The following is a 144,179-nucleotide window of genomic DNA, read 5'->3' as shown; positions in this document are numbered from 1 at the left end:
TAAGCATTTAATTCCTTGCCAAAGTAGTGGCGTGTTCTTTCCTTAAACAGTCTCCATGTGTTTTTCTTCTTTCCTTCATCTGACTTAAAGAAAAATTGCTATTTTTATTTTGATTAACCTCTTGGTTAATTCCTTCAATATCACTTTCTTCAAGAATTCATTAGACCAGTTATCTTCTTATTGGTGTCTTTGACTTCTCATCCTTTAGTTCTCTTTTCTAAGATCAAAAATGTATTTGAGGCTTCTCAACCTTAAAAAGAAAATTCTGTTTTTTCTACTATTCTTTATAATGCCATTCTATGTAAACATCTACTCTTAATAGAATTAGTCTGCAGTCACTTGTTTCTACTTCTTTGTAGTTTATGCACCACTTGAATTTGGCTTTGATTACCATTTCTCTACTGAAACTCATTTCTGCATGTTTAACATGCTTTCCCTTCAATTTTCATTCTCTTTGAAATCTTAGCAGAATTCACTACTATTAGCTATTGGGTTTTAGATAGTATTTGACCAGATCTCTGATAGGCCTAAATCCTGCTTTGCAAGTCCCTTCTGATACCATTTTCTAAACAAGGGAAGCGCAAAGAAGAATAGCGAATGGGAAACAAGTTATCACCTTAATTTTAACTAAACCAGTGCCAATAATGTCCATGTGTAACTATTTACAGACATAGATTATTATATACCCTCACCCCAAAATAGCAAAGGTGAGAAAATCCCAAATATCGCACAGAGATATTAAAGTTCTCTAAATGAAATGTCTTTCCTTATTGGTTAAAGTAAAATTCCAAAATAACAAAAGTTCATTGCTCCCTTCCCCCTTATTGTCTTATTTTGTTCATCACAGGGAGATTTTTACTCAGATGTCTGGGTGGTCTGAATTCCTTGTACAGCATTTGCAGCATCGGCTACTTTCACTGAAATGGGTGTAGCCCTTTCAGTACATCAAAATGTGATGCATTCAATTCTGTTTCTAAAGTCTCCCACTTCTTCAAAATTTCAAGAATAACTAGATTTACAAAAATAGCTCCACACCTGAAAAATTTAGAAAACATAAGAGCTAATATAGAAATGTATTACATTATCTAAACTCCATTTCCATTGTATCAATAAAAAATAGTGGACCCAGAGCCCAATAAACATTACATTTTGATTCCTTCATGCTTTAGTCAGTCATAGACCACAGCTAAGGCTCAGATTATTTGGATTAAACAGGATGCACGAGAATATGTAATATAAAAAAATAATAACACCAAAACTAAAAGGTTCTTGGTTTCTGTCTTTGTGGGATGCTAGTGAATTTATGCCAGCTGTCCAAAAGCCATGCCTTGTGAACTTAAACTACATTGGGAAAGGTCGCCCTTCAGAGAGCTGATTATCTTGTTATAGAAGTCCAGGCTCTCTCAGCTTTATGAAACTTTCATAGGGATATTTAAGAAATTCCAATGAAAACAAGCATTACCTCCTCCAAAACCCTTTCTATTCTTAGAGTTTTAATTTCCTGGGCCTTAATTAATTTTTACTGTGACCATCCTTTTCCAACAGTTATCTTCTTTATCTGCAGTTGCAGGGTCTCCTTTCTGAATAGAGAAAAATACCATTCCCTCAGTCATGTCTAAAGATAGCAGGAAAGAAGTAAGAAACCATCTAAAGCAAACCAAATTTGGAGCATCCAATCCAGTGTCTCTTGCCAATTGACATCACTATAAAGATGCTGGGTCCAAACATCGTGGACTAAACAACTTCTAAAGATTACTTCTTTAGTCTTTGTGGACAGGTGCCACTGTTGAAAATACATCTATATACTAAATAAGCATAATTTCAAGTGAACGTTCCTTTCTCTAGCAAGGTCTTTAATTTTTCACAAAGGTCCTCAAAGTCCTGGAGAAATGCAGCTTCCAATATGATTATATTTCTCAGGCCGTTAGGCTCCATCAGTTCTCTTTTACCACAAATCTGGCTGCAATCACACCTAATAATACTAGTTATAACTCAGATCTAGGAAACACTTTTGAGCTTTAAATAGACCTGTATAGTGCTAGAGCTCAAGATAGTAGTCTGTAAATCTGACACTAGTGAGAGTATTTGGATATACTATAAATAATGATGAGATTTGGATGGAATTCAAGCTAAGAGTGAATTCCATCTTAGGTAATTCAGCTTTCTCTGTATGCTGAATAGCATCTTATCTCCCATGTGCATCATTATTCATTTATACTCTTTCCTTTATCATTTGAGTTAGAAAGACTGAAAACTCATTTAAGACTCTCTAGCTTCCTGTTACATTACACTAGTAGGTGGCATTGATGGGATATTGGGAGGAGAAAAGAACCATTTCCTTCCAATTTCCACTATGTTATATAGTGGCATTAGGGGTGCGAGCAGATAGCTGAGAGCAATTTGGGGTAGCTTTGGGCTCCAGCACATTGGTGACAGTTGTCACAGTTTCAGTAGGAGTGCAGACTCCTAATGTCTTGCTCAGAGGGCAGTCATTTGTTTGTAAGTCAGGCAGATGTTAGGTTCCTCCAAGAGAAGCAAAGGGAATAGTAGGTCTCCAGCAACTCAGCCTCAGACTTGGTAACAGCTTCTTGATCTTTGGGTTAAAGCCCTTTTATCCCTTTGGGTTTTCCATTTACACAATGTGGTCTTTCAACAATATCGAAAGCTCTTTAACAAATGTTAAGACTTAAGTCATTGCTATCTACTGGATTTTCAGAATTGTTTTTCTTTCCCTTGACTGAACCGACTGATAGAGTTCTTGGTATCAGGAATGAGATTGAGAAACATATCAACAAAGATAGCTATCTAGGATTTGTGATTAGATCTAATTGGATTTATTGATAAATGCAGTGATGACCTCATTGCTAGTAGAAAATTAGAGGCTGATAGTCAAAATTATGCAGTAGCAAAATAGTCATACTAGGAAACCTTTCTATGGTTTCCTAGTATGAAGTGCCTACTGAAAATAAAATTTTGGGAAACCAACCATCTGATGCACTTGATTATAACTGAGTAAATGATGAGTAAATGGAGGGCGAGGGTGGCTGCCTTTGACTTAATTGGAAAGACTATGGAAATAAATTGTCAAGTTGAGTTTTTTAATCTGCTCAAGTCATTATCAAGCAACCAGAGAACTTCTAGTATTGCCCTAAAATTATTTGTGGTTATGTTCCCTATTGGTAATGAGTTATTAGAAGACACATATTTTAGCAACCAACACAATACCCATCTGGCTTCCTTATCTTGGAGTGAGAGCCATTAAAAAAAGAAATACCAAGTAAAAACCTTTGAAATGACCCTCCTTAACTGAAGAATAAACCCAAAACAATGCCTTTTCCCTGATGGAATTGCAGAAATTTGTGCCATCATTGAAAACTTGAAAGATGCATATATGATAATATTTCAATTTTATTCAATTGTTTGGCATGTGCAAAAGGTGGATAAGTCTTGCAAAATGACATTTAATTATATATGATAATACATATACATATGTACACATATAGTGTGTGTATATACATACATACATATATCCTTAATAATTTTCCTATACATATTTAACAACTTTCCCCAGAGCACAGGGCTATGTAAGAGAGGAGAGGAAACTTCAGTCTAGATTTTCTTGAGTGAATCCTGAGCACTGTGTGTGCTCCCTGAGAAGAGATCAAGGGGCAGGTAAGGGGTGCACTGGTGCATGCACATTGCCTTCAATAGAAATATAGCTCTCTATGGAATTATCAATTATGAAGACCAGAAAGACTTCAAAGATTCAACCCGCTCATTTTACAAACAAAGAAACTATTATAAACAGTTTGAAAAACATTACAAATATACACCAAGGGACAAAAATTTATTTTCCCAATTTAGTAAATAAAACTCTAAGAGAAAACAAAATGTATGTTATTCAATATGGTATATGACTGCTCTTATTTACAACTACAATATATTTTTAATAATATATCTGAAATGTTTCCTAAACTTTGGCAATTATTATTATTATTTATCATTATTATTTTGGCTGATATTTCCAACTCTACAAGTAAAAGAATAAAAATGACATTCAAAAGAAAGCAAATCCAACTAATTATTTTAGTTCAACATGTTCCGATGTCAATAATGAATTCAAACCCCTATTCCTCTTGAAATATTTGCAAAAAGCTAAGGCAAATGAGTAGGAGTTAAAAGTTGTGTGGAGAAGACAGCTGGTATTTGTTAACAGTATTCATGGGTCATATTAAAGTCAGTGGGAAGCTATGGGTGGGGAAATTTCTTTTCTTTTTTCCAGATGGCTTCTGTAGCTTAGCCTGTCAGAATTAAACCCTGATGATGAAATATGAGTGTGTGCATTGAGGTCTAAGTTTGCCAAAGCTTTGAGTGGATGGGAAGAGGTTCCTTAATTACCTGCATCCATTGACTACACCCTTTATGTGAGGCATTATGCCATTTTGGAAGAACACAGAAATTAGCATTAAAATGCTTACATTTCAATCCTGTCTGTGTGGTCTTGGACAAATGATTTAACTACTTTAGGCTAAGCATTTTAATCCATAAAAGAAATTTAAAAAAAAACTAATGGAAATATTATATGTCCAAGATTAGAGAGTGGTTGCAAATTAACTTTGTAAACTATTAATCATTCCATAAATTTTAGTTTAATAAATATAATGTATATATTTAATAGATAGTGGATGTATATTAAGGATGAGTATTTTCTGATGATTTAAAATCTATAATGGCAACTTCTGATTCTAGTTAACAGAATAAATGGTCAAATTGACATCTCACTGGCGATAATTAAAAAGCTGGAGAAAAACATATGAAATAACTGTTTTCAGATTCTGAACAAAAAAATTTACGGAACTATTATGTAATATCTAAGATAAAGGAAATGAATGAGATAAACACCACAGTTGCTATTAATAGTTTTCGGCCTGGGGCACCTTCTGAATGTCAACACAAGAGGGAGAACCCAATAAGCATTGAAATCATGCTGAATAAAGGAAACAGATTGGACATTTATGGCTACTGAAGTGGCTGGAATTGGTGGGATACCAGTGAAAAGGAAATTTTACAGAGAAACAATATGAGTAATGAGAGTAGGAAGTCATTCTACTATTGATTCCATAACTTGCTCTAAACATTTAAATCAACCATACACCAAGAAAAATTCTATTTGGACAATTTTCTATTTTAAGCATCATTAAAATATTTCAGAAATATCTGATCTTCTCAATTTGGAACATCTAAATACCATAGTCCTCTCTCCTACCCTGACCTTTGAGAAAATCTCAAACCATTGCTCTTAAAAGAGATGCATGGTGTGAAGAAAGTACCCTAACTATTCTGAGTTCAAAGGATGGCTGTATCAATATGTTAAATAATCAGAATTCAGTCATTTCTTATGAAAATACTTAAAATCTTTCTCTTCACGTCTTGTAAAGTTACACTTCTGTGAAAAAATGCCTAATTTATGACCTGAGAATGAATATCATTATAAATGTCTATTACTAATCTTCTATGTATTGAGAAATCATAACATGAATTTTCAAAGCTTCTATATGAACATTCAAAAACAATTTTTTAGCTTGATTAATGTTTATGTTCTAACTTTTTTATGTTTTTATATTTTTTAAAATGAACTGCTTGAAGCATACAGAATAATTTTAAAAACACAACAAAATAAATGAATTATGTAATGTAGTGATTAAGAATATGGCATCAGGAGCCAAAATGCATGGTTTCCAGCTCAGTTCAATCTTTATTTGCTGTGAAATTTGGGGTAGCTTACTTAACTTCTCTGCTGCAGTTTTTATTCTATAAAACAAAAGAAAATGGTATTTTTTCTCATAGGTTGTTATGATAATAGAGGCAAAACAGTGGTGTTAATGTGACTTCAATAAATTGGAGCCATTTTACTACCTAATATTTAGTTTAGTCAAATCTTTATATTTGGCCATATTTGCTTTAGATCTTTGTCTAATTTTTAATAATTAAAAGATAAGAGATGCAGTTTAAAGTCTCCCAATTTATTCCTTGTTCTCTCTCCCCAGAGGTGACAAAGGAATTTGGCTTTTTTCATTCCCATGTGTGTTATAATTTTTATATGAAATTATAATTAATACATAACGTTGTTTTATATACTAAATGTGATATTCCATGCTTATTGCACAGACTTAATTAATGAGGATGTAATTTTTCAAAGTATGTGTTATATAAATCACCTTTCTAAAAGAAGAAATTGTGCAATCATATCTTCTACTGAGCAAAAATTCAGCCTTCTATGACTTGGGGGATGAGATAAAAGATCAGATGAATAAATAGTCTTATATTATTTCTCAGGAGATATATCTTTCATCTATTAAAATATTTTGCACAATTATAACGTATTTAAACTCTAAATACAGGAGAAGAGTATAATATTTTAATGGCTTAAAACTGTCAAACATTTATTTGTAAATTACTCTTGGACTAATACAGTCAATTCCCATCAAGCTGAAAGAGGGGGGTGGTTTTAGAGGTATACATGAAGAACTGATGAGAAATTGAATAATGCTGTCTGGGAAAAAAGCAATAAAATACTATAATACTTTAAATAATAGAGAGAGGGAGAGAGAAAGAGAGAAAGGTGCTGTGTGAGGGGAGAGAGAGAAGAAAAGGCTTCAGCTAGACTGTCCAGAGACATGTTTTAGCAAAATGAGCTTCTGTTACTAGTGTTGCTCAAGAATGCAGGAGATAGATATCATGGGAATAAGAAAAACAGTGCCTGAATGGTGTATCAGTTTGACTTGATGGACCCCTAGGGCTTTCTTGTTCTTGTATGAGAATGTGCTTCTGTGTTCATTCATCAAAGGTATTGCTATAGCATTTCATCACAACAGAAACATCATATTTTCAAACTGAGCTCTTAGAGAATCTATTATAAACGGTGTCTTCATAAGACACATATGATTTTATGGTTCCGCTTCCAAGATGATCTTGTGTAACTCACCTTAAATTTCATTTACTCTAGTTAGCTACAATTATATAATATTAATATATGGGATTTTACATGCCAGAAAATAATTGCCTAATGAAGTCTTATGAATCAAAGCCATGAAACCTTCCAGCTAACAAAGACATTTATTTTCTCAATTAATCCTATCACATTGAACTATTGTTCAGAATTATTTTAAAATCGGACAATAATTTGTCTCCTTCCATCTGTTTTTTTTTTCTGTTTCTTTATCACTTTGTTATTTTTTGAAAATTATTTTGGACAAAGATTTGTGCTAGAGAAGTCAAGTAGTCAAAAAATAGTCATATGAAATATATCTTTAAGTGTATTTTAGTCTGAGCATAGTTGGTTCAGAAAAGCATAAAAACCTATATATACAGCTTAAAGGTGTTAAGAATGTTACAGAGAATAATCAAACTTGTATGGCAACACTGACAAGAGGTAGAGCCTATGCAGACATAACTAAAGGATTAAGGAAAGAAGTAAAATTAAAACAGTTCATAAAAAATGATAGAAATTTAACTAATGGAGATGAAAGAGAAGAAGTAGAAAAATTCATAGTGATTTTAGTGGATAAATGAAATGCACTTTGTTTGATATAAGAGATGTGAGGAATAGTAAGAGAGTAAAATGAGAACAGATCATAGGGAATCCTAAACACTCACTGAATTTCAATAGGCAAGGGGAATGTGAAGAATCTCAACAGCTGACTGTCATATTAGATAAGCTTTAGTAACATCTTCTTGTTTGAAAATGTTTGAAATTTTCTTGATGTCTTTGAAATTTAGAAAATTGCATAGATATATCTGAATATGGCATGTTTTCAAGAAGTCTAAGTCTTTTCATTATTTTGTTATTAATTTCTAGTTTTATTGCAAAATAAATGTCTTTGCTTCTGGTCTCTCACCTTGTTTTGGCATTCTCCATTGTTTCATTTGAGACTCAATATACTTTCTAAGTGCATCTTGATTATTCTGCCCTTTGCACCCCTATTCTAATTGCCACTGTCACATTGTCCTCTACTTCAGTCGTTCAGTCAAGCAGTAAAGATTCAATTCCAAAATGCAATTTTGAACACATTATTCCTCTACTAAAAATTTAATGACTGTCCATTGCTTAATTGACTACAGGTTTAAATCCAAGGTCCTTTGCCAAGAATTCAAGTACCTTCATGATCTAACTCATGCCTTTCTTTTCAGCCTTATTTCCCATCTGTTTCAGAATCTTTTCCTATGTAATAGTCATGAAGAAATAATTTTTGCAATGTCACGCCTTCATGTCTTTGAATTTGCTATTGTCTCTACCTAGAATGTTCTCCCCTTCTTTGTCAGTTTTTATATTTTCTCTTTTTTTTTTCTTGATAATGCAGTACAAGTATCCAGGAAGCTTTTTTTTCTGACTTCTGGGGGCACAAGTAGTTAACCCTTCTTTATAGTTTTTTCACATACCCCTCTTAGCACTTAATTTTTGAAATTTAACCATCTGAAAACAGGTGTATCTGGTCCATTAGACTGTAAGTTCTTTGATTCATTGCCATCCCTACTCCAGGTTAGTAGCAGGAATATAGCAAACATAAATTTTTGCTGAGTGAATGAATACATAAATTATTTATTCTACAGGATAGTGGCAGATACATAGTAAACATAAATATCTGTTGAGCAGATGAATGCACAACTATATTTGTGGTATATTAGGCTATGTTTGCAAACATCAAAATAAGAAACATGTTAATATATTTCTTATAATTAGTGCATGCATATTTATGCTTTTATCTTGAATCATCATTTAATTATAGATTACTTCTGATAATTAGGCATAGTTCAGGGGATCATGGAAATAAGTTAACTTTTATTGCTACCATTAATTTAAATGTAGACATCTACAAGTGCTTTATTCTAGAATAATAAATCTTCAGCTAGTTTAAATATCATATTAATAGAAATAATAATTATTACTGTAGGCAGAAATATAAATGATGGAAATAGTAGAAATCTGAAAAGAGTTAATTCCAGAGAGATCCAAAAAATTGGTTAGTTTCTGCCAGATCAAAACTGTAATGACTGTGGGTCAGAAGAGAGCAGCAAAGTGCAGCCCAGGCCAGAAATGTGGACTTGACCAAATGGCCTGAGAAGAGATGAAGAGTGTAGCTGAAAGAATCTTGGACAGTGGGTGCAGTATTTAGCAACAGAAGAATGTAGGAGAATCAAGAAACTAATCTGCTGTCTTTACCAAGGCTAGTAGCCAATATAATAGTCAAATGAAAAACGAATATAAAAGCAGTGTTGTTTTTGCTCTCATTATCACATTTTAATCTTTGAAACAGTTTTCTGTGGCATAGATAACTTCTGCCTCAGGGGAACCATACTCAAAGAGGAAACTACTAGGAAGGAACAGAGGCAAGACTTCTCTCAGATAACCCAACCAAGACAAACTTGAGGAGTGTCAGATTGACTAGAGCCAGAACCATGAAGATTTCAGACTAAAAATTAAAGGTGAAGACAGAGTACAAGTACTAGAACAAAAAGGAGAGCTCAAGAAGCCAGAATTAGGGGACAGATTGAGTATCTGGTTACATGATCGCTACTGGAAGGGATGGTGGATTGATTCTGAAGTCTTAGCATTTCTCCTGATTCAAGATGACTTGTCATGCCCAGTATCAATATAAGAACTCTCATGGTTAAAAGAGTCTTGTCTTGTTGGAAATCAAATCTTTTGACATCTCTTCATTGCCCAAAGTCATTAGTGTAGCATTTAAAGTTGAGAATGATCTACTCATAATTTAGCTATTGCTGCTTCCTTCTTCCTATTTGGTACACTCACAACATTTTATATGTATTTCTCCTATATAATTTAAAACATTGTATTAAATTTTTGGTTGACATGTTTTCTGCTGCTTCTCTGCCCATCCCATACCAAGTTTGAACTGCTCAAGGGTAGGTATAGGATAGTATAATAGGGTCTCAAGCAATTTTTGTTGAGTGAATGCACTGTTAGTACTCACCTCAATATAAATAAATATGTTTTTAGCATTGTCTCAGAGCATAAAATTTTGCAATCCAATTGTAGTCCACTGTCTACTAGTTACGAAAGTGGTCATTACAGCCAAAACTAACACAATTCTTTTCCTCTTGTGGTGACATGAAGGATTTGCTGAATTGAGGCCTTATTCTTAGAGGAAGTAGGTGCTGAGAGGCTTCATTTACCCCATAAGCCTATAAGAAAACTGTCAATACACAGGACTTTAAAAATTTCTGCAACTGTAGTTTTACCTTCACAAGGGCACAATCAGAAGGCCACACTTAAAAATATACATTTCAGGTACTTCCCTACCTACCTTTCCTCCTGCCCCCTCTTTTTCTGAAACCCTAAAGAAAGAAGAAATTTTGCCTACCAAATGAAATCCTTTTCATTTCCTTTTTACTTTATAAAAACATTTTTCCTTAGCATACACAAAATATATTTACTTTCTGAATTATTTGAGTCACATTCAGTGCTTTCTAATTATTATATTTGTTTACATTTTTCTGTCTTAAATTTTAATCAATATATCATTGTGTCCATTAAAGTAGCATGTCTAAAACTTATTGGTACAAAGATAGAAAATTAACATTGTGGAATTAGGAGAATTAATTACTAAAGACAAGCTTTACGCAATCCACTGTTTATTTCGACTGATCTAATAGCAAAGTTCCTATACCAATATCATGGTGAAAGGCTTGCTTGAGAAATATTATTTTAATCACTTAAGTACCAAAAATAAACCTCCTAAAGCCATTGTCTAATTTTATATCTATATTTTAAAAGAAAATCATAATACGGTATGGATTCATCTGTTTCTCTAAGGAAGTTTTGTTAGGTTTTGTGTTTAGCTATTGTAACATAAAGTTCTGAGATTACTAAAAAGTAATTATTATAGTATATAACAAAATTTGTTTCTAATTCTTTTAACCAAGTATGGAATGTTTTTAGTAATTACATAAAATCAGCCAAATAAGATTTTCAACATGTAAAATCAAAATTTGTACATTGTTTCAAAAAGGATTTTCAATTTTAATAATATATTTATAAATGTATGCTTAAGCATGAAATGTTCAAGTATAATATTCCTGCAATTTTGTTGGTGAATTAAGGATAATAGATATTCTGGTTATACTATTTATAATTTCTACTTCTGGTATCTAAACATTGGAAAAAATGTTTCTAACTGAAATGAAAATGTTTTATACTTCATTCCTAAGATTGCTATACAGGATGACATAATAAAATAGTATTTTCCATTAATTTCAGAAATATATTTTTAACATTGCAATATAATTTTACAATAAAGTAAAAATTGACCTGAAAAAGGAAAAATATTCCTTAGTTTTCTTTCCATTAACTTTCATAGTAATTTTTAATTTTTTTCTGTTAGGAGGAAAAAAATTGGTAAATATTACAAATGTCATGTTGATATAAGAAAACAGCCATTCACTACAATCTCTATTATTTTTAGAGCTTTGATTTGGCAAGACTTTTTTTGTAATTTTTAAAAAAGCAAAAATCATTTAGAATATGCATTTGGACAACACCACCTCTATTTAGAGAAAATACAAACAAATGGCCATCAAAGAGTGTTTTCCTGTGTGTACTAAATTTGCATGGCAAAAGTTCAAAAGCAGCAGGACTTTCCTATCTATTGCAAGCTGTCCTGGACTATTTGATTCACAGAAATTCCATTTTCCTTTGGTAAAGGGTACAGTTCCCTAAGACTTGAAGGGAAATTTCAGCAGTGTCAGAAGAAACGGGTGCACAGTAGTCAATGCACTATTAGTGTGTATTATTAATGCGCACTAACCTCTTAATTTGGTAATAATAAGAATTATACTTTGAAAAAAATATACAACCACTAATGGGTAGTATTACATTATTTATTGAAGAACCTAGAAGAAGCAAATAAAAACAAATAATTTAGAATCATTTGAAAAAAAGAAGAAAAAAATAGAATCATTTGAAAGCATAGTATTGTTGATAAACTAGATTATAAAATATATAGAGGATTCAGTCAATCACTGACAGCTTTTTGGAAAGAGATTACATGAGCACACACACACACATACACACAGATTTCCTTTTTCACAGTGGAAATATTGCCCTTGTATTTAGTACCCAGTTTTATCCCATTGTTTTTGAAGACCAGGATGTGATTCACTCTAAAAATAGCTTTCTCCAGTATAAGGTTTCTGAACAAAAATAGTTTGTTGTTGTACCATTCAGGAAAGTCTAAAAATCTTGTTTGCATGTGTGTATGTGTGTTTGTGCATGTGTGTGTCTGTGTATGTTAACACTTAGCAGGCTCGTAACATTTCTAAAGAGTTACCACGCAGTTGAGTGTTATACATTGAAGGATTATTTTAATGGCTTGAAATGTTAAGAACACAAAAGAATATATTGATTCTTAGATTTAATGGTTATCTATTTTAAATATCAATCTTTTATGTTTACAGTTAAACAAACTTTTCTTCATTTTATGTAATTTCTTGTAATAGTAATAACTTGATTACATTTTAAGGTAAACTTTTAAAATTTCATAATTTTCCTCTTTTAATTTATACTACCTTTTGTATATTCTAGGTGAATCAATATCCCAGTGGGGATTTTTTTTAAAAATAAAGACTTTATGACAAAAAAACACAAAGCAATAAAATGAAATATTGTTTATGCTTGTGAATACGTTTTCTGTTGTTGCTCATGTTAAATGAGATTATATTTAGATTTTTATTACAGTAGCAAAGGTTTTTTTTAAGCTATCTTTTTTGAATTAAAAAATACAATGATGTTAGATACAATATCCATGTAGTGAGAGTTTTAAAAAAACTTCTTGTCTCACACAAGTAATTATAACTTACCTAGAGACTCTGCTCAGCAGAGCAAATAAACACATTAATGTCATTAAGATCTGGGGATGCTAACAATGAAGCGCATCTTAATTTCAATAATTAAGAATATAAAATTCCAGTAGTTTCTTCTGTTAAAGTCCAAAATGAACATTCCTTTAGTCTACTTCAGGATTCATTCAAGTGATAAGATAAACACATATTAATCTTAATGAAATAGGTTGTATTTTTGAGTGACAACACAATTCAAGAACAACACAATATTATTTGAAACTGAAACATTTTTTTAAAAATTAAATTCTTAAGTACCTTTTATAATTGTACCAATTTGTACCACCCCAACCATTTTTTCTTTCTTTTCTTTTCTTTTTTGGGAAGTTTTCTTTCATTAATTCCCTACCAGTGTAATTCAATGTTCAAAAGCAAGAAGTGATCATTAGTGGTAAGACAAACTCTGTTATGTGTTAAAAGAACTGAGGGTTTTCCTTGTCATCCTATTTTTGCAAATGGTGATGAATATTCATTAAGCTAGGAAAAGATTTGCCAGCTGCAAATCTTTGCAAGGTGCTCTGGTCGTCCGAGCCAGAAGGAAAACAAAAATTATAAAGCCTCTATTTATGTGCATTATAAAGGACGAAGAAGATAAACTACCAAAAGTATTCTCAGGAGGAAAAGGTTCTATCTTACATATTTTAGATAAATATGTGCACTTTTAAAAAGCTGTGATTTTCAGGGTTTTCCAGGATCATCTTAAAATTACATAAAGGGAAGGATATCTCATAATCATACTAACCTTTATTTTTATTTCCCTCTGCTTTAATAAGGGGATCTAGATAAAGGCTAAGGCTTTTTTAAAAGTAACTCTTTGAACTCACCCACACTTTATGTTATATTTAGTCAATATGAATGGGGGTGGGACATTTCTGCCTTATAAGAAACACATCTTTCTGATAAAAATCTGTGTTAAATTACTGAATATCAAAATACTTAATTCTGTTTTCTTGTGTTAAAATGTTAACCACTTTTAAAATGAAGAAAGAAATACCATATGTGATAGAAAAAAATGTTAACCGCATTTACTTCTTTACTGTATTTGCAGATTTTTAGACAAGAATGTCCCTATATTTTAATTGAAGCCTAGAATACACAATTTGAAAATCTCACCTTAACTTTTCCCCATAATTCATAGAAAGTGTTACTAATTATTTAACATTTATGTTAATTTGTAATAAATGAACATGCATTTGTTCACTTTAAGTCATAATTACAAATGGTAAAACCATTATATTGTTCTTAAAATATTTTTTTTTTATTAAAAGACTTTCCTTCTAGACAGGAAGTATAAAGAGTTTCCCACACTTTTATCTTTATTATCTTACTGGTTTCTTGGAACCATTTGGTTATGAAAACAGGAATAAGCCCAAAGGGATAGAAATGGTCCATTTAAATCACCTCCTCAGGCTATGTTCCCTTTTTGGCAATTTGTGCTAAGGTACTTACATAAAATGGGCAATGTCTATCTTCCTAATCCATTGATTTCTAAATGCTTATTCTTAATAAATTGTCAAGCTTAATGAGGATTCTTTGCCTCCCTATGACTTTCTCGGAATTCCAAGTATCAATATTCTCCCTTCATGAAAATGAGAAACAGATCCATCTCTAAAGAGTGAAGACCTTCTGCTTATAAAAGTATGTTCTAAAACAATATCATTAAATGATCCTTTGGATATAAATTCATCATAGTACAAATAGGACAAAAGGGTTATTAAGCCACACTTTTACAGTATAGTTGAAAGATACTATTGATAAATTATTTTAGTTCTCTATAATGTACTTGTATCTACACATAATCATGTAAAGAAAATATTTTTAATGTAGTATAGCATATGTACAGTAAGCTGGTTTATTGTTAAAGGTATATTCATTAGTAGATCTCAAATATAACTAAATTTCCTAATCTTGACCACTTCTGTTGAAACAATCTCCCTACTGCCTTTCACCTGCTGGTTTGGCTGCCTTATAGCTCACTCTAAATGTCCAATTAATATACAGGCTTCAGCAGGTAAAGGAAATTTTCTGCCTGTTGGTGCTATCTCCCTAGTGACTTGTGATAGATGCTCAATAAATATTGCTTGAACAAATGAATGAATCAATGAATAAATGAAAATACTAATTAATGGTGATGATGATATGAAATATTTATTTGTTTCAGGTATCTGATGTCATTCTAATTGCTGGATGTGACCATAATTTTCTACCTATTATTTTGAGTTTCACCAATTATTAGGGGCAACATGTAAAGATGTCTTAGTCAAGTAAAATGTGTATGAGCATGAAAATAAAAATCAATGTATTAAATTGAGTTATTCCAATGGCAAAGATTGGAAACTTTATGTATTTATGCATTGATTCAACAATTTATTAAATACTTCATGTCAGCCAATTTGCTAGGTGCTCTGGATGCAGTGTGGATAAAATAGATAAAAATGAAGAGTATTTACCTTTATGGAGCTTAGAATTTGTTTCTGGGAGGGGTGGAATATAACTACCAATCAAATAACTAAAATTTTCTATAGTGTATTATGAAGGGGGAAATATAAATAGTATCTCACCTAACCTAGGGAAAGAGGAAGGAAGTTTAGCAAGGCTTCTCTGAGGAAGTGACGTTTGCATTAATTCATGAGGAGTCAGACATTTTTCCTGAGATCTTCAAGAAAATGATTAATCATTTGAAACACACCCAAAGAATATGCTTTACTCATTCATTTTTAAACTCACAGATTATATTTTATCAAATAAAACCCCGATAGTAGTAAGTTATAAATCTAAAATATAAATTAATTAAAAAATTAAAATAGGTAACAAATAATTTCATTTTTTCAGGACCATAGCAGAGAATATAAGAGATCTTCTTGGCATTAGTTTCAAAATCTTACACTGACAAAATGTAAGATCTACAAAATCACAGTAGATTTTAGAAGATAGAGATAGAGAAATAGACGGGGGATGGGGAAGAGAGAGAATCTCCTTCACATAAAACATAGATACAATTATCAGCTTCTGATCTTTTTTTTTTTTTTCTTTGTTGGTGTTTCTCTGAAAACCATGTTATCATCCATAGGAAAATATTTTTCCTTAAACATAGACATCTGAGAATAAGAATGTTATGATTTCTGGATTTTTGTTTAGTGGTAATGTGCAAAGTCCGTGAGATAGAAAAACAGTTCAGTTCGGTAATTGCTAAACGTGGTATAACTTTAATATCGACTACATGGAATTAATGGCATGAAAGGAACGTCTCACAATGCCTAACTCAGGGAAGAACTGAATGATGATATGTGCAAGTATTTCTTTGTTTGATGCTTGTGTGGAACTTATATGTTAATTATGAATGAAAATCCAACAACTGTTATGTCTGGATTTTGGAGTATGTTTCAACTGTCAGAAACAATTTTTATAAGAGTTGTGCCACTTTTTAATATTGTTAGTTACATCTACATAAAATTGTGATTCAAAATTTTTACATCATTATTGCAACACAAGAAAGAAACATTAGTTGATTTAAAAAAAGTATAGAGTTAAACATAAAACTACTTCTCTTTGCCTTCATAATGTAAAAAATAAAGTAATTTTATATGGCTATTTATAGTCAGTAGTAATTTTGTTGATATTTGTATTTTCAAGAACTACATTTCTTCAAACTGTAACAAGGAACAAAAGGGCATTTCCTTCTCTTCCTCTTCCATTTGTCTGAATATTTAGGTACGTTCACCCTTTGAATGTCTAAAATTAGACATTCTCACAGTCTTTCTCTATGTTTTGTTTTGCTTTGTTGGTAGGGAGTGGGATACAACCAGAAATGTGGCTTTTTATCCTGTTTTTATGTTTTGTTTCTTTAAATGAACATCTCTACCCTAGACCTCAGCGGACATCTAAAACGATGCTGGGTGCATGTGTGTGTGTTAACTTGAGCAGTCAATCAGTATTGACCTCCAATCAAATCTTGGACCTGTTACTCTTTATCTCTATAGCCTTCTGAAAACTGCTTAACTACTCCATAGCTTCTTGCATTCATTGATAAAATAAGGATCATAATATTATATCCACTTCATAATGTCATCATGAAGGTTGACTGAGTTAATGTATGTGAAGTGCTTAGAACAGCCCTGGTAAATAGAAGCAGTACACAAAATGTTAGATACTATTATTATTGTCACTTTCCTACATGTGAGGGGAGACAAATATGTAGACCTGCATCCTTTGTCTGTCTTTGAGACCCTGGGTAATGCAAAGACAAGTGCAGGAATGAAATCGTAATATCGGAGAAGTCATGAAGATTAAATTGGAAAATATTTAGAAGAGTACTTGATGTATAAAACACATGTATATTATATAAAGTTACATATAAATGAATTCACCCAGCTTTATATTTTCTTTAGTTCATATAATTTATAGATTATTTTTGATTCATTTACTTTTTCACAAAAAGCACATTGCTAAACGGGGAATGAGTGGACAAGAAACTTGAATTTTACTATTTCAGGAAGGTACCTCAGCTTTTATTGGGCTAAGCTAAAACCTTTCAGTATATTTGTTTCTATCCAGTCAGAGCTGAGATGAATGCTAGCTCTGCTCTTTCCTAGTTGTGAGATCTTGGGCAAGTTACAAAAGCTCTGTGAATCTATTTCCTCCTTTGCAAAATGGAGATATATTCCTATGTGAAAAATGTATTGTGACGTTTAAGAAAATAGATTTAAGAACCTTAGCATCATGTCCTGAACATAGAGAAGCACTAAATAAATGGTATTATATGCTCTCTATTTTTTTCCTAACAGTATAAATTATAATTTACTGTTTGGTTGACCTCAGCTTTTCTTCTTGCTCTCATGTGGCCATTCCTTCTTCCTACTGTGCCAAATGAGGCAACATGCACATGTAAACATTGGTGACACAAATTGCACTATACACATTATAATTTTATAGTAATAATTAATAACTTTTCCACTATGGCTATTATTGATGTTTAACCTTAGACCATCTGTTTTCTTTTAAATGTTCTCTCGCTATCCCTTCTTTTGTATGATTTCAACTATCATCTTTCCAGGCCCTTGGGCATGAAATTTCAGTCTTCCCTATCTCTTCCTTCTGTCACTCTTTTCATAATCAAAATCTGGCAGAATACTCCTCTGTATTCCTTTCAGAGAAAATTGATTTCATTTGTCCCTACTTATCTATCTTCTTAGAAGAATCCCTGGTGAAAGTGTTAGTCACATCATACATTTTTTTTTTCCACATCAATGCTCCTTTGTCCTTTGATAAAAAATCCTTCACCTAACCTCCATATTCTCTTATACTTGAAATTTGAAATTCATTGCTATGGACCTAGATTTCCCTTTATTTACATGACTTATTTCTTTCTTTCTACTTCAGCACGTAGCCCTCTTTTTCCTTCAATTTCCTTTTATAAATTGAATAATTTTTAAGATTCATCAGGATTGTTGACCGTTCTGAACATTAACAAATGATATAAACATGATTTTGATATATATTACTGAATTAATATTGTTTTGAAACAGGGAAATATGTTCAACAATTATTTATTTGTTAAAATCTAGTAAAATTCTAACTCAAGAAATTATTATGACATTTTTAAACATATCTGGGGGATGGACATGCTTGTAGCTCTGACTCGGGTGGGACAAAAGCAATATATGTAACCTAAACATTTGTACCCCTGTACTATTCTGAAATTTTTTAAAAAAAATGTAAAAAAAAAGAAACTTATTTATGTAAGTCTACCACAGATATATTAAATATTTATAATGCTGTCATAATGTTTAAGCAAAAAAATAGCATTATTTTAATACACATAAAATGACACATATACAAAAGAAAGACGTTTTCTAGCTACATATGTGTTTGTTTAACTCGCTGGACAAACGGTGGCTGGGAAAGTGAAATTCATTCGGTTATTTCTTTAAAGTTGGGAGTTATTCCAATTTGATGAAATGAGAAAGGGGGGTGGAGAAAAAGAAAAGGTTTGAAAAATATTATTCCACTTGCCTTTGTCGTCTTTGCTAATCTTAATTTTTACTGTAACAGATCCATAAACTTCTGACATTCTGAGTTGGGTTGAATTCAGCTGTTTAAAGAAAACTAATTACAATTATTGTCCCCAAGCCAATATAACAACACACCAATTGTGACTAGCCAAGAAGCCTGGAATTCACAAACTGCCTTATATTTATTTATTTCTTCATGTTGGCTGTTTATCAGGAAGTGACTTCAGTAAAGAGGAGCTGTAATTCATTTAGTAAGTAAACTCTCAAAACCCTAAGAAAAATAGCTTGTATGCTGTATTAAAAAACTACTCTTTCAAAATATTTATATGCAAACATTCATTGCATTTAGCTTGATGAGCATGTTTTCTAATCATTTGGGAAAATAAGGTCATGTTGGTATGCATGAATTAGTATTTAATTTCTTTGCTTTTGTTTCTGAAAAGTCTTATGGATCTTTGTGCAATATTGAAGAGCAAAGGATACACACATAATTTTTTTAAATAATTTTTTCTCAGGAGTAAAATCAACAATAGTATAGCATGTATATTATGATTTTTAAGCATCCTAAAACCAGAGTTCAATGTAAAGTTTATACGGATAAACAGAAGGCCAGTTTTGATTGAGATGATTTTGATAGGTGTAGATTTACAAATACTTTTCCTAATGTTATTTGTAGTAAATGCTAGAACCTCTAAATGACAGAAAAACTCTATATGTTTCAATTAACAGAGAGCTTTATCTGTATTTCAAATACTAAACAAAACACCTAGCAATATTTTTGAGAGCTATTTAATTTTTTAATATACTATTTTCGAATTCTACTTTTTTTTTTTTTACTTCAAAAGAGCTCTTAACTATTGCCTTGGAGTTATTTCCTTCTTGATCTCATTCATTCTTTCTCCCCTGCCCTGGTTTTTTAGATCTTAAATCTGGGGATGATTATAGGTCCCTTTGAGAATCTGATAAATGTTATTTACTCTTTCCCCATTAAATAAATAAATAAATATATATATATATATATATATATTGCAAATCATTTGACATCCTAAAGTCCATTCATGGTACTCACAGTAAGAACACTTGTTTTTCCATCTCACTCTTCTCTCTCATCTGTATGCCTAAATACATATTAAAGACAAAATAAATCAACCATAGGAAGCAAAAAGTGAAAGGGCATAACAGTTATTTTCATTGGAATTGACTTGAGATTTTGGTTAAGGGCTTCTGTATCTTGCAGTATCTTGCATGTATATCCACACTGTCAGAGAGCACTTACTATTTGAGGTCAAAGAATAAAAAGAAAATAAAGTCCCTTGCCTTTTCTACATTTCAAATAAGAGTCTAATGTATTTGTGAAATTTTCGCTTTCTTCAATTTAGACAATCTGCTGATGGAATTGCATAAATAAGGTTTTCCAAATTTCCTCCTATATACCCTGTAACTTTCACATCGCATTTATTTAGGTTATTTTCACTACTGAATTTCCTAAGTCCAGTCTTTTTCACAATACTCTGCATACTGATTTCTGTTTTCATTTAAAATTTATTTTGTTCATTATAGGAATTTATTAATGATGTGTTTTTAGTAACACAATGCTTTGCAAATCTGCTGGCTGGTAGAGACCTAACGTTGCAAGACTGTAAGTGCTGTGAGAGCAGAGGCACTCTCTGTCTTCATTCACTACTGACTGCATCTCTTGAACAGTGCCTTGCACAGTGCAGATAGTGAAAAAGTTTATCCCATTGATTTACTGAATCAATAAATGAATTAAATAAAACATTATTAAAAAACCAGGCAGTATAATGCAATTGCCATAATAGAAGTTAATTACAGTGGCTGCTAGTATACTTCAGTGTTCTTGAATACAACCCTCCGCCTCTGTAAGAAAGTAGAAGAGATATTTGAAATGCCCCTATCTTCAGAAAACTCCATCACCAAACCATAGATTTTGCTCTCAAAGAGAGGCCAATAGATTCTTCCCTAAGGGATATTTATTATAATATAATTATAACATACCTATAATCTTCAAGCCAAATCATATTTTAAAAAATTATACATGGATAGACTGTAATTTGTAGTCAAACAATAAAAAGAGAAATCATAAAAATAATAGCCTACTGTGAAAGCCTGCCTGCAGCACTAACCCCAAGGAGCAGATCTAGAGTAAGACAAGGAATTCATATTGATGAAGATAAATAAGCAAATCTTATAAGGTGGTGTGCAGATTATAAGAGTGATCATTATTTTTAAAACTATAAGGTATTTAAGTAAATTATTTTAAATAAAATTACATTAGGATTTACCAAAATTTTGAACCAGTACAAATCATTACTACATTGACCACTGCAATAAGAAGATATGCAATAATTTTAAACAAATATTTGAATAAAATTCTGGCATCTAGACATTCATTTATGTGTGTATGCATTCAAATTATTATAAATTTATTAGGGATGGAGATACAGATAAATAAAACAGTACTGGGGAGAAGACAGATATCAAAACCAATTATTCCTATAATATGTAAGCATTGCTATGATCACCATGTGAATACGAGTCCTTTGGGAGAAGAAAACAGAACAACTGATTGCCCTAGGGAGTGAGGCAAACCATGGATGAGAAACTTTTGAACTGCTGCTTAATGATAAACAGCAGTTTGCTGAGAGGAGGAGAAAGAGTTGGGTATTCTGGGCACTGCATTCTGAAGGCAGGCAGCTTGTTCAGAGAACAGGGACGAGTTCAGTATGCTTGGCCCAAAACTGTAGAGAAGGGAGGAAAGGACAGGTAGAAAAGTAAGGTGTGTCCAGGTTACAAAAGTCCTAATGTTCTGTGATAAAGATTTTGAGCTTTATACTACAGGTGATGGGGAGGCAGAGGTCTTAGATAGAAAAGTCAAATGATACAATTTTATTTAGGTAAAGAATATTAAATGTTGATGACAGCATGCTGATAATTACCTAGAGAGAAGAAAGATTGGCCAAAGAAGGCCAGATAGGAAGGAGAAATAATGCTCTAAGTGAAAGATTTTAAAGAACTTGAACTAAGGCAGTTGAAAGAGAAGACAGAACAAACTGAGACAGACATTAGTGAGAACAAATTGGTAGGTTGAAAGGATTGACTGAACACAGGAAAAGGGATGTGTGTGAAGGGATTCTTAAAATTTGGGCTTAAGCAAAGACAGAAGATGGTAACACTTGTTAGATATAGAATGCTGGTAAAAATCAGGATTAATATGAGAAGTAAGTAGTTCTATTTTAAACATATTGGTATGAGATGATACTGGGATGTTAGCTTGATAATAGCCAATTCTCTTTGTCTTTCTTACCTTTTCCCCCTCTGTGTTTCTGTTTCTTCAATATAAATATGATAGTTGAAGCCATGACATTGACTGGGATCACCCAGAAGAGTGAATATGATTGGACGAGGTGATCAGGGGCATCCATTAAATAACCTACATTTAAGAGATGGTTAAAAGAGGAACTGTCAGTAAAGGTGACAGAGACAAAAATGATCACAAAAGTAGGTGGAGAAACAAATACTCAGTGATGTCTGAGAAATTAAAGTGGAGAGTTTAACAAAGTCAAGTCCTCAAATTCTGCAAATTCTGCAGAGGCTGAAAAGCAAGAGAACATTGGTTAGCTTGGCAAAAGCAGTAAGCGTGAAAAAGTTGAATTTATTCATTCATTCATTTATTCAATAAACATTTTCAAAAAGTCTACTATGTATTTGGCCTTGGCACACAAATATCAGCAATACATATCATCAGGTGCATTGCAATAAAATGAGGCTATGTCTAGTCTATCAATAGTTTTTCCAGGAAAGTAGTTTGTTATGGGTAGACCATCTTGGTTGCATTCAGGCTTTACATTGGAATCTTCTCCTAAGTATGATGTTTCTATCAAAGATGCATTTCATTATATGGCATCTATCACCTGCTGGTCCATAACCTCTTTTTAATGAATCAAAGACATGAATCAAATGGGGATCTCTATCCAAATGGTTACTAAAACATTTAGGTGCTTGAAATGAAATTTCTGCAGAAAATTCTCCTGATCATTCTTACCCCTCCCCTCCCCACACCCATTATCAACAGCCACACATCATTACCTAAAATTCCTGGATAAAATGGGAATTGTGAGATGAATTTTTAAATGTTAACAATTAGAAACACAAAATTTCCCTGCACATTTTAACTGCTAATCCATAAAAATAAATGGCACATTCAATTACAATCAATGTAAAAATATGGCCCCAGATACAATCTCTCACATTCTCACTTACTGCTATGTGACTCGTAGACAAATGACTTCAGTTCTCCATAGGTAAAATAGGAATTATAATACCTGCCTCACAGAATTATGAATTAAGAGGAGATGAGCTAATATTTAACAAATAGCTAAGAAAGTGTTCGACACATAAAGTTTTGATAGTGATTATTAATATAACATAAAGTGCCTAGCAATATATATAATATATAGTAGCTGTTTAACAAATCTAATCCTAAAACTGTGTTCTTTGAAATGTCCTTCATTTCTTAATATCCCATTGGGCATTATAAATATCTTAACTAATTCAAACAAAAGTCATAAAAATTGTTATTCTTGCCTCGTTGCTGAAGAACAAAAGAAATGAAGACTCAATTAAGCAACGTGGCTAAGGTAGGAAATAACAGAACTATGATTTGCGTGCTGCCCTTTCTAACTCAGAATCCTGTGCAACTACACACTGTGTGTCCCAGCCTGCTTCTCTTTTAAAATTTCTCCTCACTTTCACCCCTTCCTCTACCTTCTGATTTATTTTCTTTTCTTGTATTTTGCATTTCCCATACATTGTTGCCAGGCATCCAAAAAAACAATTGGTTTCCTTAGTACATGCTTGCTCCTAAGATCAGTTACTTGGGAAGCCCCAGCTTACAGTTTTACATAGGGATATTGTACTATAAATCTCTCCAGGGACATCAATGATTTTTATTAGATTTATTAAGATCTTATATACCTAATAGTTCAAATATTTTCACGAAGACAAAGATTGTTTTCCCTCCCTGACACATACACTGAGTTATCTTTTTATTTAACTGAAAGCATTCACTTTAAAAAGTGGATCCCATGGACAAAAATTAAAATTACAATTAAAGCAAAAGTTAGGAATGTAAGTTTTAGAGCTACATTATCTTTTTGTTATCTTTCATGTGAAAAAGAACAATATCAGATTAATAAAGTGATTGGCTATTATTATTTACTACTTAATAACTGTTCATCCTCCCTTGAAAAGGTTAGAAATGACAAAAGTTCTATTAATACTTTCCCAACTGCTTTTTCTCTGAACTAGAATAAATCTTGGAAACTTTTTGAATGCTTTTATTTATTTGATAGGAAGGAAACTAACAAATCGCTTTCTTTTATTATTTAGCATCTGTATTTCAATCATTCTTCCTCCTGCTGCTTTTGTCAGTAAAAAAACAATGTTCAACAGTGACATGATCCAGGCCTTATCGTTTGAGAAATCAAAGTGGCTTTTTACTTGGATTTGTGAATTCTATAAGCCTGTAGTCAAATTTGGTAGGATTTACTTAAATTTGCTAAATGTATTTGATTACTGATTTTCATATATTTAACAGTGTAACTCCATGTTGACCTCCATCCGCTGCCCGCCATCCTGGGAATATTGTTTGAGTATCCAAATTTCCTTTTATCTAACACACATTAATGCTGGTCTTCTATATTATTTTTTGCAATTTGGTGCCTTCTCTGTTCAGTCAAATGTTCCCTCTTCTTTTAATATGTAAGCTAAGCTTGAATGGAACAGTTTTGTAGGCAAAGAACATGTGTACTTTGGGTCCTAGAAGAATGGAAGAAACAGATATGGTCAAGAGGAAATAAAAGACCCCAGAGGCAGCTGATCTAATTTGGGGCAGGACTAACTGAATTATAAATGCAAAATCAACCTTTAGAATTTAAATCAATTATAGCTGTAAAGTTTCTTTCACTATTCATCAGTTCACATCAAGATCTATTCAATTGGATTTAAAAATGTTCTGTCTTTGACAAGTTTCTGAAAAGTGTCCTGAATAGAAATAAGAGTAATAGAATAAGTTCTCTGTTGTTACAATGGATCACTCATCACTCAGAAATGAGACTTCACATGCTCGGTGCACTTAGAGATACTGAATTTTGAATTATGTATGTTTGAAAATATTGAAAGACACATTTATTCTGGCTTAGTTTGTTGAATGTAGCATCCTGATTACTTGCAATATAAAAATGTGTTCTTTCTTCATAAAGATGCTGGTGTTTTCTATTGAGTTGTCTGGTTATCATTATGAAAGGACATCAGCTTTTTAAGGTATAAATGTTCCTACAATAAGCTTGCTACCCTCTAATAACAACAGAAAAACATTCGAGCACTTTTTTTTTAGTGTATATGATCTCCAAGTTCTTCTGAATTATTACTTGCCAATATTCCTATAATATTTTAAAGCAATTTCTTCTTTCTTTCAAGCAAAGTGTTGTCCCTGGACCAGGGGCATCAGCATCACTTGGAAATCTGTTTGAAATACAAGTTCTCATGTTCCTCCAGTCTGGCTTAATCAGAAAATCTGGGTATATACTCAATAATCAGCATTTTAACAAGATTTCTAGGAGATTCTGATACATGCTCAAGTTTAAGAATCACTGCTCTTATGAACTGTGTTGCTTCACTGTTTTGTGTATCTGGGACCCCTTTGTCAGTATGCTGAAGCCTGTGGATCATTTGTCAGAATAATGGTTTTAAACATCCAAAATAAAACACATAGATTTCTAAGGATAGATTATATTGAAATTCAGTTATCTAAATATTAAAAACAAATTTCCGATGCAATAATAATATACTTCTTTATTAATACATTTGTGTAATGGGATCTGTGGGCAAGTCTGATAACTATCATAGTTTTGAATATTGGTGATCAAAAAAGTTATTTTCAGATACCTGCAAGCATCACAATGTAATATGACTGTATCTGTGATTTAAACGGTGACAAATTCATATATATTACAAATATCATTGTGGTTTACGGCTACATTTATAATGGAAGGAGATACTGAATTTCAGCCAGCAGTTCATGAAAATAAAGGTGTAAGTTTTCTTTGTCTCCAAGTTTATAGATCCTCTGAATTCTATCCAAAAACCCCTAGGGAAAAAGAACTCTTACAGGATGTATGATTTCCAGCCCATCTAAAAAAATGCTTATCTCATAATCTAATACATGTGAAACATTGTGAAACAACATAGAAGACAGGATGTGAATCAAATGAGTTCTGGAAGCCATAGAATAAATTGTTCTTCCCCACGGCACTCGTGTTCTAACACCTGTGACAGTTAAAGCACAGCTGATTTAATAGTTTAATGGAAATACTAATGGTGCTCCATATTTTCCTGCCTCATCATACGTTTGTATGCATTACAGTTTTAAATTTCTTTCCACATGCTTTGTGAATCTTTATTTGTCCCTTTATGTATTAATAGATATGTCTTGATTCTTTAGAACCTCTTAGAAACAGCAAGATTTCAGGTCCTCTCTTCATGGTGTTACTCCCAGCTCCATTTGAGAAAACGGATATTCAAAGTTCACAAAAACAAATGAAGGTCATGGAGCACAATTCAGTGCCATGCCTCCCACTAGGTTTCCTATTTCTGCTTCTGTGTTCTGGCCTTAATGGCCATAGCTACAAAGAGGCAGGGAGCCAATGAGACCTGGCCACCGGTTGAGATAGCGGAGTGGTGCTATCAGTTGAATGAGAAGGATGAAAAAAGGATTCCATTTCAGTCACTGTGGACAGACTATTCAAACAGGAAATAATCAGGTTATAAAAGGATGGAACTGCTTTCATCATGAGACAGAAGAGACAATAGACTGTCAGGAAAGAAACATATTCATATTTTGTGGCAATTCTTTCTTTTAGAAGCCATTATTTTAAAACCATGTTTTGTCTTGTAGCTCCTTTTATTTGCTAGATTCTTTTCACAGACTTGATCATTAAGGGGCAGTAGGAGGTCCTTCAGAGGACCTTTATTAGAATACGTTTTCTTTTATGTTGTCTTTTATTGGTATGTATCATCTGATAACCTGAAATGGACACTGATTTCTAGTCTTTAGCATGTGGTCACAGTGTGACACTGACATAAATTTTCAAAAGCTCAGTTTTATTATTTATCTATGGAGGATTATATTTGCTTTATTGATTCAAATATGTTTTTTAATAGGTGAGGAAAGAGGAACAAATATTTATTGAGGGCTTACTGTATGTCAAGCTCTCACAATATGAGGAAGCAATGTATTACAGGAAAGAAAGTAATGCATCTAATTGGGCAGGCGGAGGTGGAAGAAGAGAGTGCCCCTCTGCAGATGTTACAGCTATCCTGGAGCCAGGTGCCAACAGTGGGGAGGTGCAGAACAATGAGACTACAGACTGGGAAGAACCCATGAGAGTCTCAGTAGAGTATGAGCATCTGCAAAATATCAGTAGTAGCAAAAATCAACCAAAGCATTATGGTTAGGCAGAGTGCTGTGTTTTCTCCTTTAGCTTTTGCCAGGACTGTAGAAATGTCTGTCGGCAGCTGTAGATGGAAAATTAAGAAAGAAGACAGGGAAAATCTGTCTAATGTAGTAAAGAACTGACTGCATTTTTCATGACAAAGAGGAGAGACAGCCATGTTTTCCGTTCAGTTCTATGCATCTTACATAATATCTGCTTTTGGAGGGTTGGACAAAAGCAGAGAGAACTTGCAGTTTCTGTGCGGAAGGGAGTGGGAGGATCATTTGAATGAGGAAACTCTTCATGAGAACCAGTGTCTCCAGAGGGGGGAAAAAAAAAAACTAACCCACAAACTCTGAAGTTTAATTCCATGCTTAGGAATACAGCAGATATTTATTATTTTTTTTATTATTTTTTTAATGCTAGGAAATAAATAATTTGAAATGATCTTTAGAACAGCAGTGAAGCTAGATTTAGAAATATATCACTTAAAAAAAATTACAACTTCTAAAGGAACTCCATTGCAATTTCACCTAGTCAAAGATAAAGATTGTTAGTTACTTTCAGGATTGGCCTATCCTTCACAGGACCATGCAGGTAAAATATTTGAACTATAGAGTCATTAGAATAACATAGTAAAACATTAGCTATTTTCATGGTTATTGCTAAGAATTATTAAGTTGTGACTTGTTGAAAATAGCAGGTAAATGTGGGGTTTAGTGTGCATAATAAAAGCATGAAATAGATCTATGGCAAAAAAGAAAAAAAAGGCTTAACTATTTAATATATACTTTTCAGGGACAGGGAAGGGTTAGCAGAAGTGAATATGGGAACATATAATTTATGATCCTAACCCAAATACTTTTATCTGGCACACATGCTCAGACTCTTCTCTCGTATCTTTGGGACCTGCAGCAGAAGTACAGATGGAAGCCCATGTATTTGACATGTTTCAAGTCTATAAAGGAAGCCACAAAAATATTATAGATACCTTTCTATTTCTGAGTTCACAAATAATTATTCATAGCACTCAAGGTTAGAATTCTCAGAATCCTTTGAGTTTTGTGCAAGAACATGTCAGTGTGGGCGATCTGGCCTCTGACCCCCAGAAGGTCCCTTTCTGTCAATCCCCAGCTGCTCCTTGCACTGGGGAGGGTTCTCATGTGTAAGTACACACTTCAGCCTACACATTTCAGTTCTGCCCACTTCATGTAAACAGCCATCCCAAGGCCACTCCTTACTTTAAGGAGTGCATTTCCTGAGTATGAGCGTAAGCCATTGGGTTGGAAACTCTGGGGTCCCAGGTGGCCAGGATAGGATCATAAGGGGAGGCTTAAGCCCTAGGTGGGTGTGTTTTCTTGTCTCAGATAACAACTCATCACATGGGCAGACCCTAAATTTATGGTGCAAATACTAGAGTATAATCTGCAGTCTGGGCAAGCTTTCTGGACACAGAATATAAAAAGGAGAAAAATGACTCTGGCTGCACTTGTTATATGAACATGAAGAAATAGAAGTTAAAGTGACAAAGTGAATTTTAAAGGGGGAGAGTTTTCAAGTTTGCAAATAAACTAAATGGTCTATGAAGAAAGAGAAGGTCAAGAAAATAGCCATTAGCAAATGTCCAGAACAGACTTAAGCAAGAAGATAACTTTTGCAGAACACTTATTTCAGAAAAGAAATACTATTTGATTTAGAGGAGGAACATAAATTTTAGTTTTATTGTTTTGTTTGTTTCTTTATGAGGTAATGGGTAGCACTCAGAAAACTTCTAATAAAATAATGAAGTGTTATGGATTGAATATTTGTGTCCCCCCAAAATCATAGCAAAGCCGTTACCCTCATTGTGACTGTATTTGGAAATGGGGCCTCAAAGAAAGTAATTAAGATTACCTCTTGGGATTTGAATTTAGTTATAAGTCTAGAAGCAAAGAGAGGTGGTAGGGTGGTTCCTCAAGACAATCAACATTGTCTTACGTGACAAATGAGTCTGGGGACGCCATTGCCATTTCCTCAGACAACACATTAATCCCCTCTTAGGAAGTAGGAAAACCAACACTCCTGTGGGTAGAGAGGCTCTTTCTTTTTTGCTGGGGTTGGGAAGGCTGCTTCCACTGGGGATGGGGAGACATCTCCCACTGGCAAGGAAGACTCATCAGAATTTAGAGGCTCAATGTCCTGAGCTACATCAGGGTCTTCTCACAGGCTCCCATCTCTACTTACAGGATCCTATTCTGTCCCAATCAATGCCTTTGATTATTAGGCAACACCCATGAGGCTGGGAGTTTAATTCAACCAATCATAGGATGAGACTCTGCATATGATTTTCAGCAATGTTAGACATGTGGCTACAAGAGATAAGGCTCACTTTCAGGGCACACCTAAAAGATCTTACATCATTTATTCAGTGTGTGATCTGGAAATTCGAATCCCTGCGTTTATTCTTTTCATTTACCACTTTGTCAAAAAATATTAGTAGTAACCAACTAATATCACTATAATTTTTAGTTTTCCAAAAAATGTTTGAAAGTATCATAAAGAGAGTCACTTAGTTCCTGGCTTCTTATAAGAGGTTGATCAGGAATACTCAATGCAGATATTTTTTGTATCTCTATAAACAGTTCAAGGCATGGACTATCAGTACTCTGTTTACTATTAGAGATAGTGTCATTAGGGTCTTTAAGTCTAGTCAGATTAGAGAACCAATTCCAGAAACCCCAGTCCCAATTCAAAACACTCATCTTTAAAATTCTTTTCCTCTAGAACCACTCTTGGTACTAAAATTTATATTAGAGTTCTCCAGAGAAACAGAACCAATCGGATGTATATAGATATATAGACAGAGATTTATTATGGGGGATTGGCTCACACAGTTATGGATAATGTGAAGTCTTGTGTTGAATATAAAAATGTGTTTCCAGAAAATGTAAGACACTGGCTTCTGGAGGCATTTGAGTCAGTGACCTTGCTTTAAATATGTCTGTTTCAATGTGTGTGGCATCATATAGCAACACCTTTCATATAAAGACTTAGTCTTCAGTTCACTTACTTTGAACTACATGCTTATCATTAGCCACTTTTCTTTTCTTTGTAATAGCCATAGCTGAGGCTTAAAATTTCCTTAGAAATCAGCCCAGGCCCCACACACCATAAAAAAAAAAAGAAGAAGAAAATGTAAGACAATGGATGGAAGATGGAACATATAGCCTGAGATGAAGAGAAAGAAATCAAAGGAAAGTTAAAAGGAAATTGTGAAGGACAAACTGAAATAGCAAAATATTCAAGAAACACCTTAAAATAAAATTGTAGGATGAAAATATTTGGGATCTCAGGAAGGAAGAGAGATATATTCCAGCTGAAGTTTGAGAGAAGGATGTCTCTCTCTCTACAGACTTCTACACTTGACAGGTGACAATTTCAAAGCATTTTGGCCATTTAAAGCCAAGAAAGCGACCATTAACAGCTACGTGGCTTGCCACAAGCCCCTTTCTTCCTCCTAGTATTCCAGAGGTGGCACAATTTTAAAGAAGAGAGTGTGAGAAAGGAAAAGAGTGAATGCTTTCTGGGTGATAATGTCATTCTATTCCCCCTTCCAAAGATCATTTTCCCCTCCCTCTTACTTCAGAATACTTCAAAAAAGTAGTCTGCACACTCCCTCTCCCCTATTCTCTCTGTCCTATTCACGTGCCAGTACAACTCTGTTTTAATTATTGGGTTAGATAATAGTTGCCAGGGCTTATTTCCCTGTCCCCTTGTTATTTTTCTTTTCTCTCCTTCCCTCTCTCCCTCGCTTCATTCCTTCCTTCCTTTTGTTAGAGTTTTCATTGCTATTTATCTTTATTTCTTCTTATGAAAATTAGAATCAGCATATCTGGTTTCCAAATAATTATCTACTTTTAAAAATTGCATCACATTTATTTTATAATTTACATTGGGAAGCATTGACATCTTTTGGTGATGTTCTCATTCAAGAACATGGGTGTCCTTCCATGTATTGATAACCTCTGTTGTGTCCTTTAGTAGACTTTAAGATATATTTCATATAGTTATTCATTTCTTATGTAAGTTGTTTCTACATATTTTATCTTCTCTAGTTGCCATTGTAAGTTTGCTCCTTTCCCACTGCATCTTCCAACTCATTATTACATGTATATATTAATAATATTGATTCATATACAATTATTTTATATGGTGGTACATTTCTTAATTCTCCTACTGCTTAGATTAGCATTCTAGATGTGTCTATATTTATCATGAGCAAATTTTGATACTTTTCTTCTCTTTTCCAAATTTGTTACCACTATTTTGCTTAGTTTTATTTATTTATTTATTTTGGGGATGGTTCATCTACTTAGATATTAAATAATAATGGTGATATGGAAGTATTCACATCTTAGTCCTAACTCCAGGAACAAAGCTTCCAATATTTCCCTTCTGACATGATACTGACTTTACTCTGGGGCTAAGTATCTTTTATTATGTCATTAGGAATCTGTAAATTCTTTATTTATTATTATTTTTGAAAATTAAGTTTATAGTAGTTGAATTTTGTCAACTGCTTCTCCACTATCTTTGGCAATGACTATTTGATATTTTTTTCTCCTTAATTCTAGTAATATAATGTATTAAATTAATAGATTTCCAAAAATTTACTGATCCTTGCATTCCTGAAACAAATATTACTTGTTCATAAAATATCTTTTAATACTCATTCAATTCTGTTTGCCAATATTTTACATTAGTTATTTTTAATCTATCAATATTCATAAGATGTTATTTTCTTTAGTGCAATGTCAGGTTTTGAATTTGATGATATCTTACTTCATAGAGATAATAAATTGCTTTCAAAGCCCAAGATAATTGGCTATCTACAGCTGTCTCATCTCATCTCTTTCCACTCTCTCCCTGTCTCCACTCCACAGGCTCATTGAGGTTCCTCGAACTTTTAAGCACAATCCTGCCACAGACTTAGTGCTTACTGGTCATGGTGCCATTAGGACCCACTATCCCCAGTAACCACATGGCTATCTTATTTTTTTTTTTTTTCAGATCGTTGTTCAAATGTCACCCCATAAGGGAACCTACCTGATCACTTAATCAAAAATAATACTTCTTTTATACAATTTAAGTATTTGCTGAATGACTGAATGAATTCATAGGTAGATATGGGGTCCAGTTGTTTATCTCTTATCCCACCAAACTTTTAAAAACAAGAATAAAAATCTAAGAACAAAAAGAAAATCCCCGCCGTGTTTGAATTAAGTTGCTTGGTTGTTGGGTGTATCCTGCTTTTGTAAAGCATGGATGTGCAGCCAGAAACATGGGCTTTGTGAAACTCTTTGAAGTCAGCAGATACATGAGAGCTGTAGTGTCTGATCACACACATGCAAGCAGCGCTTATGGTCTATGTGGGGGGCAGATGAGATGGAGGTGACTTTCTGCCATCCCATACGTTGTTTTCATCCTTCGTTCCATGCATGCTATAAGCTGAGGTAAATGTTTCAAGCTAGTTAGCGTAACGTTTACAACACTCTTGGAATATAGCATGGGAATTTTGATCCAAGGGAGGAGTTGTCTCTGGGTCATACTCTGAAATTTTTTGATATAGACTCCAATTGCAACATAGAAAATTTCATTTTGTACTTGGGAACAATAACATCAGATTTAATTCAACTCTTTTATATAACTACAATCTGCTTCTGTGAGCTATATTGTAAAATTATTTGTGTAGTTTGAATTGTAGCATTGAATTGCAACTTTCATAGATTTAAAACAAAGTTGCATAATCCAAAGGATTTAGTTTAGAGATGTCCAGCTGTTTTGGAAAAGTCTGGCAGTTGCTCAGATAAACACAGGGTTACAATGTGACCCAACATTTCTAACTCTACGTGTATACCACCCAAAAATGAAAACTTATGTTCAAACCAAAGCTTGTACACAAATGTTTATAGGTGTATTACTTATAATAACCAAAAGGTAGAAACAACACAAATGTCCATCAACAGACAAATGGATAAATAAAATGTGGTATAGCCATGCAACCGAATATTATGCAGGCATAAAAGAAGAATGAAATATGTGAACACATCAATGAACCTTGAAAACATTATAAGTGAAAAAAGTCAGTCACAAAAGACCACATACTATATGATGCCATTCATCTGATGAATGTCCAGAGTAGGGAAATCTATTGAGACAAAATGTAGATTAGTGGAGCTTAGGGCTGGAATGGGAGTAGGGATAGAGGGATAGAGAAGTGGTGGCTAAAGGATATATTGTTTCTTCTTAAGGTCATAAAAAAGTAATAAAAAATTTACTGGTGGTGGTAGCATGTATCTCTGAATATACTAAAATATACTGTATTAATATACTAAAAACTACTTTAAATGGGTGAATTATATGTTATGTGAAGTATATCTCAATGAAGCTGTTAAAAATGCAGTATGGTTCTAAATTTGTAAGACAAATTTAAGTAAGTCTATATTGTAAATTAACACTCTTATGCACCTATATAAATGATCAGGCCAAACCTTATGAGACAAGCCATATTTTAAATCAAGAATATTCTTTCATTGAGATTAGTATAATCAAAAGGAGGGGTAATGAAGAGGTGTTGGTGAAGGGGTAATTCTGTTAAATAGAAGGAAAAAGTTCTAGTGTTCAATAGTACAATGGGGCAACTATGGTTAACAATAATTTATTATATTTCAGAATAGCTAGAAGTTTGCAAATGTTCCCAACATAAAGCAATGATAAATGTTTCAGGTGAATCATGTCCCAATTACCCTGATTTGATCATTATATGTTATATGCTTGTATAAAAATATAACACGTACTCCATGAATATGTACAATTATTATATATCAATAAAAATTTTTTAAAAAACTAGGGGACATTGTAAGAAAAAAATTGCAAAAGGCTTTGAAAAGTCTATATTCTTTTTGATATATATTTATTTTTTTTGCAGAAAACTGATAATGCACATTATTGTTGATCATAAAAATACAGATTAGTTATTCAGTGGAGTGCAACTTATTATTGCCTAGCAGTTTTGCATTTATTTGTAAATTCATTTCAACATTTCTTATATTCTCATATATGTGTGATATTTTGAATTATCCTTTGAATGCTAACATCTTACTGGTTCCTTCATAATTAATGAGTTAAACAAAATCTTTGACACATTTCCATTTTCATTTGTGTGAGAGTCATGAATAAGCCCTCTTTTAAAATTATCTTTAAATACTTCTTCTTTGTCCTTCTGGTATTTAATACAAAACTACACAATGGAATATAGTAGAGAAAGGAGACAAATCCCTGAACACTGGGCATCCTTTCCTTTCTTTCAGCATAAGAAGGAATTTGCATACATTGTAGTTTATTTGGATTTATTTTAGCTTGAAAAACAAATCAAAATTTTTCTTAATTAGTTCATTGAATTCATTTATGGTTTATTGAAGACTTTGAAGGGGGCAGTAGAGATGTATTTGTTGACTTTAAGAAGTATACCACTGATTGCCATAAGAATTATGTTTATAAATTAGATTTTTCAGCACTCCAGTAATATTAATGAAAATCAATTTTAACTCATAACTTTAATATTTTCATGCAATAAAAAAATCAAGATATGCTTTAAGTAGGCAAAACATAAGTTGTTTTAATTGATCAGAATATTTTGATTATATTTTTACAGATAAATGGTGGTTTCCATTAGCAGATTAAAACCAAGAGAAAATTGAAATAAGTTCACATTTTCAAGAAAAACTATAAGCAATAAATACAGCACTATGATTACCACTGATTCTATGTACAATGGATTACATTTAAACAAACAGTAAATTACAGAATAGATATTTTATGAATAAATGCACTGGAAAAGAACTTTAGAAAAACGGATTTAAATTTTTAGAAAATTAATATATGACTTTCACAAGTAATTGCAGAATATGGCAGATCCACATTTTAAAAGCTAGAAATTCCCGAACTTAGTTTTTAGATACCAAAGAAGTTTGCTTTTAAAAAGTATCAGATTTACTTTTCCTTACCAGTATGATACAAAGATCTTAATTAGCACTTCGGCTTTAGATAAATCTAATATTTAAAAATATTACTCCTAAAAATATATGGGTACAAAATTAACACTGATTAATCATGAACTGACTGGTATACCTGACGGCTGTACAATAGATGAACGCTAGCTATAAAAGAAATCTGATCTAAACTTAATATGACAAAAACACAACAAAAATACTTGAAAATGATAATATCATTTTAATATGATGTTCTCTGATAATTCAACATTTTCTTACTGTCATTTATGGTTGAGACTTGACAGTTTGTCTAGAAGAATGCTGAAATATGTGAACATTGTAGCAAAGGATTTGAATTTCTGTCTTTGAATAATAAACAGCTAAGAATTGAGTTTACTAAAAGGAGTTTTTGTATAATTAGGCAGTTGAAAGTCCAGAACAGTCTATGTTCCTTTTTATGAAAGCTTGCTATGAAATCCATAAATTTGAAACTAAATACCTATACATGTATAGATAAATTATATATTAAATGTATTGACTAGACCAATTAATGTTAATTCTTACCACTTTAGATAATATTTCTTGTCAATTTCAACTGACTTCTGAATTCATTATCTATTGACAGCTTAAGATAAAATTTATGGTGACTATTTCATTAGTTTAATCAATTTTAAACAGATTGACACACTTCAAAAACAGATATACATAATGACTTCCAAAATTAACTTTTAATAATTGAAGTCATTCTTGTTCTTTAGAGATTTTAGTGAAAAACAACATCAGAGAAACTGAATACCACTTAAATGTCACTTTAATTCATTAGCAAGGCTTTCTTCCATCTTTATTTAATCCATAAACATCTGATAACAATTCTTCCTCGATGATATATTCAAGTCTTTCAATGGTTTGTATGATCATATACAGTAGCTCTATTAAAAGATTAAAACATTGTATATGATATATACTGTATTCCTCTAGGCTTTTTTTTCCTTGAATAACCTGGGACATTTCCAAAGCCATATATCTTCATATAGTAAAAGTCAGTAAAGTAATAGTTTAATAGGGTAAAATCCGTAAGAGTAGAAGGTTGGCATTTATTACAGTAGTTGTTTAAAATTTCTGGATTAGAATGTGAGTTCTTCGTCAAAATAAAAGGAGAAATATGTCAAGCACACCTTGATTAAAGTGTGAATCACCAAAAAAAAAAATTCAATAAAATAATGGCCTTATATTTTTAAAATAAATATTTTATATCTTATTATAGATGTTTCTGTTTTCTCAGTTCTTAAATTTCTGATGCTGGCATCTGGTTGTCTTTAAAATATTTACCAAATATAGAATTCCAGACTCTATTTTATTATAAAATCAGCCCAGATACAGTATCAGATATTAATATGTGTATATTGTTGTATTATATATGTGCTTTTCAAAAATTACCTAAGTTGTGTGTATTTGATTTTGAAACCATAAAATAAAATAATGGAGTATTTACAAGCTCATTTTTCACAACAATTTTTTTTTTTTTTACAAAATTCCAAGAAAATAAGAAATCTTTCATTGATTTCCTGTACTAAAATGATTGCTAATTTGTCTACACAGTAGAAATGGTAGGGGTAAAGTGTCTATTTACAGATACTGGGAAATTGATTTCCTCCCACTTGTGTAGTCAGACAGGAAGTGGCTGACAAGGTGTTTTATAGCATCAACCAAGGTGTCTTCCTAATGATACAGAATTAGGACTGAAGATCATATATCCTGTTCACCAAGTCTCAAAAAGGGATATGACATGGGGTATAACTGTGATGTATCAGCAAATGAGTAGCTCACAGCAATTCTGCTCAATTGTTTTTCTGAAATAAAAGAGAGTAAGCCAACAGGGATAGTTCACTCTTTGGGCCATTTGAGAAGGTAATTACGAAAAGGACTAGAGTACTTTCTGGGCAAAAAATTCAGTTGCTCCAATGGAGGTGGGATAAAGATTTTTAAAGCAAACAATCAAAAAACTAATTTTTCCTTCTGTCTGTAGGCCTTAGCTAGGTCTCTTCAGGCAACAAGAGTAGAATCATGCCCAATGTGTATATGAAGTTTTACAGTCATTCATTGTGAATTTATGCAGTGTCGTGCAGGAACTGGCTCACACCAGCTAGCAAGAGTTGATTGGGCTTATCTTTTCTCCAATTCCATAATCAGTTTGGTAGCTTGACATCAGTCACAGTGAGAGTATTTACTGTAAAACATTATAAATCAGGAATTTTTTCCCCTGCATAGAGCTGGTTGTTACACATTTAAACACACTACTAATTCCATGTGATGCTTTTCTTTATGACATTCAAAAAATTCATTTAATACTGAAGTCTTCTGGGTGTAAAGTCATGTATCCAAGTCCTTGAGTTAGAAGTGGCACACACAGTTAGGCAATGATCTCTCTATTTTCAATCATATAACTTTTCTGGTTTTAACATAACATTTTCAATATCGTGGATGCTTTTCCCATTTAAGTGTTCACTAGGACAGTCATGACTATAACCTGGAATGTCACTGATTGTTGACACCGTGTAAGATGCACTACGGAGAGCATCTGAGTGGGAAAAACTGTTTCCAAATTGGATTTTGTATTGATTCCAGTTTCTTCTCAGAATTGCTTGAACCTATTAATCAAAAAGAAACATGAAGAACAAAAGCAATCCATTAATTGAAATGAAGATACTGTATTTGAAGTACAATAAAATAGGTTTTGTAGACAAGCTTTTAAAAAAATTGATGTTAATTAATTAGTGATTAATATTGCTTCATTTTCTTATTTATTTTAAAATATTAAGTTTAGTAAACCATCTTTACACAAGAAAATATATTACAATTACTCTAGATTCCATTAATATTTTTCATTCCATGCCTTGTATTCAAAGCTTTGATCATGCATATGTATATATTGTTGTCAAACAAATAGTTAATCTCACTTACAAGATTACATGCACAACATCTAGTTTTACATTAATGTCTTTATGAATAGACTGAGAAGCTAATTAGTGAGAATATAAAAGAGGGAAAAGATATAAAAGAACAAGAAGTTAGGATATAGAAAATGTAAATCCTTGTCATCATTAACAGCAGCAGCAACCTTTTATTGAATGATTGCCATATGCCAGAAATTGCTATATTCCAAAAAAAGAGAGAACAAGGTATTTTTGGTCACGGAGCTTACCATCTAAAGAAAGGTATTCAATAAATAATTACAAATGGGTTGAATATTCTGAAAAGACGTTTAGGTATGTAACTACTCCACTTTTATGTATTTGGATCCCTCTGCCAAATGAACTTAAAGTTCAATGACTCTTCTTCTCTGTTTGAAGTTTGAGATCAGGGATGGATAGATCATGTATAGTGATGTTGGTTTTAACTGAACTTAAGTCATGAAGGCCATTTTCTTCATACTGAGTCAGTGAACACAAATGAGAATATCCAAAAACATCTCCACCTTGATTACCTGGATATTTCCGGATATGATGAGTGAGCAGACTGGTTTGGTACAGTCTGCTTCTAGGTTATGAATGTATTAGCCAAATCTCTGTGACCTGACCTATGGCTCTCTATTGCTCTTTGACCCTTTGATTACTTCCTCCAGGGGAATCTGAACATCTAAAAACAATTTTCTAGTAATTCATGGTCTACGTATTCATGTAATAATTGTTTAACTTTCTACTACTTATATAGAATTCCTCAACTTTCTATTTACTATATTCATGTATACAAATCAATATTAAATCTTTAAAAAGGGCTTACTCATTTCTTTTCATTTCCTAGTCTAATAGGTCAAGGAAACGAAATTCTTCAAATTGCAAACATTCTATAGCAAACAGGTATTCCCAGGATGTTAGAAGCTTTATAGGATACTTCCAAGTCCTGTTAAAGTCTCCTATATTCTGTCACTTTAAATGAACACAAAGTTTTACTATCTCACTTCATGTTTTTAGCATGTAGGAAAAAAGGAGGGAGCAGATATAAAGTCTACAATTTGTAGAACTCAAAATTAGTTATTAGAATTTCCAGTTAGTTTCTCTGTATAAAAAATTATATAATTAAAATGCAATAATTTGGCATTAAAAGTTATATTATTATGAAGTTCAATAATTTCAGGACTTTCAAGCTCATTTCTTTATATAGGATAACCATATCTGAAGGAAATAATTTATATTCATGTAAGTGTGCTTTGAAAATAAAAGCATCTATAGGAAAATAAATGCATCCATCTTACAAATAATTATATGTTTTTTCCCTCTTGGTTTAGTAATATAATTCTAAATTCTCCAAATAAAATATCTAAATTAAGGTAATTTAAAAATAATATCTGCACATTTAATATCTTCAAGAACATAAGCAAATGACAAATGAGATGGCTTTAGATTGTGAATTTTTCAGAGATTTAAAACAAAAATGACTTCTGACCAATTATCTAGATATTGCCGATGAAAATTATTCTTGATCCTTATTTTTTGCTTAATAAATTTTTTTCTTATTGCTGGACTGATTGAGTACATAAGCTACATAGCTTCTGACTGAAAGGAAGTAGAATGTAGCTTTGTACAAAAAATTCTACATAAATGTTGAGACGTTGACAGAGGCAATATCTTAGTTGTGAGTCTAGTACTTATATTCTTAAAAAAGGAAAAATTAAATTTAATTCTAAAAGCAAAATGGCTTTTGAAATATCTGACTGCTCTTGAAATATATACTTTGATCAAGGTCATCACCCTATTTCTTCCTTGCAACTAAATTATCAGAGAAACCATAGAAATCCAATTTTCTGTACTGTGGTGTCTATTACAGTTAAAAAGAAAACTAATTAAAGACCCTCAGGCCTGCTAGACTTCTGTTTGTTTATAATATTCTTTGTAAGGATGTTATATTTTTCATCTGCTTCCTCTATGACAAATATCACACCTGTTCATCAAAGCATTAAAGTGGCCACTTTTAATAAACTTTTATTAATAATGAGAAAAAATTAATGGGGAAGGGTAACAAAGAAAATTGTCACTGGAAGGAAAAATAGCCTGGTATTATTAAAGATTTGAATATTTTTTCATTGTTTTATGCACGAGTGTTATATAAGTAGAAAGGCAAGTGTTTAGAATATAACATTACAACTTTTTATGTCCATTAACACCTCATAAGGAACCAATTTTATTCTCAAAGTCAATTAAAATATTTTAACAGAGCTTCATATAAAAATTTTACCTTGTTTTCATTAAAGAATGTATTTTCAGTTCTCAACAAATCTTTTTGCTCACTTTATAAACTATCTAACCTCAAGTGTTATTAAATATCCCCTTCTGATGACTAAAGCCCCTAGTTTATGTGAACAGTACATGTCTTTGTCCGAGCGCGTTAGGGCTGAGATGGAAGTGCCTATGCACTTGTCAAGCCACAGTTATTTAATTAGTGAGAAATGCTAGTAGGAAAATGTTGGATAAAATGGGAGTAAAATAAAAGAGATAAAAGAGATATTAAATTAAAGGCAAGCCATTTGAACTAATGTGGAAAGCAAGAAGGAAACTAAACCCAAGCAAATGATTTTAAGAAATACATGACATAGTTGGAACGATGCAAAATGAATTTGGCATTTGTTTTTTCATGTTACGAGAGTGGGAAAAACTAAGAGGCAATGAGACAAAATGGGAGGGATTATAGTATCTCTTAAGATGAGAAATGAGTCATATTCAAACAAAGATTATATCTCTAGAGATGAAGAAAAGGGGACAGATATTAGAGATGTTGTGAAGAACTGAAGGATTTGGTAACAACTTGGCTCAAAGATTTTGTATTATTGTAATTTTCTGATGCCAAAATGTTCTCAATTTTAGGACATGGCAGAAGATCAAGGTTCTGTGTCTCTTTTGCTTACACAGACAGAGTGTAACAGGAGTGTTAGGCAATTAGTTTACATATTCCCTGGGCACTCATTCTAAATAAAAGGGCCAATTTGAGATTTTGAGTCCAATATGATTAATGTTTCTGTTGGTACATATATTTTTGAAAATGAGTGATTTGACACATCTAATAATGAATCTATAATACACTGAATATCTAGTGAGGATGGAGCATGGTGCTAAAAACTTTACATTCCCTAGCTTACATTAATCCTTGAGAGAACTGTATAAAGACCTTGCTTTTATTTCTGTTTGAGAAATGTCGACACAGACTTCTTTTTTTTTTTTTTTTTTTTTTTTTTTGAGACAGAGTCTCACTTTGTTGCCCGGGCTAGAGTGAGTGCCGTGGCATCAGCCTAGCTCACAGCAACCTCAGACTCCTGGGCTTAAGCGATCCTACTGCCTCAGCCTCCCGAGTAGCTGGGACTACAGGCATGAGCCACCATGCCCGGCTAATTTTTTTGTATATATATTTTTAGTTGGCCAGATAATTTCTTTCTATTTTTGGTAGAGACGGGGTCTCACTCTTGCTCAGGCTGGTCTCGAACTCCAGACCTCGAGCGATCCACCCGCCTCGGCCTCCCAGAGCTAGGATTACAGGCGTGAGCCACCGCGACCGGCCTCAGACTTCTGAAAGTCCTGAGCATTTCCCAAAATATCACAGCCAGGAAGAAAGTGGCATCTTTGGTGTTTAAATGCATTGCCATGTTCAGTCTGCATTGCTTCCTATCACAAATTATTATGCTAGTGATTATGTTTTGAATGTTTAAAAATTATACTTTATAAAAATAAAATCTGTTGCTGTAGATACAGAGGTATACCTTTCATATTTTATGCATATTCTTTGCCATGTTGTCCATACCACTCTCATCTGTATTTAATTGTTACATCCTATATAGGCAGTATATGGGATTGTCTAATTCAGTGTAAACAATAATAAATCTATAGAGGCATATAATAAATGCTATTTAAATTTTGTTTTCAAAACAACTGATTTATCTTAATTACATTCTCTGTCTATACTTCTCATTGAATTCAGTAAAACAGTTTCTCATCTTCTGCATAGCAGAAAAATCATGGAAGCACCACCTAAAGGTATGAAATATAGTCTTCTATGTTTGACAGTTCTACACCCCATTATAAATAAATAAATATATAAAATAAATACCTATGTTTTCAAATTAAAATATATTTTAATTAAAATCAAATATTGACTTTTATTATATGTCAAGAGAAGTAAAATATTACTTAAGCAAAGGAAAACAATATTCCATAGTTTTTCATGATGTATACATGAATTCCAAGCTTTATTGTTTCATAAGAATGGTTGTCATAAGTTATACCAAGTGGTTCCGTATGTTCTCCATCTAAACTTGATCTTAGCCAAAAGGCCGAAAAGTGATCTTATGTTCCCCATTTGAAACTTTGTGATAAGCTTCACATATATCAAGCATCCGTGTCTCACTCTGTTACTGTCTGGATTTCTACACTTTGTTCAGTTTTGCCAAAATCCTCCTACAGGTTAAAATTTGTCAAGTAGATTAAAAACATCTAAAGAGCTAAGTCAATAGAGCTCAAACCACTGAGCTATAACACAAGTCATATGCATAGAAAATACAGTGCCAGTTTTTAAAATGCCTGAAACTTCCCAAGTAGGAAAGCCTTGCATAAAAATCTAGAACTATCCTAGAGCACATTGCCAAGGTATGAATTATAGCATACTACTTTAAATTTCATAACCCACTTCATCTCCTCCCTGTATAACTGAGAGTTTAATTTTTTTAATCCTTTAGTATCTACCATAAAACTGTTTCCAAAAGCCACATTGTGGGACAGAGAAAAAAAAAAAGAAAGAGGGAAGATGAGTTGATCCTATTTCCTAATTAGAGTGTATGTTCTGTGAAGTTAAGGGTTGCCTAACACTGTACCTGGGATCAAGTCCAGACTTAGTAGGATTCAAATGGTAGGTCAAAAGACTAGATGTATAAAAGTCACTGATGAAATACTTCAATGTGAGGCTGATTTTTCCCTAGGTTTGAACTCCAGTGTGACCTGGGCTTTTTAGGAGAGTTACAGCTATAAAAAGAGATTCTATGGTTCTTTTCCCTAATAGATATAGAGTTTGAAATAGCTGTTTCTGGGGAATTTATAATTTTATCTCATTTTTTAAAAGAAAAAATATACCATAAATATAGAATGGTAGAAGGAATAAAATCAATTACCATACCTCTCCATTAAAGAAGCAGAAAATTGTAGAGACCAGAAGACCCTGTAAAAGAAAAATAGAATGATCTGAATCCAAATAGAAAAGACAGATGTATTTGTAATCAACTTGCTATATATATATATATATATATATATATATATATATATATATATATCAAGAATAAAACCAAAGCTACATGGAAATTTAGTATCAAATTTTTCAAGCCGCCTTCTTGTCAAGAATGCCATACCTGAAAGTGCATAAGGATGTGCATGATGTAGTCATATACCTCCTCTGCAATCCTTCCTTCTGGTCTCCATGGAATCAGCACAAACTCAATGCCAAGCAGTGGCACCAGGATAAGAGTGGCTCTCACAGCTTTCATGTAGAGATTGGATTCTGCTTGGTGCGTGACTTTTAACTTGGTGATGAGAACACGTACAATATTCAATAGAAAAAAAAGATTCACCTAAAAAGGAAATAAAATGGCATATGAAAATTATTTCATATTTAATATTAAGAAGTCTTACTGAAAGATCACCAATCTTATAAATCTTAGAATATTTTCAATGTATAAGAATATGTTCTATTAAAGGGTATATTTGTCTAAATATTAATTTGTATTACTAGAATGGTGATGTATTCATTTAACAAGTACATCAATTTTAAAGAACTTTAGTTTTAGAAAAATAAAGTTAGGGTAGAATTACTGTGGAACACATTCAGTTGAGAAATATTTGAGTGTTTTTCTCAGCTCATTTGCTCATGCAATTTTTAAAAATTTTTTCTATGGTCTGAAAACTAAAGCTTTTGAACATTTTCATCTCAAAGAAAAGAACTGTTTATAGCAAATTCTAATTTTTAAAGCATCACCTCTTTATTGGTATCCTTATGACATACTTTCTAAATATATATTACACCATAATAACCATTTTCATCTTTTTGGGACAGTAATCCTAACAATCACTCTCCAAAATAGTGCTGTAATCCTTTTTACCCTTATGAGAAGACTGAGTCATAAAATTGAGCCAGCTTATATTCAACCTAGACTATCCTGAGTTAAAATCATTTGGTATCCCATAGGGTCTTATGTTAGTTACTTTCTGTAATTACATATTTACTATTTGTTGTGCCTTGACAACTTTCTCCAAGAGACAACATTCCTTTTGAAAGAGAGCCATAAAACTTTGAAAATGCAGTGTGATTGAGGAAACAGGATCCTGCTGAAATATTAATACATTCATTTCTCTCTCTACTACTTTTTCTCTTTCTTATTTTCACTCAAGTCAACGTCTTTTACTTTTGTCCATTTCTCTATGCCCATTTCCATTCCTTATGCCTTCCACAGGATTATGGACATTAACTCCGGAAGAACCCATAGCAACTAATTGCTATTCTCTTTCCTTTTTTCTTATCCTGACTTCTGGCATCTGTTCTTAGTTTAATTAATCTTAAAATTTCAAACTATAAACGAACATGTAGTTTATATCCAATCCATACACTTTAATAAAAATTGTAAAAATAATGATAGTGTCTAATATAGAAAAGAATTAGCAAATAACATACATTTGCTAATTTAAGGCATGTGTTATGAAAATAACTGGGCATAAAAATAGCCCACTGCTATTCTTAGAGAATTCAATGGAACATATGCTTTAAAAATATATAGCTCACTATAATCCTGATGGAAACACATCTATAAAAAGTAATATGTTTATAGACACAGGAATGTGATAAAGACAAAAGCAGAATAAGCCATTTCAACAGATGGAAGAATGAAATGTGACAAATCAACATGTCAGCTGTTATTCCACCCATCCTAATGTATTCCCTCCCTAAGCATTCACTGCTGTTCTAAGTTTTAACTAAATTAAAACTACTACCGGTCCATAGGAGAAAAGATAATAATGACCTCTTATCTGCTTATAAATTTAGAATGTAGAATATTTTATAATCCCAACATACAAAATCATAAGTTATATAAACACAGTAGAAATGCTGCAGTGTAGATCCCTATTATATGAAAATTTCTTAAATGCAAAGTGCTTATCCAAAATGTCAAGTCTGATTTAAAATGTGACAGTAGAAAGTAGAAATTAGAATTGACAATGGAGTTAATCCTTCTGTTAGCTATTCTATAAATAGTTGTGTTATAGTGAATTGGATGCTATTTTCTATGCTATTTTCCACATGTCATAGTTTTGAGAATTATGATCCTTTCATCCTACTTAATTTTGTGTAAATATTTCCATTTATTTTAAAGAAAGATAGAACAAGAATTTTAAATTCTTCTATTCGTCTTTCCCAAAGGTGACCTGCACAGGCTTTTCCAAGGATCGTGTTTGCTGGTGTTAAAGTTTGCATTTGCTAGGTGCTTTTACTTCCAGAACCTCTCTGATTTAGGAGTTTGAATCACATAACTCTCTGAGCAGTCAGATCTTTTGTAATGAAATATTGCCTGATATTTGTTCTAGAAGCTCCTGGGTGGCCCAAACAATGCATCTTAATTTCTTTGAGCTCTCCTCAGAACAGAAGCATGGTTTCTTACAGAAATTACAAGTGAAAAAACTTTTTTAAACCAGTTTTTGGAGAATTTATGCTATTATAGGCACTGTGCTAATCACTTAGCAGAAAATATCTCATTTAATCCTTATAATACACTGGAGGTTTATATTATTATTCTTTTACTACAGATGAGAAAACAAAGTCATAGAGAAGTTAAAAACAAAACAAAACGGATCTTGGTTTGAGACACACAGCTAGTTGTCACAGTGCCAGGATCCAGTGCTGGCTTTTTGAATACAAAGAACACAAAGCCAGGCAGTTTCAGGGTACAGCTTGAACACAGTGTGTCAAACATGCCCTTAGTATGTGGAGGGAATAAAAGGAGGAAGTACTTCTGCCTTTGAAATTTTCACTATAATCTACATTAAAGTATATTAAAATTTTCATAAAGGGCATAAAAAATTTCATGAGAATGGCTTAACAATGACATATTTTTAGAATGGCTTGAATAGTGTTCTAATACAACAATATACTAAACTGCAGCTAGCAAATATAGTAAAATAATAGAAGAATATTTGTATAATAGAGTCTGAAAACAAGAGTCAGAAAGCTTTGAATTTTAGATGAGAAATATACCATCTTTTAAAATATTAATATACAATTTAACACCAGCTATAATTGAAGTATCACTCTTAGACACTGTAATTGCATTATGAACTGTAATACTGTATGAGAGAAAGCATGCTAATTTGTATTAATTTATTTCCCCATTCTAATAGTGTAATAAAAGCATTGAATGTGACTATTGTTTCTCTGCAACCACACTAAACATGTCCAATTAATTGGTGCACTCATATTAAGCACTGATTATTGTAATAATAAAATGGTTTAAGCAATAATCTCTTTTGTTAAATTAAAGCCTTTTCTTTATTGGAATGTTATTCTTACATAGGTATGGTGGCTTTTCTTGTGTGTCCTGCCCCCTTACTAGATCCGCTCTCTGTTTTGCTTTGTGCCCCAGGAGGCTAATGACTGTGGACTGACTGCCTCATTAGCCAGGCTTTCTTGCCTTCTCACAGTTGCTGTATTTGGCTAATGGGAAGGACCAATAGATCAGAGCATGGGAAGAGAGAAAAGCTTGAGTATTTGTTTCTGCTGCTTCTTCCCGGCCAGGCTGCGGTTTTGGCCTAGATGTTTTCCTCTACCTAAGGCCAAAACTCTTACTAGGTGACTCCTGTCAATGCTCATCCAACTCTAGTAACACTGTTCTGTTCTCTCTTTGGGTCTAGCCATGATGACAGCGTCCCACTGTTGGTCCTGATGCCGCACCATCCCTTTCGGATTAGTTCCTTTGCCTTTCCTGCCCACAAATCATTAAACTCTATTCATTTAAACACTGTGAGCACGTCATGTGTGTCCCCTGGGATCCTAAAGGATATCATAGGCCATGTGATTCAGGCAATATAGTTGAAATGATGATGCAATGATGAAGAAAGGAGACTTTTAAGTATTATACGTACCAGTAAAGCAGCACAAATTGGGCCGTGGATAATGTAGAGGAGATGGGTATCAGAACTGATCCAGCAGCTAGGGGGAAATAGGGACATTGTGTTGAAGATTTTCATTTTATTTAGTGCCAATAAAAATCATAAGGAGAGATTATCTTACTTGTCATTGTAATATAAGCTTCTGGCAACAGCATGAATACAAGCGGGAATCAGTGGAAATCCTGTAAATATCAAATAAAATGAAAATAAATAGAAACTTTCCGTATAGATTGAACTTCTATAATATGAAATGTGAAACTCAAAGATACTAGTAAAAAAATCTAGCCACCATATATTTATTAAGTAAATGTTATCTTCGCAGTAAAGCAATAACTATGACAAACTATTAGGTATTTATATTTTATGTTTTGTGTGTATACATGTGTATACATTTTCTTCTAATACAAGTCATTTTGAATCAGTGGACTCTAGAGCTTAAGTTCGTAAATGTGCTGCCTAAGCTGTAAGGCTTAGAAGAAATTTAGCATTCATATACTTTCTGTGAGAAGGAATTGGCTAATATTTGGTAGATTATCAAATAGGGAAGAAGTTGAGATTGATGAGAACTTCCACTCTAGAGACAGATTAATAGTAAGCCATTATCTGAAGAAGAAGAGAAGGAAGAGAAAGAAATGGTTTATGTACCAAAAATTTTGCATGTTTTAAACATTCTAAATCATATCTTTCAAATATGAAATGAAGAAATGCTTTATAAAGTTAACCTGAATGTACTAAAGATTGTGTGTCTGTCTATATATCTCTCAATCTAGACTGAAGATGGATAGATGATAGATAACTGAAATTTTAGTTTTGTTTCTGGAAACTAGACCTGTTGAACTCATTTTCTACATTTTACTCTTGGCATTATTCTAGTTATTTTTTTAATATGCCAGAAATATATTACCATTTGCTTTGTGAGTAACATCATGTCAGGAGATTGTGTGCAAAAAACAGATCTTTTGCATGCCTTTATTCAATTACTGATTCAATTACTCTTATAAAATGACAATTAAAAAAAATATTTTTAGAATGGAACTTCAAAGCTATTTAAGCCCAGTACATTCATTTTATACACGACAAAGAAGAATATTTGGAACATTGCAAAGACTAGTTCCCTAACTCATGGTTCTAATTCTATTATTTTAATCACTACATATTCTGCCAAGATACACTTATTCATTGGAATATTAGATAGAAAAAAAGACATATTAATTGACTTGTGACTACTAAAAACAATGAGTCAGTGATACTTTGCTTTAAATATTTCAACTTAAGCAATAAGCAAAAGTTAATCACCTGATATTATTTAAAAATGATTAATCATACATATATTTGTATTACAAAGGAGCCTTGCATCTTCCAAAAGCTTTCTTAATCAGTTGAATCAGCAGATGTGTATAATGGCACTTACCCCAGCCAAGAAAATAATACCACATCAAGTGTTGCTTCTCTGCAAACACGGCCACCACGATGAGTGTGTGTAGGTAAATGCCTTCACAAAGCATCCAAAAGTAATTACAGCCCATCAGGTAAAGATGAATGAACTGGAACACTTTGCAACTAACCTGTGAGAAAAAGAAGCAGTTAATATTTAGTTGCTTCAGAATTCACATGTAAGACAATAATCTAGTTTAGTTCAGGAAATATGGAATTTTCTTTCCTCTTCACAAAATCTTATACACTAATGATTCAGATTTGTAGAATGTCATCCTTCATATTCATCTAATGCTGCCTCTAAGGTTTGTAGCCACAGACTTATGATGGTATATCTATCAGAAAAGGTATAAATTCCAAATCTACTTCATTTAATAGAATCTATATGTTCCCAATGTGTTTTGATTATTATGAAGTTACAAATATAAAAGTTTCACACAATTAATAATTACATCCATTTGCATCTATTTTAATTATGTCATCATGAATTCCTTGATTGTTGTGTTCTGTTGGAAAAAAATCCTAATAATTTTAAAATCAAATCATTAAGAATCTGTATCTTTTAGTGTAGAAAGTTATGGAAAGTTTTGCATACTACATGTTCCCCGTGCAAATTCTTTTTAAATAGTAATCTAATAAGTCCATATGTTATCCTACCAAATATGGGGTTTGAAAGTTTCATGTAAGTAAAAAGAAGAAAAAATTATAGTTTCCCTTCCTCTTTTCCTGAGGTCTCCACTTTTTCTTCTACTCTTCAAGAGGCAGGAAGAGGGAGGTTCAAATGAGAAAACACAAAGGAGTAAGAGATGTAGTTTGCTCCCCTAGCACGGGGAATAGACCTTCCAGAATTACGTGGCCAATTACTCCCATCAGCTCCAATTTCCACTTTGGAACTCAGTAAATATTTAGTCACAATTATTATTATTTTTGAAATAATTTTTTTTTCACTAAAAAGAAAGTTGGAAAGACAATGTACTGGAAAGCAAAATAGTGGATTATCATAATATAGTAATAACAACATTTGCAAAGGAGTTAGTTTAAAAATATATTTACATATATTGTTTTGTTTAATCTTACAATAATCCTGTTAGCTGTGCATTATCACTAGCCATATATTTTATAGGTAAAAAGCTCACTACTGGAAAAGTTAAATGATTTGCTAATATTCACACATTAATCAAAGCTACATCCTGAACATAATTCTTATAATTCCAATGTTGTTTTCACTACTATACACACTGCTTCCTGACCAAAGGATATTTGTAAAACCTATCCTTCATTAAATGCATCTGCAGAATGCATGATATTAATTTTTAAATGATGTGCCTTTATGTGCAACACATTAAAGTTCTCCCAAAGGTAAAAATGAATTATTAAACCATATGTGTATATATAAATAGAAATAATAAATTTCAGCTTCAAATTATATATATTATTTTTAGATATTTATATTTAATCAGGTTTCTAATTCTTGATTTCATTTAAAAATTAATCTATAGACTATTATGATAAAAACAATATAAAGCATGCTTCAGAAAAAATATTTCTATGCAGGATATTGGTGATATAAACAAACAATAATTTTTCCAAAATAACTACATTGCAATCTATAATTTGTGTATTAAACATGTCCTGGTATATAAATATGAGATTTAGAATTTCTTGCTCTGCAACTTTATAAACAAACTCTGAATTGTTGTGTCTTAGAGAAATTTATTCTAAAATGGCAGGCCATTGGCTAGTTTTTTTATATTGCTAATTATACCCCAGTGTGTTTCCTAACCTAGTGACTTTGGAGTGGAACATATACAAGATTAAGCAATCCGGATGCACATGTGCAAACAATGCAGGGAATTTTAGAATTTTGGAAATTCCCCTAAAAACACACATAAAACACAGATGAGAGTGTTGTTTATTGACCCATTGGGTGAAAATTCCTTCCCTTTCCTGATTTCAGTTACTAGATAACTTATTCTTGGGAAAAAAAACACTTTATACACACACACACACATCCATATAAAAAACTGTTGTATATATACTATAAAGATTATGAAAGTAGATGATTTAAAAAATTTGAGTGTATGTATATGTATGCAGATATTTTAATTTAAACATTTACATATGCATGTAACTTGCACAAAATACATACATTTGATAAATTTTAAATTGTTTTAAAATACGGCATGTAAGGAAACAATTTATAAATGTTTATTGAAATTGTGAACTTTGTAGCTCTTTTTAAAATTTCAAACTGTGAAGTTTACCGTCATGTATAGATTTATAATCCATTCCTTTCCTGGTTTTATCGACTTTTTAAAGTCAGGCCTGATACCAAAAATACAATTTAATTTAAATTTACCATTTTTATATACTGTTTTTTTCTAACTGTACAGTTAATTGCTTTGATTTTTTCATTGGATTGATTAAATGTTATGTAGTCATAAACTGATGTTTATGTCCCATTAGCAGCAGGACTCTACAGCCATAAAATGAGGTGAAGATATGTGTAACACATATAAATAATTGAAGTAAAGAAATGTATTACTCTTTTTGATGTTTACTCTTTATATTTTGGGGGAATTTGAGAAATATTTAGCTTTCTAGATTGGAATATATCTACATATACTCTCTCTGTGTCAGACCTGAAAATATATGTGCACTTAACTACAAACTTATATAATACGTATACCAGCATATCAGCACCCCCTTCCTTTACCCACTAGCCCCTCGAACCTAAGACATAATCTGTTTTACTTACAGGATTTGTGGCTACTAAGGCTTGGTTGTTGGCCACGGCAGTGAAGTGAATGATTGTTACAACAGAGTTACAAACGAAGGAGAAGAACAGATTCTTGTGCAAGGTAATCCTTTGGCAACTTAGGCTCCTAAAAGGCAAGAAAAACAAAGTGTGTTGACATCATAAAATGCTTTTTATTAATCATCATTCAAATAAGATAGATTCCCAATTCATAACAGCTGCTCTAATTTTGGAAAAATTATTTTTTCTCACCAAGATTCACTCATTATAAAATATTAATTAGGGAAAACCTATAATTTCTTAAAACCTAAAGACAAATGGATTGCTTTAGTAGAGGTAGACATACATAGGGATGAGAAATTTGCCTATTCAAGGCCTTCACATAGTTTTTTTCTGATGATTTCTGAACATGATTAATATTTTAATTCATTATGTAAATGCAGACACTGGGATTTAGTGAAATTAGATAGCTGATCAAAAAATTGTGCAGCTAATTAATTTGAACACTTTTTGCCCGTCAGATTCTCACATGGATAATATTCTTTTTATTACAAAGTATAGCTTGTTCTGTAAGATACCCTGTGTGTTTTGTTGTGGTGGTGGTGATTATGTAGGCCAACTCTGAGAAAGATAGCCTGTATTTAGAATAGATGAATGATAAACATATAGATGTAGCAACCAATGAGATCTGTTCAGCTTTAGTGAATTGTTCTAATTGGCCCAGCTGTACATAAGATATAAAATGGTGACAACTTAATAGAGTTCCTATTGTATAAAACAAAAGAGAAGAATTGGTTGTGTGGAGTTCATAGAGAAGTAGATTTCAGGAATTGGTGTCATTGATGATAAGTGATGCAGCTCTTCCGACTGAATTCACATCCACTCTAGCGTGACTGTCCGTATGACTGCCTTGACCATGCTCAAGCACTACTTTCTTTGTCAAGCATTTACTCAAAGGCTTATTATGGATAAAGTTTTAAAATAATAGAATACAATCTACTTAAAGCTGAATACTTAATGTCAAGTCCAAACATATATGTAGGAAGACACGAGGAATCATTCCATTACAGAGACATAAAATCTCATTTTGTACGTTTTATAAAATTATGCAGTTGATACAGTCAACCTATATAACCCACTGCATATAATTCAAACCAAAGATATCTACTTTGGAAACTTTAAAAAGACTTTTACTTAATTTTATCACTCTATCCTCTTATTGTAAATAGACTGTGTGCCTAGAATATTAGAATTAAGATGTGATGCCAAAGTTTCCTATATTTAAAAATGTAAACTTTGGGCTATATTGAATCTGAAATTTTTTCCAGCTATAGGTCTGTAATTCTACATATGCTCTAGTATTTTACGAAACCTAAAAGTTAATTCAATGCAAATCAATATGGATTGTCAGTACATGCCTTGTACAAAGGTGTGTGTTATTAGGGGAGACTTCCATGAAAGGCTTCATGGACAAGATGACTCTTGGAATGATTGTTAAGGGTGAGTAAGACAGTCATGTACCAACAAGTACATGAAATCTGGCTGGAATCCATCAAAACAGAAACAAATGAGAAGAGCTAGTATTTTCACATTAAGGAGTTGTTCACTTTGACTTGACTTCGCTGTATATAGGAGGAATGAGAGGCAGGTAGGAATCAAGCCTTATCTACAGAGTACTGATGATATTTTATGGAGAAAAAAGAATCTTTGAAAGTTTTAAACAAAGAAGTGGCAGGATTCCTGTTATTATTTGAGGAAATTCAACATCAAGAGAAGGACAGCCCTATTTTTGGTAAAATGCCATAGCAGCAACATGATTACTTTGTGTTCACTGACCGTGAAGAGAATTGATGCATATGAAAAAAGGTCTAGTAAAGAATATTCTTTGTAAATCAGTTATATTATATATGGCTTATTTCTGTAATTTGTCAGTCTTCTATGAGGAAAGTTATGAACATATAAAATTTGTCCACATGGTCTTATTTTAGAATGCCTGCTTTGGGCTTACCCTGTATCGATGGAGTGCCAAGTATTGTTTAGGGAGGAATTGCTTTCCCATGCAAATATGCACTTTTTTTAGTAACAGAATTTAAGTAACTTAACTGCCATCACAGGAAAAAAAATGTGTTTTTCTTAACTGGACAATTTTGCTCTTTTCTGCTGATCACACTTTTATCTAAGTCCGTTGGTTAAGACATACATATATATATATATATAAACAATAAGAATTCATAGTTTTCAAATTATGACCAAAAGACTGGGAATGTTTGCTTAGATAGCAAATGTGATATATTTGTAAGGAGTACATTGGAATCAAGGAAGACAAACATTAAAGAAGACTTTCAAAAATAGTAATGTATGATAGAAGTAAGAGCTGAAATATAGGAGCTAGGAACATAATACAAACATTTATATTATAATTATAACTTTATATTAATAATGTTTACATGTGAAAAGATTGGAGGTAGTAAAATAAAATGCTAACTGTAGTTAGTTGAAAAAAAATTAATTTTCTTTGTGTACACTTAAATGAACTTCCATGGTCGTTTGTATTTCTGTTCCTCTCAGAATTCCCTGTTTTCTCATGACCCTGCTCCCACCTCAATCTGTCTTGAAAGGGAAGTACTTAAAAATGAGTTGCTGGTATATATTCTGTTCTAAAAATGTGATTATTGTGAGTACAGCCACAAAAATGTAGCCTTCTATTCTGTTACTATGTGATAAAAGGTTATACGGCATTTCCCTTTTTTAGACTTAATGTCAATATGGGCAAAGTTTTGAAATAATAATAGAATGAAATTCACTTGAACTTAATATTTAATATCAAAACAAAAATACTTAAGAAGATGCACTAAGTTATTCCATTACAAGGACATACAGGCTTATTTTGAGTGTTTAAAAAAATAATCCAAAAAATATGGTCAACCTAGATAATTTACCCTATGTAACTCAAACCAAAGACTTCTGCTTTGGAAACACTGATATCCAGGTTAGCTGTCCAAATTGTAATAAACTGGACCATTGCCAAAGCATTTCATTTTGGGTTGTGTAAATATGTCCTACTGTCTAAAGTATTAATCTTTTGCTTTAGTTTCTTCCATTTCTGCCTCCAGGCACTGTGCAAATTAAACAAATGCAGGCAGACGCTATCTGACATATGATTTCTATCAATGCCTAGAGGTAAAAATGGTTCAGATTTTTCTAGTGATGCATATTGTTTTCTTATAAACATATTCATTAACACATGTAAGTGGCTTGGTACAAATAAAATCAACTTGTAAATGAAAACCAAATGTAATGGGTAAACAAATGGTTTGTTTAAATAAAACCCTAAATATTTATGTATTTTTTCAAATTTTAACCTGAAATCAATTTTACCTACTCCAGATTCTTAAATGTTCTTATTTTATTCTAAATATTAAAATCAATTATTTTATAGGCTTAGGAAAAGTTTACAAAAATTCTCTGCTTTCTTTGAATTTTGTAATATCCCTTTCTATCCTAGCATAACCACAGAACAGAAAATGTGGTTTGTGGGTCTGGATTGTTTCCACTTTATATTATTTACATATAATTACTTTAGAACACCATTTCAGTATGCAATTTTGGCAAGCAGAGTTATGGAGGCAGTTGGTGCAAGTGTGTCAACAAATCATTGCATTTTGTATGTAAGGACACCATGTCTTTTCAATTCTCTTTTTGAACAATTAGAAGCAGGTAGCGTCAAGTCAGCATACATAGTTCAGAGCGTGAATCTAAACTCTGCTACATATGATGGTATGACTTTGGTCAAGTTATTTAAGATCTCTAATCTTCAGTTTCTTCATCTGTATTTTAGGGATAACAATTGTACTTCATGGGCTTGTCTTGAAGGTTAAATGAGATATATCATTTTAAGTGCTCAGCATAACATCTAACCCATGATGAACACTCAATATTAAGTTAGCTGTTATTTTTTAAACATAATTATCAAATGGCTGATTTTAAACAGTACTCTAATGATTTTCTGCCACAAATAATTAAATAGCACCAAGGTCCATCTCAGTAATGTAAAACTGCCTCTATATTAAGTATGTTTTAAGTAACTCAAAGAAACAGTAAAGAAATATCATCTTTTTCTTACAAAATAGAATAATTTAGTATTAGAATGCTAATTTACACATGACGAAGAGCAAGACACAGAACAACTTAAATTATCTTCTCAAGGAATTTCATCCTTCCTATTGTTGTTACCAAATTACCAAGTTCACTATTATGCTGACCCCAAATATTAAGCTGCTCTATCTTCAAAGTTCTGCCACTGGCATGGACAATAGCCTTGCCTTTGGTTTCATTTGCTTTGACATGAGCTAAAAATTTCCAAACTACTTTTCTTAATACTAATCATGAGCAAAATGAATCACGAAAGGAGAAAATGCATGCAATATAATAAAAGCCCAGTCTACAAAGTGTCATTATACTTTCTTATTCACTTTTATCTAATTTAATTCACAAATATTCAGATCTTTTCCCAAGAAAACACTAGCCATGTATACGAAAGGAAAGCTCATGTCAATCTAAATACTGCCAGAAGCAACAGGCAGAAAACAACAAATGTCTCAAAAGAATAAGAAGTATGACTATCTTTTGTCCACTGCATGGATACTTAAGTTGATGGAATCACCTGATTATATATGACAAAAAGTAGACATAACCTCTATCAATAGCACTCTTGTAGAGGCTGCTGGTGACCCATTTGGCCAGATTACAGGGTGTCCCAAAAGTCTCTATACAAAAGAAAAATTTTATATAATTTTGTGATGGATATTTTGTAAATAAAGGTACATTTAGTTACAATTTGCCAATTTCCGTATGTATGGCAACTTTGGGGACACCCTGTAGAAAGAACTTTCAATCATTCGAATTGGAAAGTCTCTCTGGAGGAAAAATGATCCTCCATCCTGCTCCCTCCTCCCCTTGCCTTTGCCTGTGGGCGCTGCTTATTTAATGTAATATACGAGTACTGGGCTGCCTACGGAACATTCATTGTCATTTTGTGTTGTCAACTGATTTCCTCCCATTTGTGAACTGCTGTGATATGACGGCTCTTCCTAGTTTCCTAATCGGCAGGAAACCAAGAGAAGAAAGGTTTCTGAACCCTTGTGATTCTTGGACTCCAAACACACACACACACACACACACACACACACACACACACCTTTTTAGCGGTAAAATTTATACTAATAGCAGCCACCATATTTGGAGCCCTTACACTATCCCAGGCATGGAGATAAGCACTTTAAAGTCGTTATCTTTAAATACAACAAATTCTTGAGTATCATTGTTCTTTAATAAAATCGAAGTAAGTTTCTCAAGGTCATACTGTTATTATGTAATCTGTTGAATTGGAATGTTTAAGTTTTTAAGGAAGCAATAAGGCTTTTGTCAACCTTATTCATTTGCTCACTTACTGCTTATTAATGTATAGTAATGCAGCAGTCCCCAACATTTTTGACACCAGGGACCAGTTTCGTGGAAGACAGTTTTTCCACGGACAAGGGGGATGGAGGAGGGAGGCGTGTCGCCACCGCAGCTGGACCTGGGATCACCAGACATTGGCTTTTCAGGGGGATCCGCGCAACGTGGATCCCTCGCCCGCACAGTTTGCAGCGGGCTCGTGCTCCTACGAGGGTCTTACGCCCCCGCTGATCTGATGGAGGCTGGAGTCGGGCGGTGATGTGACGATGGGGCACAGCTGTAGGTGCCTGGGGCTTCCCTGGCTCCCCGCCCGGCCTCCTGCCGTGCGCCCTTTCCCTGGAGGGTTGGGCACTGTACAGGATACTGGGGAAACAGTTGTGAATAATACAAAAAGGGACCCTAATCTCATGTCACTTATATTATAGTGGACAGTAAGTAGGCACATAAATGAAATAATGTAATTCTGGATAGTGGTTATGTGCTTTTTAGAAATTAAAACAGGATTAAGGGATATAAAAATAAAAAGACTGTGACCAGGGGGAAGGGAATACTCAAGATAGAACAGAAACAAGAGAAGTTAGAGGAGAAAAGTATTCCAAGCAAAGATACCCTGAGTCAAAGTCCTGAGCTTAAACTTTTTGAGGTGCAAGAAAAACAGACAATGTGACTGAGTTAAGGCAAAAGTATATTGTTTTATTCCATTCTACAGATAAAGAAAATGAAAGTCAAACAGCAAAGTTTACAAATGAAGTTTTGATTCTGAAGCTCATACTCTTTTTGTTGCATTTTGGGCTTTTTTTGGTCAATTAATAGAAAATTATTTATTTTGTTCTTTATATTTCTTATCCCCATTTCTTCAATTTAAAAACTTTTCAGTTTTTGACATCTTAATGTTCCATCAGCAAATGTTAGCAGCATAATATCCAGTAATTCCTGATTTTTGTTTTTCCTAAACTAAAAGGATGCTACAGTTTTGAGGGTTTACTTTGACTTTCTCCTCATACGTAGTCATATCTGTGGATATGGTTAGGAAAATAAACTATGTCTGCAAGAGTGGAAAACCAAGTTGCAAAATATATTATGACTTTTGGGAGAAAAATGTCAGTTATTTTTATTCTCCATTTCAAATGACAAAGTTGTAATCTATTCAAATAACTATATAATTTTTACACCACGCAATGGATCCTCAGCTTTGGTAAAATGATTTGTTGTCATTCTGTTCCCATGAAAATTTAGGAATGCTTAAATCGCACTTATATTTTAATTTTCTCAAGTAAAAAGATGAATTGTACTCATAAAAAGTTGCATATTTTTAAAAAAATCAACATGAATAGAAATATGTGATTTTTAACATGGATTTATAACTTTAAATATACATGTTATTTAAAATAAGACCAAATTCTCTAATTTAATTAGTGTATTTATATTTCCATACCTGGCACTCTCCTTCATAAGCCAGTAATAGTGATGATCTTATAGAACAACTGGTTTTTGTTAAAGCAAATCTATTGCTTCTTGTGCTACTCTGGCCTTATTCAAATCTGATACTCTAATGTGGAAATGCAATTATTTCATTATATAATTACAGTGGACATATTCTAAAAGTTTTCCAAGGAAGACTTATATTTTTCAGCTCTTACAACATTCAGTGTGAGGGGGATGGAATTTTTAGTGCATTTGTTAAAATTCATTAACTCGGTGGTAGAGTCAGTGAGCAGGGTCTAATAAAACGTAAAAGCTATAGTTAAATAAACAATATCCAATGTTAAGCTGGAGGAAGCCTGAAATACATACCACAGAATAAGATATTAAGGACCACAGTGCATAACAAATTTACAAGGAATGACTGTACCATAAGTGTTAAGAGAGCAAGAATGATGCTGGGTAGGCAGTGGCAGGTATACTATTCAGGAAAACCTGAATAGACGGAAAACTTTCCTGTCCTGAGTAGACAGGAAAACTATAGACGACTGTTTCTGAAATTAGCCCTTGTCAAACCTCTGACAGTACAAAGTTGCCAGGTTTTAAATAAACTACTTAAGTGAAAGTTGCCAAAACAGGTACATTATAATGAGTTGTAGAGCAAACTCTACAGTTTTCAATGTAGGATTTCTTTCACTATTTTAATATTATAATTAGTTGCATTTAAATATGATTTAAAGATTAAATCATATAGTGATTTAAGCATAGTTTTCAGGAAAAAGTTGTAACTTAAAGAAAAAACTATACTTGCTCTAATTCAAGACATATATGAAGAAACTAAAAATGAGAGTTCATAATATTGTTTAAATATAGTCAGATATAATCCAAGAAAAAAAAGTAAGAATCTGGGTAATTAGTTCTGAAAAGCAGAAATACAAGCACTGAATGGCTATTTTAATAAGTTAAATTGAGAATATTTTGGCCTACTCACTGGAGAGAGACTTTTATTTTTTTTGCTGAATTTTATTTGGGACCTATGGCAAATATTTAGAAGAGATATCATTGTCTATATAATTGCAAATATGCAACTTGGCTTTTAACTGTTTAGAATCAGTGTCCAAAATGTCAGCAAAGATGTTCTTTCCAAAAAAAAAGCCACTTTTTTTTCTGTACAAGTAAGGTAAATGTTATATGCTCTCTTTTATGTGCAAGAAGATGGAGGCTTTTGTCTGGGTTGAAAGTAAGAGCAAAGTTTGCTATGCTCTCAGACTTTAAACAGTAATTAAAATATAATTTGTAACTAATTCCAGTAAAGTTCATTTATTTTATTTTTTTTTTTATCTAAAGCGTTCTGCTTTGTTTTTCCAAGGATCATTATGAGTAAGTCATTGCCTCTCAGGGCTTGGCAAACCCCAAAGTCATGTCTCTTTCTCTTTTACCCTCCCTTTCTGTTCATTTTCTTTTTATCCCCTGCTCTACTTCCTTTAATTGGCTCTAATATAAAACTGAAGTATATCTGGTGAGTAGTGTTTCATGTTCTCTGTTTCTAATTTAAAGCATGGATGGGTAGTAAACTTATCTCTCTGTAAATAAAAAATAACAAACAGTACCCTAAATCAACTTTTTGTATGGTTCTTGGTTTTTGTCAGGGTCGATCAGTGACCCCCAATTACCAAAGGGCTGGGGTGGGTGGGGGGAAGTTTCTTATACCAAAGACTAAGCAAGGATGACTGCTGAATGAGGAACTGGGTTAAGAAGTAGAAAGTATATGCTGATAGATATTTTTATACACAATGATTTTATGTAAAACATCATCTCCTCTGGGAATTATTTTCAGGTTACTTGAAATAAAGCTAATAATTTCTGTTGTCCCTGACTCTGTAAGAACATGCTTCATGAACCATTTAATGTCAGCATTTTCTGAGGTGGTCCTGGTCTTCCTTGGATCTAGCTGGAGACTCTCCCACCTTCTTTTACACAGATGTTTCTACTGATTAGAACTTTAAGAGCCTTAGTCTAATGCTTTTCTTTGTTCATGGAGAAACAAAGGTCAAACAAACTCAAGTGACTTGCTGAAGGTCACAGATAAGACATGGTAAAGTCAGTCCTAGAAGTAAGCTTCGAAGCCAGTTTATGTCTTCATTCCTTAAAAGTTTATTGAGTACCTACTATGTGCAAGATCCTATGCCAAGCCCTGGGGTGTGTAAAGAAACAAAGCAGAGATGATTCCTGCTCTCACAAAGCTAACTCAGTGATGTTCTTTTCATTACTCATAGTGGCTTTTCTAGTAGTTTTTCAAAGTGTATATTAGAAGTGTCTAAATTCAAAGACCACAGCTTCTTCAATATGGATTCAAGTATAGAGTAAGCTACATGGTATCTTGTAGTCATATAAAAAATCTTATTACTTTTGACTGATTTACTTAACCATAGGTTCTTCTGCAATAATTATTATATATTATTATTTGATTTATAAAAGATATTCATTCACTGTTTACTTATTTTTCTACATGAACATTATGACAATTTCTTTATAAATGTGGTATATCTAAAATTAAAAGTCATGTTCTTTAATTTGGTTTTTAAGGATCCTACTGTTAGGTAAATACCAGGGGTTCCGGGTCTCCTAGGGATGAAAGTGGGTGCTGTTGCCCGAATCTTGGTCCTGCCCCACCCTAATCCTGCCCTGAGGTACTGCCATTCCTGGGGGAAGAGGGAACACCCTATGAATCTGCCTATCATAATTCAGTATCCCTGCTGCAAAAGAATGCAGAGGAATCTCTAGCCCACAGGCCAAGCAGCATAGGTACCATGGAGTCCGGAAATTGAACTAGAACAACATGGATGTGTAGTCAGACTCAGGTCATGCAACTCCCAACTGTCCAATCAAAGTGGCTCCATGGTGACCTCTGAACCACGAGGGTGGTCCCAATCCGGGCACTAAAAACAAGATGCAGATCATAACCAGGCACCTTTTTTGCACCCTTCCTTTTGTTCTCCCTTTGATGCGACAGTGGGTCTGATCGTCATCTGTAGCATATGTATCTTGTTCTGTAAACCTATATCTTGCTCTTGCCCTATAATCCTATCTTTCCCTCCTCAATAAACCTCATTTTTGTGCTTGCCTAACTTTGGCATGTCTGGTCATTCTTTGACCATAGGCACGCCAAGAACCAACATTTCAGACTAAAACCTGACACTTCTGGTATAATATGCCTACCAGGGCTAAATATCTATATTACAATCTTTTAATAGATGAATAAGAGTGCTAAAAATGCCAATAATAGATAACATCTTCTGAACTAGACATTCTGCTTAACACTGCATCTCACTGATAATACTGCTGTTATCTCAGGCCTATAACAAATATGATGTAGATGCTAATATAATCTGCATTTTGAAGGTGTAAAATTGAGGATTAGGGAAACAAAAGAACTTCCTTCATGTGGCTAAGCAAGTATGTGACAAAGGTGGAATTTGAGACCAGTTCTGCCTGTCTAGAGAACACACTCTGCTGTAATCATGTATAGACATATAAAAAGTATTTAAAATGCTGTTTTCTCATGTTTTACGTAAGGCCTGAGAATGTATAATAACAAAGGAAAATGATTAGTAGCTTTTCTTCTTCCTGTTCAAAATCTCCATTTTTTAAAGATGATTAAAGTCAGCTAAAATGACTAAGCCAGATAGAACACGGATCGGGAGGAACCCTGAAGAAGTTAGCTAATTAATTAGAAAATACGTAAAATTAGGTATTCAACTAAATAATGTCTGCATTGCTTAAGGTTTACAATCTCTACCCGTTGAAATTCTACCCATCATTGAAGAATTTGTTTCAATGAGAGTATAACCTCAGGAAACTTCTGATTCTGAGTCAGAATGAGTCTTTCCTTCCTCTGTGTTCCCAAAGCTCCTTATTGGCTCCATGATAACACTTGTTTTTTACCTTGTATTACTATTATGTAAGGGTAATGTTGGATAACTACATAAGTGCAGTCTATTTGCCTATATGACTGATATGACAAAATTAGTAGCTCTTACCATTTATTGAGAGGTTCATAAGTGCCAGGTACTGTGTGAGTCTACTTTGCCCAGTATTTGTAAAAAAGCACAGCCCATTATAAAAAAAAAAAAACCAAAAACAAAACTGAGCCTTATTTAAAAGCAGAATCTGGCTAAATCCTAACTATTAGTAAATGGTGATGACAAGATTTGAATATATCCCACGTTTTAATCACTGTCTTTCACTATCCATTAAAACTATATTGCACCTGAATTCAAGTGTTTACCTGTCATACTAACTCACCATTGAAATATGTTTTTTTCTTTTAGTTCACTAGAGAGAATAAATAGTTAATTGTACTTTTCGTATAAACTTTAGATATAACCAAGGAATGAGTTGACAACTTTATTTCTAATTTTCTGTAGAGGCCAAGAACCAAATTTCTTATGTTGGCAAGATACTTATTTGCTTTAAAAAGGTTTTGTCTATGTAGCATGCTGTACATCTTTTTTTAACCATGGAGATTTTAGCAAATCTTAATAACAAATACATGTATTTATTGTATACAGTGATCTTTATTTTTTAAAAAAAACTTGTCTTTTTTTTTTTTAAAAAAAAAAAGTGAGAACCATATTTGGGAAAACAAAATTTCTGGCATCTCTTTTGGAATGAGTACTGTGTCTATAGATTGCATCTTTAAAGCTAATTAGTATGTACACACATAATTTTAGTTTTAAAAAAGAATTTTTTCATAGATGAAGTAAACTAATTCTGAGGTTCTCAGTTTTAGTGCTTCAATTGAAATTTAAAATTACCTGTGAATATCAATTGAATAGTATTTTTTAATAAAACATACATTAATATAAATATAATTATATTGAACATGATTTATTTCAATTTCTAATCAATAATACATTTAACTGATCTGTGTAGATTACTTTTAGCTTATAGAATACTTTAACAAATACTAACTTCCCTGATATTGAGATTATGTATTTTGATTAAAAAAATAACTTTCATTATAATCCTTTTTACTAAACTACTGCTTTAATCATTAACTCTTGAGCTTGGAAGGAGCATTAGAGATCTTCAGGTCCAGCTATGAACCCAATATAGGAATCACTCATTTCAACATTTCCAATAAGTTGACATCTAATTTCTGAAAGTGACAGGAAGGTCAATTAGTGGTTCATTACATCTTGTTTAACTGTTATTTTCTTAATTGAGTTAAATATTTTTTTCTCTCCTTATTATGCAAACTATTCCCAATTCTAGTCATTTGATTTCTTCAAGTCATATATTGTGCCCCCTATATTTTGTTTTTTCCTGTCTTAATATCCTTGGCATCTTGACACCCTGATCAGCTGATACTGTACTCTTCAATTTCTTCACCATCCTGATAAGCCAGTTCTTAGGACATCCTATTTTCCTTTACATAGTGAACCAGGTGAGTAAGTGGTCTGATTAGAGGTTTAGAATCAAATACTATACACTTATTGGTGTAGTCTGGCTTGCAACATTGTTTTCACTTGGCAGCCCCACTATTGCCTCATTAGTTCACAAGTGAGCATTTGTTCCATTAAATCTTAGGCTCTTTTACATGAAGAAGCTTTGTTAATTTTGCATTTGACTTTATGGACTTAGTTCAGGAGTTACTTTGCTAAATTCAAACTTGTTTGGGACCATATGACTTGGAATTCTAGGAGACTATTGTTTTCTTTCTGACTACTGGTTTTGGCATGCAATATAAGCTATTCTTAACTTTATCTCTTTCAAAAATTTAATGGGCTTAGAGATTTTGCCTTATGACATGCAATATAAAAAGAGACCATTTAATCTGATGGGTCTCAGCTGTATCTGTTTTTAATTTGCAGAGATGGTGGTCTTCCAAATGGTAATTAAAATTTTACCCATGTCTACTGTCTTTAATTGGAGTTTCAGAAATGTTACAGTAAGCAATTCAGGAATATTTCACTAAGGAAACTATGCTAAAATTTAGATCTGAAAAATCAGTACATTTAACTAGGCTAGGGAGGAGGCAAAGAGAACACGTAGGGTATGACAATGATTTTGATTTTATATGAATTGTAATTCATATTTAGACATAGGCTGTCTAAAAATTTTAAAGCAAAGAATGATAAAATCAGATCTATATTTGATCTAAGTCTTTGAAATATTATTCTGGCTACATTGTTTCAAATTGAATAAAGACAGAAAGTGAATTTGTTAAGTCTAGATAGAGCAAGACTGCTGTTGATGGCAATAGAGATGCAGCAAATATGGAAGGGATTTCAAAAGGTTAAGTCCATAGGGCATGAGGCAAGAATGAGGGAGGGAAAAGGAGAAAAAGGAATCACAGATTGCTCCTGAATTTCTGGCTAGTACAACTGGATTTTGGGCAGTGCCACCTGTAAAGATGGGTCTCTCTGAAAGAAAACCAACTTTGAGTTAGGAGGGAGTGGACGTTAAGACTTTGTTTTGAACATGTTGATTCTGAGATACTTTTGAGATGATGTGTTTCAAGAGCCATAAAAAGATATATACCCTTTAACCAAGAAATCCCAAGACTTGAGGTATGTAGCCTAAAAAAAATAGTACAAAATTGGGAAAAGTTATCTTTGAAAATGTCCATTGCAGTGTTTTTTATTAATAGAAAAAAAATGGAAGCAATGTTAATGCTCAAAAATAGAGAAATTATTTAATGAGCTTTTATAAACCTACTAAATATAATATTATTTAGCTGCTTAAATGGTTGTTTTAAAAACTAGTAACATATAAATTACACTATTATGAAAATAGTTAAGATAATTTATATACTACAGTTAAAACTGTAGAAACAAATGAATATGAAATAAAACTGGAAAAATATTAGAAATTGCTTGATAAGATGTTAGGATTATTGGTATATTTATATCTTTTATTTATTTAAAAATTGGTAACATGTTTATATTGTTTTCTATTTTTAAAAAATATTGTAAATTTATGCACAGATCTTCTTTTTGAAGACTATAGTTTGTTTTAAACTAGGGTTTTCATTCTATTTCCTGAGGTTAAAAATATTTAACCATGTCACTTTTTTTTCCAAGAAGATTTGTAAGATAGTCTTCAAACCCTTATAATTTATAATTTATGCCCTTAGGGTAGAGGCTAATCTACTTTATACTCAGTCATAGTCATAAGGGTCTTCACATTTAAAAAAAGTTAGTCAATGTTAATTACATTTAAGTTAATTCTGTGTGTGTGTAATAGATACACAATTTTCATGAACTAAAAATATGAGTTCTAAAGTACTGCATAGATGTTAGGGCAACTAGTTTTATAATTTATTTTAAAGAGATGGGGTCTCGTTCTGCTGCCCAGGCTGGAGTGCAGTGGCACAATCATAGTTTATTGCAGCCTCCAACCCCTGGGCTCAAGGGGTCTTCCTGCCTCAGCCTCATCTAACTGTGGTGGCTCGGTTTTATAATTTTAATGCATCAGCTATAAGAGTCAGGAGGCCATACCTTCAAATTTAGACATCTTGTATTTTTAAATTGTAAATATTTTGTTTATAGGAATAGAGAAAAACATGAACTGTTTCTTAAACTGTTTGGTTATCTTATGCTGAATGAGAATTTGTAATTTTAATTTCATTTTGTGTCTTTAAGTTCACTAACTTAAATATTAACCCAGTTTTATTGTCATATTTTTCCAATAAGTTAGCATCAACAACTTCATCAGTTGGCATAAATAACATATCACTTTGGATCTGAGGATAGCGTTTAAAAATTATCTCTTTGGGAAATGGCTTATTTTCCATTCTTTAGAACAGATATTTTTAATCTATTAGAAATCATAATGAAATTTACCTACTCCAAATATAGCAGTTATTTAAAAAATCTTGTGTGATCTAATAGTGTATTCAAGAGAAAGGCATGAAGTTTTAATAAGCTGTCCATAAGCAACTGATGTGACATACTAATTATCAAGGCAGTGACTGAGAACTGGCAGTTAGTTGTGAGCAAGAAACACTTGGTAGCTTGTTGTAAAATGTAGTATAGTATATTTAATTCTTCAAGAAATATTTTCCATATTTTAGGATAAAAACTCTTTCCAACTAATTTAAATACATTTGTACACAGTTTACAAAAGAAAATATCACATTTAAACCTGTAAACAAATATTTAATTTGCTTTATTTAGAGTGTTTATTTTTTTTTTATCATCTAATGGTGGCCAGATAATGTCATAAAACAAAATGCCATTAAAAAGTATCCTTGTGGATTTCAAAAATAAAAAATAAAAAAAATAAAAATAAAGAAATAACTGATGTTGATTCTTAAGAAGGGCAGATTTTCAAAAATGGCAATTCTGATGCAATCTTTAGATCTCATGATTTTGAGCCCATGAGAGATAATGGTTGATTGGTTGGTTTATTATTCTGTATATTCTGAATATTTAATGGACAATGGGCTAAAGCTTGTGCTCAAGTTATATATGGACTGAAAATCCAACTATCTGATAATTTCCAGATTTGGCTTATTTGTATGTGCTGCTACTCTAGATAGTTCTGTAGCTGCTAATACCCAAGATGACTGTTGATGCTTATGAAGAAGACAACAACAATGGTGATGAAGATTCAATGAAATTTAGCTACTTACTCTTGTCACACTGCATTCTATAGTTATTGTTGGTGATCAAAATTCTGAAAATCATGTTGAGGCATAAAATAATGCATGATTAGGAATTTACCTTTCTATAAATTAAAAATCACTTGTTGATTGGTTGATTCAAGAAATTGGAGCTGACTCCTCCTCCCCCAAAAGAAGTGAGTTTCAAGTAAAATTGAAAGTATAATTTAACCTTTTTAATGACAAGGAAAAATAACCTAACCATAATATATTTAGATTATATTTTCAATAATATATATTAAATGCCATTGCTATTATTTGCCAAAAACTCCAGTTCCTATAATGCACTTGTATACTGATATTAAATTTGATCAAAATATTGAACATTCAATTCAGAAGGCTTATATTTGACAGTTCCTGAAACAAATACAGTTAGGTTTATAGATTGGTTTGGGCTCCTTTCTCATTATATGACTTTGTTCTTATATGCCCACTAGTTTTTGTAAAATTGGAGTTAAGATGTTTCATCAGGCCAGGCGCAGTGGCTCACACCTGTAATCCTAGCACTCTGGGAGGCCGAGGCGGGTGGATAGCTCGAGATCAGGAGTTCAAGACCAGCCTGAGCAAGAGCAAGACCCCATCTCTACTAAAAATAGAAATTATCTGGCCAACTAAAACTATATGTAGAAAAAATTAGCCGGGCATGGTGGCGCATGCTTGTAGTCCCCGCTACTCGGGAGGCTGAGGCAGTAGGATTGCTTAAGCCCAGGAGTTTGAGGTTGCTGTGAGCTAGGCTGACACCACAGCACTCACTCTAGCCCGGGCAACAGAGTGAGACTCTGTCTCAAAAAAAAAAAAAAAAGATGTTTCATCAATCTCCTGTACATATTTTATAAAGCTAAGATCAACTTATTTCAATTTATTTTAAGTATGTATATTATAAATCATGTATATTTCATATATTTTGTTGGCACATAACATAAACATACACATGACACTGCATTTACCAAAGACAACTGGTAAATTTTAAAAATATTTTTATATACTTACTTGAAATAAAAGAAAATGCCAAGTGAGATAAGCAGTGATGCAATAGATAATCCATGTCCAATTATAGTCAGGTAAAACAAATTCAGTGCAGTCTATAATTTGTACAAATAAAGAAAATTAGACTTATATCAATACTATGAGTATCTATAATCCTACATGTGTAAAAGCTCAAATACAATGGAATACATTTTATTTTTAAAAACATGTGATCTGATAGCCTGGCCTTAAAACAATTAGCTTGCAAACAAATAAATATTTGAAAACATCTGGAATGAAAAATATGTATGGAAATTTATCAAGTCACATCAAAATTTACAAATTGTATACTCTTTTGTTTAGAAGTCAAATTTTAAATCCATGAATTAATACTTTCATTGATCTAGGTTGTAAAATATATGACACTAGCATTTTATATTTTATGTACCGTAAATCAAATGCTACTTGATGAATAATTTCCTCAGACTTAAATACCATGGAAGGTTTTCTTTCCCCACTGGGTTTCTCTTTTTCCTTTGGCAAATTTGAATCTCAGATACAAATCTCAATACAATAACTTATAAGTTCCTATGATCTGTACAAATGTCTTCCTTCTACTGGTTTTGACTTTTTCTCTTTTATTTTTATTAATCTGCATTCTGTTTATTTGTACTCTACCATTTTATTGTGTATTTTTATAATTCTCTTCAAACCCTTCTCTGAGTAAGCATAGAATATATGGTTTATAAATATAACGATAGCTCGAAGTTATCAAGTGCTTACTATGTGCGAATCTTCTAAGTATTTTTCTTGTGTTAGGTCAATCCCTGTGAAAACCATGAGGGTGTAATCTATTCTTACTTTCATCGTACATGTGAGGCGACTGAGGCAGAGAGATGTTAAATGGCTTGTGCAAGGTCACACAGCTAGGAAGGGGCAGAAACAGGAAGTCAGATATCAGGCTTCACAGCTTTAATCACTGTGACAAACTGCCTCTGAATACACACATGTAAAATATGCAAGCATTTTCTATCAAAGCCTTATTATTGGGACAAACTGTGATTAACGTTGACTTGAATATGTGGCTTTAAAAATGGGAACGTCAACGCAAGAGACCTAACAGTCAGTCAGAATGAAAGTCCTCTGTCTGAGGGACCAGATTGGGCTGTTTAAACCCTGCTGGGTTTATCCTGTTTACTTGAGCACAGATTCAGAGGTAATTCTAGAAATTCCACTACAAATGAAAGTTTTTCCTTTTCTTACCCTTTTAAGGTATGTTTTCTTTGGAAAACTTGAAACCCCAATACTGAGACATTGACTTGTAAATCCACTATTACCTACCAGGATTGCTTCCTCCGTGTAATGACAAAATCAATAGTAATTCTTTCCACAGATATTTTTCTTCATTATTCTTCTCAAATTGTATTATGAAAAGGTTTTGTAAGGGAATGGAACACTGACTAAATTTTCTCCAGTACTATATTGGACAACTAACTGAATAGTGTAAAGTCAATTTAAATTCACAATTATTATGTACCTTTACTTTCTCGTGTGTGTTCACATTACACTGGGTATAATTTGTCCATGTTCTGTTGCTCGCTGGATGTCTAAACCAGTTTCCATCTTGGTCACAGATCTTTGTAACTTTTTCTTTAAAATTAAAAAGGAAAAGAAGGAAGGCAGTAATTTAATTAATCTAGAGTTTATTAAATAGATGTCAAAGAGATATGTAAATAATTTTCTGCTTTTACCTGAGGGATCGAAGTCTTGAAAGTAGTCAGGGCAGAGCTGCATTGATTCGGTTCCTGCCGCAACGTCATTCCAGCACAGCCATCCATCCCAGGTTCTGTTGCAGTAAACTCCTTGACGGGGACATAAAAATTAGGGATAACTAACTGCCTCTACTTTTACATAAAGATATAAAGTCTTAAATGTGGTTTCACACTGAGATAGATTAAAGGCTGTCTGCTGGAAATGCAGATATTATATTAAAAAAATCTGTAGCTATCACTGGCTTTTTTACCAAGTAATTATTAGAATACTTAATTGCTAGATTAAATTTAGAAATATCTAAATATATATAAAGTTTAGATTTAATTCTAATTCTGAAAGGTAACTATTTGTTTCATAAATCAAATAGTCTTTGCTGGTTGTCCTTAACTATAAAATAGTGATTAGTGTTCCTACACTTAAAATTCAAAAAACATGGGAATTGGAAACACATTTTATTTTAGAAACTGTATTCCTAGGGCAGGGTGTAAGTATTTTCTGAAGCAAACAAATAATAGTACAATATTTCTTATTACACCATTTTAACCCTGAAAGATTCTTTTTAGGCCTCTCCACCAAATTCTAACTCTTTGATCCTTTTCTTTTAAATGAAATAGAATGTTTAATATCTCATATTTTTCTTCAACATGAAAGAAAAACCTCTTAAATTAAAAAATATGAAGTTTTTTAAAGGCATAGAGGAATTAACTAACCAATGTTCCAATGTTCTAACAGTGTATAATCAGCGCAAGTAATTTTTTAACTTGTCAGATATGGATAGAACCCTGAATGCTAAATGAGACATTCATTGTTTTTAAAAGATTTGCAAAGCAATCTCAGAATTTATCTAGCCTTTATGAAAATGAAACAAAATTTCAGTGGCCTGAAGTTCCAAATAATTTTAATTAAACAAAAACAAAAACACCTCAGATAATTTTAGTTTTCTCTCCTATGATTTTCAATTATTTAAATAGTTTGGATTCATATATTACTAAATAAAAGACATTTTTGTGGCCTATCAGAAAAAATTTTCTTGATATAGTTTCAGAAAGCTTCTCAAATCTGTCCATATTATATCTCCAAAAGAAGTTATCTAATTAATTACAACACTGGCAGCATGACAGATTGCAACGTCTACAATTTTTCAAAGTGTGTTTTAAAACATTTGAGTTAGATGTGAGTAGGCATTCCATTTAAAAAATTTCTCTGGTCGAATGGATTTTGGAGACACAAAGTTAAAACAAAAACAATTCTTTATTGCAAGACTCTAGAGTATTTAAAATTAGAAGTGCATTATGAAGTGTCAAGAAAAGGTATTAGGCAGTGATCCTGAACTTATGAAACTCTTACAAAGATACTCCTATTGTTCAACAATTAAATTTAAAATCTACTTTTAGATACATGTAGATTATTTGGAAGAATTTAAAAAATTAGAAATGTCTAAAGAGTATATTTTGCTTTGTTTCACTGTGAGTTTTCCATTTTATATTTTAAAGATAATTCTGTCTTTGGGGTTTGTCAGATAAAATATAGGATCTCTTTTAGTTTTGCTAATCTGTAAAGTCTACTTGTATTACTCATCTTTTTATCTTCGGCATCTAGGTAAATGTCTGGGGCTTAGTAAGCACTCAATAAATGTTACAAAAGAAGCAAAAAATAGCTTAATGGAAACAGAAGCACTGAAAAGTCATTAGCTTTGCTACCAAATGTACTATGCAAAGTTAGGTGTATTATGTTTAAAAAAAGTACTTTTGTAGTGATCATTTTATTATGCAAGCTCTGATCAAGCAAGTTGTGCAAATACAAATTACATAAACTGAAGGTCAACTGTCATTCATTTAAAGATGTGTCTTTGTTTTAATATTAATACTTACTTGATTTTAAATATCTTTGTGCCATAAAAAGAATGATACTAAACAGATCACTGTCACACATTTTTCTTAGATTTTTTTTTTTTAAAAAAAGATACATGATATCATAAAATTTTCTTCACAAATAAATAATTAAAATTTCACACATACCAGAAAAACTAGCAACTAACCCATTTTTAATAATGGACCTAAGGAACTCAGAATGATATAATGGGGGTAGTTTTCTTTTAAAACTACATGAAATTCATTCAGAATTAAATAGTCATGCTTACCTTCTGCTTGTTGAATGGGGTCTTGCATAATTTTTTGGTAACATTCATATTGAGCTGTCATGATTTTATTTCTAGTAACCCCCAACTTAGTGAAGTCATCAAGGCTTTCTTCTTCTGATTCTGCTCTGATAAGAATCTAATGGATTTAAAAACAACAACTTCAGTACTGTGCAAATATTTTTGCAGAGGCAGTCTGTTACAGTGGAAAACAGCAAGTGTAGTGATGTACTGAATGGTAAACTGTCTCTCCAGGGAAAAATTCCCAATTTGTATTGTTTGCTGATTTCCATGATATAAATATTCCTACCATGTCCAGTTTTAAACAACCAATAAGACATCACCAATGGCAGAGTTGGGAAGTATATTTGGTTCTTGGAAGCTTGTGGTAGTTGGCTCCAGGACATCCCTAACTCTATGTTCTGGAATGTAGACAGAGCTGTACTGTAAAATCTGCTCCAACATTTTTACCTACTCTGTGAATGTAGACAAGATATGTACTGCCCCCTTCCCTCAAGCCTCTGTTTTATTATAAAATAGTATAAAATAGCATGGAGATAACAGAAGGGATGCATCTGGCACATGGAAAACATGCAAAATTTGTTGCCATTGTTATGATACGTTGATAATCAAAATAATGGCAAGTTCATTTATGATGTTGGTAAATACAATTTTTATTGTATGTACATCAATAAAGGTTTTGGAAAATTTATTTATGTTCTTCCAATTTAATAGCACTATTTTAAGCTTCACTTCTACTTTAATTTCTACATGATTTTTTCCTCCTGATTTATAATGAAGCCTGAATAAACCTGTCTTCAACCTATTCCCCTTAATTTTGCATTACTTCTTTTAACTATGTTTCATAAACAGTTATTCTCCTACTCTTCTTTTGTCCCCACATTCTTGATTTTCTGTTTTATAGCAGGAAGTTGAACTTAATAAAGTCAAAATAATAATATTCCCTTATTGTGTGGCACCACTCAAGTTTCACCATCATGTGCTCACCAGCTAACCTTAACTACTTCATTCTTTTTTTTTTTTTTTTTTTGAGACAGAGTGTCGCTTTGTTGCCCTGGCTAGAGTGAGTGCCGTGGCATCAGCCTAGCTCACAGCAACCTCAAACTCCTGGGCTTAAGCGATCCTACTGCCTCAGCCTCCTGAGTAGCTGGGACTACAGGCATGCGCCAACACGCCCGGCTAATTTTTTCTATATATATATATTTTTTTAGTTGTCCAGATAATTTATTTTTATTTTTAGTAGAGACGGGGGTCTCACTCTTGCTCAGGCTGGTCTCGAACTCCTGACCTTGAGCGATCCACCCGCCTCGGCCTCCCAGAGTGCTAGGATTACAGGCGTGAGCCACCGCGCCCGGCCAACTACTTCATTCTTTGATTTGTTTTCATGGCCAAATCAGGATCTATACAGTTATGATGCACAAGTAGTAAATGGAAATTTAGAACATCAAGAAAAGTAATATTTTTAAAAACCACATAGCTCTTGTTTTTCTCATGAAATTTGTAGAATTGCATAAATCAATATCATTTTTAATTGAAATAAAGAATCAGATTTATACACTGTCTTGAATGGATTCAAGAAAAAGAGTGACAATTTCATAAATTACAATAATCGGTTGGTAATCTGGTACAGAACTACCTACAGGGAACCCAGTTCTGTGCAGCCCACTGACACTCAGTGGAGGGTGTGAGCTGAGGAAACAGGAGTCCTGCTTCTTGAATTCAAGTCAGTTGAAAGATAGCATTTAGGAAGTATAGAATTTGGACTGCAGCTAGACTCGAAACTCTTTTCAAAGAGGAATGTAGTCTTGGGTTTTTTTTCTTTCTCATTTATGTTTTCTGTATGTTTCTTGAGTTTTTTTACTTCCATCTTTGTGGAGTTTGCTTGGAAACACCACAGGAAAGTTATTTGCTGACACAAAATTAGGTGACAGTATGTCTCTTGATTTCTTATATTTGTGAAATAAGTGCATAGTCACTTTTAATTTGAGGCAGAGAAAAATATGAATAATACATTACTACAAATAAAAATAAAATTCAATGTATGAGGCATATGGCTCCACCAACAAAGTAATTGCGTTTTGGACATCGTTTGTATACCTTCTATCTCTCATCCCACTTCCCCAACATATATATGTGGAAGTGCATGTCAGTGTGCACACTCACACATGCATCTGCACAAAATTTAGCACCAATGCCTGTTTATTTGAATGAATGGGTAAGGAAATTTAAAATAGAATGCATGGTTCTGAAATGCCTTTCAATCAATATATGTCAATCAATTGGCAGAATGGGAGAAACATTAATGGAAAAATCACTTTTTTAACAGATCTAACTCAGAATCAACAAGCCAAGTTGAAAATATTTTATCTACTATGTATGCCTATACTATAACACCATTCCATTGTTTTCAAACTCTCATAATTACTTTCCTCCGGTGTCTTGAACCTTTATATCCATTGATATTCCCCATTCTGATACCCCTACTGCCTCATCATTCTATCCCTGTTAAAGGACTGAAAACAACCTGAAGGGAAATAAATTATTGCTATGTTACAAAATATAATTAATTTATGTATTTGGTGACCAGTATAATTTTGTTGTTATTAACCTTTATTAATTATAGAAATACTGGAAGTGAAAATGGAAATAATTATAGATATTTTTATGCTTACCATAAAAAAAGGCAAAAGGAACAAAAAATACAGGATACAGTTTTTCTCCATCATTAAAGCCAAAATGAAATATGTTATATAATATAAATCAAACTGTAATAGAAAATGAAAGAAATATAATTCATCAATATTCATGAAATAAATGTAGATGGTTCTCAACAATTTCTTTTTAAACTATACAATAATTTTACATTAAAGATTTGCTTAATAGTCTACTACAAATGTTTAAGAGTATCATAAAGTACTAATAAGTTTAATTAAATACATTTTAATTTAATTAGACTTACAAACAGAGTTCTTACATATATATAATTTTAAGTAATTAGAAAACAACTTGCTTTCTTTGCCCTTACCAAAATTGAGAACAAATGATTAACGTATCAAAATAAAGAGCTCTACATGAACATAATAACATCAATTTTGGTAGCATATTTTATTATAAAACTTACCTTTATTTTCTGTAAGTATTAATCTCATTTTTAATTTTCTTTCTCTTTAGTGATTTAAGGGGGGAATTGTTCTTGGACTAGTCTCTTGAGAATCAATATCCATATACCAAAAAAAATGTCTTTATAATTTAATAGAAATTATTCTTCAGTATGGAAAATCAAATCTTTTTAAATAAGAAAATAAAAGATTCCCTAAGAATTATCTAAATTGTTGAAATAAGTTTACAGGAGACAAACAATATCAAATAAGTATTTCTGTTTAAATATTTCTAATAGTAGATAAAAATTCTGAGCTAATGAAAAATGGTCTCTAAAGTGCCACCCACTAGCTTACTAATTAATTATAAGAGACAAATATTGCCAGGGTGAAGTTCCTAATGCTTACTCCCTGTAACGTCCAGAACCAACCTACTCTGATATATTGTCATGGTATAGCCATAAAATATAATATTCATTTAACTGAATATGTAAAAACTATATTTTAAAGGAGACAAAAAATTCCAATAAATAGACATTTACCATTGAACTATGAACTTAGATTTAATTCTGTTAAGAAACCAGTCATGATTTTTATTATAGGACTAATGTCAGAAAAAGAATTTTTAAGACTTTTTCCATAGGTTCACATGTTTTGTTTATCATTTTTATGATTACATGCAACAAAAGCACACCATTAATCATCACGTAGAATAGATGCCATTGCTTGCCCTCAGCAATGACTCACCCAGAATCAGCTTTTCTTTTGAACTGCAGCAATCTTCCAAATAATTGTTTTTTCTTCTATCAGCTATCCTGGGTTTTTATTATTGGGTAATCTTAAGAAAAATATAAGCAAAATATCAGGAAGCATTGTATTAATATTCAATATAAAAAATAGTGTTGCAATAGATGGAATACAATGAATCAAGGTTTCTGCAATTCAGTCATTAATAAGTTGATATTTTAGTTTTTATTACATTTTACCATGAGAAAATCTAATTTCCCAATACTTACATGTACAATTGTCTCCAGACTCAAATCACATTTTCTCTTAGATCATATTCGACATTGACTTTAAGAATTTCTTAAATCCAGAGGTCATGACCTGAAATATTGATTGATATAATAATTTAATATTATATTAGTGAACAAAAATTATTTCAATAATAAATTAAAAACTTCAAAGTAAATACCTCTACTAAAATCATATTTTTATTAAGCTATTCCAAGTTTTAAACTTCTCTTGTGCTTACAACATATTTGCCTTAGTATTAGCATATTCACTGCATGTAATGTTTCAATATATAGATATAAAATGAGAACAAATTTAGTCTATAAATGTAGATGTTTTCTGTGATTAAATCATTTTAAAAGAATGATTATGTTGTTTTCAGACAAAAAAGTTGAATTTTAGACATTTACATTTCTTTCGTAGGATTGCCAAAATGTTTTCCTCATGCATTTATAATTTAAGCAAATATCTATATATATCTCTATGTTTGTCATATCTATGTGCATATGATTCTATAAACATTCTAAATTATAAAATTATACTGCCTTTAAAAATAAATTTAAAAAGAATCTTCTCACTGGAGCTTTACCATCCAATATTTATAACGTGGTGAAAGAAAGGTTTTTGTACACATTTTTGTTCAAGAGAGTTCAAAATAGTTACAGATATAGTATAACTCCTAAAAATTTCCTTATCATATGAATGATAAATAATAAAAAGTTAAAGCAATTTAAAATTCATCATTAGATACATCTCTTATATGCATGTTTTCCTCTGAAATTAGGGAATGATATGGGACACTTTACCTATTTGTTGTGATCATTAAATATTTTGACTGGGTCATGGAGTCCTGACAGTTCCTGACTCATGGTATACTCTCAGCCAAGTTTTATTTACCATGTAATTTAATATAACGTAGTAGAATGCCAATGTATCCATCTTTATTTGTTATAGTAACATAAACATTTACTTTATAGATTCCATATACAAATCACATGTTTATGCACAAATATACTTTATCTTAAACTTATTTTTTAAACAGTGTCTCATTCTTTATAATTATTCATTTTACAAAATTATATCATTTAATTCATAACTAAATATGAAAAGGTAATTTATTTTTGTATTCACTATCTTAAATAGGAAAAACTGCTTTTGCAAATCACTGATTATTTGGTGCTTAACATAGTACCTGACAGAAAGTGAGTGCTCAAAAAAGTTTTGCTAAAGAAATGAGAGATTAAAATACTGATTGATTAATATGGCTTTAAAATTTCTTTCTTTCTAATGGACTAATTTCTTTCTTTCCTATTGGCTGCTCTTTATAAATACATTTTCTCATAATTTTTCTCTATTATGCCTTTAATAATCACGAGTTTTTCTCTTAGTAAGAATTCAGCAATATGGTAACAATTTAGTGTAAACAGCTTGACTATTTTCTCCCTAAATATGTAGAAACCAATGTAGCAGGTGTTACATTTCTAAGTTATCACATTTTTCTATTTAGAATTTAAAGGACAGTATATATTAGAAAAGTTACAAAAAATTCCAAACCAGTTATGTATAGCAACCCTTTTTTCAGATATATTTTACTTAAATATTTGGTTATAATTTTATTACAAATATTTGTTTTCCATTAAGTGGAGAAACATCAATTTTCATTTATTCAGGATGCTTGGGACATGAGGTAATCTAATTGAATATTTCACTTAAGTAAATTTTAAAAAACTAGAATATGATAAGTCTTTTGAATTAAACTATATTTGAATCTTCCTTTGAATAACTTTCTTTAATCATTATTGGACTGCACTATTATTATTAGTTATGTAATATCTCTTGCTGATATGGTTTCTTTTTTAAAAAATTTGTTTTTACCTGATATGATATGGTTTTTTAAAGTCAGAAACCATGACTTATTTTTCTTTGCATGCTTTGTGATAGGCATTTAATGAACAATCATCACATACGTGAATGAATAAATGAATAAGATAATGAACCAATAAAATACTTTAGGATCCTAAAGTCACAATCAAGAACACTGATCATAACTATTACTCATCATTTCTTATATTAGAAGGTTTTAGATAGTGTTTGAATCTGTACTGATAGTGAAAACGGGGACAGAAAATGTCAGCATGTCTACTTTCTTACGAAATAAAATCCTGAAAACAATTCAGTTTTGAAGTTTGTGATTATTAGGATGTTGAATAAACAGTAGTTTACTATACTAAATTTAGAATCCATAAAAGTTAAGCCAAATAAAAAATATTGGTAGTCTATATTTAAAACATTGGTAGTTCATATTTTTCCATATAAAAGTATATATAAACATGCAAATGAAAATGTAAATAAATATTATTCTCTTTGAAAATCAAATAGGTTTTACAAATAATGCTTTGATGATTTACACGAGTCAGGATTAAATTACCTTTCATATGTACATGGGCTGAACAAATTGTAGAGGAAGTGCTTCAAAAAACATGTTTGGAGTTTTTCCAAATCCAACATATTTGAAAATCATTTCACCCAACACTACAGTTATTTTTGTTGCTTATCTAACAGACTTCAAAGTCACAGTTCCAAAAAGTATATGAGTGAAAGATCTCTTAGTGGTCACTAAGTTATCCTGTCACCAGTAATTAAAGAGGACTTTATTCAACTCACACCATATGGTTCTACTTTTTCAGCTTTCCTTCTTCGCCCTATTCCATAGTGACCTGGAAAATGTGCTACTAGGAACAAGACTGCATTTTGCATTGTGTATACTTATGGCACTCCTGATAAAAGGGGTGGGTCTATGGCCCCTGGGTTTATCAAGGATGGAGCAGCAAGTTTGGGTGGCAGTCATTTAAATGCATAGTGGACACCTGTATTCTTCATGAAATCCAGCAATATCAAATTTATTTGGTAATCCAATTCACTTGAGTTATCTACTTTACAAAGGACTTATCAAAGTTTCCTTGCCAGCAGACACACATAGTGAGTGGTAGTTACAGAGGAATCACCATTTCACTAAGAGTTCTTTGGTTCAATAATAGATGGATCATGACTGGGTATGTAGAAAATGCCATTGCCAACATAGCTAAAGTCAACTTAGATTGAGTTTCTTATTGGTAGATGTAATGGCAAGATTGTTCTTAGGAGAGTATTTTTAACTGCAATTCTTGGTGTAGCTCATGGGTTCAACTCATTGGTTCTTTGCATACTTCCTCTAACTGGCTGATTTAGCAAGTGGTTCTTTCTTCTATATTTAGCTTATTCCAAATATATCTTTGCTAAAATACTACTGATATTGACTGACCCAAGCTGTTAAGCAAATCATTTTGAATCTCTTTCAAATCTTATTAAATTATCTACTGACAACTGAACTGCATGTTGCCTCATGAAATATAATCGTTTCCATTGCAATTTTGGGGAGAGACCAAGTAAATAATGAAAAGAGGTCAAGTTAAGTGATTAAGTGTGCCAGTGGATTTTTCCACAAGTGCTAAGGTTTGTTTGGTAGGAAAAGTGTTTCAGACTTGTGAAAGCTTAAATTTATATTCATAACTCAATTTGTAATCAGAGTGGTACTAGTAGTAGTTACTGACATTTTCTCTTTCTAGCTGCCAGTCTCATAGATCCTATAGGTACTATTTTATTTTCTCTTCTCAAAATTAAAGTCTGCTACTAGAAGTGAGATACTTTTCTTTACAAGTAGAATTTTAGAAAATGCTTATTTATAAATATTCCTCATATTTTTGCTCCCAACATCTTCAACATTAAAATAAAAATGATTTATTTCATTACAGAATGAACTTTGAGAAATAATGTCTTAAAACTTCAAATAACTTTTGAAATATAACTGCCTAGTCATTCAAGACTTTATGTAACTTACCATTCTGGTTTCATTTCTTAATACCATCATACCCTCCAAGACAATTATTCACAGACCCCCATTTCCAAGACCATAAATTTTAAAAGGGCAATCTTGTTGGAATACAGAAGTGTAAAAGCATTGTTTTATTCTACATAAACATTAGAAACTAATATGTCTTAATCAATACTAATTTATCAGAACAGAAAAACATAAATCCTGTGCGATACCAGTGCCTTGCAAAACTGCTTATTTTCTCAGATTTTTATTATTCCTACACATACTTTGCATTAATTTATGTTTCTTTATAATACTTCTTATTTCTAGTTGAGTCACCTAACCCTAATATTAAAAGTGTATGTTTATTCCAAGATTAAGGAAATAAAAATAACTTTCCTCTTCTACTTCTCTCTCTCTGATCTTAGATTTTTACAGGCCCTAAGCCATATTTTTTCATTTATTTATCCAGTCATAATAAAGTTGGCTAACAGAAGCATTTCCCACACATATCTTATTTGCCATAAGTAACCTGAACCTTTCCTCGAGCAAAGTTGATTTGTGTCCTATTCAATACATGCTTTCCTTTACTTATGGCATATTAAACAAGCTAACTTCTAAATCAAAACAAGGAAAAGATACTTTTCTCTAATCCCAATATTCCATACTTGTATGGCAAATGGAAGCTTCTTTCTGTCATTCTCCACAATCTAGAATAGCTGGTGCCACTGAGAAAAACGTCAGAGTGCAAGAGCTGGGTTACCTTTAATTTTTTCCTCACTGTTTATTTTTGGCAAAACCTGTCTTTGTACTAGAATTGTTATTGGAAGTTATTATCTTTACTTCCGAAAAAGTGAGAAAGAAATGACAGTGTAAGGTTTTAATGCCTTACCCGAACCTGGCCTGGAATGTTCCCACACCTTTTTATGATGTCATTTGGGGCTTGTGTTATTATTTAAGCTATTGAGTGAACAGGTACCAAATCACTGATGTATTATAAACTAGTGGTCCTCAAACTGTGGGTTCCTGGGCCATCTTCATCAGCATCAGCAACAAAACTTGCTGAAAATATTAGAATGGCCAGGCCCCACCACAGACTCTGAATCAGAATCTTTGAGAGAATAACTTGGGAATCTGCATGCTTAGTGAGCACCCAAGTAAATTTTTGGCTTGTTAAATTTGGGGAAGCAAAACATAATTACATCATCCTCACTGGACCATGCTGAAACCTGAACACTCTTGTATTTCTCTGTCACTAGGTACTGGCCAGACTATTTTTAAAGAGCTGCTAAGTATAAATCAAACAAAATATTCTACAGCATTCTCAGACATAATTAATGTCTCAGAACTCCCAGAGCAAGTTATTCAAATATCTATTTTAAAACATATCATGTCATCTTATAATTATTTCTTTGTATGTCTGTTTCTGCCACAAGATTGTGAGCACAGTACGAATAGGGCAGGCAGCATATCCATCTCCACAGCTCCAAACCCGAGCAGAGTGATTGCATAAAGAGGGTATATAGAAAATATTTTCTTAAGTAGATTACTTAGAAAATGAATTTAATCAAGTTGAAGAAACCTGGTGTTTTTTGGTATTCTTAATCCTTCCAAGCATAGTACAATTTTCTGAGTCATTAACAACAACAACAACAACAACAAAAATTGCCTGGATTCCACTCCAAAAGACTCTGATTTAGTTCATCTTGATATGGGCCCAGGGATAAACACTTTTCCAAGTTTCCCAGGTAATTCTAATATACAGTTAGGGTTGAGAACCAGTGGCATAGATACAAGGATCACGGGGCAGGCAAAATAATAGGCACCCAAACATTTCCGTGCCCTATTTCTCAGAATCTGTGATTACAGATACGATTCAGGTTATATATCTTAAAAAAGAAAGATTATTCTAGATTATCGTGAATTATTTGGGTAAGCCTAAATTTATAACTTGAGGTCTTAAAAATAGAAGAGGAAGGGTGAAGCGTCAGTCAGAGAGATGCAGCAAAAGAGGAAGCAGAAGGGATCCGGAAACATGAGAAAGAGTTGGTCCACTGTTGCTGGCTGTGATGTGGAAGCCCACAGGCAAGGACTGGAAAGAGGCCTCAAGAGCTCAGGGTGTCCCGCAAGCTGACAGTCAGCAAATTGGGACTTCAGTCCTACAACCACAAGAAATTAAATTCTGCCAACAATCTGAAGGAGTCTGGAAGCAGATTCAATCCCAGAGCCTCCCAAAGAGAAGACAGTTCTGCCAGCACTTTGATTTTGCCTGTGCAACACTTGAAACTGAAGTCATGCAGGGAATTTCCCCCTAAATGTGGCTCCCAGGTATAATGAGTATTTTGAACTAAAAAACCATTAGAGATCAGCAGGCTTTAGAAGAGACTTTTTCCCTAACCACATAAACACAGGACAGACCCACCAAGGAGAATAATTGTCCTTGTTCCCCTGCTTGTTATCTCTTCCTCCATTGTGGGAAAGAAGACCATGAATGTAACCACACCTGAGCAGACCCCTTTACAAGACAAGGTCTTGGAAGGGGTCTGGAAGGATTATTTAAATTCCAAGAAAACTGTTTACAAGTTAAACTCCAATCGAATCATTCTCCCTGGTAATCATTTTTTGGCCCTCAATAGAATTCTCCCCTCTCCTTCCATAACCTGTTCTACCAGGATTAAGCCTTTCTTCTTTCTGTAACCTCAAGAGGATATGGAAACTTCCAGATCCCATTGGGCAATCACTCTGTGATTATCCTTGTGCACACGGTAAATAAATTTGCAATCCCTTTCTCTTATTAATCTGACTTAATCTGAGTTGATTTTTCAGCAAACCTTCCAGGGGCCAATGGGCTTAGCCTCTATGAAACAAAGAAACCAGCCAAGCCCACAAAACTTCTGACCTATAGAACTGTGAGATAATAAATGTATGTTGTAAAGGTATTAAATTGGTGGTAATTTGTTGCAGCTGGGATAGAAAAGCAATACAAATCCTTACCTGATCAAAAGTTATGTTTTCCCATCAAAGCCCCCAAAGTGGTAAATTTCTGCTTCTCTACTAGCCATTTATTCCTCCCAACCTTAGATTATATTCATCATAGTGCAAGATCATCTCATTAGCTTGCAGTGGTTTTTCCAAGCTGATCCTAAATTACTGTGCAATTTTGAGAAAATCAATTCAACTCTTTACTTATGGGTTTAGTTAACTGGAAAATGAATGTTGAACCTGATCTTTAATCTAGCTCTCTTTTCTATTGCATGCTTGTCAGAAGAAATGCACTAAAGTCAAAGAAACATAGTCTCAAACTCCAGTTCTTGAAATACTTGAAATGCTCTCTGAGCTGATTTCCTGACCTGAAAATGTGTGTAGAAGTAATGGCTATTTCATTAAATTTCATTAAATACAAGGTCGATGTGACTTATAAATGAGATAATGCCAACTAATCCCTGGCACAATGAATGCTGCCTATAATTTTTATCATAATTCATCTTGTTGGATAATTTTAAGTGTTAAATTACTTGGTAGATATAAAGAACCTGCCCCATACTAAGTATGCAATAAGCATTAACTATTGCTAATGTCTATATCACTTTATAATTCTGTTAGCCATGGCAATGATAATCTCAACTGAATCAACCAGGTAAATCCAGCATGCAAATTTAAGTAACTTGGCCAAGGTCATGAAGATGCTTAGGGCCGACTCTAAGTGCAGAACTCAGACTCTCTGACCCTAAATTCTGGGCCCTTTGCTCTATATCATACTGACTCACAGAATGGAGTCATTTACTTCCATAATTAAGGTTTAAAAAGTACAGGATACATTCTAATTTGCTTATTCAGTTATTTTGCTTAACCATCCAACTTTCTCATTGTATTTTACTTCTATTCATAAAATACATTTATGCTTTTCCCCCCACATGATTTCTTCTTTTAATTCTTTTTCTTAGTGATATTGTCATATTTGCTGTTTTTTTTAAAAAAAAAAAAAGAATTTCCATTAGTAAATGGCTTGAAAACTCACACTTGCCATCCTGGTAAAGCACGAAAATAAAAATCACACGTATTGTCTCACTTTTGAGCACTTAAAATGCATTTGCAATGAAGAAATATTTCTTTGAGAAATTCAATTAGTCATCCTGCACTATTTATTGAGCATCTACTTTCATCCAGTTTGGTAGAGAGATAGAAGTGAGATGCAAATTAAGGATTCTGCCTGGCCTCTTACATATTTCTCCAGTTGGAGAGAAGTAATCTTATGCTGATTTTAGAGGCTTAGTTCACTGATTATAAACACTATCCATAGAATTCACTCATGAGGGTCTAAAGAAGGGTAACTTTACCAACATTTAAAACCTAAAGTTAGTAGTTCTGAGCCTCAGACCCACTTCTGTCATTCAATTAGCTTGGGCAAGTGCCATAGCTTCCCAGGTGTCTCACTTATAAAACAAAGAATTAGGATAAAAGGAATTTCAGACTTGGGTAACTGTTCAAAATTTACATAAAAAGAAAAAAATGATTGGTACATAGGAAAAGGTTTTGTTCAAGATAACCTAAACCCAAAATACCCTTGAAACCAAGTGCCTCCTAACACTGCTTTTTGTTATATTTGTTTTTTGGTTATTTTTTGTGGCTCAGGAAGACCTTCCCTAGGTCTCCTATTACCAATAGCCCAAGGGAGTTTGAGTTTGAATCTAAGACAGTAAAAAATGGAATCTGGCTAAATCATTTTTCTTTTATTAAATGAGAATTCAAGGAAAAGATATCTAAGCAAAATTAAAAATCACTGAACTTACTTCCACCTCTTTACATACTGCCTCTTTTGAGAAATATTCTTACTTTTGAAAGGCCATTTGGGGAAACTCTAGTTTTCTCTTTCCCATTGCAGAAAGTCCAAATTAAAAAAAAGCAAATATACTTCTCCATTAGCCCTCTTGCCAGACTTCTCAGAATGGAATCTAATCAGTTCATCTAGCCCAAGCTAAACTTACTACCATCATCACTGCAATAGTCTTAATGCTCCTGGGAATGGAAACCAACACTTTCTGAATTTGGGCTACGTTGGGTTTTTATCTTCTTTGCAATGAACAGAATATGAGTTAGCTAAGCAATTTAAAAGTACAGAATAAAAGAAATCATAAGACACATTAAGAAATAATTTAAAAATGCAAAAATTCAGCAATCAGTGAAATAAAAAGAAAAATTATTACATTTAATTCATCAGAATTTTATAGATGATCTAATATATATAAATACATCTAATAGCCAATTATTAAAAATCTATAAAAATTCACAACGACTTCCAGAAAGTATTTTATTTTTGAAGAGACACTAAATTTAATTACTATTATTAAAGTCCAAGAAAGCATATATTTTTAATATTGTCTCATTAATGACACAGTTTTACTTTTTCCAGGTAGATATTGAAATAAAGGAAGTAGCATCCAACTGATATTTAATAATTAGCATAATAAAAGGACCATGTGTGATACCAGTTACAAGGAAAGGCAGTAGTTGGACTGATAAATATGACTTTAGACTTCCTAATGTTAAAATCCAACTCAGTCACACACTAGCAAGTTAAACAACTTCTGTAAGAATAGTATTCTCATCTGCAAAATAGTTCCTAAACCAGAAAACTATTATAAAAATAAAATGAGATAATGTAGACAAGCTCCTTAGAACTCAATAAATGTTAGTTATTATTATAATAATGTCATATTAAAATTTTTAGAAATATAAGTAAGCTTATATGTGTTTTATTTGTCACAATTAAAATAGCATTATAAGTGGAAAATTAACACTGTATTTCAAAGTGACGGTCAAATGAATCATGAGTTTTTTAATCTTCTGAAGAAATAATGTGATTATTTTTTATTTTCACTTAAGTAGTTATAGTAATATCAAATAAAGTAAGTATATTCCCAGATATGATGTCAATCTAGTTAATATAACTGTATATTTCCTAATACTGAGCCTATATAAAGATTTAGCAATTTTTTTGTACACATTGTAATCAAATAGTGACACCTTAAAGAATATAGCATACTAAGCCATTTAAAAACAAAATAAAAATCCTCCCACATTTGACTTTAATTTTAAATTAACAATAGTAGCTTTTACTAATACTATACTGGAACAATAACAAAAAAAACATTGACCCTATGCTTACTTGCTTGTTTAATGAACATTCCAGGTTTAACAGTTGAATAACTATTAAAGAGAAATAATGTTGTGATTAAGTTTGGGACTTCACTTTATACTTTGAAGCACTTACTCACGGGAATAATTTTCCCATTGTGGGCATAATTAGCCCTTTTCCGGTGATTTTGGTCACCCTCTTCTTATTTGAAAGAGGCAAGTGGCCAAATCTCAGTCCAATTAGTAAAAGGTGGGAGGGAGCCTGCAAAAAATGCTTTGTACTTGATGGAACACTCTCCCTTCAGTAGATCTAATGTGGAAAGAATTCATTGCTCAAAGGGCACAGAAACAAAACACATCTTTCCAGCACTTTGGACTAAGACCTTTATACCTATTTCCACAAAGTCAGTAGTCAAGTTCTATGTGAAAACATGTTTTCTTCCACCAACAATAAAATTGGAAAATACGTGAATTTGCTAGAATTTTAATTTAAGTTGCACAGTAGTCCATGATCAAAATTATAACGTTCTTGCTATATGAAGCTTTCCAATCTTTCTCAAAATAAAATTTATATAGGATCTACTAGCACATCTCAACATTTAGAAAGCACAGGAACTCTGTTGATACTGTCTGTCTAGCACATCTTCTCTTTTCTCTTGATAGGAACTTTCTTCCTATTGAGAATCCATTCCCTCTGGTTCAAGTGAGATCTCCCTCTTGGCCATTGAGGTAGAACCTGATTGAAATCTGGTCAGATTAGCACAGTCCTCAGATTTAGGTTGGCTTGGTAATGGACATGTGGTCCAAGCTACACCATGAGAAGTCTCTCTGGAACATTTCTATTAGTGCTATCAGGGAAACATTTTTCTTTTTGTTGAGGTTGAAAGGCAAGGAAGGCATGACTACTGGGCTATCCTCATGCATCCTTCCTATCATGTGGAAAAAAACAATTTCAAAAATGGAGCCAAAGAGGGGCAATCAGCTAAGAGCTGAGGATTAGTACAGAATCCTGTGATGTTATTAGAGCCCTTGAATCTGGTCATATTTGAAGTCAGCTACAATCCTAGATTTGGCGGTATAGTGGAATGATCACTAAGTATGGAATAAGAAGGCTCTATTTTGCATTCTATGGACTGAATATTCTTTGGTTAGTCACTTTGCTAGGCCTCAGTCATGAGATGACTTCAAGTCCCAGTTTTCATTATGTAATCTAAATATCTACAGATTATTTTCTTTTTCACCAAAGCAGGACATCATTATTCATACCAAAAGCACATTCCATGTCCAGCCATTAGAAGTTCAGAACTAACTTCTTTTATCCAACTACATCTGTGAAGTAATTTTTTTTTCCTAAATCTGAAATAGACTTAGCAGTATATGCTCTTGGATAATCCACAACTAATGTGTGCCTGTGGCAAAATATTTCTATCCAGCTCAGAAAAGTAAATGCAACTCTTACATGAAAATATGTGAATAAATTTTTGTCACCTTAGGTTAGGCAGTGATTTTATAGATATGACATATAAAGCAAAAGTGGCCAAAAATAGATGAGTTAGACTATATCAAAATTATCTATAAACTTTTGTGTACAAATGAAACCATCAAGAAAATGAAGAGACCACTCAGAACATGGGAAAAAATATTTGCAAATCATATATTTGATAATGGACCTGCATCTAGAACATATAAAGAACTCTTACTACTCAATAATAAAAAGACAATCCAATTTAAAAATGGGCTCAGCAGATATAGAATCAACCTAAGTGTCCATCAACAGATGAATGGATAAAGAAAATGTGATATGTTTGCACAAGAAGAATACTGTTCAGCCATAAAAAGAATGAAATCCTGTCATTAGTGGCATCTTGGAAGAAACTGGAGGACATTATGTTAAGTGAAATAAGCCAGGAAAACAAGGATAAATGCCACACATTTGCACTCATATGCAGAGGCAAAAAAGGTTGATCTCATAGAAGTAGAGAGTAGAATAGTAGCTACTGGAGGATAGGAAGGGTGGAGGGGAAGGGTGATAGGAAGCGGTTGGTTAAAGGATACAAAATTAGAACTAGATAAGAGGAATAAATTCTAGTGTTCTATAGCACTGTAGGGTGAATATAATTAACAATAATTTATTATAATATTTCCAAATAGCTAGAATAGAAAATTTTGAATATTCCTAACACAAATAATAAATATTTGAGATCATAGTTATGCTAATTAGCCTGATTGGATCACTACACATTGTATGCATCAAAATATCACCATGTACCCCATAAATACATACAATTATTATGTGTCAATTTAAAACAATTTTAAATGGGCAAAAGGTCTGACAATTGACCAATAAGCATATGAAAAAATGCTCAATATTATTAATCATTAGGAAAATGCAATTCAAAACCACAGTAAGATACTACTTCATACTCACTAGGATAGCTGTAATAAAAAAGACAAACAATAACAAGTATGACAAAGGATGTGGAGAAATTATAACCCCCACGCACTGCTGGTGGGAATGGACTTAAAATGGTACAGACACGTTGGAAAACACTTGATTAACCTTTCTCAATGTCAAACATTTACCATATGACCCAGCAATTTTACTTCTAGGTATATACTCAAGAGAAATGAAAACATATGTCCAAACAAACACTTGTATGTGAATGTTCTTAGCATCATTATTTTTAATAGACGAGAAGTGGAAACAGCTCAAGTCTCCATCAATTGGGGAATAAATAAACAAAATATGATATATCCATACAATGGGATATTATTTGGCAATAAAAAGAAAGGAGTACTAATGTATGCTTTAACATGGGTAAACCTTGTAAACATTATGCTAAGTAAAAGAAGCCAGTCAAAAAAGACACATATTGTGTAATATTATTTATATAAAGTGTCCAGAATAGGCAAATCTCTAGAGATGGAGAGTATATTAATAGTTACCTAGGACTGGGGGAGAGTGGCAATGGGGAGTGATTGCTAATGGTTACAGAGATCCTTTTAAGGATGATGAAGGGGTTCTAAAGTTAGATTGTGGTAATGATGGCATAATCCTATGAATACGCTAAAACCATTGAACTGCACATTTTAAATGAGTAAACATTTATGGTACATGATTTATATCTTAATAAAGCTGTTTTTTAAAAAGCCAATGCATAGAAGGCATGTGTATCTAAAGAAGAATTAGTGCTGATCAAAACATTTAGTTTCTTCTCTCTCTCCTCTCTCCTTTTTTAAGAAACAGATAACAGATTGTAAAATAAAACACACTGACCAAAGAGCCTGCCTAGCTTACATAGTATATCATGCATGTAAACTGAATTTGATGTTATTTCATGTTCAACAACAAAAATCTTTGATACATATAGAACTGTTCTGATTTGTATAGAAAAGCACATTTTTCTTAGAATTTGTTTTCAGAACCTATTAATACTTTTCAGTTCATGCACAAAATAATGGATTTCTTTTGATAGATTTTTATTTATAAAAATTAACTTCATATATAGTTGAGGCAAAAGATCTAGGTATATACTTAGAAAATTTCCCTTAATTTTAGATAGGATTTATAATTGTTTATCTTCTCCTGTCAGTCATTTCATTTCTAAACTTTTAAATTTTTTAATTTCTTTTTCACATAGGAGTAGAAAACTGATAATTGACAAATAAAAATGTAAATATTTTTATTCCATTTGTGACACATTTTAACTGGGTTATTACAGACAACAACAACAAAGATACAAGAGAAATATTAGGAGGAATAAAAAAGAAAATATTAAACTTTGATTCATTTTTGGAAATTAACCTAGGTTAGAAATTTTACATCCCAACTATTTCCCTTCTATGGAGCTATTATAAGGTGAAAGAAAAGTGAATGAAGGATAAAAAGGAGAAATTGAGAAAAGAAGGAAAGAGGGAAGGAAAAAAGAGAAAAATCAATGTGTCTCAAGTAAATGCACAATTTATTTTAAATTAACTCCTGTTATTTTTATAAAAAAGTAAATACAATTTTATATACAGAAATTTATTTATCTACAATGTCTCAGTTTCTTACAACTATTAAACATGAGTCCATCATAGTAATTTTGATTATCTTTATTTATTTATTCATTCAAATGTATTTATGTAAAGCCTAATATGTTCCAAAAGTTATGTTAAGTTCTGGGGATCCAGAAATGCTATGATTTCTGCTCTCAGAGATAGTTAAAACCTTGCAGAAGAAGAAAGACATTTACAGATATGGATAATAAAATGTTAGTCGATAAATATTTTTAGTGTCTAATTGATCCGATGGAATGATGCATTTCACATGGGGCAAGTATGTGTGTGAGTGTGTGTGTGTGAGACAGTGAGAGAGACAGAGAGAGAGGGGAGAGAGAGAGGTCTACGTGGAGAAAATGACATTTACATGAAATTTGTAGTGCCAGGTGCTTGAGAGATGCAGAGTACATGAGCGATGAGTCTTTCTGATAAGACAAGGAAGCAAATTAAAGATGCTCTCTTTTGTCATATTGAGGAGTTTTGATTTAATGCTCTAGGACAGAGATTTTCATTTTGAATACCCACTCTGATTTACTCGTAGTGGCAGCCAGACTGCTTACTGAGCAGTGTTAAAGTTAGTCTAGACTTGTGAGAAAGAGTCCCCTGATGCATTAATGATGTCTGCCATGGGCACCATCCTGAGAAAGAATGATATGTATTCCATATATTTGATAACCGTGTTGCAAAATAAATAAATAAATAGTAATTGTGGAGTTAAGCAGATGATCAATATGACAAGATTTTCATTTTAGAAAGTAGGAGGATAAATTCAAAGACGGAGGCAGGAATAGTTGTAGAGAGACAAAATAGAATTCTACTGCAGAGACTTCTAAGCAAGTAAGGCAAGCATATAATCATGAGAACTGGAACTAAGAATAACAACAATGAGGATGTAGGGCGCTATGGATTGAATGTTTGTTTGACCCCAAAGTTCATATGTTGAAGCCCTAATCTTCAATATGATGGTATTTGGAGGAAGATCTTTGAGAGGTTATTGAGCATCGAGAAAGTTATGACGATGAAGCTCCCATGATGGGATTAATGCCCTTATAAACAGAAAAAGAGACAGGAGGGCTCACTATGCATGCATGCACCAAGGAAAGACCATGTGAAGACACAACCTGGAAGAGGGCCTTCATCAATAATCCAACCATGCTGGCCCCTGTTCTCAGACTTGCAGGCTTCAGAACTGTGAGACATTAACCTTTTTTGTTCAAGCCATCCAGTGTATGGTGATTTGTATGGTGGCCTGGACTGACTTAGACGGAGAGAAATATTTAACAGACAGAGATATTTAAAAAAAAAAAGGGTTTCTTCTATAAAGATATGAAAACTTAGCATGTGTAGGAAACCTAAAAAGATTCCTAAAATTCTATCATGGATATCTAGGTAGATTCCAATCACTATTATAGAGATTACAGCAGAATAAAGAGGGATAGTGGGAAAATACCTGACAGTGGTTGAGACATCTTGAATAAAAAAGTGTCCAAGATTGTCTACATAGTTCTGGAGATCAGCAAAGGAGGGCCTTGAAATAGAAAGTTCACACCCATCATTCTATAATACACCAGAAGGTAAAGAAAGGTGACAGTTTGTCCAGAAATACTGTCTATAAATGAGAAGGGAGAAGACGGTATATTCTAAGAAATGTGTATTTGAATTAAATTAGAGCACAATTCAAAGCATTAGTGTTGAAGGCACTCAAAGTAAGTAAGAAGGGGTGTTGGCAGAAGACAGAGGGTAGCGCTTTCTAGGGACAAGGAACTAGAAATACAAATGCATGTGTACAGAAATGAGCAGGGCTGTGTGAGTCAAGGTAAAAGAACGGGCACATGAAATTCTTTGGGAAATTAATGAGTGGAAACCTGGATAGGATATGTGACTGGAGGCATTAGCTAGACGCAGTTCCATGATGCACTCTATGAACTGCTGTAACTTTACACATAGCAAACACAGCTTATTTTTAATTATTTACTCTTGTGACTAAGTCTGGGTTGTAATTTAAAAATAGATTTTCCAGTGCAAAAGAAGTTGCACAGGAAGGAGCTCCTTGCTGAATTAAGCTGTGCTTAAGTGAGAACTGCCGCTTAAGAACAACACGTTCCCTGTGAAGAAAGATGGCAAGTCCATTTCAGTGAGCCTAACCTTTACGGAGTGCTATTATCAACTCAATTGTATGTTTTTTCCTGTTTCACAAACATGTTCCCAAAAGACTTTTAAAATAGCTTTCTTTCCTGCTAAATTGTTGTGCCAAGCACTTTTTCTGATTCACAGCCTTCGCTAGACCAGGATGTGTTAAAAAAAAAAAGAAAAAAAAATGCCCTGTCACGCTTGACAGGGTTTAATAGGCCTTAACAACGACAGTGAGACATTTTCTTAACCTGACTGCCCCCTTCCTCACTGAATATTAATTAAGACAGTACATTTCATCGAAATATAAAATACCCTGAAGAAACTAAAGAAGCAACATCCTCCAAAAAAGTCACTGTGTTAAATCAAGGCATCTAGTCACAAATTTGTCCATGAAAGTAGGATTTTTTTTTCCTAATAAGGAGAAGAAAAAAAATCACCACAGAAAATAAAGCTTTTTTGTAAAGGTTAAAATAAAACAATTAAATCAATCATATGAAATGGTTCTCTAGGTACCTAATAAGTGGCGTGTGTGTGAAAGCAAACAGCCACAACATCCTGAGGTCTGCCTTGGTCATTTCACAGTGAATCCCAGGCCTTGCTGGAGTACTTTGCTCAAACTGCAACTTGGCTGGTAGTGCTATGCATATCTGTCTTTCCGGTGAGGAGTTTCCCCACTAAAATGCTTTCTGAGCTGCAATAACAATGGCGATCTCAAAGGGAAAAAAAAAGATGAAAGTAAGTAAAAGATAAACAGCGTCCCATGGACACTTTGGTGGAGGAGGCTGTGGTTGGACAGCTCACATGAGGCTTTCTGGAGCAAGAGTTGATATAGTTATCTCAACAGTTGCTGCTTTTGGCAGCAGATAACAACAATGAAAAATAATACCAGTTGGGGACTTATACCGGGGGAAAGAAAAGAACCGTAGAAAGTGAGATGCAGGGCAGAGAGCCCAGGTTTCTTGCATGGAACAACTCTGGGTTTGGATACCAGCTGCACTATTTATTAACTTGAATTCAGGCAGAAACTTAACATACAACATTTACCTTGTTGCTGTAGCTATAATATGGGGAAAATACACATAGCAAAGGGATATTGTGGGGATTAAATGTAATAACCCACACATTCACCTATCACAACATCTGGGAAGTGATAATTGCTCAGTAAGTGATAGTCTCTCATTCCTTTGCAGAAGAAAGAGGATGTCTTGATTTGCTTTAATATGCCCCAGTTACAAGACTTGTAATTTTGAGTAAAATTACATGTGAACATTTAACAATGCCAACTTTTGTAGCTTTCTATAAATGAGGGCTTTGTGGACTGATGAACATGGAGGGATTTTACCATATTCAAGAGTGAGTGAGGATGAGCACTTGTCTCCAAAATGACTTGTTTTCTTATCAAAACTGCTTTTCTCTGTATATGCAACACTGCTGACCCTTGCTCTATTAGCCTGTGCCTTTTTAACTATATATCAGTCCTCCCTTTTAAGATTAGTAACAAACACTCAAGTCTCTCTCGTCTTTTTCCATCATCCTGAGGACAGTGTTATTAAAGAGGTGAAGTCTTTTATGCTTTGTCACAAACAAACATTCTAAAAAGATTTCTGCATTTGCATTATCAACTCTTGGCTTTTATTTGCTTCATCAATTCCTGGATGAAGAAGAAAACCAGTGGAGCTGGAGGTGTCACATACATTACCTGGAAATAGCAGGGGGTTATTAGTTGGAGATAAATTGGTGTAAGCAAATAAAATGCAAATGGTTGAAGGAGAAAGAAAAGCCTGCAGAGATTAAGCTTAGGAGAAAGTTTGGTAGTTTGGAGGAGTGGCTGCTGTGTTCCTGAGAGATACTTAGCATGCAAGAACTACGGAAATAACTTAAGAAAATTTGTTCTTATGAAGTACGCCCACTTGGACTGTTTAAGGCCTGTGTATGTGTACCTTTGTGTATCTGTATGAAGGTGTGTGTGTGTATGTTGCATATATTTAAATCATTTTGGACAACTTAGTGTTGCGTCTGTTAATACAAAATAGTACCAATATGGGGCTGTGAGGCAGCTGGGTTTTATCACCTCATTGGTAGGATGCCTTGTCAAAATTTGACACCAGACCACCCCACCACCATCTCCAGCAAAACAAAACAAAACAAAACAAAACAAAATTACCTGATATGTGGTGTGTAACTATCAAGTTTATCATCTAAAATGATTTTTAAGTTCAGAATAACTTAAATAATTTCTTGTTTTGTAATATTTCATGTATTGGATTTAGTTCTTACTATTATAAAAATTATTTGTAAGAAAACATGTAGTTTTAAAAATTGGAATTTAATTCCTCAACTAGTACAGATGTATAGAATATTTAGTTCACATTTGAAACTTAAGTTTTCTGCTAAATAGTTTCATCATAAAAAAAAAATCTTAGGAGAGTTCCCTCTCTGCAAAGATGTGGGGTACCAGTTGGTGAGAAAAAAGAAAAGACAAAAAAAAGGAATTGGGCTTTCATTTATTTATTCATTTTTTTGTTTTCCTTGATGGTCTTTTTAACCAACCATTGCTGGTAATGCTATAGCTGGTACTTAAAAGACCAGTAAGTGTTTGAAAAAAGATGTGGTTTGGTCACCTTTTGCAGTGTGTACATGTTTGTGTATGCTTGTGTTTGTATATGAAGGTGAGAGAGAGACAGAGAGAGAAACAGCTAAAACTGGAAGACAGAAGACAGAAGGACAGTCCTTCCTGGTTTATTTCATATCAGAGATGGAGTGATTGAATCAACATTATTAAATATACAAATTAATGATTTGACTGCAAACTCCTTAATCAGATGTATGAGGAGAAGAACTTTGGAAAAAATAGAATTATTTTGTAAAATAATGCTAACAGTACTTTGTGAAGGATCTAATTACTGATTATCTTTTCAGGACTTTGACTCTATCATCCCCAGGACACCTTAATCAAACTCTTAATTTCTTTATTTTCCATCCACATTATGCCTACACCAAAGATAGGCTGAATGAGCCATCTTTATGCACCCTCTAATGGTACATTATCACACTAGATAGTCAAGTCTGTGCTTTGTTTTTGTTTTTTTTAAAAACTTCCCCACTAAACATAAGTGCTGGTTGAGGTTATTGCCTTACTAATCATTAGGTTCCCAGGGTATTTCCTACTATGCATTAATCTTCACTAAGTTTTTAAGTGAATAAATAAATGAAATAATTATCCATTACAAACTATGTATCCATACTCATAATATTTGACTTTTTCTAATGCTTTACAAAGACTGAGCACAGTAAAATTTGTAAGTATTTAGGGTGAGTAAAGACTACTTAAGATAATTTGTTTTGTCCATTTGTAAAATGAATAAGGAAAAGCACTTAAACTACTCAAAGGAATTGTTTTCCCATACTTTTGAAGAAAATAACTGGAAAATAGTAGGCAACAATAATACCATGGCAATCAAAATGAGGACTTTGTGAACAAATGGTTCAAATAAACCATTTATTTGAATACATAGATAATGCATATCAAAACTTCAGTAGTATAGTTTTGCCTATTAATCCTAGAAATTTGTGCTGATATTGACTTTTATATCACAAAAGAAAAAATCCAATTTTAATAATAAAAGAATGAAAAGTCTTTGAGCATACAATAAGGACTTCTGGTTGTGAAATATGAATATACAAAGCTTTGACATTAAAACTCTCTTTAGCAACAAGCATATATTTAGGTAACATATTGCATTTTAAAAATCCAAATAGCATTAAGGCAAATATGAATAAATCCAGTTTCTAATTTTAACCAAACCTGGGGATTACAGAAGAGACAGAATGAAGGCTGGTTCTAGCAAGAACAGGTGTGATTCTAAGGCTTCCCTTGCACTGTGCATTGGTTTTGCTAATATTCCCACCTCTGCATGTTGTCTTGGTTTCTGTTACTGAGTAAGCTCTACATAGTTTGAGCAAAACCAAGCCATTTATTTTTTGGTGGCCTCTGTTGTTATTTTTTAAAGTTTTTACAATAAAAGTATTAGACTAGATTCTAAGGTCCTTTAATTCTATTGTTCTGAGGAAAAAAATATCATTGTTATGACATCTAAGACATATATATTAATGCAAATACATTAAGTATTGAAAGCCAAAGTAAAAAAAAAAAGTTTTTCTCATTAATTTACTTCAGATATACATGAAACAAAATATTGCAGTTAATAACATAATGCTATTTTCATATTTATTTACACATTTAGAAAATTTATTTTTAGATTTTACTTTCTAGCTAGAGTGAGTTTTTTCTTTCTCCTCTCAGTGCCTTAATTAATAAATGAGTAAGGTAACACTCTTAAGAAGCATGACAGTATATATTAAAGTTTATTTAAAGCATAACTAAGAAATAGAGAGTCCAGACATAAACCTAAAGATGTGTAATATGAATGTTCATAAAACAGTTATCTACTACATATCTTTCTTTTAAAAAGTTAGGATAATACAGAAGCCTAAATGCCTATTGCAAGAATAAATAAATGAATTTACTATAACCTTGTACTGGGGTCCTCTCTTCTGTACAGACGAAAGAAAAAAAAAAACCCGTATAACAAAATAAAATTCTCTTCTGCAGCTGGTTTTGTTTTTGCTCTTGGGATAATCTTTTAGATTTGGGTTTTATTGTAATTCATGTACAACTTCTCACATCTCAGAAAAGATACCAGCAAAATTTTAATAAAAGAAATTAAGTAATTTAATCACTGTATAGTGAAGTGAGATAATTATATTCCAGCAATAGCTGAAGAATAGCTATACCAAGAAAAATAAGATTTATAAATGCACTTTTTCTTATCATTTCTAATTGCATTCTTTCTCCATGTTCTGTATAGTTAGTAATTAAAACAATGTTTCACAGAAGTATAGAATTTGCTTTTTCTTAAAAATAGCACTCACATTTTAAAGGGAGCATGAATAAATTAATTCAGAGCACATAAAATGTTCACAACTACTCTCCCTTAGAGGTCTGAAGTCTTTCCTCCTTCTCCTCCCCTTCCTTTCCTCCAAGACTGTAACAATCCCTGTGAACTTTTTGTAAAGGGATGTTTTACATGTGAATGCCTTTAATTGACTCCCTTTACCAAATAATGATGGATAATGGCCCTGTTCTCCCTGGGAAAGTGTTTACAACATCAAGTCTTTTTCCCCCTCCATTGGGTCAGCTTTTCAAACTTATTTGTTTTGATTCCGGGAACAACTTTAGTAGAGTATCAGGATGTCTCTCTGGACCAAAGAAGATGCTATTGTGATCTAAGCATCTGTCAGAAAATAAATATTTTCTTGTTACGATACTAGGATCAAATAACTTTAAGCAAGAGATATTTGGCAGCAAATATTTGACTTTGTAGTAATGTAAATTTAGTGCAGTGATTGCATACACCATCAAACACAGCAACTGTCCAAAGCATAATCTCCAGTCAACTTACTGAATGGCATTCTGTATTCTAGAAAAGTTTAACTTTATTCAAACATTCAACAAATGTTTATTGAGCCACTAGTATGTGCCTGACACTTGGCTAGTTGTTGGGAAAATAGTAATGAATAAAAGGAGATTAGATGTAGGCCTTTATAAAATTATAATAGGGGAGACAAGTATTAGTGTAATATTCATACAAATTTAAAACTACAAATGAAAACAAATCCTACGAAGGAAGAAGATGACCTAGTCTGGAGGATCGGGGATTATTTCACAGTGGAAGTGGTGTTTTACTTACTTGATATCTGAAGTTTGAGTCTTTATTGACCAGGCAAAGACTGGGGGGGTGGGGGGCGAGGGTGAGGGATGGGGTGGGGTGGGGAATGGATTGAAGGTGTGGGAAAAACATATTCAAATGCCTCCTATCGGGAAGGAATGTAGGCCAGAGGGCAAGGGACAGAGTTGTGTCTGATGGGGCTGTGAAAAAAGGAGGGACCCTAACAGGGAGGGAGTTTGATGACTTTGTTAAAGACTCTGGTCTTTGTCTTATTACACTGGCAAACGTGTGTTTCCAGTAATTGGCTGACAAGAAAAGATTTGGTTTAGTGCTGAGGAGCAAAAGTCAGAGGGAAATGGTTTAAGGAGTGAGGGAAGAAATCAGTAAGAATAAAGAGTTCTTTTAAGAAGGTAGTGAAACGAACCACCTTCTTCACAAATCAATAATGGGGTGCAAGGTGAAAACTGGTAAGGGCCTAGCTAAAAATAATACACCAGCCTCGCTAAAAATAATGATAATAATTAGTAACTGTCCCCCTGTAATTGCCACTCTGGAGCCACACAGCTGGTGGTTATAAAGATTCTTAATTTCTCCCCATAGCTGGTGTCCATAAAGATTCTTAACTTTCTCCATAGATAACATCACCTTTTTGAAACCTAAAGGTAGTTTTTAAGATATCTTTCAGATCCCACATTCCAGTGGATTAGTTGACCTACCCAAAGGCCTAGTGGCCCATACCAAGAAACCTACTCAACTGGAATTGTGACCCCAGGGACTGAAACAACACAAGAAGATGATTTATATACCCCTATAATTTTGCCCCATTAACAAACCCAATTGCCTAATTTCTTGCCTGTCAAACTATCCTTAAAAATCCTGTCTCCCAAATTCTTGGGGAGGCAGATTTGAGAAATTTCTCCTGTTCCCAGCTTAGCGTATGCAGAATAAAGACTCTTTCTTTGCCTTGTGAACCCTGCTGACTCAGTGTATTGGCTTCCTCTTGGGCAGCAGGCATATGAACCTGGTTGGCCGGCAACAGTTGGCTTTGTACAGAGAGAAGAAAGGGGTACAATGATGGATGTGGGAGAACCTGCAGAGAAAAGAGTTGTATTTTTGGATGAGAGTGCCTTGAACATTTAAAAATATTGATGGGGGATCCCTTTGAGTTGTAAAGTTTGAATATAAAAGATATCAGGGATCTTAAATTCCCCCCAAATTGGAGGAAACAGGATGCAAAGCAGCACTGGCTATCTTTAAACGTTGAGAAAGGAAAAAAGGTACTGAGTCTGATAAGCTTACAGGTGTGGCAATCTGCAGTTGAGGGAGTTGTGTTCTGTAAACTTGTTTTGCTTTGAAACACTGGTTTTTGGAAGGGAAGGAAGAAGTGAAGTGGGTGATTAACATTGATGGAAAGTGCAGAAGGTTAGAAGGCTATTTTAGACCTGGAAGAATGTATTGGCTAAATACACCAAGTGGGATTTCTGTGCAAGTAACAAACTCATTTGAGCTAACCTAAAGTTTGCTAATGGGTGGGGGGATCATGAGTTCCACAGCCCACAGGGGAAGGATTTTAGGGGGTGAAGAAGAATTGATGGTTTGGTCAGAGGATCATAACGCACTCCAGGCTGTATACAAAAGTCCATGTGTGCCTTTGCACTTTGGGATGAGAGCATGGTAGAGGCGGTCTCAAGGTGTGTGTGTGTGTGTGTGGTGTGGTAGGTGGGGCCATGCATCATCCTTCAAACTTGTATGTAAAAGACAGAATCAATAAGTATTTGTTATTTTTTCTGGTGTGTGATAAAAGAATGGATGCCCTGAAATAAAATCAACTTGAATGACTGATGAAAGCTTAAAGAACATAAATTCTTTTATATTATAGTTGAAACTTTCCTAACCAAATCTTCTCTTTTAAATAGTACCCTTTAAACTTCTTAAACTCAGATACCCAGCTTTGAGCTTCAGAAGGCCAAGGTGGGAGGATTGCTTGAAGCCAAGAGTTTGAGACCTGCCTAGGCAACATAGTGAGACACCCTGCCCCCAAAGTCTCTATTAAAAAAAAAAAAAAAAAAAAAAAATCAGCCAGGTGTGGATCTGTAGTCTCGGCTACTCTGGAGGCTGAGGTGAGAGGATGATTTAAGCCCGGAAGTTGGAGGCTGCAGTCAGCTATGACCATGCCACTGCACTCCAGCCTGAGCAACAGAGTGAGACCCTGTCACATAAAAAAAAAAAAAAAAAAAAAAAAACGATATCCCTAGAAGTACAGAAAGAAATGTACTAAAAATACATTTTTAACTCTATCATAAATTGCAGTAGTTTAACATTAAGCAATTTCTATATATAACTGTAAATAAAACACTACTATAAATACTATTAAATTGATTCTCATTCACGAGTGTATGTACTAACAATGTTGATAACAGTATCTGCTACAGAGATACTGTTACTATCTGCTAAAGAGATTTTAGGTGAAACAAACTCATCCACTGCTACAGTTGCTTGGCCAGGCAAAGATACCTTCTCCAAGGGAAGCGATCTATAAGGTAGCAGTGACCCACGATAGGATCTAGTGCTAAAAGGATGAGTTGAGCCATTTTAAATCTCTTTTTCAAAATTTTAATTAAGAGAAAATTAGTTATTTAATGGTAGATGATGAAATGGAAACGATACTTAAAGAAAAGCCAAGATACAGAATCAGCGCCTTAACATATGATAAAGAATATAGATTCAGGCCCATTAAATATCATGAAGTATTGCAGCAGACATGGCAGGAAGAAGCAGAGATAAGGATAAGCGGAAGGAGTAAGGAATGTGGTAGAGAACGATATACTGAGTGGAAAGAAAGAATCAGCACGTTCTGATGAGAGGCATTGAGAGGCAGAGATGCAGACAAGCACCACGCAGCTGACACGTGACAGCACAGGTCTAACCAGAGGGAAGTTACAGGGATTCACACGCTGAAGGCTGTGAGAGAGCAGCCCTGGATCTGTCCAGTTTCCGCATTGAGTTTCAATCTGTGTGAGATAAAGCTCTAAGTCTTTCCTGGTTTCCTAAAGCATTCCTGCATTTCCTATATCCATCAGTCAGAAGAGTTTGAGCAGGTGTCGTTTCTTGAAGTCCACAGTCTGTATGGAATATGGATGATTTTCCCCTGAGTGGCCCCCAAACTGGAAGAGGACTGAAAGAGGGACTCTAGAGAATGGGCACCACCAGTCTCACTGTGGCTTCTGACTTGAGCCGTCTTTGCAAATTCACTTATTTCCCTGACCCTCTTCTTCATCTGTAAAATGAAATATTTAAGTTAAATTATCTCTATTGCCCCTTGTTGTCTAACTCTTTCTGGTTTCATATGAAAAGTCTGCTTTTTAGTATATTGAATAGATTTTCACAAAAGATATGACTATATTTGTCAATTAGAACATAGACTATCATCAGAACTATTCAAGCTAAAGACAGCCTCTGACTGGTATTATGAAGCCTTTTTTTTTTTTTTTTCTTTTTTTGTAGAGGAGTAGCGGATGTAACTGTGATGAGTAACAGTTGAATCAAACCTTAAGGGCCTAAGGCTTGATATAAAACCCAATGGGACATTTAAGTAATGTAAATAGCTCTCAGATTTTAAAGTCTGGATGTCTCAAAATATTTGTCACTTGATAAGTAACTCTTGTTAAGTAATTTCCAACATTTAAATAACTAGTTTTTATTGATTGCTTTCTCTCAACTGGTACTATTATAGTTAATGTGGATGATGAATATGCTTTGTCTTCTGAGAATTCACAGTCTAGTAGAGAAAGCAAAATGAACACAGAAAACATTCAATTATCTTGGTATATGATATAAGGATTAATCATATACCAAGTTCTCATGGAAGGGGTTATTCAAGTGGGCTGAGATGCCCAGAGTTATGGAAGTAGAAGCTCCAGAGAGGGAAAATATCTAAGTGTGGCCTTAAAGAATAAGTAGGAGAATAAGTATTTGTGTGTGTGTGTGTGTGTGTGTATGTGTGTGTGTGTGTGTGTGTGTGTGAGAGAGAGAGAGAGAATATTCCAGATAGGAGAAGTAACATGGGCCAAGACAAACACAGGAAGAAAAGCATGAACTTTACATGGACATAGCATTTACATCTGAGAATTTCAGAGACTTAAACATTCCTTGTTTTCTTTGATGTTATATGTTATTATATGTGATTATTGTCAGCTGTTGTATTTTAAACTTCATAAGTGAATCACTGCTTTATCTGATTGCTGCTCTATCTATAACTGTTATATCATGATTTTTATTAGTTAATTTAATTCTATCTGCCCCCTCCCAAATGAGGAAAGCCAGAGAATGTTATAAGACTATAACAATATTTGACATTGAAATTTACATATCAAAAAGACAAAAGTAGGGGCAGATTAAGTCTCTAGCAAATACTAGAAATAATTCTTTCAGTCAGCAATCTTGATAGGAAAACTGAAAATTAATTGTTAATGGCCTGACTTTGAACTATTCCTCTTCATTCAAGCTATCACTTGTTCACTGACAGCACAAGAACTGGCCCAAAAAACTATTTTTAAGTCTTAGTAGATGTACAATACCAAAAAGGGCAATCCAGAGTTGGTTTGCCCACATATATATCTCAGGGAAAGAAGAGTTTTTTGGCATTTGCAAAGATGGAAAATTTGCATCTAATTATGCAGTTAGACATTGAATGAGGCTGTATTGCATTAAATATAAATTGATACTATGTATCTATGTAACTTAGGCAAATTACACCTTTAATCTCAATATATACATAAATAAAATGAGGATAATATTATATCCTATATAGCATTGATATGATTATTACATGAAAAATTAGTATGTAGAAAGCTAAGAACATTCTCTGGCACATAGTAAGCACTCAATAAATGTTAGTCATTACTATAATGCAAATTTAATATTGGTTTTTTAATGGTTGTCACAAAGCAGGAGGAATGCTAAGCATCATATCTAAATTGGGACAGTAGCAAAACAAATATTTATGTGCAAATTTTATTTGTAGGAGGGAAGTTTTGGTCTACCATGTTTTATCAGGGTGTGAGTATGGGAAACTCATGTAATTGTAGTTGCCTAGGAAAGTCAATTAGCATATTTTTATCCAAGAAAGTTTCTGAATTTCTCAATATTAGTCAATCATATTTCATTCTTAAATATAAAAATAACTTTAAATAAAAAATTATAAATACGTGGCCACATTTTAAACCCACTATCCATATCTTAACATAGGTAATAACATGTCACAATGGACTCATTCAAAATCCACTTTGCATTAAAAGGATCATAATTATCAGCAGCCACACCTGTAAGAGATTGAAAACATAATCTTTCTTTTTTTCATAACAGAATAAATAATGCCTAAACGCAAAGTACATATGTGAATCTTGGCTAAAAATGGCATCTAACTGTCATGCTATGCATGATACACCATCTGCTATCTTTATGCCAACTGCACAAAGATACATAGAAGTGGAAGAAAAATTTATGGAAACACTGACTTTGAAGACAGATTTTCCCCAGGCTATGGAGGCATTCCCATTAATGTAGAGCTAGACTCAGAAACAACCATTGCCTACCCACCAGACAAAAAGTTGACATACACATCACCCCAAATTTACTATTTTCTCTGAAGCTCAGAGAACTGATCTGTACCTGTGATGAAATTAGTTATTATAAGTGCTTTTGCAAAAGGAGAATTTATGTTAACTAAAGGAAATGTTTACTGTATGTGAGGTTAAACTGAAAGATGCCAAATAAATCTGCCTCTAAAGGTTCTATGATGGCATAATGAATATAAATGACATAACATTAAGCCATTCTAAATAATAGTTTTAAAAATGCTATAAACAATAACCATTAGTTTTAGAGCCACATGTTATTCTTTTTAAGCAGAAGCTGACTAAATATACTGACTTAACCTTTGTCCTGCTAATCATTCAACCTTTAGTTGCTATTGTCACACCGAACCACAAATTCCTAGCAGAAACTACCCCAAAATCTACAAAATGAAACAGATGCTAACATTCCTAAGAGAGCCTCCAGAATAAGAACATTAAAAACATTTTCAGGTAGTAGTTGAAGTTAATCAAATCTGTTGGTATTATTAAAAGATCATATTTTTCCCAGATAATGAATATGAGAGAATTTTCTGTTTTTCACATCAAGAATAAGTTTGATTAAAAGAATCATTTAATGAACTAGTTCTGGAAGAGATCAAAGTTCTTTCATGAGGTTATTACACAATATTCACAATGAATATCTTAGAAAAATCTCTTATTTATTGAACTGCTGTTTTATCAAAGAGCAAAGATAACACTGTTGCTCAAATAGGCTGTCATAATCATATTTCTTCTTCTTTTGAAATTTTTGTAAAAGAAAAGAAATACCCTGACAGGAAGAGGAGTTGACTTGTGGTAAAGATTACTGTAGAACAAAATGCCTTTACCAAGTTTCATGTATTTGCCTACAGCTGCAATAAAACTCGGGGTAGACTAAAAAAATGTCTACTAAAACCAGTTATGAATTCTTGTCAACTACTTCCAGGAGGAAAATAAATCATTAGGGCCTTATATAACTTAATTGGGAGTCTAAAGTCAATGGGAGATAATATAAATTTACATTTCAGGAGTATATATATTTGACTGGTATCTTGAGTAAAAAGAAAAAAGAATTTTTAAATGTACATGTAAGGGGATATAAGAGAGTAGAGGTATGGGGAAGGTAATTGTTCAGAACACTGGATGAAAGACAGCAAGTTTCTAATGTCTAATGTTGGATTATTTATATGAAAATGCAGTCATAATCCATGTCTAGGGCTTCCTTTTTAAGTAGACTTAACATCTCTGAATATTGTATGCTACGTATGGTTTTGAGAAATGATTGAGTTAAGAGTTTCAAAGCCATTTGAGAATTTCCTTTGAACACTCTAAAGGGTATCTGTGAATACTGGTTTATTATATCATGGCTGATTTACAAGAATTGACTTGCCTTTCTTAGCTAGAACTATCTATACCAGGAATAGATTAATCCTTAGTGTTACATAGATCAGCAAGACCTCCCATGTGGAAGTTGCTATATTCATTTTTTCCCATCTGAAAATAACTTTATTAGGAAATATCACATGCCTTCTTATTGCTAGGTGACTCATCTGAAAGCACAAGATACCTAAAACAGCTACATAATAATCTTATAGTTTACATACTATTTTCCTAAGTTCAAACACTTTCAAACCTACTCTTGGTTCCATACTACTTAAATATTTATCTTAATTATATCTAAATAATAATCTCTTCCATAATTATTCTCAGCAGCCTCTGGATATCAAGTCATATTATCAATAATCCACAAATCTTAATTTTATCTGCACTTTGGGACATTGGACCGCCAATATCCTACAAAGTTCCAAGTGTTTCTTATAATCTCTAAAGTGATGGTTTATAAGCCAATCTGGTTTGTAGAACTACCACATACCATTCTTTCTCCAGTGCTCTGACCTATTTTGTCTATGTCCTCTGCCCTTAAAGTCAATTGAAGTGACTTTGCTCTTGCCATTACATACTACTGTATCCTGACATTATCTCCTGATGCCTTCACAGTCATCAACTCTTGGAGTGCCAGAGTCCTGCTGTGTTCTCTGTTAAGTTGATGAAAAATGGCCTTCAACTTTACTCTCTGCTATGTTGCCATTGGGTCCTAAGGAAGCACAATTCCTGTTCAGAGTTTTATTAATTCTCTCATTAAAATGTCTTCTTTATCTTCAGCTCTCTAGAAGCTCCAAATCAGTTCATATATCCAGTAATGGATAGATGCCATGCCAACCTTTGAGCCTTTATGCCCTCATCATCACAGGCTAGGTAAAACAAAACAACAGAACAAAACAATCCGACTTCCTCTTTCCTTCTTCAGCAAAATCCAAAGCTCCTTTGCATATTATTTCCAGTATATATTATAGATGCTGGTGGGAATGTAGGAGGAAGTGGGCAAAAGGAAGGGCATTTGGACCAAGAATTCTATCCTGGTTCCAACTTGCTAATAAAAGCAGAAATTGTCAGGAATTCATTGAGGTTGCATTAAAAATTTATTACGAAAAAAGCAAAAATAGGTACTAGAAAATATAATAAAGGATGCATACCAAATTATATCCACAGGTCAGGTGTTCCTTAATACTGAAATTTCAATTGAGAGTACTTTTAGAAAATAGATATTTATATATGGTTTCAGGCAGATTAATAAAATCAGTGAATTGAAACAGTTGCATTCAATAAATACAGTTGGTACTTTATTTTTATGTTTGTCTGCTTCACCAATGTGAAGCCAGTTTGATGCCCATAATAACAAGTTCAGATTGATGCCCCCGATAGCACTTCCAGCTTCCTCTTGTGTAATACAGTATATTTTTTTCCTCCATCCTGTTCCAATATAAAAAATTACTGTCTGGTCAGTTTCTTAAGTTAGAAAATAACTTGACAAATTCAATGGACAATGGATTGGATATGAATCCAAAACGGTGGTTTCCTGAAGTCCAGACTTAACAGTATGTGACAATTTGCTTTGCGTATCGTGAAAGAAAAGTTTTCTCAAATCTGTCTATTAATAGTGAGGATCTTAGAGCAAATATCAGAGAATGGTTTGTTGAGTTCCAAGTTCAACATATAAGAAAATGTCCAGAAGAATATAGTCAAAAATTAAATTTGTATGAGGAAGAGACATAATTAGGTGGTTTGTGGACATTTTATAGAATAGTCAATACAAGTGTATTGAAGAAAAATGAGCCCTAATTCTGGTTGTGACACTAGGATACTATTTGGTTTCTTGTAACCACTCTTTTAACATTCTTGCTTCTCAGTTTTTCATCTAAAAAATGAGGGGGGTTGTATTAAAAAGCAGTAAGGAAACTTCTAGTCCCCAAAAGCTATAAAGCTAATATATTAGAATATTTGGATATAGGGCTTTTGAAATCTCTGTGCCCAGAAATGGCACCAAAGTAATAGAGTTTCAATAGAGAGAATAGAAATTACAATTTACATTATAATATTTAGATAGAACTGTAAGAGAAATAAGTGGCTCTTCCATGTTCCAGTACTAAAAGTTTTTAAAGATGAATTTGACCTTCAAAGACTTAAGTCTGGACAATAGTAATAGAATGTAACAAATTGTTCAGCTGCAAAGAACTAGACCTTTGCAAATAGCCACTACAAAATATGAACCAGAATATATAGTTTATATTGTTTTGAATTTAATATACTTATATGAACAAATACATTTCTTTCTCTTCTTTTTTTTTTTTTTTTTTTGAGACAGAGCCTCACTTTGTTGCCCGGGCTAGAGTGAGTGCCGTGGCGTCAGCCTAGCTCACAGCAACCTCAGACTCCTGGGCTTAAGCGATCCTACTGCCTCAGCCTCAGCAGTAGCTGGGACTACAGGCATGCGCCACCATGCCCGGCTAATTTTTTCTATATATATTTTTAGTTGTCCAGATAATTTTTTTATTTCTATTTTTAGTAGAGACGGGGTCTCGCTCAGGCTGGTCTCGAACTCCTGACCTCCAGCGATCCACCCGCCTCGGCCTCCCAGAGGGCTAGAATTACAGGCGTGAGCCACCGCGCCGAGCCCTCTTTCTCTTCATTTTTATTACATGGATTTTTATTTAGAATGCATTTGAATTTAAGCCAATGCACTTCCATGTTACACACATGTATGTATTTTTTCACCACATGTATCACCAACTGTTCCCACCAATATTCCCATCAATATTGTGGCAAAGATGTAGAATCTGAGTTGTTACTATAGCATTCAATATGATTTTCCCCTCATAAAGAAAACACAAAATTCTACCTTCATAGATTATACTTATTATACATAAATATACCCTAATATGATATTGTTGAGAAATGTTTTTTATGATCTGGCTGTAAGATAAATTCTAAGATCTGCTATGATTTATAAAACTTATGATGGGAGAATTCTTTCTAAAGTATTTTTTGATTGTGCATGAGTATATTTGTGTGTGTTAGTATTTGTAATGATATCGAAGCCGGTGTGTCACAGAAACCTATGTGTCAGGGTACTGTTTTCTGGATCCTTTATTGACAAGTCCAAAGGCTTTGGGAAAATTTAGAATAAGTGGAAAATAATAAACTTTTGCACAAAATAAGTAACTGAAATTACCATGCTCTATGAAATGGAATCCCAAAGATTTTAGAGTTTGTCATTAACTATACTGTAAATGTCATAAATAAGTTTACTGTGTGAGATAAAAACAAATTCAGCATGACCATAATTTTTTTCTTTATAGATAGGGGGCTCTCCTGCTTAAAGCCTAATTACTAGTAGCCAAATTCAAGTTAAAAATACAGATATGCCCAATGAGGTAATTCTTTGCAATGGGAATTGATCATTGGGAATTGGTTACTCAGTTTTTCGTACTTAAGGTTTAAAAGATATTTGGTGCTATACAGACAAAATATTTGAAGGAATTATTGAATCCTCATCTGGATATTTTGGTGTCACATAAAACAGCCTAAAAAATTAAGAGTGGTTCTAAAGGTTTGCTTGAGTAAACTAATTATTGGCAAGTCCACTTGCCAGGCTTATTGAATCATACTCTTACTCTCCTTTAAATCCAGGGTTTGTTTCTTATTGGCAGGAATGCTTTAAATTCAGCATATCATAAACTGCAAATATTTATGTTTGGTTTTCCTTTGTGAGATATCTATAGCAGTCTGAGACAGCAAAGAACATTTAGCCACAGTGGAAACTTCCTGTAAAACTATAGTAAATGACTATGTTTTCCTTATAAACCACACCCTTTATTCTCCATAGGTCCCAGCCATTTCTCAAATATTTTAGGTAGAAATCTGCTCACTTTAACATGAATCAATAAATACAAATGTTTTCATTTGTTTTTAATAACTACTAGAATTATAAGTAGGATATTATTAAATATTTAGGAGGACTCTATATATTAATGCAACAAGCCATAAAGCACCTGGTCATTCGTAAGTATCCTCTGACTGATAGAGTAATATAGACTAATATAGATAATCCTGGAAAGGTGTAAAGATGGGCAGTTTAGAAAGAGCTGGCTGTAAGTTAAGAAGAACTGGCAGATTTGTAACATTGACAGATGTAAATAAATTGGAGTATAGCCTGATTGAAAATTTCACTTTATCATGTTCATACTGGGGTCAACATATTTTAGGAAGGGGAAAAAATTGATATATTCCAAAAAAGAAAACTAACATACTTGGAAAGGAAGCTTAAGTAAGGCCTGAGAGACACAATGGAAAACAAATGTAACAATAATAATATATTTAAGTACAACAAACAAGGTTTTTGGTGTTGGTTTTATTGTTGTTGTTCTAATGTGGGGGTTTCCACATAGGGGAAATATTCACCACATGGACTATTAGAATTCATTTGGAGTCTAATGGACTCTGGTTGCATTTTGGCCTGAGGGGTCAGATTATTAATGATAGGTCTGAACTTATCCCACAGAACAAACTTTTGGAGTCTAATAAAACCTCTTTATTAGACACTCTGTTTAATTGATTGTTTATTTTAAAGGTCAATCCATTTTAGAAAAAGACTGTGGAGTTTTCCCACATCTTATGACAACATAAATGTTGACAACTTCTTGTTTTTGCTAGCATATAATGTTATACATTATCAAAAATAAAGCAAGCTATTTGCTAATAGTCATGCCACAAATACAGTTATTATATATAGAATTATACAGCCCCAGTTGCAATGGACCTTTCTTAACTTCATTATAATATATTATCCTTCATAACAAAAGAGAAGCCCTTTTGGTATCTTCAACCCATTGCTTGCAAAGTCTTATGCTTGTTTGCTTGCTAGAATAGCACATTTCCATTTGATAAATGTAATATCGAATTGCATTATCCAAGATTCAATTTTTTTCTCCTATAATTAAGTCAAGTTGGAAGATGAGGTTAGTTGCTCTGGCACCAAATGCAATGTACATTGAAAAGCATGTTATAACTCATCATACTTTCATGATAAGAAAAAACTGTATGCATATTTGTTGATGAACTTATTCTAAGAGTGTTCCTCATGGGGGGAGAAAGTACAAAGATGAATGCAACACTCTAGTCAAGAGCAGTGTCTTTCAAATTTTTCTGTTGACACCCTCTATAAAATAAGTTTGAAAGAACTTCACCCATTTCAATTGACAGCTCAGTTGCAAAGCATGTAATTTTCAGCACATTTTAAATGTTGACATTTGAAACTATAAATGCTATATCATTCTTTTAAATATTCCCAAATAAGTACAAATACAAGAACAATTCAATATCTACCATATTCATTATAAGTAAATGAATGTGCTCTTCTTAAGAGTTAGAAATTGTACTTCATTTCTTTCTCTTCTTGAAGTCATAGTCCACTCCACTACCCACATTTTCCCTCATAGAATTTTATTCTATTGAAATATAGCTTTATATTTCAAATTATTTTTAGTGATCTCCTTGAGAGTCAGGAAATTTTTTTACACAGGAAAAAAAAAGGGATTAAAGGTAGAGTGGAATAGGAAAGACAAAGAGAGGTAGAAACAGATCACTAGGTGAGCAGGTAACATTTTTTTTAAGCAGGTAGCATTTTAAAATCTGTGATGTTATGATGTTTACATCTTCCTTTGCAGTTGCTTGCATTGCTAGTATGTAAAATTCTCCTAATCTTTTCTCATAAAAATATTTATCCTACTCAGAAACTTCTACACACAGAAATATCTACATGGATCAAATTTTTATTTTTAAAAATTTTCTGTCCAAGTGGTAGTAAATGAATGTTGTCAAAAATCTTCCCAGATTGCATCATTACAATTTTTATCAGAAATAATGAAAATAATGATGATGTTGATAATAATAGTAGCTAACACTTTTGGAAGGTTTGCTAAACTTCAAGCACTAATCTAAGCATTCACTGTTTAGACCTCTACTTGTATCTATTAATATCTATTCATATACAGAGTGGCCACCCAAGTATGGAAACACAAATGATACATAATAAATGATTCACAGATATTATACTACATTATATTACTTGCATAAGTAATATTTAACTTTCTAGACTTTATGATCACATTATAAGAAACATATAAGGTAAATACTATAATTAACCCAGGTTTACCTATGAGGAAACTGAGGCATAGCTGGTTTACTAACTTTATCAAGTGATTACAAAGTGGTCAATTCAGGAGGTGGTTTGGCTCTACAGTCTATACTCCAGATCAAAACAAAATAATTGTATTATAGATTTTGGTACATAATTTGTTATATAATTTGCCCTAAACACAACAATAAAATTTTATTAGTGATATATCCTTTAGTGAGATAAAGAAAGATAAAACCTCATGTGCCTTTTTGAAAGGAGGCTTGCCAAACATCAACGTATCCCCTACCCTGTCCCTGTGTTTGTGGTCCGGGAGACTGTTACAGCTTGCAAAAATGCTCTGTAGTAACACTCAGAATGGGTGAAAGAACACTTGGGGGGGGGTGAGTAAAGAAGTCAAAGGAAGATTGTGAAAGGAAAGGTGGAAAAGAAGAACTGGCCAGAAGCTTGGACCTTAGGAGTTTACTATGGCAGATCAGTTTTAGGAAGGAGTTCAAATGGAAGCTGAGGATCTGGAAACGGATTTCTGTAAAATGAGCTATTCCTGCCTATGTCTTAGGGGTATGCGTACATCATTTTGTAAATCATTAGTCTAGAGGAAAGCGTAAGACAGATTAAATGATGAAACTCAATTGTACCAAAAATAAAAATATGTTGCATTTGAGAACCAGTGTGCTGGGCAATGTAGTCAGAAAGATAAATAAGACATACACTCTAATTTAATGTAAAGAAAATTAAAAAGGAAAAGAATGCATAAATAATTTTGTGTAAGTTTATTATGTACACTGCATATAACATGCTTCCTACTAAATTTCGGTGGCAATTTATTTTTAGCTATGAATACTTACATATTAAATAATTGTTTTCATAACATTGGCATATCAGAATTCCTCTCATGAAAAGGGAGTGTTCCCTCTGATAAAATACAGTAAAACTCCAGCTGGGATAGAGCAGACTGTTGGTCATAAATATTAATATTAGTAGGTGCCCAGATATTAGAAGTCTCTTCTTCCTGAGTCAAGATTAGAAAAATGCATTTTTTTTTTACTCCTGGGAGGGAAACAGGAAAATGAGTGACAAAAATAAAGAATCAAGTAAAGGCAGAATAGAGTTGAAAAGATGGAGAGATGCTGTAACAGATTTGGAAGAACTAATTGACATTTAAGAATGGTGATGTCTACCATTTGATTTGAAGTTGTTTGCATGGCTCCTAAATCTTCTATTGTGAAAATCTTCAATGGAGTCTACTATGCCCTGAAACAATCTGTGTCAGTGGAATTTTTTATGGAGGTCAACCAAGGGCTGTTTCAGGGATCAATGCAAGGCAGAACAACCTTATGTACTAGAGGAGAGTCTGATTAAGGGCACATTAGCAAGGAGGACCCAGGGAAGCATATTGACAAGGGATACTACCATTTTATAGGAAGAATAATAATATGGAAATCTTCCAGTGGTTACAAGGAATATTGGTAGACTTTCACAGCACTGAACATGAGACACCCAAGGCACATGATCAAGTACCATATCAACACTTAGTTATTGTGGGGAAGTGTTACATTTAGGTTCATGCTTTATTTTGCTGTGGTATGTGAGTATGTAAGTAAACATGAATGACAAATATATATAGAAAATAAATGTTCATAATCAATTATGCTAACCTCATTCTGTTGAATCTATAATTTTCATTTGAATTACTTTTATTGGAAATACTGTTCATTACATATCAAAAATGTGAATAGGTTTTTTGTAAACATTCTGTTAAGAAGGTACATCTTTTGATTCTTTAAATACTTACAGCCTATAGGTCATTAATTATGTCTCTTATACACATGGTAGTATACCTATTTTGAACTCTGAGCAATAGGACACTGTACTATAAAATTTTCAAAGGATGATAAGATAATTGTTCATGAAGTTGATCTGTTAGGCACATTTCAAAACACTATAGGCATATTTTTTTCTGGAGTATTTTAGTATAATTTACAAACATGTTTATTGAGTTTATATGATGTAGTAGGCACTATCAGGTGTACTACTAAGAGATTTAAAAGAGTTCTTCATAGATGCCTCTTTAATTTAGCTAGGGGAGAAGAAACATGGACATGAAAAATTAAAAGATAGAGGACAGAATGTGAAATGTACCATTAAATTACAGAGATAAAACCGTTAGCCAAAATGACCAGGAAGAGTTAGAATTAGGGAAGGCCTTAGAGTTTACATAGGGTGATATTTTTTTAATTTTCAGATTTAGATCAACCTCCTATTTTATAGATGTGGTAACCAAATCCCAATCTATTTATGTGACATACCTTGGCCCAAAATTTAGCTAGAAGGAGAGAGGTAATACAAACCAGGCCAGTCCTCATTTTCGTTGCATACCAGTATGTCCAAGCTCTTTGTTTTCCCTGGCCCTTTTGCCAGATGAGATAAAGTTGCCAAATCACTTACAACTTAGAGAATTGTATTCTATGGTCTTGGATTGGACAAACATACTCATATGCACCTTCTTTAAGAAAAACAGCACAAAATCACAAGTGCAAAATTAAATATAGGCTCTTGGAAGGGTCTTATTCAAGTGAAAGTCCTGGAGTCTAAGCTTCATTTGTTTAATGGAAAACCTTCCTTTTTTCATATTTACATTAATTTACTTCCCATTGTTTTAACCAAACTGACCCACTCCTGATTCTATGAACTACCCATATTGTTTGCTGGGAAAACTTTTGTCCTGCCCTGTTGCTAAACTCTTACCCAACCTTCAAGAACCAGGCAACCCTCCCTATCACGTAGAGCCTTTCTGAAGAAAATATACAATTCTTTTATTGTCATAAAATATTTTAACAAATAGATATTTGTATTCATAAATGCAGAACTAAAATTTATAAAGATGTTGTTTCCAAAATACTCTAGAAATATAATGCAATCAAGGAAACAAACAATTCCAAAATTCAACTGAACAAATAACAAAAAACAAAGCAAATGGAGCCTAGAATCCAAAATCATTTTGTTAATATAATTTAACAAATATAATAATTTTGTTCAATTTCAAGTCAGTAATGAAAAGGATGAACTATTTAATGAAAAGTATTGATACCACTGTCCATAAATTTGAGAGAAAAATGTATCTGAGATTCAATTTTAGTTGGATTAAGATTTAAGTGTGAAAATGGACCTATTAACTTATTGGAAATTTATAAATTAATATTTTTACTATCTTAGAGTCAGAAAGAACTTTCAGCAAAATGACTAAACTTTAGTGAAAACTAGAGACGGATCCCTTCGATTGCCAAAATTCAGTCTAGCCAGAGACATTCCCCTTCGTTTTTTTTCTCCTTCCTACTTCCTGCCCATTTGTCACGCTTCAGAGTCCACTGAATGATAATGTAAACAAAACCATGCAAAAATACTTATACTTGGAGGACTTGAACTATTACAAATCACGTCATATGTTATAAGGAACTTCAGATGATATTTTATTTCCAGCTCTTATTTTATGGCAGAACAGTTATAGTCAGATATTCCAGAATTTCAGAGTTGTAATGAACCTGAGAAATCTTATAGGATAACCTGCTCATTTTGCAGAGTTAGAAATAAAAAGTTCAGGAGGGCTAAGTGATTTGCTTTATATTCTACAGCAGTTAGAGATGAGCTAAGTCTAGTATTCCCCTCTCATAAGTCTCAGTTTTGTATTCCTTTTATTAGGTTAAAACTAAACCATATATGACTCAAACAAATATAATGGCAAACTGCAATTCTAGTTCTTAGTTATATTTTTAATCTTTCCAGAGATGAATTTTTCCAACCTCTTTCTTACTGTAATTGAAATTCATTTATACCTTAAACTGTACTTGTTAGAACTGCAATAAAAAGAATTATGAAAGCAGCAATTAACTTCTCTCAAAAAAATTTTACCAATGCTCTGCAAGTCCTGTGGGATCAAGCTAATGAAAAGAAAGAATTTAAATTTGGACCTTTCATTTTAAGCCAGTTCCAATTTACCTCCTTCAAGCTATCAACTATGTGTTATAATTTATATGTTGAAAAAAAAATACTTAGAAAAAATATAGTGTAATCCTCTGAATGTCCACATAAATACATGACTGGTACACACATAGTGGGAGGCCAAAAGCAATTCTTTCTTAGTAAGTGAATTTTCTACCATTATGTGATCTTTTCTACATATCATCATTAAGCAAAATTGGGGCCTTATAACCATGGATCTGGCACCACATCACACAAAAAAGTTCAGGAAGAAAAACCCAGCTGTCAGATGTAAGTAGGCATTTTCAGCATTCAGACCTTGCTCTAAGGAACAGTGAGTCATGTGAAATGCAATGTGCAAAGGAAGCTGACACATAAAAGGACAGAACAACAATGATGAGTTCCCAAAGACACACTGTGGGAGAAAGAACAATTATAGAGGGTCTATTTTTGGGTTTGGCAATATGATTTCAAAATTAAAAATCACAGCTTAAGTACAGAAAAAGAAATTATGTCACCCAGCTTTGAATTTAACAGAAAATAATTTAGTAGCCTTTATTTTTTTATTAATGTTGTTATAGTTTATTAGGTTGGCACATGATTGAATTATGAATATTTTGTAGCCTAAAGATAAGTTAGGGTAGGAAATCTACTTTAATGTAGTAGAGAAGGTGGCTATGAGGTGTAATAATAATTGGATAATTAACATTTTACTTGTCATGGTACTTTAATGCCAACTGTAAATAAGAAGACACATCCATCCATAACAGTAGTCTTTTAGGAATTACCAATACCCCTGAACCCCATAGTTAATACTCAGGATTGAAATTTAGACTACTCTGCCAAGTGAGTTCTAAAAATATTTAGAGTAGTTTAAATTTTTGAAAGAACTCACCCCCATTTTCCTGTACCCTTGTTTATATTTAATAAGTAAGGTATCCTCTTATGTTCCGATTATGAGAAAGTTTTACATTCACTTATAGGAATATAATGGTGACTATGTAAATCAGAAAACAAAGAACTCTACAGAGGAAAGGAATTTAGTTCAGATGAGCAACCTAGCCCTATTATTTTATAATTTTAAATGTATTTTTATATATAGTGATAGTTATAGTAAGTTTTCTATAATACACACATATATGATGTCTGTGGCTAGTATTACTAAATTACTAATGATACTAAATCTGATAGGGCACATTTAAATTAATTTAATGCTCCCAGTCCTCTGGCCAAGGGAATAGGAACCTGAGGGCTAACTTCACTCCCCAAAGTCCCAAGGATATAATTTTGTAAGTTTGATGGATGTCTGTAATGCCATCTTTATCAGTATTTTGTTGGATTGCCTTTCAAGGTTTTCTTTTATTCAGAAGTTAACTATATATCATTCTGTGAAATCTTTCTTACTACTGTTAACATGTTCTTATTATCCTGGCTTTATTGGAAATCCAACATGTTATAATACTTTCATGAGGTCATATATGTTCTTTTGTAGTATATGCAATACCTGAAAGTAGGGCCATCCAAAGTTTTGACAGGAGGCAGCACAAGTGGTTGGTGTATCATCGTAGGACCCTGTATAACAAGAGAACATTTCTTTGAATTTGGTAATATTATTAGTGGATAGTGGGATTTCACAGAATTTAACTTAAAATTATATACTAATTTCTCTGTTAAAACCATAAATACATATTTTTATAGTATATTTGAATGGGAAGTTGGGAGGAGATATATTAGGTACATTTAGTTTACCACCATCCTAACCTGGAAGTCATCAATAACTTTGTTCGGGCATCTTGTGTCCTAGGAATGGGGTCTCTAGTCTCTAATGGGCACAAATCAGAGGCAGATAGTCCCTTTTGCTCAAGGTCTTGGCACTAGGAAGAGGTGGAATCTATGTATGCATGGCTCAGTTCTAGGAGGTGGGGATACAGCAGTATCTGCCCTCATGGAGCTTATATTATAAGGAGAAAATGAACAATAAGTGGATAAATATTAAAAAGTTCAGTGGTGATAAGGGTTATGAAGAAAAATAAGGCTGGCTAAGGGAGTGTAGAAAGAAGGGTATGATGGTGGTATACCAGACAGAATGGCCATGGAAAACCTCTCTGGAGAGGTGGCATTTTTGGAGTGACCTGAATAAGGGGATATATCATGAAATGTTCAGGAGAGATGATGTTCCCAGAAGGGATGACTTGCTCAAAGGCTCTGAGTGGAATGACTTGGCTGGTTCAAAGGACAAAAAGAGGCTTAACATAGCGATAGTGGGGTGAATTCTCATTCAGCAAAGAGCAGACAAGAACCTGGTCAAAGAAGGACCCAGAGGCTACATTGTGTCAGTAATAAGTTTTAACTCTCCTTAAACACAGGGTGTTACTAAAAAGTTAACTTTCTCCACTGCTGAACAAAAACTATGTACATACATGTAATTTATGTACATTTTTTCAGGCTCAGACTAATGTTGAAAACAAGATATAGTATGATCTAGTTTACCTTGCTTTGTATTTACACAATATTTGGTCTTTATAACTTAAAAACTGTCAAAATTGTGTTTTGCAAATTATTTATCTTAATTAACTAATATTACAATTTGAGAGGCTTCTATTGACCTTACAATTATGGAGTATCAATTTGCCGCTACACCTAACTATGATCTGAGTTATTGCCAAAGATTTCTATAAAGTCAATAGGAATGTTTAGGTGAAGATTCAAATGTATTAAGAAAGCTTATTATAAAAAGTAATGTCTGCAATCAAATCTTTTGTGAATCATTTTATTACTTTGTAAAATTACTTTGTTTTACACTTTTCCATATTTTAACAATTTATTGTACATCACTATAAATAGTCTAATATATGTTATAATTAGGGTCATGATCTGGTCATTAAAAAGATAGGTATTTATATCTTAGCAGACAGTCTGCATATATAGTCATGTGCCAGATAAAGATATTTTGGTCAATGATGGACCACATATATGATGTGGACCAATAATATTATAATACTGTGTTTTTATTGTACCTTTTTTGTGTTTAAGTATGTTTAGATACACAAATGCTTACCACTGTGTTACAATTGCCTACAGTATTCAGTAAAGTAACATGCTTTATAGGATTGTAGCCTAGGAGGAATAAGCTATACCATATAGATTAGGTTTGCAGTAGAGAATACCATCTAGATTTGTGTAAGTATACTCTATCATGTTTGTGCAATGACGAAATCACCTAATGACACATTTCTCAGAATGTATCCCCATCATTAATGACACATGACTGTATTTAGAATCTGGATTTTCTGAAAGCTATTTTGGAAAAAATAAAACTCTTGTCAGTCTCAGGCCTTATTGGCATATATATGGAATTCAGCAGGTTCAAAGTTGAAGTTTGTTTTGAGTGTTTTCCCAACATACTAGAAAATGCCACTAGAAATAGAAATAACTGAAGAGGATTCCTTTTTTTTCCTGCATGGTTCTAAGCATTTCATTTTTCATCCCAGCTGAAAATGCTGTGAAAGCTGGAGCCTGGGACTCAATTTTCTCTCTAAAAAGACACAGTGAGTGCTTTTGTATGCCCCAAGGAAAAAAGGTCTCTGAGGGGGAGGGCAGGGGTAGCAGTCCTCTCTCCTAGATGCCTGTGTTTTCTGTAAGGAGACTATCATTCTTGGAGGCAAGCCCAGACACAGCCACACTTCCTCCACTGTAGCATTTCAGCCACAGCACACAGCCAGTCTGGTAGCACCACACATAGCCAGTTGAGTTGCCTTGACCAACTCTGCTGTAGCTGGGCCAGGGTGGGAGCTGGGAATGTAGACACTTTTGTCACAACTGGACGTGCCCTACAAAAAATGCTCAGAAATGCTTTAAACACCAAAAAGAATGGTCAATACTCAACAGTATAAAAGTACTACATGTAAAAGCTCACAGCCCTTATAAAACAGTAACACAAGGGAGAATACAAAGCAACTAGGTAACAATCAACATGATGACTGGAACAGTATCTCACTTATGAATATTAACATTACATGTAAACCGTATAAATGCACCACTTAAAAGACATAGATTGACAGAATGGATAAAAAAAAAAACCTGAAATATCTTCTGTCTCCAAGAAACCCATTGACTCATAAAGAATCTCATAGACTCAAGGTAAAGGGGTGGAAAAATATTCCACACAAATGGAAAGCAAAAGCAAGCAGGAATAGCTATTCTTATATCAATTAAAATAGATTTTAAAGTAGCAACAGTAAAAAAAAAAGATAAAGATGACCATTATATGTAATAATAAAGGGATCAATTCAACAAGAAGATACAACAATTCTGAATATATATGCACTTAACACTGGATCTCACAGATTCATAATACCAATACAACTACACTTAAGAAATGATAAAAACAGCAACATAATAATATTGGGGGACTGGCAAAAATCAACAAACACTGGATTTAAATGGGACTGTACAACAAATGGACCTAAAAGACATTTACAGAACATTCTACCCCAAAACTACAGAATATACATTCTTCTCATCACCATATAGAAGATTTTCCAAGACAAACCATACGTTAGGCCACAAAAAAGTGTCAGCAAATTTTAAAAAATCAAAATCATACCACATATCTTCTCAGACCACAGTGGAATAATATGAGGAATCAATTCTAAGAGGAATTCTCAAAACTACACAAATACATGGAAATTAAACAACCTGCTGCTGAATGATCTTTAGGTCAATGACAAAGTCAAGAATGGAAATCAAAAGAATTTTTAATTGAATGACAATGGAGACATAAGCTATCAAAATGTCTGGCATACAACAAAAGCAGGGCTAAGAGGGAAGTTCGCATCACTAAATGCCTACATCCAAAAGATGCAAATTGACAACCTACTGTGATACCTCAAGGAACTAAAAAAGCAAGAACAAATCAAACCCTAAACTAGCGGAAGATAAGAAATAACAAAGATCAGAGCTGTACTAAATGAAATTTAAACAAATAAACAAAAAAATACAAAGGATCAATGAAATAAAAACTTGGTTTTTTGAAAAGATAAACAAAATCAACAGATCACTAGCTCCTTGATTAACTAAGAAGAGAGAGGATTCAAATAAGCTTAAACCAAAATGAAAAAGGAGACATTACAACTCATACCACAGAAATACAAAAGATCATCCAAGACTACTATGAACATTTCTATGCACACAATCTAGAAAATCTAGAGGATATGGATGAATTTTTGCAAAAACCTTCCTAACTTTGAGTCAGGAAGAAATAGAAATCCTGAATAGATCAATATCAAGTAGCGAGACTGAATCAGTAATAAAAAACCTCTGAACAAAAAAAGCCCAAGAACAGATGGAGTCACAGCTGAATTCTACCAGACATACAAAGAAGATTGGCATCTATCCTATTGAAACTGCTCCATAATATCAGGAGCAGGAAGTGCTCCCTAACTCATTCTACAAATCCAGTATCACCTTGATACCAAAGCCATGAAAGGACACAAGTAAAAAGGAAAGTGACAGATCAATATCTCTCATGATGCAAAAATCATCAACAAAATACTAGCAAACTGAATCCAACAATAATTCACCATAATCAAGTGGGTTTCATCCTAGGGATGCAAGGATGGTTCAATATATGCAAGTCAATAAATATGATTCACCACATAAATGGAATTTAAACATAAGATTATCTCAATAGATGCAGAAAAAGCATTCAATAAAATCCAGTACCCCTTGGTCGGGCGCGGTGGCTCATGCCTGTAACCCCAGCACTCTGGGAGGCCGAGGCGGGTGGATTGCTCGAGGTCAGGAGTTCGAGAGCAGCCTGAGCAAGAGTGAGACACCGTCTCTACTAAAAATAGAAAGAAATTATCTGGCCAACTAAGAATATATATAGAAAAAATTAGCCGGGCATGGTGGTACATGCCTGTAGTCCCAGCTACTCGGGAGGCTGAGGCAGTAGGATCGCTTAAGCCCAGGAGTTTGAGGTTGCTGTGAGCTAGGCTGATGCCACAGCACTCACTCTAGCCCGGGCAACAGAGCAAGACTCTGTCTCAAAAAAAAAAAAAAAAAATCCAGTACCCCTTAATGATAAAAAGCCTTAGCAAACTAGGCATAGAAAGAACATACCTCAAAATAATAAAAGCTATATATGACAAACCCTTAGCAAACAACATGAGGAAGGGGGTAAAGTTGAAATGTTCCCCCTGAGAAATGGAAGAAAACAAGGGTGCCCATTTTCACTATTTCTATTCAACACAGAAATAGTGTTGGAAGTCCTAGCTACAGCAATCAGGCAAGAGAGATAAATGAAGGACATCCAAATTGGAAAAGAGGAGGTCAAACTATCCCTATTTGCGAATGATATCATCTTATATCTAGAAAACCCTAATGCCATCTGGAAAAGACTCCTAGAAATGATGAGTTGAGTAAAGTATTAGGTTACAAAATTAATGTACACAAATTAGTAGCATTTCTACGAATTAATAATGCCAATCTGAGAATCAAATCAAGAACTCACTAGCATTTACAATAGCTGTGAAGAAAATAAAATACCTAAGAATATATTTAATCAAGGAGGTGAAAGATCTCTATAAGGAGAACTACAAAACACTGATGAAAGAAATTACAGATGACATAACAAATGAAAATATATCCCATGTTCAAGGATTGGAAGAATCAACATTGTTAAAATGTCCATACTGCCCAAACAGATTTACAGATTCAACGCAATTCTCATCAAAATACCAAGGATATTTTTCACATAATTAGAAAAAACAATCCTAAATTTCATATGGAGTCAAAAAAAGAGCCCACATGGCCAAAGCAATCCTAATCAAAAAGAACAAATCTTAAGGCATGACATTACCTGACTTCAAATTATACTACAAGGCTATAGTAACCAAAACAGCATGGTACTATTATAAGAGTAGATGCATAGTTCAATGGAATAGATTGGAGAACACAGAAATAAAACCATATGCTACAACTAACTTCGACAAAGCAGACAAAAATATATACAGGGGAATGATGCCCTATTCAATAAATGGTGCTGGAAAAACTGGAGAGCTACATGCAGAAGGATGGAACTAGATTTCGGTTGCTCACCATACACAAAACTTAACTCCTCTTGGATTCAAGATTTAAATGTAAGACCTGACACCATAAAAATTCCAGAAGCAAACTTAGGAAAAATTCTTCTGGACATTGGCCTGGCAAAGTATGACTAGGATCCCAAAAGCAAATACAACAAAAACAAAAATAAATAAATGGGACTTAATTAAACTAAAAATTTTCTACACAGCAAAAGAAATAATCAATAGAGTATACAGATACTCTACAGAATGGGAGAAAATATTCACAAACTATACATCTGACAAAGGACTAATGTATGGAATCTATAAGGAACTCAAATTAATCAACAGGAAAAAAACAAATAACCCCATTAAAAAGTGAGCAAAAGACATGAACAATCATTTTTCAAAAGAAGATATACAAATGTCCAAGAAACATGTGAAAAAATATTCAATATCACTAATCATCAGGGAAATGCAAATTAAAACCACAATAATATACCACCTTACCCCATCAGAATGGTCATTATCAAAAAGTCAAAAAACAATAGATGCTGGTACAGATTTGGTGAGAAGGGAACAGTTATTCACTGTTAGTAGGAATGTAAATTAGTACAACCTCTATGGAAAGCAGTATGGAGATTCCTCAAAGAAGTAAAAGTGGATCTATCATTCAATCCAGCAATCACACTACTAGGTATCTACCCAAAGAAGAAGAACTTGTTATATCAAACAGACACATGCACTCATATGTTTATTGCAGCATAATTCACAATTGTAAAGATATGTAATCAACTTAAGTTCCCATCAACTATGAATACATAGTTGATGTGCTCACCATACACACCATAGAATACTATTCAGCCATATGTAAGAATGAAATGATCTTTCACAGCAACTTGGATGGAACCAGAAGTCATTATTGTAAGTGAAGTATCTCAGGAATGGAAAAATAAATACTGCATGTGCTCACTTATAAGTGAGAGCTGAATGATGGGTATACATGGTCACACAAAGCAGTATGAGGATCTTTGGAGACTCAGAAAGGAGAAGAGTAGGAAGAGAGTGAGAGATCAAAAGTTACCTATGGGGTACAATGTATACTATTTAGATGACGGGTACACTAAAAGCCGTGACTTCACCACTATACAATTCATCCATGTAACAAAAAAATCACTTATATCCCCTAAATCTATTGAAATTAAAAAACAAAACAAAACAAAACAGAAAATGATATGAAAGAAGCTTTCCACCCTTTTGGTGTTTTGAACAAGTAAATAATGTAAATATTCATTTGTGGTTATCAGAAAATTTATTGATGTGTTAATTTTGGTTAGTAAATGTATTTCACATATTAACAAAATTATATGTGCCAACATGTACTTACTTCCACTTTCTTCTGAAAAATATCAGTATCTGTAGTACCAAATTATGTACTAAAGATAAATATTCAAGAAGAAAGGATACAAAGAAAACATTATAAAGCCCTAATGAAAATGATAAAGATACCTAGAGAAAATTCAATAGGAGGAGCTAATTTTGTTCAAGTCACAAAATAGGCTGAAGTGATTAGACAATAAAATCAAAATCAACTAGATTCAGAAAACACAGAAAAGAAATACAGCAAATAAGAATAAGAATAATAACTAAACCCTCTTGATGTAATATTGCTATAGTGAAGCACAACAATTAAGCTAAGTAAAAAATATATTTATCAAGAGAAAATCACAACCTTGAAGAAATATATTGGTTAATTCAGGTGGTGGCTATAAAGGCAATCAAGTGAATTACAATATGAGGAATCGTGTAAAAGACAGAAACTCTAATGCCTTCTATGATGTTTTGACATGTGAGAAATAATTTTTTGCAACAGGTAGAATGAGAAACAAAATCACTTTCTGAGATTTGTTGATTTTAAATTTTCAGTAGATTTAAAAACAGAACACAACACACACACACACACACACAAATAACGGAATTATTTGCTTTCCTACTCCCCTTATTTTTCAAAGGAGATTTTGCTAGGTATTTGATGGAGTTTTGAATAAAGAGGAATGGAAAGTTAGGGGTATGATTCTAGGCATTATCAATCTGTGTTCTTGTTCATGATGAGAAATATTATTCATACATTCCCAGCTTTAAAAGCAATAAAACATATATGTTTTTCCTTTACTTGGCTCACCTAACCAAAGAGAAGCGCCTTAACTATAATGCAACAACATGAAGTCACTGCTACCCAATTAGAAACAAATGTTTCAGAGGAAAATTAAATTCATTTTCATACAAATTCACTGTGACTCATAATCAGGGAAATGCAAATTAAAACCAGAATGAGATACTATGTTACACTCAGCAGACCAGTAAAAATTCAAAAGTTTGACAATAATACACAGTATTGGAAAAACTATGGTGCAATGGAAACCTCATACACTCTTCATGTGTATATAAATTGGTACAAGTACTTTGAATGCTAAGATCCTGAAATACCACTCAGAATTATATTCCCTAAAGAAACTCAGAAACATGTGTACCAGGAGATATGTTAAAAAAAATTGTTCATGATACATTTATATAATGGAACACTGTAACAGTGAAAATGAAAAAACACAGCTGTACCCCTTAACAATGATGCATCTCAAGAACATAATGCTGGGAGGAAGAAGCAAATCTCCAAAGAATATATTCAGGATGATTCCACTTTCATAAAAGTAAAAATAAAAACAGAGAAATGAAATAATATATTGCTTAGAAACACATACATATGTGGTAAATCCATAAAGTAAAACAAGGGAATGATTAGTACAAGTTCAGGGTAATGGTTTACTTCTAGAGATGTGTGTGTGAGTGAGTCAGGGAAGAACATGATAGACAATCTCAGTTCTAGGCATACAGGTGTTGATTTATTTAAACAGTGTATTTATGCTATATATAATACCTTCTATATAAGAGATTTTAAAATTATAGATTTTTTTTGGTAGAAAAGTATGCAGACTATGATTCCTTACTCTGTAATCAAGTGTTTGTGAATCTATGAAATGCAACATATTTGGGATAGATCAAGGGGTTTGGGTGGAAGATGGAGCTGCCTTACACAGTAATGATGAATTTGAAAGTTTACTATATGATTTAGGTGTATGCATTCTACTTGATTTCAGGTTATTTTCTTAGTTATATAGAGGGAATTTTTGAACACCAACGATGACTAACCCTTGAATCAATGTATACGTGTGTCTGTATGTGTTTTGTGTGTATTATTTACCCCTGAATCCAATGGTAGTGGAAAGGGTGTATAAAGTTATATTTTGGATTACTGCCAAGTTCCTAAGACTTTTAAGTTAGAATGATTCAGTCATGAAAAATATGCCTCAAATCACAAAACTAATAATTCTTAGTCCAGAATTGAAAGGGAAAATATTATATTATGTCTTGTTATTTATGGGCAGTTCTATGTAAATTTATACTTATTGCATAGTTATTTTAAAACACAATCACTTGATTTAAACATGTGCCTTGTTCACTCTCTAATTTTGTTATTATATGTTTGAACTTAATATGTTGTTATGTCTTACACAATATCCAGTGTTCAGAAAAGAGAAAACTGTCTCAGGGCACACAAGGATCATTTAAGCATCACCTCTATCTGTGTGCTGAGCCACCCCTGACTAATTCAGTAAATTTGGAATAAGCTGAGAGACTCTCATTTTACCAAACAGCCCTCCTGCTTTAAATGTGGCATGAATAACGTAGCCAAACCTATTGAGAAACTGTCCTGAGACTGTGACTTACCAGTAGGTCGGACTCTGTGACCCCTTTACTCAAAAGTAGACTCATTATCTTCATCAGTTTGGTTCAATCCTTAAAACATGAGGGCAGTAATCACCACCCAGAAGGTGGTGTTTGCTTCTCACAAATTCTTTATAAACATTTCTCAGCTCTTACCAGAAGGAATAATCCTTAGGCTTAACACTTAATCCCATTCCCCAAACAAAAGTAGATAAAGTTTTTCCATCTAAAATTTTAGACCAAGCAGCTGGAAGACATTTACATACCAACTAAAAATGGTACCCATTGGAGTACCCATTGTCCATGGCCATGTATCCAAGGCATCTCATCTTAATTTCTGTGATTCAACACTAGATTTTTGTATCCTAATTTTTCTGGCAAATAAAATATATTTTTTTGAACCAATTTTTCTTCTTTTATAGCCTCTCCTTATATTTTCTCTTTTCCTCTCTTGTTTCTTGTTCACTCTCCTTTTCTTTTTCTGGTTTTTTAAACTTTGAATTCCAAACTTCCTCTGGTTTTCTACCAGTCTTTTCACTTAGTAAGCAATAAGCAATAATTACTAAGTTAATTTTATTCTTACAGTAATATCTTTCCATTCTGTAGGTGAGTATTTTTTCTGAATCTTCTGTGTTCTCCTGGTTGGCCCTTCCCTCCTAATATTGTTCCTTCATTTCTAATTTTATCAACTTTTGGGTGAATCTTCACATCCTTTACCTTGCCACCTGTCAAAGACACCGTCACCAGACTTGTAACAAAATGCAGTGTTTGGGATTTATTCAAAAGGAACAAAGTTTAGGGTGTGTAACATTTTAAGATTATATGTTTAAAAATGCGATACATATACACCGGAAGAGTACATATACTTCTTTAGAAACATCGGAGGTGAGGAACTAGGTAGCAGTAGGAATTAGTTAACATAGGACTCAAGAGAGAATTGTTAATAACATTTGTTTGTGAGTAACATCATGAATTACAAAATTGACTTAGGTTATATTTCATGCTGTAAGCTAGCTAGTTACACCTCTGGTGTTACTCTGATGTTTCTAAGCATGGAATAGACATGCTTAACACAGTGAAGGTGATCCAACATATATAAGAGCTAAAAGACTACTAAAACAGATCTGAATTTTATACTCATCCTAAAATCTACTATGGAAGTAAGATCAAACTGTAATAATTAGCAAAGCTATTTAAAATTTATAGCAAATTATTTTTACACTCAATTTAGTATCAGACTATTATTCAGACTTCAAAACAGGCTTTCTTTAATCTACAAGTAGTATTTTGTTAGAAAAGGTTTCCAAGACTATTTGGTGTCTCTGCTGAATCTAGATGAGCATGAACAAATATTTTGGCACAGCCTTTTTCTGAACAGGAATGCTGGGAGTAACTATTTGTCATTGTAGGGATTGGTACTAGCTTAAGAAAGTGTGAAGTGTACGCTCACTGTGAGAAATTAGTCATCTCTACACACAAATTTTAAGTGCAAAATACCTAAATTGAAATTTCTACCAAGGCTTTTATTTATGTAAAGTTTATTTTAAGTGCATTTCCACTGTTTTACCAAGTCCATTCAGATTAGAAATTGTCATGCTTTTGTTTTTTTAAAATTATCATTAGCCCCAGATTTATTTTATTGTTATTTTTCTATTTTAAGCTACTTAGGGTAAAGAAAATGTGTTGTAAAATATGGGGTTGTCTCGCTATATATAAACACACCAGACAATTGTGTGACAAACTGAATGTAGACTAATTCTTAAAACAAAATATGGTTTTTGTTAGGACCTTCTTATCTTTCTGTTTTGTAACAACAACTTCATAAATACACTGTTTGATAGTGACCACATCAAATAAAGTCAGAAAGTTCTACATGAAGAGTTAAAGTATAGGAAAAGACAGTGATATGAAGAAGTCATTTGACAATTTCTTTTATGTTTTGAGCAATGCTTCATCTAGGACAGGGTTGTTTAATTGAAATTACTATGTTGCTATGGTTTAAAGTCCAGTTGGTTGTGTTATTAGAGAACATGTTGAAGAACAGTAAAATTACAACTTTTACACATTTTCTATATGCATTTTATTTGAATGCTATGAATGCATTTTGACAATTAGTCGTCTTCTCAAAGGAAAATTATTGTTTTCTTGAAGGGTATCATGTATGTGCTCAGAAGAGAAAGCCTTAATTGTGATACTTCTAAGTAGATGAATGATTAGCTTTCTGTGTTTAAAAAAAAAAAAAGTTAGCTCTATAAGTCTCAAACAAATGAGAAATCTAAATCAGAAAAGAAAAGTTGTATTATTATTATGTGAGTTGTGTCAATTCAGAAGATATATTTTATTAAATTCCATTATGAAGAAAATCCATAAATTATGATTTTATTTAATCACAAATATGTATTTTAATTTATAAATAGTCCTTTAGCTTTAAGTTTAGAAAACTTCCAAAACTATATAATGATGTAAGGCCATGGACAGTTGGCATTCTTCTTAGAATTATCTTTAAATATTTATAAATCAGCACTTAAAAGCTTAATAAGAGATTAATAAACTCTTAAGAGTGTAAAAATATTTGTTCACTCTCATCTAGATTCAGCAGAGATATCAAATAGTCTTAGAAACCTTTTCTAACAAAATACTACTTGTAGATTGAAGAAAGGCTATTTTGAAATCTGAATAATAGTCTGATACTAAATTGAGTGTAAAAATAATTTGCTATAAATTTTAAATGGCTTTGCTAATTATTATAATTTGATCTCAATTCCATAGTGGATTTTAGGATATAGTATACCATTCAGATCTGTTTTAGTAGTTTTTTAGCTTTTATACATGTTGGATCACCTTCACTGTGTTAAGCATGTCTATTCCATGCTTAGTAATATCAGAGTAACACCAGAGGTGTAACTAGCTAGCTTACACCATGAAGTATAACCTTAAGTGATGTAACTCATCACTTAATGTAAAATGTTTTGGCAATTAAACAGAAGTTGTATTCCATGCTATATTTTTTATAAAAGATTCATTTATTTTCTTTTAATTTCATTGCTAATTTTTTTTTTCCTTCTATAGACTCTTTAGTGCTATTGTCCAGAAAGGTAATAAGTAATGGAGTAAGGCTTTTGTTGGGAGGCAATAGTTGGCAAGTCTACCAGTTTCAACAAGAAATTCTGCCAATTTTAGCCATGGTTTGGCCATCTGGGGAAAGGCTTCAACATTCTGTGTTAAAATACTGAGCAACTTTCTCATTTACCCTAGTTTAAAGGTCAATCCTTGGAATTCAGTGAAACCTGAACACTAAGTACATTACAGAGAGCATGTTTACCAATTTATCTTCCCATAAGAAGACAGTGAAGCATAAATATTAGGTTGACCTCAGATATTAAAGTGTTAATAAATTTTTGAATGTTTTCTTTTTGGGAATGTACAGTGATTCTAACACCTTCAGAATTTCAGCTCAGCATCTATTGTGTACTGCATACAAAATTATAAAAAGTCGATATCTAGTTTTCTGTGAAGTAGAGACTGGTATAAAGAAACATTCATTCATTCATTTAATTATTTATTAAGTAACTTTTAGGCACCTACTATGTGCAGGCAATTATCTAGGTGCTTTGTTTATAATACTGGAAAAAAGCAGCAGAAATCATCTTTGTACTTGGGAATTTACATGTAAGTGGGATGAAAAGAAAATAAACAATAACATAGCAAATATGCAAATTATAGTAGATGGTTTGGTATAAGGTTAGAATGTCATAAGTGTTAGATTCGAAAGGTTGACAAACTGAAATAGATAAAGAGACCATGTAATGTTACCTATCACTTCTGAAGCCACAGGTAAGTAACATTAAAGGTTTTGAACACATGCAGTCTTTTATGATACTCAAGTTGGGACAGTAGAGAACTTGGTGAACAAACTTCACTTTCAGGGTTAAAATGAAAAATTATACACTTAATGGATATTTTTAAAGAATGTTTGAGTTATATCAAAGCTCAAATATAAACCCTTTGTTAGTTTTGATATATTTATTTTGAAGGAAATAGGCTGGAATCTGGTTTCTTAAATATGGACATATATTAATTTTATGATCAAAAGGGCTTTTCACACTGATAACATGGAACATAGTACAGGAAATTCTTTTGGAAAGTGCATAATTAAGGAAGTTAACTATTGTGAGAAATTCAATTAATTAAAAAATAATATTTAGGAAAATCATTTTATGGATTTTACCCATTAGGTTGTTCTAGACCTTAAGATTTGCTCATATCTCATTTGAAGGACTTCCTGTTCTAATTAAGCCAAACATTGCACAAAGCTTTTTTCTTAAGAATATCACTTTCTTTAGACACATTCATTTTGTTTCAAAAATTAAAAATTCCTTACATACAACCATGATATTTACAATGGAATTAGATGCAAGGGAATACTTCCTGTTAAAGTATGAAAGGTCAAATTTATATTTGAAGTGATTGAAAAGAAGGTATTTCAGAATATCTTAACCAAGACACATAAAATTGTGAACAAAATAGAATACATTAGTTTGTTCCTTATTTCAGGTTTTCTTTTTTTTGATGTTTCATCAAAAATTCAATGTTTCTTAAAATAATAAATATATGCATATTTTTATATGTGTATATCTGACTTGTTAAACATGAAAATATCTGATTTATCAGGTTTTGTCACTTTAGTAAACACCCTAGTTTAACATGGAGTCCTGATCTTGTGACAAGATGAAAAATAGAGTGGCAGCCAGTAGTATGGATTAAGAGTTCACACTTTGATGGCACTGCCTTTGCATGACACTGACGTGGAGATGATATTGTACAGACCAGGAGACCTGTCTTGTTTACCTTCAACACCTAGCATAGGGCCTGCCACATCATAAGTGCATGTTAAACTGAGGACCATGCTGTTTAATCCTAGCATCTTCTAATAAAAATAATTGCACAGTCTAAGAGTTAAACTATAAATGTTCTCTGACAGGTTGGAGTGAACAGAAATCAAAATGCTTTCTTCCTCAAATAAAATACACTGCAATAATACCAAATTTTCATTTAGTTTGAGGAAGAGCAATTTTAGAAGACCATATGTGGATGACATACAGGAAAATATGCTACTCTTGACCACCTGAGGCCAGAATGTAGCTACTGGGCATGTGGTTTGAAAGAGAGTGAGGATTAAGCAGGGACAAGTGAAAGAATTTAGAGGAAGGAGAGGAATATAGAAAGGGAGATGAGAAATTACCAATTGCAGATTGTACCTACTATATAGTTTTTCCTAGAGCTCTGCAGTCATGTCTTCTGTTTGATGCAAATAATCTTGTAGGCCATTTGTTTCTGATGTCTTTTTTTTTTTGAGTGCTGTCCCTTATTCTTTGATCTATAAAAGTATCTAAGGTGGCTAAAAATACACATACATATAGTTTACCTCATTCTAAAAGAGTAATTGTCATGTGAATTAATTGGAACACAGGTTCTTAAATTGAGAGTCCAAGAACTCTTAACGGATCCATTAAAAAGGGAGATGCCATGAAACTCATGTCACTATACGCAAAACGTGAGTCCCTATGAACATAGTTTGTTGTTTCTGGAGAAAAAGTTTATAGTTTTCACTACATTCTCTTTTTTTCTTTCCTTTTTTTTTTTTTTTAGAAAAAGAAACAGAAGTTTATTAACATCTATGTCTCCTATACACATGGGAAATACCCAGGGAAATGAGTAAATCTCCCATAGTTTTCATTACATTCTCAATGTGGGTCATAATTCATAAAATATTCAACAAGAAATTCTTAGAATAAATTATGTTAAATCAAAACCTAAATGTGTTTTTGCCATGGTATGCTTTCTTTATAGTTTTTGAAATATAATAAATAAGGAAATATAAGTGTCTGCCATTAGGCAGCAGTAAGAGGTGCCTGTAGTCAAGACCTTTTTACAAAAATAAAATAGCCAGCAAAAACTTGGAATCCTAAACATTGAATTTATTGGATCATTCTTAATGTTCTTTTCATTTTTAGCTTGTGCAGCTGTTATGATAGTCAAAACTAAAAATTTTTTGACAGACATCTAAATTTACCTTTAATGTACTATATTCCACAAAATTCACATAAGTAACATAAACAAATTCATGTAAATAAACTTATTTTTATGTTCTGTTAGAAGAGATTCAGTTTAGATTTGGTGAATCATTATCCTCATTCCACTTTGTACAACATAAGTAATGAGAGGTCTGAAAATAAATAATAACAATAGTGTGACAAAATATTTAAGATTTAGAGTTACAATAGACATAGGTTAAAACTAGAGCTTTGTCAGTGAGGATTATGTAACCTGGAGTTTCACTGAGTTTCATGTGTAAAAGAAAGAAACAATCATTTCTATTTAATATACTTTTTAAAATTGTTACTGTGAAGGCACATTTTAAGTACTCAAGTTCTATAGAAAAAATAATCAACAATATTAGTTTTATTAGCTTCTGGCATGTATTATATGATGGAAAAAGGGTGACCATTCTAAAAATTGTGGTTATAAACCACACTTGTTCACTTTCCCTATCTTATGAATAGATTGTATTCTAATTGTCTGTATGTTGGTTGTTCAGAATGAGATTTTGCGTAGAAACAAATTATGTCTTCAGTCCTATTCACAAAAGACTTATGCTGATAACTAAAAAAAATTATTGAAAACCTACTAAGTGCCTAGTGTTGTGCTAAATATTTTCCATGTATTATTTTATGGATTATTCAGAAAACCTCATAAGTCAGTATGATTCTTACTTCCATTTTATAGATAAGAAAGAGGAACTAATCAGTGGAATTTGGGTTCATATGGGGGTGATCTAAATCCAAAGTCCATTAGGCTGCGCTTCTATAAATAATACGTATCTAAATTTCTAAAACAAATGTGTAAGTTAATTTTTTTGCCTTAATTAATAAAGTATATTGGTACATTCTTAGAGAAGACTTAAAACCAAATGTTTTATTGAAAGTAAATTTTGAATGAAGGCATATGCAGATTGACTAATAAAGCATTAAAAATGTTACTCATATTAGTTTTCCATTAACTAAGTCAAAAACAAGCCTCCTATTTTGTCTCACACCTGCAAATAACTGTAGAATTAAGAAAAAAATATTATGGTTTTGTATTCATGACAATCTTTTCCCATAGTTTTTATCACCATTTTCTATTATGTTTACTTGTATCTGGTACTTACCAAAGTTAAAATTTTCCCTTCAAATTGTCCTTAGAAGAGAGGCAAAATTGAGGTTTCTATGCAAAATATCTGCATAATGATTGGTATTAGGTTAATAATGAACATGGGTTAAAATTAATACTCATTTGTAAAATTTATGAAATTAGTAGTTGGATACAAGACAAATTTATCTTAGTTTTGGTTGGTAAGATCACATCTGTGTGCTATGAATATGCTATTGATCCTCCATGTGACTAAGCCGTAAGGAGAAGGGCAAACCATCTAGTTGCTATTTAACTGGATCATGACTATTTAATATACCAGATGATATGCTCTGAATTCACTATTATTTTATGGGAAACATAACTGAGCTCAGGCTAACCTAAGCATGAATAGAGAACTATTTCATGTTTATATAAAAGTTTACGCCATATTGACATTTTTTAATTAAAAAATATGTTCCATGTTAAGGGGCAAAAGATTTCTCTGAAAATTGGGGTCTATTCAATAACTTTAATAAAATATAAAGCTATATAGCCTCAATACCATAGGAGTTATTTATTTATGTATTTATTTTGCTTATGCTGGGTTGATTTGGATTGTGATTTTTATCCTTTTAATTTATAGTAAGGTAAAAAAACATACACTGAATAAAAACCATAAAGAAATAAAAAGATAAAACATTTTTTCATTTTAAAAATAAATACACCATTTGACCACTTTTGCAAATAATAATATATTGCTTTGCTTTGCATAATACTGTCCCTTAAGTAAACAAATTTTAAAAAGAGAAAAATGTGTTCTAGAAAATACTTGCAACTTATTATCTGATAATATTTCTAATACCCTAGGAATCTTGAGTTTTCACAGTCAGTGATACTATTTTATTTTTTAATAATAGGAAGTAAGACTTTATCGTGTCCTTAAAAATTATATGTTTCTTCTTTTTTTAATAAAATAGCTTTTTAAATTAAAAATTAAATTAATTTGATTTTAAGATTACTCAAATATGAGAAAATGTAGAGATTTTTTGGTCAAATTTGATTTAATAAAAAATATTATAATCCTAATTAGACAAAAAAAATATATAAACTGGATTTACTGAGGACTTATGTGTAAATTGGAATTGCAATGGAATAAAAGTATATTTCCTATTAGTTAAATTGGTTTTGTTGATTTTATTGTCACATTTCTAATGTGTATTTTCTTCTTTTTTTCTAAATCATGGTAGCTTAATATGTATAATCCAAATTTCACTAGTAATTGTATTCTACCTATTCTTCAATTTTACACTAATTAAGACCATGTGTTTTCAAAATTATTTACCAATTTATTTGTGAAAACTATCTGGACACTTTGAGTTGTATAACTGCTATTGATGAAAGAATTTGGACAGTAATGACCATGGGAATAAAAGGGAAAAGTTGAAGTATCTGGTTAGTATGTAGACCTTATCTTATATTTCCAGTAAATTTTTATTTTCCACCTTATTGTATCACAACATTTTTATCTATTAAATGAGAAGATTTCATGAAATAATTTGTAATGCAGCATGGTACAAGTACTTTGGTAGAAAAAGAGAGTATTCCTGAAAAGTTATGAATGCTTACATTAATAGTTTACTATGGACTTCAAAACTAGACACGGAGAAAGCTTTTAAATATATGTGTCCATCTTAAGTGCATTCTCCAAAATTCTGATTAAGTCAAGAACTAAGATGTGCTACAAACTTGACTCTCTTCAGAGTGCCTTTCATTAGCACCATTGCAATGATACAGCTTATGTTTATGGGTTAAAAGCTTCTCTGAATCCCAAACAAAGATAAGATAAGCAATAAAGCTAAAGACTTCAAATAAGGTTCTTTGAATATATTTGTATTCTGAAAAGCTGACACCATAATCATTATATCTCTAAAAAGAGAATTATTTTTTCAAGCTGAATTTAAAGTCATATATAGAGTATAAAATAAGTTTTGTTTAGTGAATACATATTTTGATCCTTTAAAAATTGTTATTTTTTCCTACAAAGGTCTAACTAAGACAAGTCTTAAAAATTAAGTTGCTATCAAATTTTAACCATGCAGATAAAATTGATTATAAAATATTTTTATAATGGTTCCAAATGTGGTCTAAGTTAGAAGTATATAATAGTGCTATTAACTGAAGTTCAGTTACTTTTTTACATATTTATCAAATAATTTTTCCACATAATCTACAAAGCATAACAGGTAATCTTTTTTCTTAATATTATTTTGAATTTTTTACTGGATTTTATTTCTGTTACTCATGAAAATAATAGTATGCAGGTGAATGTAAATGTTCTCATAAATATGCCAGGTGTTGACTCCATTGAAATGTCATTATAGCCTAGGAATCACCAGTGAGAAAAGCATATGTGCCTTGGCCATTCATTTATATTAATTTTTAAAATTACAGACACAATTTTAATTTTTAAAATTTTTCTGTTATTCCAAGTTTTTCAAAGTGAATGAATAGTTTTATATATATTCTAAATACCCACATATTTTAACCTTTAAAATAATGCTTTGACATGTGGTAAAATAAACTAGAAAAAATCTTGTAACATAACCTAAAGCATATCTCTTTAAGAAATAGGATATTTCAGGTAAAAAATATTCAGCTCACATCATTCATATAATTTCTCAATTCCATGTTTCCTTTTACATATTTAGAACTGACCGCAGACTCAATGCATTGGTTTTATGATGCTACAGGGAACTATCATCTAGAGAAGTAAATTAATTTCTTTATGGCTAAAAGCCTACTACACTGGTACTCTGATATTTTCTTATCATTAAAGAAAGACAATTTTAGAATATAATATAAATTTTTATTTCAAACTGCCACTTACTTCCTCAAATAATGTCTTTGCCTAATGACCTTCAGTGTTCATTGTCTAGTGTTTTTCAACAGTATTTTTTGAAAATACAGATCATAAATCATGCTATTAGTACAGTCATAAATATTTAATTAAATTATGCAAAGAAAATATAGGTTTGAGGCTATCAATTAAATAAAAATTAGAGAAGTTTGGAGAGTTACTCATTATAATACATAATATTAATATGGTACCTGCTTCTAAGAAAATAATTCGAATTAAAAATAGTATAGTTTTAATATTTGTTAGTAACCCATGGCATTGAGTTATTTAATGTGTTGTTTCCACTTTCTCTCCCAATTATATAATGGCTATTCAAAATCACACCCTAAAAACACTTTTCCCTTTTCTCCATGTATCAGGGAACTCAGTACAATTAAAGATTGAAAAAAGACAGAAATCAGCCACAGTACTTTTACAGAATCACAAATGTAAGAATTAATTAAAGTTTTTATCATATTGAGAAATCTGTGGAAAAACTGAGTTGAAGATTACTAAGGAGTTACTCAGGATGTTTGCAGTCTACTGCTAACGTGCCAGATTATGGGTGATTAAGTGCAGGATGCTTCCCCTGCAGAGTATAATTTTGCAGAGTATAATTTCATTTAAATAAGAAACTATATAATTTAAAACTTATGTCCATCAACGTAATTTGAACTCAACTCTGACATCTAACTTTCTTTAGCAAGAAACTTGTGATATCTCTATACAACTTTTTAAGTAGATACCAGTTTCTTAAATTGTTCAAGACAGTCTGTACTATTGGAATGAGCATTAACAGATGTTTTATCTCAACATTTCAGTAAGTTTTATCCTGGAAATAGTTTTTTTTAATACATACTTTAATTTTTATGTTTAATTTTCTAACATGCTTGTTTGAGAAAACTCTGTTACATTTTTTTATCCACAGATATCTTGATACCATACCCTCCCCCAAAAGTTTGCAGAGGAATACCAGTCAAGTTGAAGTATTCTCTTAGCTAAAGATTTAGAAATTAAGAATCATTGTAAAAATCTCTATATTTTCTCAAGTCTAGGTTTTTTTCTTTTTTCTTTGTAGCTGACCCCATGATCCAAATACAGCGGAAACAGTTCAGGATAAGCAAAAGAGAGATTTAAACACATCTGGCAACAACGAACAATGAAAGTTCCATTAGTTCAATAATTAGAGATATATGTGTAAATAGAGGTGAAAGGCAAATAGAAGGCAGATATAATAAATCCAAAGTGATTACTGTTTTTTAAAACTCGGCATTTTGTTCACCCAGAGAGTGTGTGAGACTGCGAGACCCCATAGTAGTTATTCTTTTACCTCTTTCTTAGAATACTTATTATATGGAAAATTTAAAGACCCTTCTTGAGGACAAAATGTTTTTCAGCTGTCAAGATTCAAGCTTAGTTAATAGTAGAGCTAATTTTTAAAAGCATTGTTCTCTGATTAAGATGTTTGTTCAGAAATATGCATTTTAATCCATTTAGATTTTTATTGCTTGTTAAATTTATTTTCTAGAATGCCACTGTAAATATTATCATCTAGTAGTAACAGATTTCATGTGCATTTTGGGATAATATGCTGTAGTTTCTCCAATATGTGAGATATATGAGACTATGCTTCAACATCATTTCAATGCCATTTACTATAGTAGAAACATTGTGAAACTACATGAGAATACTACTCAGGATAAATATATATATTTTGAATAAGGCACTTACCCAGCACAGCTCCTAAGGAAATTCTTGGTAAAATATTCTCAGGATGGAATTTGATTTTCTGAGATTCAGCAGAAGAGATTTACACCCAGGCAAGGAGAAGAGTGAAAGCCTTGCAACAGGATCCTGTAGGCAGGATGAGATCCACTTAGCAGAGCTTGGTAGTCCTAAAGGAGGAGGTGACACTCTGCTGGAGAGAGAGGGGTTGTTCTGAGTAGATTGGAAGTGTTGTCAGATTGTAAATGATCAGCAGCAGAAGGGAAACATCAGAGCTTCCTGTTACATCACTCTGACCCCGCCTGCTGTTAGTGTTAGGTTACTTTCTTTCTCAAATAGCATACCCCAGGAAAGCTGCACTCCTTTCTTATTCTGAGACAAGAGCAAGAAGCAGCCTGAACAGACAGAGATCACGGGCTGTGTGAATACATTGTTACCAGTAAAAGCTGGCTTGCTTTCTTCACCTTGACTGAGTTTTGTTAGAACTTGCCAAACAGAGCTGCCTGTGATTTGAAGGAAATTTGAATATAGTATTATGCAAAAAGAATCAAAGGAATGAGTGGGTGTTTATGCATGTGTGTGTGTGTGTGTGTGTGTGTGTGTGTGTGTGTCTGTGTTGAATTAGTTTACAAAGCATCCAGGAAACATTTTATCTAACACGTCTTTTAATGAAAGAGCCACCCTCAATTAACTATATACATCTTAATTCTGTGATTTGATTTTTATTAATATGAAGCTATGATAACCAGATGTTCCTTTTCATAATTAGAGTAAGAAACTTTATCCTGTAGTTTTTAAATTTTTTTTTCTTTCTTCATGACATAGTGTGTGTACATGTCATAAAGTAATTGTGTGTGTGTGTGTGTGTGTGTGTGTCGAGTGTGGATTTTTTCTTAATATATATTTAAGTATATATGTTAGTGAAATAACCTTTTGAGAATAATTAATAATTTTAGGGGGGGCAAGGGTAACCTAAACTTTTGTACCCCCATAATATGCTGAAATAAAAAAATAATAATTTTGAAATAGTTGCACATATTTTAAAATACTTTATATAATTATGTCATCACCTAAAATCTAAAAAATAATTTATACTATAAAATTTTCATCTCATAATAGCCTTAAAGAAAATGCAGATATTTTATAAATATAATATTATGAAACAATACAAAATACATAATATACTTTAATTTTTTAGAAAAATTTTATCTCAAAACTTAATTTATTCTGAATAAGGTTAATAAATCATTAGATATGATCAGAGAAGAAAATTGTAAATTTGAAATGCATTTATCATTTTTTATAATATGGTAAATATGTGAGGTGCAACAGTTATTATAACCCCTCAAACTTAAACAGCACTAAAAATCACTTAACTTATCTGGGTGTAAATTTTCTCATCTGTAAACTAGAAAAGATGGATCAAATAGTATCTAAAATCACTTTTATTTCTAAGACTTTGAATGAACAAATTTCATATTATTTAGAAATAGATAAGATATTGTGATGATCATTCAATTCCTAGTAAATTAAGATCAGAGCACAGAGAAATAGTTAAGTTACAACAATTCAGGAATAAAATGAAGTGCCCATACTCCTTACAGACAGACTAATGAAGGTGGTAAAGGCAACATAAATTAAGGAATATTATGTTTCTAAAGCAGGGTACTCTTGTTGACATTTTTATTACCTGGAATCATAGAAGAAAATTATTACACGATCTTTGATTTTAAGACCAATAGGATCAAGGTCAGTAAAAAATACATACCTAAAAATAGGATACATATTAATCTCTATCAATTATAGTTAAGAGAAAAGACTTATAATAAACTGAGTTACACTAGTGCAGTTATAGCAAGATAGAAAATAATCAGAGGAATTAAATTGTGATGTTACAGAATATTATATTTTGAGTTAAGGGCTTGGTTTTGCTTTGCTTTAGGGGGCTGTTGAGCTGTACCTTTTTTTGAGCTGTTTTCATAGGCCCATGAAATAAAAGGTCAAATTATTACAAGCTCTACGGTGACTCTTTAATCAGAAAACAAATATGAATATTCCTAGTTAAAAACTTTATTGAATTCTGATGTGGAGCTAGCATATTTCTCAGGGAGTCACCAAGAAACAAGCAGAAAGTATTAGGATTGGACCAAGAGATAAGAAATTCTAGTTCTGGTTCTTATATTTTCTGGCATGATCTTGCTAAAGCTTTTTAGACTTGGTGCTCCCATCTTGAAATTCAGAGCAAAATCTCTTCTACTATGTATCAAGTGCTATACTTAATGGGGGAGTCTAATAGAAGTTATAGTATTTATATTTAAAGTATTTGTTAGGCACATAGGCCCATGGTGGTAGTCCATGAAGACTTGTAGATAATTTTTTATTAATATCATCCATAAGCCTTATTTAGAAATAACAGGAAAATCGCATCTCAGCAATCTAATCCTTAAGAGTTGCCATTTTATAAGCTTCAGAAGAAATAAATGGCACAAGGACTTCCAGGTAGCTATTCTGAGTATACTTATTCTGGGGCAAGTGAAAAGATAGATCATGGAAACTTCTCAAATACACATGGAGTCACGACAACAAATATTTGGAAAACTGTAGCAGAACTAAATGAAAATATTTCAATAATCAATGAGGCCATTCTGAGCCAATGTGGCATTAATGAATACATTAATTCAGCCTAATATAATTATATGTATCTATATATTATATAGACATAATTATATGTATCTATATATTATAATAATTCTCAAGATATTGACGCCACTTGCAATAATTTAATAAGTGGTAATCAAACCTATATTTTGAGTTAGATAATGTACTAGTTGTGCTTTAGGTAGTTAAACAAAAATAGGATGTGCCCTGCTATCTAGTCATTTACAGCACAGATTGACTAGCACATAAGGAATCAAGTGCTAAATTCTGTGTAATGAGCTGCCAACACCATATCTAGATGTAATGATGAAGAGTACTGTCAATAAGATTTTCTGTGGAAGTAAGGAGCAGTGTATGTAAAATGATAAACAGTGACACGTTTTTCATTTAGGAATCCTACATGCAAATTTGTGCCTATCTTTGTGGTCCCATGTAAGGCTTACAGCACCTTAGTCTCTCAACAGGGAGTGCTGGTTACCATGTGAAATGCACATTGACTCAGAATCAGGAAGAGACAAACTCAAAAGTCTCTAGATGACTGTTTATATTGACTATGTTAGTTAAAGCAGACCAAAAATGTGGTTTGACGAATTTAGTTTCTACTGACCAAACTGACCACTTATTTTGAATTTGTGTGGATACTGCCTTGGAGCATAACTTCACCACAAGAACAAACAAAGAAAAACAGAACACTTTTACATGAAACATATTAAAAATGGAACTTCCCTGGTGAGAGTGCAAGAATAAGAAAGAAGTCAAAATAAAGCATTTTAAAAATGATTTCTATGACGGTTTTCAGTTATTATATTGTGAATTAATAATTTCTCTGTGTTCTTAATTGTCTGAAAGTCATTACTTACACTTGGGGATAATTTGTATAATCAACACAATTATGTGTAACCTGTATTATTAAAAATTCATCAATAATTTGAGGAGATACATATAATTCTTATAATCCTTACATCAAAAAATTTTCCTAGCAAAGAAATCCATTGACCTGATCTTTTATAGTTTCATCTAGCAATTGCTGTTAGCATTTTTCAAGTTACTTCCCAAAACAAAGCAAAATAAACTGAATTTTGTAAAAACAAAAATCTGTATATAATGGCTGGGCCATTGAGAGTGAATATGCAATTGTGTATAACTACAACAAAAGAGCCTGTTTTTCACTCTGTGCATACAATTATCATTGTACAGGAAATTATAATGTTGTTTTAAAAATATTTACTATGAAGAAGAATTTGAAAAGCGTGGAAAACTAAACTAAAAATGAGCAGTCATCATATCAGGTCCCTATACAGATAATTAAACTATTTTACAGCCAATATATAGTATTTCTTCTAGTATTTCATTATGTGTTTTCTTCAGAGAATCAAATAACAAAAAAAATTGGTCAAATATTTTCTTTTTTCTTTTATTTTTATTATGTTCTCATGGATTTGGATCTTCCAAGGAACTTAATATTATGCTATAGATGTTCATGAGTGTTTGAGGGGTGATTATTGCTAGAATAAACAGCTAATACTGACAAACAAGCTGAGTTATGGACTAAGTAAAAGTGGATTTTTAAAATACAACAGAGTTACAAATGTTTACTTTAAATGAGAAAACAAAATAAATTTCCTAAGGGTAAACACCTTCAATAGGGTGATCATGTGTCCCGGTTTTCTAGGGCAGTCCCAACATATTCCTATGCTCAAAAGTATTCTGGGATGGATAAAAACTATACAGTAGATGGTCAACCTAGTAATATTTATCCATTTAGCACTGACAAATGGTACATAAATACTACGAGTGAGTAAATGAGAAATTCATTTGGGAAACCTGAATCTCCTTTCCCAGAAGAGTTTAAAACAGGCATTATTTCTAGAATAGTTATAGTTGGCATTGAAAAAGGTGCCCTTTTGAATTCTGGATATGTATTTATTGTGAATTTCTTTGGAAATTCTTATTTGCTGAATATCAGTCTTGATGGTGAAAATAAAAAGTTTATTTAAATTTGCATTTAGGCATTTGACTTAAGTAGCATTTGACTAAAGGACCAAGTCCTATATTTTGCTTAAATAATTTAATCATTAAGATCTAAAGATGCCAAATAGTATTAATGTTTTTCCAGTGCTAATAAACTATTTTATTCAGCTATCATCATATTGATATAACTTATAAAAGTATTAATTTATATATTTTTTCAAAAACTCAATCATGTTTAAAACCACTCTGTAAATACAATGAAGCTTTAAATATAAAGGAATGTGGAATGATGTATAATGCATATATTAGAGAATAATATGACGTATTTGCCTCGAAATTCTTAATACCTTTGAGAAAGTGTCAGAACCTTCTTTTCATGCTTAGCTTTGAGGACTTGGGTATTTATAGTCTCATCCTGCCATCTAGTGTTAAACATTTTCAAATTACAAAGAGTTGCTCCCTAATTAGAGTAAAAATGCAATTCTACCTCTCTTTCTCTAATGTAAGATCTCAGCAACTAGGGAAGATTTCTAAGAAAACCATCTGATACACTGATGTACTTCATAACTACAGGTATAATGGGTGGGTACTTATCATAAACCATACAAATTCAAGCTTCTGTATGTAATATAAACAGTGAAAATAGTATGTGCTTCATGAAATATTAAGTGCAAAGGCAACTGATCACTAAATAAATGTTAAATATGATGTAAATTATTTAAAAAGTACAAATTAAAAGAACAACATCTTTTGTCTTCCAATGTGTATGTGTGTATATGTGTGTGTATATATACACACACATACACATATTATATATGATTCAATCATACTTGTGTATATGATTCAAAGCTAGGCAATTCTGAAGCCCATGGCTAGGCCAAAGTGGATTAATGCCTATATATTTGATCAGAAATATGAAGTAGATCTTCAAAAACTCACAACAGAGTGAAAAATATCTCTCACATCTGAAGGCTCTCACTATACGCAATCATGAAAAATATTTGTTCTACCACTATATGTCAGAAAAAAAATCAATCATTAATTGTCTATAATCCTGCTCTGACCTAATACATGTGACATTAGGGAGAAAGAGTATTTGCTACATACTAATTACTTCCAAGATCTATCTCTATAAACATTTTTATCATCAAAAAGTAAAGTTTCTGAACCATAGTCATCCATTGAACATATGTTAATTGATCATCTACATGTGCCAAGCATATGGATAGATACTGATAATACAAAATTTGGTAATAGGGACATAGTCCCTGTTCTCAAGGAATATACTATTTGCCCTGAGGTGGACATTTATGAAAATATATTTATTTTTGCTCAATTTGCTCTATAGTCATGTTGCTAAGAAGCAATATCTTCAATAATTGAAACAGACCAGGACTGAGTAGATAAAAAGGTAGAATGTAGGGATAACCTACCTCTTGTAAAAAAGCATTTTCTCTGAAGATAATAATTACACTGGAATTCAAAA

The 144,179-nt window shown here is 32.6% G+C and overlaps 1 protein-coding gene across 1 annotated transcript; it reads right to left on the bottom strand.

Annotated features, from left to right (window-relative positions):
* Positions 1-35,070: 35,070 nt before the first annotated feature.
* On the bottom strand, positions 35,071-138,305 carry CALCRL (calcitonin receptor like receptor). The gene is made up of 16 exons (XM_045559031.1): positions 138,071-138,305; positions 116,925-116,992; positions 76,405-76,495; positions 76,136-76,226; positions 74,963-75,055; positions 72,273-72,408; positions 70,111-70,221; positions 69,897-70,009; positions 68,384-68,475; positions 51,844-51,970; positions 49,063-49,216; positions 47,773-47,833; positions 47,625-47,691; positions 43,850-44,068; positions 43,621-43,662; positions 35,071-38,117 (listed from the first exon to the last, which is right to left on the bottom strand). Exons 5-16 carry the CDS (start codon positions 75,014-75,016, stop codon positions 37,902-37,904), a joined length of 1,392 nt encoding a protein of 463 aa, XP_045414987.1. The 5' UTR covers positions 75,017-75,055; positions 76,136-76,226; positions 76,405-76,495; positions 116,925-116,992; positions 138,071-138,305; the 3' UTR covers positions 35,071-37,901.
* Between the last annotated feature and the right edge of the window lie 5,874 nt (positions 138,306-144,179).

The sequence above is a fragment of the Lemur catta genome, chromosome 8 (genome assembly GCF_020740605.2).
Source record: "Lemur catta isolate mLemCat1 chromosome 8, mLemCat1.pri, whole genome shotgun sequence".
NCBI classification, from domain to species: domain Eukaryota; kingdom Metazoa; phylum Chordata; class Mammalia; order Primates; family Lemuridae; genus Lemur; species Lemur catta.
Note: the sequence above shows the minus strand (reverse complement) of the source record. Positions and strands in the feature narration are given on the sequence as shown.

Excerpts from the sequence above, each read along its gene's own strand:
- CALCRL (XM_045559031.1), bottom strand. The coding sequence starts at position 75,016 with ATGATGGAGAAAAACTGTATCCTGTATTTTTTGTTCCTTTTGCCTTTT. Across the intron at positions 70,222-72,272 it reads CCCCATTCAACAAGCAGAAG|GAGTTTACTGCAACAGAACC; the intron begins GTAAGCATGACT and ends GTCCCCGTCAAG. Across the intron at positions 49,217-51,843 it reads CCTTAGTAGCCACAAATCCT|GTTAGTTGCAAAGTGTTCCA; the intron begins GTAAGTAAAACA and ends TTTTTCTCACAG.